The 144,179-nt window shown below is 44.1% G+C and overlaps 3 protein-coding genes and 4 long non-coding RNA genes across 28 annotated transcripts in view; 4 read left to right on the top strand and 3 right to left on the bottom strand.

Annotated features, from left to right (window-relative positions):
- Positions 1-4,377, top strand: part of rgs12b (regulator of G protein signaling 12b) — a 77,405-nt gene extending 73,028 nt beyond the window's left edge. For 4 of the 11 annotated variants that reach the window (XM_078952830.1, XM_078952949.1, XM_078953217.1 and 1 more), the window contains 2 exons: positions 308-566; positions 840-2,409. In XM_078952830.1, the coding sequence (XP_078808956.1) occupies positions 308-566; positions 840-1,372 (792 nt within the window). In that variant the 3' untranslated portion in view covers positions 1,373-2,409. Of the gene's footprint in view, positions 1-307; positions 567-839; positions 2,410-3,787 lie in introns of those variants that run through there. The other 7 variants (XM_078952908.1, XM_078952992.1, XM_011480644.4 and 4 more) reach the window with 4 other exon arrangements.
- Positions 4,378-15,896: 11,519 nt separating this feature from the next.
- dok7b (docking protein 7b) lies at positions 15,897-65,806 on the top strand. Of its 10 annotated transcripts, none has more exons than XM_078953525.1 (12): positions 15,907-16,566; positions 16,661-16,706; positions 19,610-19,692; positions 21,169-21,319; positions 22,225-22,425; positions 40,090-40,209; positions 56,705-56,812; positions 57,738-58,528; positions 61,803-61,868; positions 63,063-63,117; positions 64,146-64,283; positions 64,352-65,806. In XM_078953525.1, the coding sequence occupies exons 1-12, from the start codon at positions 16,513-16,515 to the stop codon at positions 64,591-64,593; spliced, it is 2,055 nt and encodes a 684-aa protein (XP_078809651.1). In that variant the 5' UTR covers positions 15,907-16,512; the 3' UTR covers positions 64,594-65,806. The 10 variants fall into 10 exon arrangements, 9 of the variants coding, with proteins under 9 accessions (XP_078809697.1, XP_023816739.1, XP_078809764.1 ...); XM_023960960.2 differs by having other exon boundaries at positions 15,908-16,566; positions 56,702-56,812; XM_078953638.1 differs by lacking the exon at positions 19,610-19,692 and having other exon boundaries at positions 15,900-16,566.
- On the top strand, positions 46,806-51,060 carry LOC144994813 (uncharacterized). Of its 3 annotated transcripts, XR_013658477.1 has the most exons (5): positions 46,806-47,275; positions 47,794-47,851; positions 48,000-48,075; positions 48,888-48,983; positions 49,478-51,060. It is a non-coding gene; the product is annotated as an uncharacterized LOC144994813 (long non-coding RNA). The 3 variants fall into 3 exon arrangements; XR_013658472.1 differs by having other exon boundaries at positions 46,808-47,851; XR_013658461.1 differs by lacking the exons at positions 46,806-47,275; positions 47,794-47,851; positions 48,000-48,075 and having other exon boundaries at positions 48,082-48,983.
- LOC144994839 (uncharacterized) lies at positions 56,166-57,831 on the bottom strand. Its single transcript, XR_013658491.1, has 2 exons — positions 57,703-57,831; positions 56,166-56,861 (listed from the first exon to the last, which is right to left on the bottom strand). It is a non-coding gene; the product is annotated as an uncharacterized LOC144994839 (long non-coding RNA).
- A 481-nt stretch (positions 65,807-66,287) lies between the features above and the next one.
- On the bottom strand, positions 66,288-82,159 carry lrpap1 (low density lipoprotein receptor-related protein associated protein 1). The gene is made up of 8 exons (XM_023960998.2): positions 81,865-82,159; positions 79,922-80,066; positions 76,331-76,461; positions 73,897-74,017; positions 72,041-72,196; positions 71,655-71,737; positions 67,565-67,741; positions 66,288-66,883 (listed from the first exon to the last, which is right to left on the bottom strand). The coding sequence occupies exons 1-8, from the start codon at positions 82,108-82,110 to the stop codon at positions 66,815-66,817; spliced, it is 1,128 nt and encodes a 375-aa protein (XP_023816766.1). The 5' UTR covers positions 82,111-82,159; the 3' UTR covers positions 66,288-66,814.
- Positions 82,160-90,207: 8,048 nt separating this feature from the next.
- LOC144993692 (uncharacterized) lies at positions 90,208-101,517 on the top strand. Its single transcript, XR_013657070.1, has 5 exons — positions 90,208-90,799; positions 90,946-91,034; positions 91,398-91,508; positions 98,239-101,224; positions 101,303-101,517. It is a non-coding gene; the product is annotated as an uncharacterized LOC144993692 (long non-coding RNA).
- Positions 101,518-141,419: 39,902 nt separating this feature from the next.
- LOC144993703 (uncharacterized) lies at positions 141,420-143,260 on the bottom strand. The gene is made up of 2 exons (XR_013657071.1): positions 142,349-143,260; positions 141,420-142,267 (listed from the first exon to the last, which is right to left on the bottom strand). It is a non-coding gene; the product is annotated as an uncharacterized LOC144993703 (long non-coding RNA).
- Between the last annotated feature and the right edge of the window lie 919 nt (positions 143,261-144,179).

A 144,179-nucleotide genomic window follows, 5' to 3' on the forward strand; every position in this document is an offset into this window, starting at 1 on the left:
TGAGGGACCGCGGAGGGGCGTCTCCTCCGTAGAGCTGATAGTGCTTGTGTGGGGGTTTTGCCTTCAGTAGTGGTCTAGCGGGCTCTGTTTCAGGTCTGCTTGCTCTGCAGTAGTGCAGCTTGGAGCAGTGACCTTCTCTGATGTTGTGTGTGAGCCTTTGTGTTAGCACACAAAGTCATCATGGCTGTCTGAATGGAACATCCCATCTGTCTTCAAACATCTCCGTGTTCCACTGAGTCCTTAGTTCCTCTGATGTGACTGCAGACCAGGTCCCCATGGTCAAACGTCTCAACCTTCTCCCCATCAGCAGCGCCGGCTCCCGCTGTTGTCACTGTTCCCCGTGCCTGCATGTCAGGGCTCTAACGGCCCGCTACAATCTCCTTGTGGCCCCCAGGGGGACGACAGGTCACCAAGGAAAGCTGGTCCTGCTCACCCACATGGGGAAGACGGCAAGGCTTTGCCCAGCATTGAGTCGAGCCGCCAGCCCTTCCCCAACCACTCTGTGCCTCTGCATAAGGCTCCGGAGAAAAGAAAGCAGAAAAAGATTAACATAGACGAAGCCGAAGGTAACGACTGAAAGACCTGCCTGTGTCATGTTTGTGTTGCTGTGATCAGACTAACCTGGGAGCCCGTCTGCAGGACTGCAGACACACTGACTGCTTTCCAAGCTACGTGTCACCTCTGCTCGTCCTGAATGAACCCTTCCTGTTTGATTAATACTCAATGCTGCATGTTTTCTACATTCATATCAAGAGTTGTAGTGATTTTTTTCTTTACTGGTGTGTGCTTGCACTTGTTCATGCGTTTGTGTGTCCCGGCCGTGCTGTGTGCGTCCGCAGAGTTCTTCGACCTCATATCCAAAGCTCAGAGCAACCGAAACGACGACCAGCGAGGCCTGCTGAACAAAAGCCACCTGCAGCTGCCGGACTTCCTGCGCCTGTCGCCCGCGCCTCCCGACTTCGGCTCCTCCACCCCAAACTCACGCAACCCCCAGAACGGCGGCTTCCCCGGCAACGGTCGTCGAGGTAACAAGCCGAACGGCGGCGGCGAGCGAGGCCTTCTGGGTGGCGCCCACCTGCTGAGCGCGAGCCATCACTCCCAGAGCCTGGACTCTGGCATTGGCCCCGACAGGGACAGAAAAACCAGGCCGCCCCCTTCGTTCCCCACCACCGTCTCCCCCATCCGCCCCACCCAGCCCACCCGGCACCAGGACACGAATCAAATGCCGGAGGAGGACGCCATGTCTGATCTGACTCTGGTGGGGGAGGGCGACATTAACAGCCCGAACCTCCACTACATAACCCCCTCGGCTCTGCCGTGCACGTCCCGGCCCTCGGACCGCCAACCCAGCTCAGGTACTCCCCCGGTGTGAACTCTTGACCTCTCTGACCTCTCACCTCCTCCTCCTCCTCCTCTTCTTCTACCTGAGTGAGACTGAAGACTCACCTGTCCGTGTGGAGCTTCTCTCTGCCCTCCCCTCGTGAAAATGCATCTTTCCTTCCAACGACCAGAGAACAAGCTTCCGTTTGGTGACATCTACGTAGTTTGATGCACAGTTTGGTGTATTTAAGTGCTTTTAGATTTGCCTAAAAAGACGCTCGGCTGGAGTTGAAACCGCAGAGAGGCTGTCAGAGTTGTCTGGACATCGTCCAAAGACGGAAAGACATCCTGCAGCCAAAAAAAAACCCCGGGTCGACCAGAGGGGAGACTGGAGCGCTGTGTCCGCGGCCTTTCCTGTGTGCTGTTCTTCTGAGTGGACCTGCTGTGGTTTTTCTTGTCTAGTGAACCGTGTGATGGTTTGGTGACAAACTCCCTCCTCCACTGTACAGAATCTAACAATGCACTTTAGCCTGTTACAAAGAAGACGTTACACATTTAGAACTTGTTTTCCCTTCTCCTACTTGTTTCCTTGTCTCATTTAAAGTGTCTGCTGGAGATATGAGGTTCAGAAAACGACTAATATCTGTCGGGCTGCAGTAGCAGACCTGTGACATGGTAGACCTGACCACGGAAAAACTGACTCAGGCTGCTGCATCAAAACAAACGGATCCTCTTGAGTCACCGGCCGATCCACAAACCGTGACGGTGAACCTCCTCTGTCTTCACTGTTTCAGTCCAAAAAGCTTTGAGCTGTTTCTGCTGCAGGATTTCCTCAGAGACCAAGGAGTCGAAGCTGTTTCCCTCCTGAAACGCTGTACCTTATCTGAGATTCATTTCTCCACCATTCTCCAGTTTCTCCACTTCTCTGATAAAAGTATTAATTTGTACATAGTCCACTCCCTGACTCCGCCCCGTTGTTGTCCTAGTTTAAGCACTGCCTTCAAAGTTGTGTCTCAATAGAAATCAGTTCTGCTTTTCTGTCCTCATCTGACTTTACTATGTCAAATAAATGTTTTAGAGGTGCAACAATCTGTCACTTCATGCCCGCCGTCTGCTTTCTGTCCGTCGAACTTCAGTCACACCACTTCTGTTTGACTGTTGACACTTTTCAACATCCATTCATTCATCTTCTAAACCCGTTTTGTCCCTTTTGGGGGTCACGGTGTTGCTGGAGCCTATCCAGGCCACTCGTGGGCGAAGGCAGGGGACACCCTGGACAGGTCGCCAGTCTGTCGCAGGGCCACGAGCACACTCACATGCACATCTAGGGACATTTAGATTGACCAATGAACCAATGTTTTTTGGACGGTGGGAGGAAGCCAGACGTCCAAAAACATCCAATATCGTCTTCTGTCAATTTCTGTTTTTTCTCTGGATCGTTTTTTTCCCAGACCTCTGAGAGTCAGAGGCGGCTCTCTACCTGTTTGACTGTCCAGAAAGACGCAAACATGCACACGTTTACATGTAGACACACAGTGCCTGCATATGGTCATGCTTAATGACCATCCAGCCTATTTCAGGGTCTTTGTCGATAACAAATTAGAGAGAACATGAAACGGTGCAGATCCCCAAAACGTCCGGAATTTCTTTAAAGTCAGTCAATCACATAAAGCAGAAGAAAAACCCCAGACTGCAATTTATTTCAGTGCATGTAAACGAGACTTCCTACTCATTTGTTTGGCAGGTTTGAATTAGAATGAAGTTGAAGTCACTGATGCTTCATTAGTCAACAGAAAGAGAAAAGAAGCAGCACAAAAGTGTTTTTATTGGCATTAAACGGCACCCTGCATGCATTTGGACAGCAAAACAAAATGGAACCCATTGATGTTTATGATTTCATCTTCATCACCGGTGGAATTCCCAAACACGTAGAGAAATCAAGCAGATGTTTTTTTTTATTCATTCATTGTTTTTCCGTCTGCAGATTCAGATTTAAGCAGGAGGCGTCTGAACTTTTCCATTTCTTCTCATTTAACCAATCGGTTCCACAAAAAAAGAAAAGACAGTCTTAATGAAGCAAATGATGTGGACAACATAACATCCACATATTAAAAATCAAAGGCAACAACTGGGGACACTGTCCTCTTTTGACCAGTAGATGGCAGCAGCTCGTGTTCAGAGGGAGCCAAGCATCTTTCCCATGAAACCACATCCATCATACCATAGCATGAACACATCTTTAACATCCAGCCAGTCTGCTCTGTTGCATCTCTCTGTGGTTTTTATTGGTTTATAGTTTTTTTTTTTACATAAGGTCATTGGGATTGAAGATAAACAGAGCAGCGTGTGATTCCACGGCCTGGTTTGGTGTGTGACCTCCGTGTTTGCTGCATGCGTGCTGCCTGCCGTGTGGTTGAAGCGATCGGCCCTTCCTCCTCTCTGTCTAAGGCAGCCTCTTCCTCCTCAGGCAAGGACGGGGCTGGATGGAGGGGAAGGGATAAAGGGGGAGGCGGGTTCAAAACGCCCGGCAGACGTCCTTCCAATCCTGTCCCATGGTCCCCTCCCCCTCCTCCCCCGCGACCCCCTCTTCGCTCCCGACGGAAATCCAAGTCGCCGTCCTCCCGCCCCGGCCACTCGACCCCAAAACAAGCCTTGGATCTGGACAGACTTGGAGGCGGGCCGGATCCAGGAGACGACGGGCAGCCTCGATCGGGCAGACGAGACCTTCGGGGGGGGGTCCAGCGCTCCGAGCTGGACAGGAGGTGGGAGGGTGTTGCCATGGAGCTGCAGAGCCGGGGCAGCAGGATGAGGTCAGCCGTGTATCAGACCTCAGACTTGCCCTCCATGGTCAAAGCCAGGAGGGAGCTGGACCCTCGTGAGGGCAGAGCTCAGACAGCTCGCAGTAAACTCAAAGCCACTTTTGTTTAGGAAGCGTGACGTTTCGTGGCTGTCCGGCATCTGCTGAAGGTAAAACCCTGCAGAGGTCAAGGACGCAGCCCGTGTCAAAAGGGGGGAGCTTCATCAGAGGGTCTTCCTCCTGGTTGGAAGTTCACATTCATCTTCACAGGAAGTTTGTTTTCTTCATCTGGCAGCTGGGGGTGGCTATAGATGGCAGATTCACAGATGCCCCGCCCCCTGCACTGATGAACACTGTTTTCTGGTCTTCAGGGTCTTAAAGTGTTGCCAATGTGTGGGTTTACAATTGGGTGAAAGGTCATGAGGAACCCGGCGGATCCAAGCGTTCAAAAGTGTCCCGGGGACATGAGGAGGACCGGATGATCAGGAAGAGGTAAACGGGTGCGGAGGCTCAGAAACCATCACCACCAAAAGCCCCTTTGTGGAGGCAACTGCTCATTTCAACTGACAGTATTGTTAGCTTGCCAGTGTCATATGTAGACCTTATGCCTCCGTCCCAACTGCCTTTACGAGTGGATCTGGGCTGTCACACCTGTACGGGAACGCAGGTGGTCTGCATGATATTTTAAGGTCTGAGACTGCTCCGCGAAGCGGCTGAGAGAAATGGTGATGCACATTTTTCTATGAGCATGCTGAAGGTGACAGGTTGTACTGAACACGTATACAACAACCCTTAAATCCTGTGGACTTGATAAGTGCGCTCTTTGCTGCAGCCTGACTGTTAGAAAGGAGGAAATTAGACAATTAGGTGTCTTACGACCCTAATTCATGGGGTGTGCGTGTCACGTGCACACCCCGTCCGTGTAGCATTTGCATTTTGCAACTTACTAAGAACTACAGAAGTTCACCCCTTACAAAGGCTTAGCCCCTCCCACAGGCCAATTCACCAAACTCTTCTTTAAAAGAAATTACTGTCTTGCAACCTGAAGGATTCTTAAACAACTCCAAAATTACAGATATTTAACAAAAGAAAGGATAGTAACAATTGAAAGACAGAAATAGGTTTGAAACAAAATCAATTAGACAGAAAGCGAGATAAAGCAAAAAACAACTCTGACGTGAGGTCACTTCCTGTTTCCGGTGGATATTTATGCTGATGTGTGCAATGCTCTGGTTTGTGGAGGGAAACTTAGATGGGGAGTAAGAGTCTGTTTAAAACCAAGTGTGCAGCCTTAGAACGACATTAAATATGAAAAGTGAATGATTTGTTTGCCTGGGTGTGTGCATGTATCCGGTGAATACTATAAACTGCTACTGGGCTGGGAGAAAAGAGACAAAACAAACAGCCGAGGCTGGCGACCTGTGACGCTACGTCGTCACAGTGGCGTTAAGACACTGACGACAGCTTCACCCTTACATCGGAAGCTTGTGTAGCTTCCATTAGCCTTACCAATACTTCACACTTACCGCACGCATGGTACGTTCCATGCTCATGACGTCCCTTGAAGTAGGGACCACAAGCCACACAATTCTAAGGTCCAGAGATAAAGGTTGGTGACCACAAACAATAGAGCTGCCAATTCTGAAAACAGAACTAAACAAAATAGCCCAATAGACCCTAAAATTTAGCAAGTTATTAATATTTTACATCTTGCGGATCACCTTTGTTTTGTGGCTAGAAAACAATGGGAAAACTTGGTAATCACAGGCAGATACATCAAGGATTTTTGCTCTTTTTCGATACCCTATCTGTGCTCTAAACACCATCAGTTTGTTACTGATACATTGTAAAAGTGATCCTGAAGTTTTTCATATTTCGTTAGAAGATTGTTCATTTAGTGTTATTACATGCTTCACATCCTCTGAGTGCTGTTTATTATGTTGTATTAAGGGCTTGAACCCGCACCGACCGCTCCTTACCGAGTTTATGTATATTATTCGTCATGATGTGACATGTCAGACTCGGTTCTGCGACCGCGCGTTTCACCAAGTTTGCACAATGTTTAGGGGGTGGTTTGGGGACCTAATTTACCATGTGCCTTTCACAAAGCTGTGAATTTGATCCAAAGTTGTGAGAAATCTGCCGTTGGCTCACAAATATCTGCTAAGTCCACTTTACCTTTCTCCAAATAAAAATCAAAGTATGAGCTACCCCAGGAAGCATTGCGACGCATGTTTTAACGCCAAACATTTTCCAATGCGGAAACTAAGTTCTTCAACGGTGAAGTGAACAGGTGCAAACGGCATGCGCGGTGACACCCTTTGCGGTTTCTACATGAGGTGGCCATACGAGCCTCGAGGGAACTGCGAGACACACCTGTGCTCCCCTTATGATGCAGCTGCTCCTCTCTGCGACCCGCTATGGTCCCGAAACAACCCCCAAACCCACAGCACCTGTACAGGTCAACCCCCATACGGGTGCAAATGACTAAGGTGTGAACAGAGCTCTTACTGGACTTTTGTCTCTGTATGTCAGGAATTTTTTTTTTGTGGAAGTTTCTTAATGTTTTTTGGATTGGTTAAAAAAAGCAGAATAAATTGTCTTTTTTTTTGTCTGCAGTTTTCTTTTATAAAAGTCACATTTCATTATTTAGCCACACATTTGACCAACCACTGTCTGCCTCGCCTTCATCCACCAAGCCTCAGATCTCTGTTCCGTCTTTTTAAAAACATACATAAATACCAGAATTAGCTAAGCAAGTTAGCAGTACACTAATGTTGACAGCAATATAATAACAAACATGACATTATATCAAAGCTAAGTGTCAAAATTAGCTTAAAAAATATCAATAGCTAAACTTATCTAAATTATCTAGTTATAGATTTAAATTTCTATTGAATGTGTATTTTGAGGAGCAATGGATGGATATGCAAGTTCCCTCGGGATTAATAAAATTGTCTGTCTGTCTGTCTATCTAATTTGTCACGGTTCCGCCGTCAGCTGCCTCCCTCCTCCCTGCTCCTCATTGGAACCAGCTGCACCTCATCACCTCATCACCAGCAGACCTTCTTAAGGAGATCCATCCCAGCATACTACGCCAGTCCGTTACACTCTCTCCGGTGCCTACGCCTGGTCTCTAGTTAAGTCCAGTTTTGCCAAGTTAAGCCACGTACTTACCTTGCCTTATTCTACGCCTTCAGGTCCGCTCCTCCACGGGTGCCGCTGGTTCTTCCTCGTCACCGGCTGTCTACGCCGTCCTCGGCGCCTCCACTCGCTCCAAGCTGTGCTCGCCGTCCTCGGCGCTCCACCTCGTCACAGGCTGTCTACGCCGTCCTCGGCGCCTCCACTCGCTCCAAGCTGTGCTCGCCGTCCTCGGCGCTCCACCTCGTCACAGGCTGTCTACGTTGTCCCTGACATTCCTCCTCGTCCACGACTCGCATCACCCTCAGATTAAATCTTCTGACTCTGCCTCGTCTCCTGAGTTTCTTCCGGGTTCCAGCAACTGGGTCTCCATAGTGTTTGACCATGACAGAACGGACTGGCCATAGCCCAGACCCAGCTGACCCGGAAGGACTCCGCTTCGCAGTCACGCAGCAGGGGATTGCTCTGGGACGCCAAGCGGAATCACTGAACCAGATGGCCACCGTCCAGCAGGATCTTTTCCGTCGGCTGGATGGAATATCTCATGCCCTAATGGACCTTACCGGTCAGCAATCTTCCATCGCCGCAGCCAGCACCTCCTTCTCCGCCACCGGAAGTCCGGGCCCCGCTATCGCTAACGCAGCTAACGAAAACATCCGGCTTCAACCCGAGGTCTTCCATGGTGACGTCAAAGCATGCGGGGGTTTCCTCCTACAATGTCGGCTAATTTTCCAGCAGGCTCCGCGACATTACCACGCCGATCAAAGCAAAATAACCCTCATCGTGAACTCTCTTAGGGGTAAGGCGCTCCAATGGGCGCAGGCTTTTCTTACTGCCAATCCCATACACCAGGTCCCATTCGAGCGTTTCATAAATGAGTTTTGTCTGGTGTTCGACCAGCCCCGCAAGGAGGAAGAAGCTACTCGCCGATTACTAGCTCTCAGGCAACGCAGCAGATCAGTGAGTGACCATTTAATTGACTTTCGTATCCTGGCGGTGGAGGCAGGTTGGCCGGACATCGCTCTTAAAGGGGTGTTTTACCAATCTCTCAATGACTCCATCAAGGATCATTTATGTTCTCAGCCCGAAGCCAAGACTTTTGAGGAGCTCGTCACCGCGGCCTTGCGGTCTGACGTTCGCCTCCGAGAACGCCAGGCTGAGCGTCCCCACTATCAAAAGAAAACGGTGGTCAAACTCCTGCCTCTGACATCAAGCACTGAATCTCTCCATCCCGTTTCTCATGAACAGGTCAGAGGACCCCCGGAGGAACCTATGCAAATAGGACACTCCAAACTTACACCTGAGGAGCGGCAGAGACGTAGAGACGAAGGTACCTGTTTTTACTGTGGACAGTCGGGTCATCTCGTTCACCAGTGTACCTTACGTTTAAACGCCAAGACCCCCCGCTAGACGACAGGCCGCGGGCGGGTCACCCTCCTCTCACCACTGAGAACACCTTTTTGTACATCCCTGTCAAGCTATGTAACCTTTCAAGAACCCATGTTTGCAAGGCTCTCATTGATTCTGGTTCCGAACAGAGTTTTATTGATAACCATCTGGTCTCTGAGCTCAATCTTCCTACAGAACCGTTGGAACATCCCGTCAAGGCGGCTGGACTAGGAGGCCAACTCCTTACTCACATCACCCACCGCACCAAGCCCGTTCAACTAATCTCTTCTGGTAACCATCATGAATTCATGCAGTTTTATGTCACTCAATCCCCCCAATCTCCGGTCATCCTAGGTTTTCCCTGGCTGTGCGCTCATAACCCGCAGTTTGACTGGGTTAACCGGCACATCACCAACTGGAGTACTGCCTGTATGGCTAATTGCCTTCGCTCCGCCATTCCTTCAGTTCCCACAAGTCACTGTCCTACTCCGGAGGTCATCGACCTTTCCAAGGTACCGTCCTGCTATCACGACCTTAAGACGGTTTTTAGTAAGGCCAGGGCTGGCGCTTTACCACCTCACAGACCGTACGACTGCTCCATAGAACTTCTAAAAGGGGCTACTCTTCCCAGGGGTCGTCTGTTTAATTTATCAGGCCCTGAGAAGCAGGCAATGGAAAGATACATCCATGAAGCTCTCGCTTCCGGACACATACGTCCCTCCTCCTCTCCTGTCGGGGCTGGGTTCTTTTTTGTCCAAAAGAAAGACAAAACCTTACGCCCCTGCATCGATTTTCGAGAGCTTAATCAGATCACTGTTAAAAATAAGTATCCTCTCCCGCTAATCAGTTCCGCCCTTGACTCCGTCCAAGAAGCTCGGGTCTTTACTAAACTGGACCTTCGTAATGCCTATCATCTCGTCCGTATGAGGGAGGGGGATGAATGGAAGACAGCGTTTAACACCCCCCTCGGACACTTTGAGTATTTAGTAATGCCTTTCGGGCTCACTAACGCACCCGCCATTTTTCAACATCTCGTAAATGATGTGCTTCGTGATTTCCTCAACCGTTTTGTTTTTGTATACTTAGACGACATTCTCATTTACTCCCGTGACCAGGCCCAACACACCCACCATGTCCGGCAGGTACTCGAGCGTTTACTCGAGAACCAGCTTTTTGTTAAAGCTGAAAAATGTGAATTCCATGTTCCCACCATCTCCTTCCTCGGGTTTATAATAGAGGCAGGAAACATCCGCCCTGATCCCGCTAAAGTCTCTGCCGTTGCTAATTGGGAACCGCCTGAGTCCAGAAAACAGCTCCAACGTTTCCTCGGTTTCGCCAATTTTTACCGCCGGTTTATCCGGAACTACAGCAGCATTGCTGCCCCTCTCACTAAGCTCACTTCGGTCAATTTCCCCTTTATTTGGACTCAGGAGGCTCAGGCTGCTTTCGACCAGCTCAAGGCCTTATTCACCTCGGCTCCCATCCTCATTCAGCCCGACCCTCTTCGCCAGTTCATAGTCGAGGTCGATGCCTCCGACTCTGGGGTCGGGGCGGTTCTCTCCCAGCGTGAGAGCGAGACCGGCAAATTAAAACCTTGTGCCTTCTTCTCTCGCAAACTCTCCGCTGCGGAGCGTAATTACGACGTGGGTAACCGAGAACTTCTGGCTATAAAACTCGCGTTAGAGGAGTGGCGCCACTGGCTCGAGGGTGCGGCTCAACAATTTATCGTTTGGACGGATCATAAAAACTTAGCTTACCTCCGATCCGCCAAACGTTTAAATTCACGTCAGGCCCGTTGGTGCCTTTTTTTTGACCGTTTTTCCTTCGTTATTACTTATAGGCCTGGCAGCAGGAATATAAAGCCTGATGCTCTTTCACGTCTCTCCAGCATCAGTGACAGTCAGGAACCCTCTCCCATTATTTCCCCCACATGTATTATTGGTCAACTCACGTGGGACATTGAGACCCGGGTCCTACAGGCCCAAAACGAAGAACCCGATCACCCTCCAGCTCCTGCCAACACCCTTTATGTTCCCTCCTCGCTTCGTTCTGCGGTTTTGGTCTGGGGGCACACCTCTCGCATTTCCTGTCATGGGGGCATTCAAAGGACTCTAAAACTCCTCCGAAGGAGGTTCTTCTGGCCCACCATGGAGCGCGATGTCAGGGAGTTCGTCGCCGCCTGCGAAGTCTGTGCACGCTCCAAGTCCACGCACTCTCCTCCTGCCGGTCTGCTCCACCCTCTGCCTGTTCCTCAACGTCCTTGGTCCCATCTCGCCATGGACTTTGTCACTGGTCTGCCCCCCTCACAAGGTAACACAGTAATACTCACCGTCATCGACCGTTTTTCAAAATCTGCTCAGTTTATTCCCCTTCCCAAGCTACCCACAGCCACAGAGATGGCCGATATCGTGGTCCAGAACGTATTCCGCCACCACGGCATTCCCAGTGACATTGTTTCAGACCGTGGCCCTCAATTTGTGTCTCAGGTCTGGAGAGCCTTTTGTTCTGCTCTAGGGGCCACGGTCAGTTTAACTTCTGGACATCACCCCCAGTCTAACGGACAGGCGGAGCGCGCCAACCAGGAACTCGAGGCTGCGCTGCGCTGCCTGGCCGCTCAAAATCCGGCCAACTGGTCCTCGTTCCTGGTCTGGATAGAGTACGCCCACAACAATCATCCCTCATCAGCCACTGGTATGTCCCCTTTTGAGGTTTCCTTGGGCTACTCTCCCCCCCTTTTTCCCTCTCAGGAGTTAGACCTGGCCGTGCCCTCCATTCAGCACCACCTCCAGAAGGTTCAGCGCGTCTGGCAGCAGGCCAGGGCTGCTCTCCTGCGCACTCGGGAGAGCAACTGCCGGATTGCTAACCGCCGCAGAGTGAAGGGTCCGACCTACCAGCCGGGACAGAAAGTATGGCTTTCCTCCCGTGATATCCCTCTTCAAGCCACCTCCCGCAAACTGGCCCCCCGGTTCATCGGTCCCTACACGGTCGAGAAGATTATTAACCCCACCTGCGTGCGCCTTAAGCTTCCGGCAGCCCTCAAGGTACACCCCGCTTTCCATGTCTCTCACCTCAAGCCCTTTCAGGAAAGCCCGTTGTGCCCACCGTCCGCTTCCCCACCACCCGCCCGGGTCATCGACGGTGCTCCTGCTTTTACGGCCCGTAAGGTGCTGGATGTTCGCCGCCGGGGCCGTGGGTATCAGTTCTTGGTGGACTGGGAGGGTTACGGTCCGGAGGAGCGCTCATGGATCTCCCGCTCCCTTATTCTGGACCGTGCCCTCATCGATGACTTTTATCGGGCTCATCCGGATCGTCGCCCTGGACCGCCTGGAGGCGGTCGTTGAGGGGGGGGCACTGTCACGGTTCCGCCGTCAGCTGCCTCCCTCCTCCCTGCTCCTCATTGGAACCAGCTGCACCTCATCACCTCATCACCAGCAGACCTTCTTAAGGAGATCCATCCCAGCATACTACGCCAGTCCGTTACACTCTCTCCGGTGCCTACGCCTGGTCTCTAGTTAAGTCCAGTTTTGCCAAGTTAAGCCACGTACTTACCTTGCCTTATTCTACGCCTTCAGGTCCGCTCCTCCACGGGTGCCGCTGGTTCTTCCTCGTCACCGGCTGTCTACGCCGTCCTCGGCGCCTCCACTCGCTCCAAGCTGTGCTCGCCGTCCTCGGCGCTCCACCTCGTCACAGGCTGTCTACGCCGTCCTCGGCGCCTCCACTCGCTCCAAGCTGTGCTCGCCGTCCTCGGCGCTCCACCTCGTCACAGGCTGTCTACGTTGTCCCTGACATTCCTCCTCGTCCACGACTCGCATCACCCTCAGATTAAATCTTCTGACTCTGCCTCGTCTCCTGAGTTTCTTCCGGGTTCCAGCAACTGGGTCTCCATAGTGTTTGACCATGACATAATTGTTTTTAAAGTGTGTTTGAATACCAAACTTGGCTAAATGAGCTAACATTATACTATCTCTCTTTGTCTTTTGGCTTCTCCCTTTAGCAGTCATTACTGTGAATCATCATCTCCATCTAATTGTCTCTGCATCCTCCTCCCTCAAATCCTCTTTCTGTACATCCATGAACCTCCTGTTTAGTCTTCCTCTCTTTCCTGGTAGCTCCAACCTCAGCATCCTTTTCCCAACATCATCACTGTTTTCCTCCACCTGCTTCCCTGCATTGATCTCCAGAACATCTGCTATGATCTGTTCCTCTGATGGATTCATTCCTGATTCATCCTGGTCTCTTCCAAAGAGAACCTCAGCATCTTCATCTCTGCTGCCTCCTCTCATCACACTCAGTACACATCACAGTGTCATCTGCAAACATAGAGATTCCTATCATCTGTCAGTCTGTCCATTATCACAGTTAACAGGGTGGAGCTCAAAGCTAATCTATGGTGCAGTCCCACCTCCACCTCCTCTGTCACACCTACAGAACATCTCACCACTGTCTTACAGCTCTCATCAGTTCTGTAGAACTCCACTGTTCTTCTCTGCCCCTCCAGACTTCCTCATAAAGCACAGCTCCTCTCTCTGGATCCTGTCCCGGACTTTCTCTAGATCTACAAAGACACGTTGCAGATCTTTCTAACCTTCTCTGTTCTTCTCCAGAAGGATCCTCAAATCAAATATTTCATCTGTGGTCCTCTTCCTCTGCATGAAACCAAACCGTTGTTCTCAAACGTTCTCTTCTGACCTCAGCCTGTAGCTTCTTATGATCTTTCCTTTACCGTCCTTGTGAGAATCAGCAGCTTTGTTCTTCTGTGGAATACTTCTCCATTCCTATCAGTCTCTTAATACAGATTCATCCCTTGTGTTTGAGTACTTAGTCGGCCACCTTTCTTCTAGATTTTGATTGTGCTTCTGATTTTTATGACATTTGAGTTACCTTTTTAGATTTTTGAGTACAGATTCTTCAAAGTCTTTTTAAGTTTAGACCAAAGGAATTAATGTAGAGTTGCTTTCTTTAACACTGTTACTTTTGTGTTTTGGAGGCTTTCAGGGCTTTTTTGAGCTCCATCAAATTCGCCAGGATGTCCTCGCCTTTGTTTTTGTAGATTTTTTTTATTTTCTTCTCATCTTCCAGACATTTTTTGTTTTGTTAAAGATGCTTTGTTGGCGTCCAAACACTTCATTTTAAATTTCTTTTTTAGTTTCACTCTTTTTCTCTCATCCTCCTGGTATTTGAGCTGTTCTGTTTGCCCAAACACAACATGGTCCTGGTGGGCAACTTTTTCTCTGGAAAATTGTCAGGGTAACAGTTGTGTTGTACATCTTAATTTCTATTAAAAGCATTCATGTTGTACTCTTTCAAATGGGAACCATATTGTCAGTATTTTTGTTATTTTCAAGCTTTTAAAGTTGTTCAGCTTGTCTTCTCTAGCACACCTTTGTTTCAAAGATAAAAGACAAAGTATTATCAGTTCTTTTTAAGAACCCTGCATTTGTGCTAAAATTAGCATGATCTTTTTCTAATATAGTTTAATTTATAGTATGGTAATAGTATACTATTCTGGGGGTTTTCAAAGGAACTTGGAATTTCAACCACCTGTTCTTCTATAAGTAGCACGAAGTAATAGATTGCCTTAAATGCCATCAGCCCTCCAGAAATACTTTTCCAAGCAAATTAAATCCCATAGAATAGGAACAAAGTTTGGACCAATTTGTTTTTCTTTCTTTTTTTTAACTTTTCTTGTCCAACAGCTGGGCAGACAGATGAGAGCTGAAGGCCTCTTGTGTTGGACATATTTTACTTTAACAACAGGGGTTATGAATCTTCTGACAAACCAGAGGTATGTCTGAATAAACCCCTTTTGGAATCGAGGCCAAACTTTATTCATTTTAGTCATATTTGAAAATCTTTTGTGTTGGAGTAATTTATGTTCAGTTCCCACAACGATCTCACCTTTGGGTTGAGACCCTACCTCTCCGTTGTCGTGGTAACGTGGGAACCTTTGCAGAGACCCACCTTTTCAACGTTTCAGTGATTTCTGACCTGACACCAAGCTAATTCTTTAGATGAGCTGGACTGTTCTCTTCTTCAGGTCTGAACTTCAGAAGCAAATCCCGCGAGCAGATCCGTCCTTACAGTCTACAGGCCCTGAAGAGCAGAATCCTTGCCTCTCAGGTCTTAAACATTGGAATTACATTTACTTACGTTAACAAATGTTACATAAGCTTTCAAAGGGCTTTCTAATTATAAGTGCTAAATGCAGATAGAACTGGTGTATTTTTCAAACAAATGCTGAAAGTACAAATCTAGAAAACATCCTCAGTAAAGCTTACTCTGTACTTTAATCCTTTGAGTTAAAAGGGTTAACTCTGGGTTATAACTCTTGATACGGGTTCCTTTTTCTCTACTTTTTTCTAACTTGTAATGTCCAGCAGCTGAACCAACAGAGCTGTTGGCCTCTTGTGTTGGACAGACTTCACTGTTACAATTGGGGGTTATGAATCTTCTGACACATGAGATGTATATTTGCATAAACCCCTTCTGCTAAACATTAGATTAATTTTGCTAGTACACATGTCTTGTTGGACCAGACAGAAAAGAGATGACAAAAGGAAAGAGTGGGATGTTAGGGATGGGGGATATGGGTACAAAATAAATTGGGTGGGGGGGTTAAAGAAGTAGGGGAGGGGTAGGATCCTAAAGCAATGAACTGCTGGAGGATTATCATCACTACTGTCATGTGTAGGTGTGAGTCAGAAGGGCGGGGGGACTGTCCACTGACACACTAAAATGTTACAAACGGACCTGTTGGCTCTAAAAATCTTCACACACAAACATGTAAACACGTACATAATACAACTTCAGCTCCCACGCACAAACCTATGCGTACAAACATGTCAAGCATGTACCATTCTGTCACGAATGGTATTGGTGCAAAGGTGAGCCGACACCTGTGCTCAGGTGAGTTGTTTGTTTCCTACTGAGCTTGATGATGGAGTGTAAAAAGAAGAAGCAGCCAAGCCCCCCCCCCCAGACACCTGGGTGAGAAAGCAGATCGCCCATCGTCAGCAACCCAGACCAGGGCCAGAAGGGCCACTACAAGCTAGAGAGCCCACTACATCCCAGCCAGAGAACAGGCCTCCAGCTGCGCCTAGGTCGCACAGCACGCCCCCACCCACTAGCGAGCCCCCCCCCCCCCCCCCCCCACCCTCTAGCGCCAGACAACTACCCCCCCCCCCCCCCCCCCCCCCCCCCCCGAACCTGAGCTCAGCCGCGATCCGGAGCCCACCAAGGAAGACCCACCCCATCCGACCTTTACTATTAGACCTTACTAAACCCCTCACTGCGGTTCACCTTCAGCCTATTGGAATTTACCTGAATTGGTAGAAGCTTGTGATTGGACGGCTTTTTTTGTCCAAAATCCTACACCTTTATTTGATTTCTACAAACATCCATAAACTTCAACTTTAAATAGAAGCAGTCATGTGGCGCCCATTAGTGCACAATGGAGTCCATTTTCCTTCACTTTGATGTTTTGAAACAAATGTCACCGTGACGGCCATTTGGTGGTTTTATTTCAGTCAAAGGAAGATGTTCCGCAGAGCAAACGCAGCTTTCTACAGACAGAGCTGAGACTCCACAGATCAGATCAGCCCCCCCCCCCCCATAAATCCTGTCTAACGCACAGCTAAGCCAGAGTTCCCCCGGGTTAAGTAAAAGTCGCGCCAGTTATATGCGTTAATCACATTATCTGCATTGTAATTATTTTCAAGTGAGACGACAACTGACCCGAGTGCCCCCCTGCCTGCGTGGTGGGGGGGAGGGGGGTCTGCTGGTGGGGGCCTGTGCTCCAAAGGCTATTTTAAAGAAAGGGACCCCCCCCTCCCAACACACACAGCTGCTCGGAACCATGACAGAAGATGACGGATACGGTTGTGGCAGAGGGACAAGTCAAGTTTAGAGATGGAAAAAAGGTGAATTCAGCTTTTCTTTTGCGTTCTGACACCTGCTGCCGTGTTCTCAGAGGAATGGTCTCCATGACTGATCGTGTCCTAAACCTCTCTGCAGTGGAAGACTCGCTGGGTCGTTCTTCACAAGCCCTCTCCTGTTGCAGGTACGAGTCCACACCTTCCTCTGGTCGTTCCTCACCACTAGCACCAGCCTCTTTGGCGGAGACCGGCTGATTGATCCAGCAGTGATCTAATGGCTTTGGGCTTCTCTGCTGTCTAACTCCTCTCCACCTGTTCGTCGGTCTTTTGGCTGCACAGACCGTTTAGATCAGGGGTGTCAAACTCAAATTCACCGTGGCGCCAAAATGAAGTAATGAAGTAAAGTCACGGGCCAAACTCAATATTCATTGAAAAATGAACTGCAACTGTTTAACCTTTTCATATGGAAACAAGCTTTAGTTCTGCTTAAGGAATAATCAAAGCTTGATATGACAAACATGTGAGAAATTAAATTTGAAATAAAACACACATCAGTGGTATATTCTTTTCTTATATTTAAGTATTTCTCTCTCCGTACCTTTTAAAGCTCCGTGGTGCAGCGGTAGGGCGGGCGACCCATGATCATAAGATTGCAGGTTCGATTCCCGCCTTGCACGCCCATGTGTCGAAGTGTCCTTGGGCAAGACACTGAACCCCACCTTGCCTCTGGTGGGAGGTTGGCGCCAGTGTTTGGCAGCGGAGCCGCCATCAGTGTGTGAATGTGTGTGTGAATGTGTGTGTGCATGGGTGAATGGGACTGTGACTGTAAAGCGCTTTGGGCCTTCGTAAGAAGGTAGAAAGCGCTATATAAGTATACGCCATTTACCATTTACCAAAGTAAATGTCGAGGAAAACCTCGTATTCTAGCAGAAATGTCTTCAAAGCTCCTGTTGTTCATCTTTCGTTTGGCCATTTTTGTGGAGGCTGAAATGAATTTGTCCGATGTGACTGGAGCATGGCTGTCAACGACTGTCAACAGAAAAAAAGGAACGCTCCAACGTCCTAGCAAAGCATTGTGGGATTTGTAGTATGGGCAGTACCGTATTTACCCAGGCCAGCTCTGATGCACATTTGATATGATCCTGCTGGCTAATTATAATTACACTGCGGGCCAAATTTGGCCCCCGGCCTGAGTTTGACACACGTGGGGTAGATGTTGCGTTTTGAAATGAGTCTGGCTCGCCTCGTGCAAACAGAGGAGTCCTGAGTTCTGATGTTCTTTTCAGTGCAGTTAAATGCAAATGTGAAACCATAATCCCACACGCCGCCACCACTGTATGAAAAGCAGCCTCAGCTTAGAACGTGAACAAGAACGGACTCAAAAAACCAACGGCTGAGAGGGCTGCGTCCAGACTGCATGTCTGCAGCTGGACCCGCATCTTCAGTCAGCGGATGGTTTGACTGTTTTTGGGGCGTTTGTTGTGGCAGCTGTGCTGCAGCAGACAGACAGACAGACAGAGACAGGCAGACAGACAGACAGACAGACAGGCAGACAGGCAGACAGACAGGCAGACAGACAGGCAGACAGGCAGACAGACAGACAGACAGACAGACAGACAGGCAGACAGACAGACAGACAGACAGGCAGACAGGCAGACAGACAGGCAGACAGACAGGCAGACAGGCAGACAGACAGACAGACAGACAGACAGACAGGCAGACAGACAGACAGACAGACAGACAGATAGACAGACAGACAGACAGGCAGACAGGCAGACAGTCAGGCAGACAGGCAGACAGACAGGCAGACAGACAGGCAGACAGGCAGACAGACAGACAGACAGACAGACAGACAGGCAGACAGACAGACAGACAGACAGACAGATAGACAGACAGACAGACAGGCAGACAGGCAGACAGTCAGGCAGACAGGCAGACAGACAGGCAGACAGACAGACAGACAGGCAGACAGACAGACAGAGACAGGCAGACAGACAGACAGACAGACAGGCAGACAGGCAGACAGACAGGCAGACAGACAGGCAGACAGGCAGACAGACAGACAGACAGACAGACAGACAGGCAGACAGACAGACAGACAGACAGACAGATAGACAGACAGACAGACAGGCAGACAGGCAGACAGTCAGGCAGACAGGCAGACAGACAGGCAGACAGGCAGACAGACAGACAGACAGGCAGACAGACAGACAGACAGACAGACAGACAGACAGACAGACAGACAGACAGGCAGACAGACAGACAGACAGACAGACAGACAGGCAGGCAGGCAGACAGACAGACAGATAGACAGACAGACAGACAGACAGACAGACAGACAGACAGACAGACAGACAGACAGGCAGACAGACAGACAGACAGACAGACAGACAGACAGGCAGACAGACAGACAGACAGACAGATAGACAGACAGACAGACAGACAGACAGATAGACAGACAGACAGGCAGACAGACAGACAGACAGACAGACAGGCAGACAGACAGACAGACAGACAGACAGACAGGCAGACAGATAGACAGACAGACAGACAGACAGACAGATAGACAGACAGACAGACAGACAGACAGATAGACAGACAGACAGACAGACAGACAGGCAGACAGACAGGCAGACAGACAGACAGGCAGACAGACAGACAGACAGACAGACAGACAGACAGACAGACAGACAGACAGACAGACAGATAGACAGACAGACAGACAGACAGACAGACAGACAGACAGGCAGACAGACAGACAGACAGACAGACAGACAGGCAGACAGACAGACAGACAGACAGACAGACAGACAGACAGGCAGACAGATAGACAGACAGACAGACAGACAGACAGATAGACAGACAGACAGACAGACAGACAGACAGACAGGCAGACAGACAGACAGACAGACAGACAGGCAGACAGACAGACAGACAGACAGATAGACAGACAGACAGGCATGCAGCAGGGATCATAAAAAAGTGACACTCTAATTAGTGCGTTTGGTGACACTCTGATGCTGAACATCTAATTAAGGAGGTGTCTATGTGCCGGCTTGTAAAGTGTGTCCGTCTGTGTTCGCCTCAGACTGCTTGACGTTGCTGGTGTATAAAAAGAAGAAGAGAAGAAAAAGCAGCCGCCGAAAGGAGAAGCTCAGCATAACCCTGGAGGTACATCCAGCTGCAGCAGACCAGACTCTTCTCTCCTGGAGTTTGACTTTTCCCTCTCATGCTGGAAACTGATTTCTGCTCACAGATGTTTGAAAAAACGAGGAGATTTAAAAAAAAACGGTACAAGCGTAAAGCGATTCCATGGACTTGTAGGATGTACTGTTCACATGAATAAAAGGCTGAAAACTTAAACCTTTGCAGACACAGTCAGTTTAAAAGCTATACAATTATGAACTGAAATGAAAACGGATCCAAATACACAAACGTGACTGTATTTTAGTTTGGATTAACAAAAGTAAAGAGCCACTCAGATGAAACATGTTTTCTAACGTGTTCTTGTGGCATTTTTCTGATGAAGGAGGACATGTTGTTGTTCACCTTTCATGGGTCGCTGCAGATAATCAGCTTCCACTGGTTCGCACAGGTGGGCAGAGATTTTTGACCCCGGATGTCCTTCCTGACACAACCCCATATTCCATCCGGGCTGCAGACCGGCACAGGGGGATACGTAGTCAGGACCCACACCGGATGAAGCTTATTGTGCGTCCTGGGGAATGACCCCCCCATGCGCCGCTCCTTCACACAGCCATTCAGCCGCTCTGATGAAGGACGAACATGAATAAAGGAAATGAAGCTCAACATTACATTTCTCCAGATTCCTTCATTCAAAGCGTTGTGAATCAGGAGCAGACAAGAAACATTTTGGTCAAATGTTACCACAAGATTCCACTTGGGACGTCGAAAATACGCATGGTGGGCCACAAGCCCCCTGCTGTCAGCTCTCAGCAACAGAGAAGGGAAGGGGGGGTGGGGTTACTCCCATCGACTATATATGACAGTGACATCACCCATAGAAAAAGGACTTACCGCCGGCTCCAACCGAATGAAGTCAATTCAGTCGCCATTTTTGATGCGGACGCTGCCATGTTGGAGCCAGACAGCGTCAGTAAGTAATATGAGTCAACGTTTCCATGGCTGCCACTCCCACCAACCAGGAGTGAGCTTGTTGGACGTGCACACCTCTTCCAATCGAAGGTCACATTCTTCTATTGAGGCATCGGATTGGTCAGTTTATAATTTGAATAACTTGACCTACGGCAAAAATGTTTAAAAAAGTTTAAAAAAGAGAAAAAGTACCAGATCCAGAACGGTTCTTCTGACCAATAGAATGACTGAGTGACAGCTGTTTATTTCTCTGTAGAAGTTGGCTTCTTCTTGGAGCCAGGGGGTACTTCCTGTTTGGTATGCGAGGGGGGGGGTCATTGTTTACAGTCAAAGGTTGCTCTGCCCTAAAGGTCCAGTCCACAACTCAGAGGTTTAGGGGTGTAGCGACTCATTTGAACTACCATTCATGGCAACTGTGGTTGCCAACCCGATTTGTAGACAATATTAGTCGAGGGGAATCGTTACACACCTTGTTCATTTTTTGATGACCCCCCCCCCTGTTATTACTGCATGCTGCGTTTCCGTCTTCAGGACGTCTGCGGTGTGGAGCCAGGGCCCGGGTTCGACGGCGTGTCCTACACTCTGTCCATCCTCTGCCTGGCACACACCCCCGTGCTGGGCTTCAGCAGCCGGGACGCCCTCCTGGCTTGGGACGCCAACATCCGCTACAGCCTGGGGGAAGGTTGGTGGTGTGGCTGCGTGTGAAGTTCGAGTTAGGTCAGGCTGTGAGGGCAAACCGCATGAACGTCCACGGCTGTGCTGACCGGATTCCCTAAAACCTGAGAGATTTTCTTCCCTCTGACGGAGCTCCAGTCAGACTCTGAAGGAACTCTGATGCTGACTGACTCTGTAGGACAGAAACGAGCTCAGAAAGATGAATTCAGATGGAAAGTCAGATTTCTTAGCTGTTTCTTTTTCAATGAAAAGGGCTTGAAAAGTCCACAACACACCTGGACCATGTTTGCCCGATGTGAAACGTCTGCAGGTGAATTTCGGCGCTTTTCATCAAACAGATGCTGAGCAGAGGCGATGGGCTAAAGCGCTGTGCAGGTCCAGCTCAGAGAAGAGGAAAACACATCTTTAGTCTCTGCAATTACAAGATTTTAATAAATAATAAAAATAAACTTCTGACTGACGGTTTACAGAAGTGAGAGCTCTCTGCAGAACGCGTTAAACTGAGGAGTCAAAGGGAAACGAGGTAAAGAAGGATGCACAACCGTCAGTCAAATGCTGCTGCACTCAATGTGACTGAGATCTGTTCTGCGTCATCTGAGGAGGGAAATAGGAGCTGCCTCCAACTGTGGGAGCAGCTACCTTCAGAAAACCATTTCTACAACTCAGTTGGTTTCTCTGCCATAGAAAATAAAGCAGAGATCTCCTGCTTTTTGTAGTCTAGAGGTCTGATAAAAAAGAAAAAGAGCCAAAAGCAGATCATCTGTTGACTTTTAATTCCAAGAGTGGGATTGGATTTAAAAACTCCTAGAACTTTTTACATTTCTGTTCATTAAGCTTCTTGCAGAACCAAAAAAAGGCATTTTTGGAGAACAGGCGGGAAGCTTGCACTGACCCCCCCCCTCTGTGATCCAGTCTACAGGTTCTGTGTTACCGTGGAGGCAGGAACAAAGCTGGAGAGCGGGCCGGCCTCCCTCCACCTGTGCAACAACCTGCTGGTCCTCAGCCGAGGCCTCCCTCCCGCCGTGATCGGCCACTGGAGGCTGTCAGCTCTGCGCCAGTATGGCGCCGTGCCCCATGGCTTCGTGTTCGAGGGCGGGACCCGCTGTGGACCCTGTGAGTAACTGTGTGAGCTGGAAAGCTTTGGTGAACTGCGCCGGAGTTAGACGGTGGAGGAGAGAGTGGCTCATTGTGAACACATGTGTGCATTCACTTGGGTCTCAGTTTCAGTTTATTTCAAACACAAATGAAAAATCGGTAACACTTTATATTAAGATTCCTTAACAAGCTTTGTTAACACATTAACAAGCATTATAAATGAATTTATAGGGTGTTAGTGAGACATTTATTAGTACAATAAGTCTAATAAGGTTTATTAAATTACTTAGTTAACACATTTACAAGCATTATTATTAGGATGTTTTTAAGATGCTAATGATGCATTTACTGATATTATAGAAGCTAAACAAATGTGTCAGTGTTAATAAGCTTAATAAGATTTATTAACAACCTTTGTTAACAAATTAAGAAGTATTATTATTGTTTGGGATTCTAGTAAGATATTTATTAGCATTATAGACGCCTGACACAAGCTGAAGTGTTCATAAGCTTAATAAGTTTTATTAACTAACTTAACAAATTAATAGGCTTTATTAATGTGTCAGATGCTAGTAAGATATTTATTAGCATTATAGATGTCTTGCAAATACCTGAAAGTGTTAATAAGATTTATTAACATCTAAAGTCAGACCATTGTCTTCTAAATCCATATCACTAAACTGCTTATAAGCTTTACAAATGTATTAATTAACTTTGTTAACAGTTTATTAATTGTTTTGCAGCACCTCATCTAAAGTGTGGACGTTTTTTAGCACAAACAACCACAAAGCATAAAGATTGTAAAAAGAACTTTATGACATTAAAACAGACTAAACATACACAAATCGTTCTGTAAAAGATATATAATAATTTAATTCAGACAAATAATTTTTTTTAAAACATATATACTGGTGTTGGATGACTAGCATCATAGCTAATAAGGATAAAGTATTAGCATCTATCCTGAGTGAAACATTCATTGCAAATCCCATCACAAGGAGACAGTTCTCTGCATTCAACCACTGTTGCCTTGCTTCAAAGTCCACAATAAAGTTGCACAAGCCAGTAATCTTTGAAGAACGAAGACAATAAACCTACAGGAGCCATGCTAAAGCTAACACGCTAACGACCGACCGGTACAGAATCAAAGATGGGCGGGGCTTTTTTCGTCACCTGTGTGAAAGCAAAGTCTAAGAGGCCATTCAATTGGATGAAATCGAGCAAGCCTGTTTTGCTGATGAGTTTGATTGACAGATTCATTAGCCAATGGTGACATTAGTTAACCTGCCCATCTTTATTCATAGATGGGCAGGTTAGCGTTACAGTCTGTAGATGTTTGGTTTTTGAATTCGTTGACGATTTCTAAAACTTCTTTTGCTTCCACGGGTCTCAAATACATCGAGTTTGGATTTCTCTTCATGCATGTTCGACAGTTTCTTTTTCTGATATTTTTGAAAAGTTTATTTTGTCGGCTAACTTCCTTGGTCTTCCTCTAGACCTCTGGCAGCTCTAGACTCAGCATCCTTCTGTCTCTCCTCTGGACATGTCTGGACCATCCCAGTCTGACTTTATCTCCAAAACCTCTAACATGTTCTGATGTCCTCACCATCTTCATCTTTTCTACCTCCAGCCGTGCTTCCTGTCTTTTCCTCAGCGTCTTTAGGCTGAACAACATGGCTGCTCTCACCACGCATTCATTTCAGCGGAAAGTCTTCCATCACACCTGACACTTTTCTCCAACCTTCTTCTCCTCACTCTCCACTCCTCTAGACTGGTCCTCCACCGTCGTCATCTCTTCTCCCTGTATCCTCACTCTTCCACTTGGGTTCCTCTCATTCACACGCATGTTCCCCGTCTTACTGCAGCTAACCTTCATTCCTGTTGTGGTGCCTTTGGTTGGGTTGTCAGGGGAGCCATTTTCTTTTGGGTGGAGTGTGTTTGGCAGTTCGTTTTTGGATGGTTGTCGGAGTGGGGCATCTGTCATTTCCGTTGAGTTTCCGATTTGAATTTGTGTCAGGGCGAGTGCTCTAGGCGTGTTTTCGCGGCCATGCGGCCGTGTTCGTGCTGGGTTGGCTCTGTGCGTGCGAGCGTTGGGAATTTTCCGTCTTTGAAGGTGTAATATATATTGTTAATGTTCTTAGGAAGTGGTTTAACTGTTTCCTGTGTATGTTAAAGTGTTCCTTACAATCCTGTGGATTAGCATTTGCCCTGTCCCACTTTGTTATTTGATTTGATTTGAAACTGTTTATTTCAAGCAATCACAGAATAATTCAGAAAACAATACAATAAGCATTCATACATTCATTCAAAGACGTATCAAACTTAGGATAGTTAAATATTAAATCAAAGATTGCTTGAAAGGGAGTGGAAGGAAGCGAATTTATATAATCCCACCCCTGTTCTACCATAACCATTTTATTACATAATTTATCATTGTTAGGTTCATAACTTTTCATCTGATATTAATGCCATAACTATTTTGTATAATAAAATACCACGATACAGATCAGTTATCTAAAATATATTCAGATAATTTCATTAGAATAATCATGTTTGTGATTAAAAAAATAACACAATCAAAAAATAAACATAACAAATCATGACTTTTTGGATCAAGTGAACTCAGATAATTAGAATTCATTATTATAGCCATCTTCAATAATAGATTAAGCATTTTTTATTTTTTTATTTTTTACGTTTTTTTATTTTTTTATAGTAATGTACGGAGCCCGTGTCCTGACATTAAAAAATTAAAATATATCTCGTTCCCACAGATTAATATCTTATAAATTAATATCTTGTTCACACGAAATACTAATCCGTTCCCACAAGATAATATTGCGTTCCCTCGAAATGATTAACTCGTGCGAACGAAATAAGTGATTCGTTCGAACACAATAACTATTCACGTCATAAGTCATTCATAAACACGGATATGCTCTCCGTTCGGCCGCAAAAGCCGCTTTCAGCGGTAACTTCCGTGTCTTTGTGACCCACAGTCGTTCAAGAAAGGAAAAAGAAAAACAAGAATGATCAATTTATTATTTTCTCAATGAATATAAGAAAAATATCATAAGATTTATGATACCTAGGCTTGCTGCTTTGCCATAAGATTCTCTGGACACGTAGCTCCTAGCTTCGCCGCGGAGCTCTTTTGCTTGTCAAGCCGGCATTTGGGCAGCTGGCTAGCCGGTAGACAGACAGCCAGCAGAGATTGTAGTTTAGGGTCGAATAGGAATAATAATAATCAGGACTTGTCTTTTATTAACATACTCTTTAGCAGTGGCTTTACATTCGAAGGCTAGCAGGCTACATGCTAACTAGCCGATCATTTATCCTGTTATTCAGGTCATAGATTTGCAGCAGATACCTTCACATTTCTGTCTGTGTGTGTCTCATTACATTGCATTGAAGACACGGAGGATGTTTAGAGATCAGATTTATTTATTTTAAAAAGCACAAAAGCATCGTTAATCACGTTCATTCACATCCTGGTTCGCTCTCCGTCCACCTTGCTGCAAAAGCCGCTTTCTGCCGCTACTTCCGTGTCTCTGTGAAGCAAGAATGATCGATCTGTCATTGTCTCAATGAAAATCAGAAAAGTATCATAAGATTAGGCTGGCTGCTTCGCCTACCGGACTTAGCTTATATCATCACAAACATGGATGTGAGCAATATCCCAAAATTGATGAAATAGTTGTGATGAAATTTGAATCTTTTATGTAAAAAATCTCCAACAGGGTAAATTTGAGATATTATTTTACAGTTTTTCTTAGTCGCTTTAGTACAATTCTCAGATCAGAATTGAAGTTTGCAAATACGTGTGTGCATTTCTCAAAAGAATTTGTACAAACAGCAAAACACTATGGATTTCTTGCAAAAGCCTGTAACTTGCTCAAAATCTTTAGTTCATCTCTCAAAACTAAGTCTTTATGTCATTGAACATGTCAGTGCCATCAGAATGTCGAGTCCTTGTGTCATTGTCTACGAACAAGACAGTCAAATGACTTAGTCATGTTGTCAATATAACTGTGTACTTTAGAGGGAGGTTCTGATGTAAACTATGGCTAAAGTTTGGATGACAATTATTGTCAAATGGAAGTTACACCTTTTTTGTTTGATTGCAAGAGACTGGACAAGATTCACATTTACACTTTTATTGTTAATATTGTAATTTGTTGATAGACCATGTCATACCAACATAGAAAAAACCCACTGCAAACAGTAACACAAAGGGAAAAAAAAGATAGGACAATATTCTGTCCAACAGTACAGGCAGTGCAGTAGGAATTGGTGTGGTCTTCCTACACCTCTTGTCGTTCCTGTATGTTAGGCCACAAATTCTCATCCACATCACAGCGAATATCCTCTCTTGCAATGCAGCGAAATATGTTTGTCACATTATGACAACTTGGTCAACCATTTTGCAGTTAATGTCTTATACGATGAACTAATGACTAGGTGTTTTGAGGAGTAAGACTATTGCACAGTGAACTATATAATACATTTTGATCAACATGACATAAACAATTGATAATGTAGCAAAGAGCAGAGAATTGTACATAATCATTTGCATGGATGTACCAAAGCAATTGCAACTTGTTCAAAGAAGTGAGAAACTGCTTATATGATGTGCACAAGTGACATCATGATGTGAAGATTGAACAAATAGTTTTGGGAATTTCATTCTGATCTGAGAATTGTACTAAAGCGACTGAGAAAAACTGTAAAATACGTTTCCTTCATTTTAGGTGGAAGTGGGTACTTTGTGTATAAAGATAAAGATTTGTCCATTAGGGTGGTTTCTAGGTCGCGTCTATTGTTTATACTAAAGTTGCAGAAAATATTGAAGAAAATTTATCCCTTGTGCTATCTTAGATGACCCCCCCCCCCCCCCTTCCATTGACGTGTTCTCCCTACCATGACAAAGGTGGATAAAGGTGGAAAGATTTCATGTAATCCATGGACACCAGTGAAGATCACAAATCATTGAAGAAAAAAGGTTCAGAGCACTGTCTAGTGGGTCTAGATCAGTGCTTTTCAACCTTTTTTGAGCCACGGCACACTTTAACCCTGACAAAAATCCCGCGGCACACCAGCATCCCAAAAAAAAAAAAAAAGCAGAAATTCATGGTCTGTTTTGATCGACCCCCCCCCCCCCCCCCCCCCCCGCGCGCGCGCAGTCTCACGTGGATTTTTATAATTGTGGCAGAAAAAGCAGGAAGTTGCGGCTGTTTTTTTCTAAGAGATAAACCACGAGATGAAAGACGAGCTTTAGCTGGTATTTTTGTTAGAACTGAGCGACTTTATCAGCAGAATTAAGAACAAGGAAGTGAAGACTTTAAGCACTTCTGATTGGTCAGACTGATGACATGTGATTAAGGCTTCAAGAATGATTGGCGGAGACAGTTAAAGGGGCGGGACTTTTCCTTACACAGTTATAGCTGCAGCTAAATCCCGGTACCATGATTCTTATCAAAATGTCTTTAATAGAATTAAATAAAAACAAAGAAAAAGTAATTTTAAGATCTTTTATATTCCTAACTACTCAGTGTTTTATCAGGGCCTGTTTGGATGAACACAGAGCTGAAATCCTGGAGATGGAAAATGTTTTTAGATCAGTTAATGAGGGCAATTTCTCCACGGCGCACTTGACCATCTCCCACGGCACACTAGTGTGCCGCGGCACACTGGTTGAAAAACACTGGAGATGACCCAACTCCCAATGTCAAAGTGCCTAGGATAGCACAAGGGTTAAAGGTTAGAGTTACTAATTTATTGGAAGTAAACAAATAAAACATTGAGAACAACCAACCAACCAACCAACCAGCATCAAGTCACGTGTTGTGAGGAAAGCACTCCCATGTTTTGTTATGATTCGTACATTTTGAAAAAATTACTCTCTAAAGAGAAGATCAGTTTTAAAGAAGCACAAACATGACGTTTGAACCCACAAAATAAAGCAGGCGTTAAATTAAAAAAAGGAGACATTCTACATTTTCATGCATTGCTTGAAAATCTTGACAATTTGACCCTTTTCTTAACAATAATCCTAAAAATAAAACAATAATCAAACCAAACTTCTGCTTCCGCCTAGAATGGGGGAATTTTCCCGTCCGGTTGACGATTTCAGCTGCCGTGTTGTTGTCTGCAGGCAGATTCCTCACAAACTCTGCAACGTAAACCTCTCTGTAAACCCCCGCTGCGCAGTCAGTCTTCATAAAACAAGCCGAAATTAGACGAGTCTTCAGTGTGAGATAACTAAAAACCTGTCTGAGAGAAAACATTTTCAAGTAGAGCCCCTTAAAGCAATTATAGAAAGAAGTAATATTTTCTTTTTTCCTGCAAAAACTGCAAAAGTTTGAGCCTTCGGTCCCGATGGATTATTTCTTTGCTGCTCCTCGGCAAATAAATCTCATACCATTAAAAAAAGAAAAAAGCCAGCTTCCTTTTCCCATGAAAGGTCCCACATTTATAGGGCACATGCATTTTTTAACCGAGGTGGGGAGGTAGTCAACAAAAGTAATTCTTCTCTGCTAGTGAAACAAACAGTTTTTTTCTTTTTTTTGTTGTTGTTGTTGTTTTTTTTAGTTTTGCAGATAGTGTGGGACAAATGGTGTATTCATGTAACAAAGCGGCGCCTCTGTGGTCGGTAGAGACACAACCTTCATGCAGCTGGCAGCCATCTGTTGATGGCATCCTCTTCTCCAACCAACAGGTCAGCTGTGCGGTTTTAGGATCTGAGCGGCTGGCTCGGATCCATCCGGATTCCATCCGGTCCGCTCCCAGATTCCAAAGGTGGTTTCTGGAGCTTCCATTGTGAGCGTGTGTGTGTGTTGGTATAAGTGTGTGGCTGAGTGTGTGTGTGTGTGTGTGTGTGTGTGCGCGCAGCATCACATCGTTTAGAGGAAAAAGTTCAGTCCAAGACTGTTGAAAAATCTCCTCTTCACATCTCTGCTTTAATGTTTTCTCCAATTACACCAAGAGTTTGTATCCTATAAGGGAGATGTCCCATACCATCACACTTCTGCCACCAACAAATGCTCTGCTTCTTTTCCTAACTGTCCATACGGGTGGATACGGGCTCTCTGCACGTGATCCATGCGCGCTCCTCGCTGCAGCCTGACTGTCAGAAATGAGGTTAGCAGTGTGGACGTCCTATGGGCGTCCTGCAGGCGCTTGCGTGGCTAACGACCAGCGTTTGGCGTAAGGGCGCCGCACGACTGCATCCCGCCATATGGGTGCGTGGGACCAAGGCTTTATGGTGTCGATGCCAAAATGCAAAAGCTCTTTATACAACATTTATGCCTGAATTCATATTTTTTGTTTTTGATTTCCGAAACCGCAGATAAACACTGAGCGATTCCTGATGAAGCACATCTGATTTCTCATTTTTGTCAATAAAAGTGAAATTCTTCAGAGTTTGTTTAAGTATTCGTTAAAATAAATCCACAAGTTTTTTTGTAAGACGTTCCTTTGAAAAAACAAAAAAATCCTTCAAAAAAATACAGAGCAGCAAAGAAAACAGTAAAGGCTTTATCTGTGATTTTCTTTAGAAATCCTAGACGTCAAATATTTATTGGCTGTTTTTCCCCCCTGTGTGCGTTTACAGCCAAAACCAGGACAGAACCAGCTGAAGATCTCCTGAACTGTCTACTTTTTCAGGTTGTTGTAGAACAGATGCCCAAACTTTGCACTTGAATCCTTTCGGCGTCACACAGCAGTTGTGTTTTCATCGTTTGCTTGGTGCTCACAGAGCGCTGGCAGCTTTTCTGACCTCCAAAGGATGTTGATAAAGGTACAAAATCCAGGTGTGGAATGCGTTTCTTCTTATGAACCGTGGGTTTGCTCGTTCAGTGACCTGAACCTGAGGTCGTTTTGGTTGTTCGGTTCGCAGACTTGCAGGCAAACTGCTCAGCTGCAGCTGCTGCGCCATGATGCCTTGGAAATGTAGAAATCGGAGTGTGCGTGTGTGAATACAAAAATAACCTCCAGGTTTTCAGCCTCCAGTTTCAATGCTCTCACGAGTGCCATCAATAAATGCCAGCCAGACCTTGAGCCAATCACAGAGAGCCTTGTGGCTGTACACATCTAACCGCAGGAGTCTCCTTTTCCCTGTATTACCCATCAGGCACTGGGGCAGCACGGGGAGAGAGCAGAAGTGCGCGATGACAGAAGCAGAAACACGGGAAGGCAGGTCCATCCTTGGAATGTCCACAGCATAAAACAGAAGCTCGGTTTACATTTTTACATGTTTTCTTTTTTGTCAGTGAATGCTACAGAATAGATGTGACACTCCAAACTATTCTTTTTTTAATGATTTTGAAGAGAAAAGACTATCCCATCACACAAGCCAATAGTGACAACAGAAAGCATAATAAATACCTCAAGGGAGAATTTTGTCCTGGACATCCAATCCAAATTAATTGTCCCTTAAACACCGGGATTTATTTCTCTGTTTTCTCTGGTTCTTTTGACGATTTCATGCATTTATGGATAATATTTGCTTTGCAGGAGGATTGTGGTTTGCAGACTGTTCTTTTATCTGTTTTATGTTATGGATTGGAGAGACTTAATTTTCAGAATTCAGAGTCTAAACTACTGCTAACACTAAGGGTGACTTGACACGATAATCTCTCCAGTGTTTGCAGGACAGTTTAGTGTATTTTGTTTATTCTCATGGGGGAGGGACTTTCCATCTGAATTACATTGTTGGTCCAAAAATGTATTCCAAAGGAAGCAAAAATAATGGGGCCTAAGACAGGGGCCCTGTGGTACACCTCAGCTAATTGGGTTGACGAGGAAGACTGGAGCCACTTAAAGATGCACCTTTAATGTTGATACGCAAGTTAAAGGTGGTGGAGCGTGAGAAATAAAATGTTCTGTGCTTCCTTTCTGCTCTCTATTTGGGTGAAAGTCAGAATTAACCAGTGGGACAGTAGTTTGGTTTTTAACGATTCTTTTTAACAATCTTTAATTTCAAGACAAAAGGGAGTGAATAAAATCATTTCAGATCAAATTTTTGTCCTCAGAATTCACTTCTTTCATTATGGAGTCCTATACTGTTCATAATTAAATAAATAAATATTTAAATAAATAAATAAATATGACCTTATGCAAATACACAATCAACCAATAAATCTCTCATAAATATATAAAAAGATCATGAAATTGTGAAAAACCTGCACACAGATTTTAAATTAGCCATTGTTGTCATGATTTGAATTTGTTGTCTTGTTTTTGGTCCTTGTTCTGTCTTGTTTCTGTTTCCTGTTTTATTTTGAAAGTCTCCTGTCTTGTTGTGTCTTGAGTTTTACTTCCTTTGGTCCCCATCTGTCCTGATCGTGTTCACCTGTGTCTTGTCTGCCCTGTCTGTATATAAGTCTTGTCTCTGCCTTCCTCCTGTGTTGGTCCATTATTCCTGTCTGGTGTTCATGTCTTGCTGTCAAGTCCCTTGTTCCTCGCCTCGCCACGCCACAGTGAGTTTTCGTTTGGGTTCTGTCATCCTGCTCTGCAGCGCTTTTTGTTTGTTCTTTTTGTGTATTAAAACCCACTAGCCCTGATCTTCATGCCTCCGCCTCGGCGTCTGGGTCCACCCGGTTCTCGAGCCACCCTCCACCATGACAATTGTAGTATTCAATATATTTCATTTTGGCTTTAAAAACCTGTTCATTATTTTAAAACAACATTTTAAAATATTCATTTTTAATCATGTTGAATATTATTATAACTCTGTCTTTTTTCAGAAGCTCGTATTTCAAAATCGATATTTTCCAAAGTAGCTTTGTTTTATTTCATGTTGCTGTTTTTAACAATGGCTTATTTATTTCATGAACAGCTTTTTCAGGAAAATAGGTTTGTCTGTCAATCAGTGAAAGTGGGCGGGATCTAAACGCTCATTGGCTCATCCATGGAAATCGACTCTTTTTTTCCTCGATACCCGCTCAGCGGTGTGCCAGTCAGAGAGGTGACATGTTTCAGCGATATCTGCGCACCTTTGCTGACATTACAGATCAAATAGAGACAAACAATCTGTCTGCTGCAGAAGATGCAAACATCTACGACTCTGTTTTTGTAGTTTGAGGGTTTGTGTGGACCAAACCACAGAGGAGCTCCGGTCGTCCACGTCTCGAAGTCCCCGGTTGAAACACTCCTCATTCTTGCGCTGAGCTGGCGGACCGACAATCAGTCCAGGCAGCTGCGCAAAGCGGGACAAGCCTGCTCGGGCTTCCTGAACCTTATGATATTTTTCTATTTTCATTGAGAGAATGATTATAATCAGGTCCTCTGATTTTATTATTCCCTCTCAGGGAACACTCTCCATGTGCGTTGTGCATCCATGCATTGTTACTGAGATAAGCACAAGCAACCGGGGGGTATTCCAGAAAGCAGGTTATGCTAACTCCCACGATAAGTTTGAGGCTAAGGAAGTTGATAACCTCAGCTTTTGGTTCCATAAATGGAGGTATGTTTCAGGGTAGGTCAAGTTACCAAGGCAACTCATGCTCTGAACATAACCTGGTCTGGAGCAGGTTTAGTTGAAGCTTAGTTTGTTTTCAGAGAGGTGAAGCAGCATGGTGTGTCCATTTAAAGATGATTTAGTGGATGAAGAAGCTCAGATAATACTTTTTCCACCATGAGAGGGTGATGAGACCACATATGGATGTTGGAAAGAAACTTTTTTACTTTGATCTAACTTAATTATTTGCTTCAGTTAAGATAAATCTTTTTTTTGTTAGGTCACCTTAAAAATAACACGCAGTTTTCAGACAATTATTTTCCTTTCGTTCAAATTAATTCAATTAAGTAGGTGTAACTTTGGTGCTGCCGTTAGATCGGCACCGCAAGGGATTCTGGGATATCATTCCCTTTGCCTGTCTGGACGGATTTGGGTTTAAGTGTGGGTTTTTTACAAAATGTGTTTAGTTGTATAGCTGTTTAACTGTGTTTCACCGTGTTTTGCAGAGCTATTTTGTACTACTATGCTTACGTCTCTGCACCATGAGTGAGAGTAAGGGAGAGGATGATGGGTTTATATAGTACCCCTACTAGCCAATCATGTTATAACAGTGATGGAAAATTCTTTAATGAATTTTTGCACTCCGTGCATATTTTCCCCCTTCTTTTTATTGTTATAAAAATGAGCATATCTGCCGGCTCAAACTTAGACATATGAAAGTTCAAGAAATATAAGTAATTAAGATGGAAAAAAGATTAATGGAGTAATGTGACATTTAGTCGTACATTTGAGTTGTATAAACAATTATTGAGTTTGAATAAATTTAACTAAATTATTTAAATTATTTTTCAGCCGTGTTACTTTTTTGATGGACTTGTAATTTTTTTCCGCCGTCATTAAAATCTCAGACTCCGTCTCACGTCCGTCTCACTTAAGTACAGCGCTTTTTTTTTTCACCACGCATTTCCATGGTGACTCCAGAAATCGGCGATCTATTGAGAATGTCTTTATGTACCGTGCGTTAACCCAGGGTTACCAAGTCGAGCGTAATTACGCCAACTCATATCCGGTCTTTTGGAACCGACATACCCAGAGTAAGCAAGTTCAGGGGGATTTCAGCCAGAGTTCAGGCTTAAAGTCAGGCTAGTTTAAACATGCTTCCTGGAATACCCCCCCGCTCCATGTGGCTATCAGGCTAAAAACATTAGCTGGTAGCCCCTCCCACACGCGGCATGTTGCGTTCATGGAACTCCAGTTCATAGAAGCTTAGTGGAACTCCAACAACCACTCAGCCTAACTTAGGCCACTACTAGATGTTCACGAGAAGATGAAAATTGCCGAACCGACCACAAAATCACTCGAATTATGCACACTCTCATAAAGCCACTTTTATCCACAAATTTAGAACCAAAACTGCCCAATTTATGGTAACACTGTGGATGTGTTGAGGTGCATACTCCCCCTAGTGTTGAGGAGAGTGCATCGCGCCGTCACGTTCGCTGAAGCCAATGAGTTATATCACTAGAGGAGACACGCCCGTTTTAGAAGCCTGGCCGACGGTGGCGGAGTGCGACGCCATCTTGGTGAGGTCGACGACGCCCACATGACATTGATTTCTATTGCTTTTAGATGTGCCTAAGTAGCTTTTATATACTATATATATTTTTAAATTTATATATATATAGTTATACATATATGTAAATGCATTATATTTATATATATATAGATACATCATTTGTTGTTAAAGAAGAGAAACAGTCAGCCTTAAAAGCTCAAACTTTAAAAAAAAGGCATTGTTGCAGGGTTCTTACAAATAAAAAAATTATTACAAAGAATTTTTAAAAATAATTTCTAAACATTTAGAAGTTCTAGACCTCTTTGACATGTAATTTAAATTATTTAGAAAAACCCAACAATAAGTCAATAATATACAAATAATAATAAATCAATAGTGAATCAATACAAACAATAAATAATAACAATAAATAAATAAGTCAATAAATAATAAAAATTAAGTCTATTAATAATAATAATAATAGTAATAATAATCATAAATCAATAGTAAGTCAATACAAACAATAAATAACAATACATAAATAATAAGTAAATAAACAATAAAAATTAAGTCTAATAATAATAATAATAATAATAATAATAATAATAATAATAATAATTTAAAAAAAATAAATATTCAAAAGAAGTACAAAAGTAAACAATAAATTTATCCTAAAAAATACAACAACAACAAAAAACAAAAAAAACAATAGATTTATACTGATTCATGTTAGTGATCAATTTTTGTAACACAGATGGTATGGTGTCGGGTTTCAAGCAAACAGTCTGGCCTCTTATCAAAATCTGTTTCCCCAAAATCTTGTGAACATATCCAGACTGTATTACTAGTTGGTACCACAGTGATCCATCTGGGTTAGCTCTTTTTATTGCTAAGATCCACTTTTTCCTTAAGTCTGAATCCTTTGGAAACCTGCAAGAAAAGTTCAGTCACTGAGTCAGAAATGTATAAATCTATATTACTATAATAGCCTAGTATGCTGTATACAGGTTTAGCAAAATAAAATGTACATTTGTCAGCAGCAAATTATCCGTACATCATGCAGCATGTTGATAATAGCCCTGCAGCATCATGTATGTCAACATGTGTTCTATTAATGAAGCCCCTGCAGCATTAAAAGAAAAAAATTATAGTACTTACCTGTGAAATGATATACCTTCCTCCTTCATGGACTCAGTTCTCTGATTTTGGCAGTTGAAACCCAAACAATGAACTGGTATTATGCAAAATATGTGTTCACATGCTGCACTGTAGCAGTGACTGGACCTCACCAAGATGGTGGTGCTCTCCTCCCATGAGGAACCACGTGATGTCTCCGCTAGCGATAGAACTCATTGGCTGAAGCATCTTCGATCGATAAAGTCAGGGTGCTGCTGCTCATGTCTGAGTAAAGGAGTAGCCAATCCGCCTTGTCTAGTTTGATTGACAGACAGACCCATTCTCCTGAAAAAGCTCTTCATGAAATAAATAAGCCATTGTTAAAAACAGCAACATGAAATAAAAACAAAGCTACTTTGGAAAATATCGATTTTGAAATCCAAGGTTCTGAAAAAAGACAGAATTATAATAATATTCCACATGATTAAAAATGAATATTTTAAAATGCTGTTTTAAAATAATGAACATGTTTTTAAAGCAAAATGAAATATATTGAATAATATAATGGCTAATTTCAAATCTGTGTGCAGGTTTTTCACAATTTCAGGATCTTTTTATATATTTATGAGAGATTTATTGGTTGATTGTGTATTTGCATAAGGTCATATTTATTTATTTATTTATTTAATTAAATATTTATTTAATTATGAACAGTATAGGACTCCATATTTCATGGGAGCCACATTTTGATGTCTGTTTCTGTTTGTTTGTTCCTTTCATAAAGAGTACCACATTACATGAACATATTCAGTCCACTCATCTTCATGGCTGGAAAGGAGCAGTGAGAAGAATACAATTCTGATTTTATGTCTGCCTCTATACCACATCCTAAAGAAAAGGGGGGGGGAAAGAAGAGACAATGCTTTACTTTTAACTATATATTACATGTTCCTCAAGGTTCTCCTTTACAAATATTTTTTTAAATAATTCTTCATTACTGCAACTTTTCAGAGTTTCCTGTTCCAAACGTTTACCCCACAAAAGAAAAATCTGTCTGCTTCAAAGCAGTGTGAAGAATTGAAACTTAAAATTATATTTTCTCCTGTGATTTTCATCTTCTGAGGTAAAAAACAGAAAAAAACTCATCTGCTTTAACCGTTAGTAATCTGGAGCCTTTTTGAGTGTTTTATTAAAAAATTACTTTACCATATTTCTGTGTGTGACAGTGTTTGATTTCCATTTTTTAGGGACAACCACGGCTTATTTTTGTGTTTATTTTCATTAGATCACACAATGGTGCTAAAACTATACAAAAAGTCAATTCCGAGAAATAAGTCATTTTTCTACAGCAAAAATCAGTTTGCGATCAAACAATCTTAACGTTTCGATAACAGAAATTAACCATGTAGAGTCAATAACAATGTAAAAACCCCAAAACAAAGCAAAAAATGTCAAGAATGAAAAGGAAAAACAGGCGAAGCTCCACTAAACTTTGTAAAATAATTTACTTTAAGGGGAATCAGAATTATTCGTCATTTCTTCCTATATACACTATATGTTTTTTAGCTTAAAAATGTCATTTTTTAAACATAACATTTGGAATGACAAACATGCTACTGCGGGATTTGACCAAACATTGTGATTGGTGAACTCAGCGGTTAGTTCAGAGCGTTCATTGTTCTCTTACATCCACAGAACCAATCAGGTTCTGGTCAGTGTCATCAGGCTGTTCTTTGTTTACTTTGAAGCTTGTCAGATTCTTGCTGAGTCCTTCTGACCGTGTGACACACAGCCCTAAAGACCCCCCGCCTGGGTGTGAATGACCCTGTGCAGAGTTCAGACGCCCACCGGGTCCCGCGTCCCAGATAGAAGCCCCCATGCTCCGTCAGCGGACTTTCCATGGCCCCTCCGTGGGTATCGACGCCCGCCCTCTCCCGTCTACGCGGCTGCACGTGTGGTCGTTTATCATGCGTGTTGTATTTTCAGAGTCCTTGTCTTCAGAGGGCATCTGGAAGGGAAATGCAGTTCCCTTGCCAGCTGGTATTAAAGTGTGAATGACCCTGTGAGGGAAAGTGTCGGATTCTCCACCTGTCACATAGATGTGGTGAAGTGTTCGCAGTGCCTAAAGGCCTTCCAGACCACCTACCTGTTGAAGTTTGGAGTTCTGTGGCTGCAGAGAGTGTGCAGACCTGTGCTGGTTCTTCACATGTTCCAATCTTCACACATACAAACTACTTTGGTGTGATCGTCTTTCCCAGGGTTTGAAATCCATCAGCAGAAATACGTTCCTGGATTTGCAAGTCTGTGCAAAAAAGAAATCCATTTCCTCTTCTTCATTTGTTCTCTGACGTCTTCCGGAAGCTCCTAAAGGTCCAGCATCCAACAAAGACGTATTTCTGAGATGCAGAAAGGCTCAAAGCTGCCTAGTTGATTTCCTGTTTCACCATCATTTAATCTCATCTGAACGCTGTGATCTGTAAGAAAGTTTTCTAACTGCATGATTCAGCTAAACACAAAGGTTTTTATCTGTTTTGGGCAGCATTGAAAAGGTGAGGTCACATGGTTCAGAAACTCTTGTAAAGCCATTTTTAGTTTTTATGGATGTCAATTCCAACAAGACAAAGTGTCTGGAGTAAAAACAAAAACATCTGTGACACTTTCACATTTTGTAATGCACACTGCATGCATACAAAGCATCACAAGCAAATTAACTGCAGATTAAAAACAAACAGTTTGGTCGTTGAATATTAGCACACATAATCCTCGGAAATCCCTTATAAACAAAAACAACTAAAAACCAAACATGGAAAAATACATTAACCCTTGTGCTATCCCAGGCACTTTAACGTTGGGAGTTGGGTCATCTAGACCCACTAGACAGTGCTCTGAACCTTGTTTCTTCAATGATTTGTGATCTTCACTGGTGTCCATGGATTACATGAAATCTTTCCACCTTTATCCACCTTTGTCATGGTAGGGAGAACAGGTCAAAGTAAGGGTGGGGTCATCTAAGATAGCACAAGGGTTACAAGAAAAACTGGACAGAGCAGCCCAGCAGGGGTTTGGAGTGAACCAACAACTCCTACATCAAAACATTGTTAGATTCCTTCTTGGTGAGATTAGCTGGAAATTCTGATGCACTCTTAGCTGGAGAGACACCTCCCCGCCCACCACCACCACACACCCCAACTTCCTCCTGGAAGGGTTGGAATGGAGGTACCAGGAAACGAATATTCGCCAGGCGTTATTCGCCAGCGTTATTCGCCAGCGTTTTTCGCCAGCGTTTTTCGCCACGTTTTTTGTGTTCACACCCAGGCCATTTTCGCTGACGATGAGCCGAGTGAACATGCAATTTCATTCCCTGACATTAGATGGCGCTTAATGTAAACAGAAATACTCCTGTACACAAGGTGGCGCTGCGCAACTTTACGCTTCTTAAAGTCGCTTTTCACTCAGAAGAAGAGAGCAAGTATTTACGCGCTTGACAGAATCATACAAAGAAAACATGAATATTTCAAGCACCAGTAGCTCCAACTGGTGCTTGGTTCGGGGATATTTAAGAATGTCCGTCATTATTTCTTCGCGGCAGTGTAGATGCAACTCGGCGTCTATCTTCTTCGCTGGTATGTGTGCTCAGCAAGGCAGTTTTGTGTTTGAGCGCCCCCAAGTTGTGTTTTACTGTAACTTCAGAAGCTCCAGACACGTGTGCAAAAGCGCCATTCTCATTGGTCGAATAGATTTCGACGCGACGCGTCGAAAAAAACAAACAAACCCGAGGCGGGTTTTTTTTTTGACGCTTTGGCGCGTGGCGTTTTTTCGCGTCGGTGTGCACACTCACATTGGTGCCCTTTGTTTAGTCACGAGGCGTTAAACGTCGGCGAAAATCGCGGGCGAAATTCGTCCCGGTGTGAACGGGCCTTTAGTCATTGCCTTCACAACCAAACCTAATTAAGCAGAAAATGGATGGATGAATGGTTGGTTGGATGAATGAATGGATAGATTGATAGATGGATGATGGATGGATGGATAGATGGAGATTTGGATCATGGATGGATGGGTAGACCACGGATGGATGGACAGATGGATTCGCAACCACAGTACATAGGCTAAACTCCTGCTACAATAGAACTTGTACTATCAAAGTATTGTTGAATGGAAAAACATGTCTCTCTCTTTGGACGAGTTTCCAACATTTAGATTGGACAAAAGACAGGCAGTGGGTTGTTCCATTCTCACTGATGCATTGTCATTAATTTTCAGTTTAAATGGTTTACCTTTGCTAAAAATATAATACTTGTATGCTTCCTGTTTGATAAAGTTGATGAAAAAAACTTTAGTCTGACACAGAAGTCTCCACTTCATCCAAGGTTCTTCAGATTTTCTTTTTTAGTGGCCGCCCTACAAGACTGGAGGTTAAGAGTGAGACCCGCCTCCTGAGTGACGCTTTCTTTGCGTCTACCGTGTTCTGCAGCTCTTCCCTATGACTCATCATTATTCTGCTGTGTCACATTTACACGTTGCGATTGAATGTTCCTGTGCTCGTGTGTCTCAGGGGCCGGAGTTTTCTTCCTGTCCTGTTCAGAGGGAGAGCAGATCAGTTTCCTATTCGACTGCATGGTCAGGGGCGTCTCTCCCAGCCGAGCCCGGCACGGTCGGCAACCCAAACAGCCAGGTGAGTCAGCTCATGCGTTCATGGAAACAGCAGCACCAAAACAACACCCTCAACATTACAAGATGCAGCAGCAGTCATACACACTCTCGCTGTGTTTTCACTCCAATCTGCTGTTTTGTTGCATAACTAATTTCATGCATAACTAGATTCATAGCACTAACTCTGAGGTCAGTTAAAGGTGAAACGAATCTTCATTCGTTGGTTCGTTCTGATGCAAAAATACCCCTCAAAAAAGAAGAAAAACACAAAAGGCAACAATTATTTATCATCTTTGTGTTCAAATGCAAAAGGTGGAAAAGACATAGATGAGTAAAGTAATAAAAAAAAAAGCTGAAGTTTTAAGGGGAGCATCCATGACGATCAGAGGCTTCAGTTTTCCATGTTCCTTGTTGTTACCCTTGTGCTATTCTAGGCACTATAACGTTGGGAGTGGATTCATCTAGACCAGTGCTTTTCAACCAGTGTGCCGTGGGAAATGGTCAGCTGTGCCGTGGGAAATTGCCCTCATTAACTGATCTAAAAACATTTTCCATCTCCAGGATATCAGCTCTTTGTTCATCCAAACAGGCCCTGATAAAACACTGAGAAGTTAGGAATGTAAAAGATCCTAAAATTATTTTTTCTTTGTGTTTATTTGATTCTATTACAGACACTTTGATAAGAATGACGGTACCGCGATTTAGCTGCAACTAAAGCTGTTTTTGGAAAAGTCCCGCCTCTTTAACTGTCTCCGCCAATCATTCTTGGAGGCTCATTCACACGTCATCAGTCTGACCAATCAGAAGTGGTTAAAGTCTTCACTTCCTTGTTCTGATTCTGCTCATAAAGTCTCTCAGTTCTAACAAAAATACCAGCTAAAGCTCGTCGTTAGCGGTGTAGCTTTCCACAGAATCCGGTATCAGACCGTGGAACAAGTGAACAAAACAATGAAGCTCAGAGACGCTAGTCTGTTTGCGTTTTCCGGCTGTTTGCACTACATCTCCCATGATGCATTGGGTTAAAGTGACAATGAGTCTTCCTTTGACGTCTTGACACCACAACAAACACACATCAAACAGTTTTTAAATCTTTTAACTTAACTTTTATTACATCTTTTAGAAAAAAACAGCTGCAGCTTCCAGATTTTTCCTCCACAATTATCACAAAAATGTATGTGAGATTGTGGAGGGGCTGTAGATTAATACAGACTATGAGTTTCTCATTTTTTCTTTTTAATTTGGATGCTGGTGTGCCGCAGGATTTTTGTCAAGGTTAAAGTGTGCCGTGGCTCAAAAAAGGTTGAAAAGCACTGATCTAGACCCACTAGACCAGGGGTGTCAAACATACGGCCCGCGGGCCGTATACGGCCCGCCAGGTGGTTTGGTACGGCCCACACATGAAGAGTAAAAATCACAAGAATGTTTGAAAAAAGAAAGCATGTTTCTAGTCGATTCCTGTGGCGGGTCATGATTTTTTAAAGAAATAACCGAAATGCGCAATTCCACCACTAGGGGGAGCAAAGGAAAAGCTTAACAGGATAAACAACATAACTCTGCATGTGCCAAAAACGAAACCTCACAGCTGTGTCTGGGTAGGCAGTAGTTTGGTTCACCACTGAAGGATGATCAATAGTGACACCCTAATGACCAAAATGTTGTCAAAAAGAAAAAAAAGGTTGAAGTGAAGTCCTGAGCTTTCCAGGAAAATGGAAAGCGTTTTATTTGTTCACGGAGCTGAATTCAAACCTGCATGCTTGGTATGTCTTCAACAGGTTCTCCAAGAATATAACATTCAGCACCACTATGAGACTATCCACAAAGAAAAGTTTCACCATTTGCAGTTAAGAAAAAAAAGATTTAGCAACTATTAGCTGGACCGATAAATAACCATCTGGATTTACTGCAGCCGTGACGTCAGTGATGGAGCAGTGACACCTAGCTACCTTATTGCAGACAAGTTGGAGCAAACATCCAAATCATTTTCTGATGGTGAACTTATTGAAAACTGCTGAATGCTGCAGAAGTCTTGTGCCCCAAAAAGCAGTCGACCTTAAACATGAGTCTGTCAAGAATTACGATCAGATCCAACATCTCTGAGGAAACATGGGCAGCCATATGAAGGAATCCAGTCATTTATTGTATTTTTAGTCACTATTGATGAAAGCACCAACATCACAGATATGTACAGTTGTGCATATTTATTAGAGGTGATGAAGAGACGTCACAGTGGAGTTTCTGGAGTGGATGGACACAACAACTGATGACATAGTCAGCTCTCTAGTTACTGTGCTGGACAATGTTGGAGTGAACTGGTCACATGAAATAATTTTGGTCACTGATGGCGCTTCCATCAAAGGTCAGGAAGAAGGCAGGTGTTGCCACAAAATTCAGGTAGAAACCAGGAAAAGATTCTTATAATAATGAATATTAATAATGGACATTTCATTGTGTTTTGCACACTTGAATGACAGTAAATGTGTTTCTGCACAGGATCTGAATCCTGATATTGACGGTCTTGTGAAGTTTCAGGAGAGAAAGGAGGTTAACTCCAAACTCTTATGTTCACAAATGTTTGCAAGTTTAATTTAGTGTAATTTTGTCATCGTTTGGACGTTTACATTTTAGGAAGATGTTTCATTTTTTTCTGTAGCCCCCTCTTGAATTTATTATCAGGATTGCTTCAGTGTCAGATTTAAAATATTCAGGCTGTATAAAGTTGAATAAACCAATATTTTTTAAAGTGAAATTAATTTTATTTAAGATCCATTGGCCTCCGTGAATGAATGTGTAATAAGAAATGATAAGGCTACCATGTTGGTTGAGGCATATTTTCCAATAGGGTAAAAAAACAAGAATAAAGCTTTATTTTGCTTTTACGCTACTGGTCCGGCCCACTTGAGATCAGACGGGTTGAATGTGGCGGACCAAATTGAGTTTGACACCCCTGCACTAGACAGTGTGCTGAACCTTTTTTCTTCAATGATTTGTGATCTTCACTGCATTACATAAAATCCTCTCCACCTTTATCCACCTTTGTCATGGTAGGGATAACATGTCAATGTAAGGGTGGGGTCATCTGGACCCTATAGCATAGCACAAGAGTTAAAAGTTCATTTTTGAGCAATCACACGTCCGTTTCAGTCAATATTCGGCGATATAAAGCGATATATATGTATGCTGAACTTTCCGAAGGATTGAATAAAGCATCAGTTCAGAGAGAAAGTTCACGTCTTACCGCTTGTTTTTGTCCAAATGATGAAGCTTAAGGTTGTTTTAAAGAAGCCGTCGCAGTGATACAGAAGATTTAAGATGGGTGACCTGGGGCCTCATTTATAAACGTTGCGTACGCACAAAAGAAGGCGTACGCCACTCTCTACGCAATAGTTGAGATTTATAAAAAGCAAACTTGACGGGAAAATGTGCGGTCCTTCACGCAAGCTCTGACCCAGGCGTACGCACAAAAACGCGTGAAATGAGAAACGGCGACACCGTCGGCAGATGGAAGAAACACGTGAAAATGACAATACTGCCTCTCAGAAATAACATGAAGACTTCACAAAGCAAGTCTTACAATTAACAACTACACCAACACCCGTTTGATCGATCAGCAGTAGGGCTGCACGATATGAAGAAAACTCGCGATATGCGATATCAGTGATTAATATTGCGATAACGATATAATTTGCGGTATTAAAAAATTTGCAAAACAACCAAAAATATTATTCCCATTCCATTACAACAGCTTAAAAATTATACTACAAATGACCCTTGTTGACGCAGTAGGCGAACATACAACATAATAGGGCGCCATCCGATTAGTTAACAACGTGAAGGGGTCCATCTGATTGGTCAAATGCAGAAAGAGATTCTTTCAATCCATTAAACACTTCAAGCTGCTATAAGATTGTTTGGCCACATCTAAGGTAACCATTTATTGCAAATTTGCTGTCTTTTGCGATATGCATATTGCACAGCTTGATATTGCGATAACGATAAATTTGCGGTATATTGTGCAGGCCTAATCAGCAGTGAAACAAACAAAAAAAATCAAACGAAAATTACAACAGAAATTCAAATGAACACATATTTGGAAAAAGAAAAGTTATATATGTTCTACAATATTTACATGTAGTGCAATTCATCCTCATAAATAATAAAGTTAACAGAACGAAATAATGTGAAAAACTGATATTCTCGTCAATGTGTCCGTCTGGGGGAGCAGATATAGGTGCAATTAGACAGACAGATGGATAGACAGAGAGAGATGCATTAATTGTCCACTGGGGAAAGTTGTTTTCATAGTAAAACATTTCTTCATAAGCCACAGAATTATGGTATTCATGCATATGCCTTTAGTTTGTTTTATTTTTGATAAAACAATGTATGGCGTATGTCTCAACCATTCAGAAAGCAACAAGAAATTACATTTGCGCTGAACAATTTCCCATTTCCACGTGGATTATTACCGACATCTGTAGCTTGTCAGATGTAACTAAATGGAGGGAAATAAAATGCCCCATCACAATGCGTAATGACGCACAATGGCTGATCTTGCACTCTTAGAAGATGTGGCAAATGGAAGAATTCGGAGTGAACGCATCTTTACACAGCAAGGAGACTTGCTGGAAAACGAGGACGAGTGGCTTATGAGCCGGTTCCAACTTCCTCGAGCCGTCCTGTTGGAGCTTTTGGGGGGGTGTCACCCGGTGCATCTGGCGCGTCGGCGTCCCCCTGCGCCTCAGTCACCACTCCACTTAAAAGGGATTCCCCAATTCTTGCCGCTTGTCTCTCATCAAGAGGGGTCAGCTCCGGTGTGTCCCCCCCGTGGCAGACACACTCTGGCGATGCAGCGCTAGACGTGTTTTTGCCTCGACTTTGATGTCCGACCATTTCTTTTTTATTTAACCACGGTCCGAGGTTGTGAGGCTGCAGCATTTACGGCGTCTGCCGCCGTCTGCCGCTCACGTGCCTTTTTGGCATTAGTAATGCCCACACTGTGCCCTCCAAACAACACTTTCTCCTCTTTTCCACCTCGCCAACGATAACTTCTACTTCACATTGAGTGAAGTTACGATTTTTTCATTTCCTCTCTGTGTTTGCCACGATCTCGCAATCAATGAATATTCATTTCTGGGCGTTTCACGGACTATTTATGGGCAACTATGGGCGTGTCATAAAGCCGCAAAAGCTGCGCTGTATTTAGAATTGATTGTGATTTATTAAGGGAAAGATGCGTAGGATGTGCGTGCGCACGGTTTTATAAATCCGAATATTTCTGTGCGTACGCACGTCCTATGTTTCATCCGTACGCCACTTCTGACGCAAATCCTACGCAAAGTTTTATAAATGAGGCCCCAGTACTTCTTTTTTATGCATGCGGTTATCATATGGTATATGACTTTTTAACGCACACCCAGCAGCCAATCAGATTCGAGTATTCACCCGGACCATGGTGTAAATCGTAATGAATTCAACAGCAGTTAATCCGCTTCTCCGATAGATTTTTGTCAACAAACAACTTTTTTCTCATCTGGATTAGGATGTTTTGGACAAAAGCTGCGTGTTTTTTTCTGGGATGTCTCGCCACATTTGAGGCCTTGTTTCCTAATTCCTCATTCCATATGAATCATACTGGTAAAGTTGTTGAAAAGCAAACGAATCTGCCCAGGTGGCATTAAACGTACTGTTTTCTACAGGAACTTCAATTTTCTCTAAATTCTCCATCGTAGGCTTATGTGGGTCGGAACATTGTCGGGAAAACACACACGTGACGGTTTTATCTGTTTATTAAAATTATATTTATGAACCTTTCCTGTTTACCGCTTACTGACCGCAGTCGTCAAGATGCCTGGTTCCGACCCGCTCCTGGTTCAGACTTGCTCACAAAAACCCAACAGCTGGTGGACAGAAGACCCAGAGAGGTTCTGCATGATGAGGCTTGGATTCTCTTCTCATTCAACATGTCCTGTCTTTTTAGAAGGACTTCCCATCCCATAACAGACTCTGGTCGGCGTTCACACCTGCAGACACGCCCCCCCCCCGCACGTTCAAGCTGCTCTCTCGCGCGTCCCGGTGGTGTGAAAGGCACCGCGACAATCTTAGAACACAATAGTCATTTGACAAAACCACAGAGAGCCGCAGCACAGGGAGGAAAGGGCCGCAGGTCGCCGACCCCTGTTCTAGTTTTATTTATGTCCTGTCGCCATGCAGCTGCTTTACTGACAGGTATTAGTGCTGTGGCCACAAATCACGCAAACATATGAGGGGCCGTATAAGACATTATTTATTCTGAACCATTCACATTCATACATTCTTGCTCTCACAGTCATATATACTCTCTTTCGCATACATATATTCTCACTTGCACATCCATATATTCTCTCTCTCGCATGCATATATATTACTTTACACATACATACATTCTCACTCTCATTGTCACTCTTAAAAAAGAATGTATGTATGTGAAAGACAAGTATATATGAACGTGTGAGGAAGAGTTTATATGTGTGTGTGAGAGAGGAGTATGCATGAAACGGAAGTGACTTTGCATGAAAAGGAAGGCACTTTGAATGAAAAGGAAGGAACTTTGCATGAAACGGAAGGCAGATGATTTCTCGTGCTCTTATTGGACGAGATGCCGCCACCTCCCATTTTGAACACACTCTAAACCCTATCACTTGTACTGACTCATAACTATTAAGGTTACACAACTTAAATGTCATTTTGTAGTTGATTCAACTATAAAGTATTAAGCTCTATCAAGATTTTTTCAAATTTAACTTAACAGTGCTAAATATTTTAAAGCTTATTTGTATCTAGCACTCAAAAATTTTAAGATCCCTGAAGTAGCGTCATGACGTCATCACGTACTGGTGGGAGGGTCTTTCGTTTTCTCTACGTTAGCTCAGGTGGCCATGTTGGATTTGCCGAATGCGAGTATGCGACGTTTGAAATTGAAAGTCGAGCATTTTATTTTTCTGCAAAGCGTTGCGATTTCGTCCCGCTTCAAGACGCCCCAACCTCGGGTTTTTTTTCCATCCGCCTCATCGCCGATGGTGCCGTCTTGTCTTCAGCCCTGATTTAATTTGGTAAGTATCGTTCATGGTTTATTTTGAATGAATGCTTTAAAAATGCTCTTATACTACCGTAAATGTGGTTTACTGTTGTTTAAACATATGTGTGTTACGATTGTTTTAGAGCTTAATGTGGCAATGCATACATGATTAGTTTGTCATATTAGCAGACGTATGGCGAGCCAAACCCAAAATGCATTTCTGCCCGTAAGTTACGACAGTGATGAGTTTGTTTTTTCAGAGGTAGAAATGATCTGTTATGCTGCAATCACACTAAACATGATCCGCGTGTGAAATTCGCGTTAAGGCCTCTGTCTGTGGCTAAAGTTTGCTGCTGGACATTTGTCCAAAAATGTCACTCAAAGCCTCTAACGGTTGTGTGGGAGGAGCTACCGCCAACAGTTTTAAGCCTGGTTGCTACATGGAAGCATTGGGTTTTGAATGCAGCTTTAAGCTTTTATAAATCACTGATCTCCGTTATAAAAAAGGTTTTTGTAAAAATAAATTAATCAACGTGCTCGTGTTGTGTTCAGGTACCGAACTACAGAGTGTTCAGTGTTTCACCTCCAGGTAGACGCCAAGGCCAGCGAGGTAACTTGTCTCCTGATCAGTTATTTGTCTAGAGCTATTTTAAAAAAACAAAAAATGCAATAGGTTGTGTAGTGCAATAAATGTTTTTTGATCAGAATATAATTGAAACATTTTTTAACATTGAAAAATCTCTTTTGGACTTTTTCAGATACTGAACTTCAGAAACTGAACTTCAGAAAGTTCACCAGAAAGTTACCATTTCACCAGAAAAGGGGTGTCAGTGGGTGAGTTTTATACTTATTTAATATATTCATCCTGAACTATTACCATTATTAGATTTATACGGCAGCATGGAAACATTTATGCACATTTTAACTAGCCAAAGGTCTAAATAGAGCTGAAATTATTTACATTTGAACTAAACATATTTAGATTGCAGGCTGAAGGTGGCACAATGGAATGGAGGTGCAAGTTGTGTTCTGTTACTTTGGCACTATGCAGTACTACATATAATACTGCAGTACTACATAGCAAATATTCCAAAGTGTTTCCACTGCCATGTATGTGGAGACACTTTGGAATATTGTCATGTCTTTATGACAGTATATTACAATAATAAAATGATGTTGCATTAGCACCATTCCATCATTTGAAACCATGAAAACTCATCTGTCAAGATCTGAAATGGATTTATGTAGAGTAGATGCAGTCAGAGGAAATTGTGCAGTTTTTACATGTTTGTGTAACTTAAAGCTGCCCTTTTCTGAGACTAAGTCCACCAAAACAGACAGGAACTGGCCAGCTTGGTTAGGATTTATGACCTCCAGGTGAATTTCTAATGTGCATAATTCAAAAACGGATAACAAATCATTTGTAAACAGCTGTAAGAAGCCAAGGTGTAACTTGCCTTAAAAATGACTTTGGGTCTTTGACCTGAAGTGGATCATGACATAAACACTGTATTGTCCTCTCACTAGAAATAGACATCTAGAAAAGGTATCATTTTATTATTTCTTAAAGTTCCTTAAATAAATATTGGAAGTGTTTGCTCTGCATTTGCTTCAAAGGTAATGGATATTTCTTTTTATTCTTTTAGGACCAGCGTGACGTGAACATGAGACGGGCACTTGTCCTCCTTGCACTTCCTGTTTATCTGCATGAAGATGCCTCCAACTTCTTCAAGACCTGTACAGTAAGTGCAAACGACTCCCTGTCAATGGTTTTCACTAATCCTTTAATATTGATTGAGATTTTATTGAGTGACATAATAAATAGGGCAATTGTTTGTAGTTTGTAAACTGAGTGATATTTTTAAATGGTTTTAAAAATGAGATGGAAGATGAAAGGCGAACATCAGGGACTCCTGATTGGAAGGAGTGGGAACCTTTTCGTTTACCTTTTTCTGCTCCTGATCCATCATTATATGAATAAAGAAAAATGAAGCTTTAGTCTTAAATTATTTTATAAATGTCCTCCTTCAGAAAAATGCTAAAGAACTTTTTAAAAACACAATTTTAATTGGAGTTGGCCCTTAAAACATCATAGCCAGTTGATTAAAAGCTAACAGAATGTTAGCATGAAAAGATTCCCATTGACAGATGGCAGGAATGTCAGTTTTGGACATTAGTGTGATGAATATCTTTGAGGGTCTGAACTCATCTGTGTTTTTTGTTTTGTATTTTCCAGAATACCAGACCTCACAGACACTGCTGTGGGTATCTTCTCAGTTGTCGTGGTGATGCTCCTGATGCTGCCGTCAGTGGTCCCACACATCTGGCTGACTAATCTCTTCTAACTCTTCGGGGACATCTATGCTCTGGACCTACAGCACCCCAAAAAACTTGAACTTGCCTTCACATTTATTCAGAACGCTGTCATGAGCCGTGAGGACAGCAAACCACTGAAAGGACATTTATTGACACGGGAGAATGTTTCGTTGAGTGAGTCTTCCATAATGGACTGTTGTTGGTTTAAGTGTTATGTAACTAATGTGTTTTGTTGTGATCATTTGCTTTTTCTGCCGTAAAATACAAAACCAACTCTTTTTGTCAATATGTTGTGTGGCACTCATAATGCAGTTTTATTGCACTTATTGTTTCTTCATCCTCTTGATATTTGTGCTTTTTTTTTTAAAGAGCAATTAAAAAAAGTGTATTAAGCAATCACTATTGTGTGGCCTTCACGTTTGTTGGTTTTTATCAATGTTAGCCTTTAAAATGTAGTGGGGCAGTATCAATATCTCTGTTTAGAATACATTTTAAGCTGAAGAATTTTAAATATTTTCAATGCTACACATTTAATGAGTTAAAGAATTTATAAAGCATTTGAGTGAATTTTACATATTTTATGAGTTGAGTAATATAAAAATATAGTTAAAGCGTTTTTTAGTTGGAAAATATTAAAAACTTTAAGTAAATAATCTCTCTTTTATAAGTTGAGGAATCTTAATATTTTTTATATGAAATAATACAAATGTAAGCCAACTGACAATATGAATTTTAATAAATGTTAACTTAAAAGTTTTAATAATATAACTTAACTGTTGCGTAATCTGTTACACAATAATTTTTAAATTCAGTCAACTCGCTAGGGATTACAGTGCAGACGCTAACATGAACCAGCAAGAAATCCCAAATTAACAGACTTGTGGTGAGGAAAGATATGTTTTTCAGCTAGCAGTAATAATCAAAGTATCCGTTCTCTGTTTCAAAATGAGATTGCCACAAAACCGTATGTTATCTCATACTGGAACAGCTTTGGATGTAGAATTCAGTGGGAAAAGGTTTGGACCCTGCCACAAAAGTATTTCATCACCAATAAAATCAGAGAAATTTCTTTCAAAATTCTTCGCAAATTTTATCCAGTGAAACATTTCTTTACTAAGTTTAAAAAAGATCTGGACATAAACTGTTCATTCTGTCATTCCTCACCAGAAACTGCCTCATCTTTTTTGGTTTTGCTCTTTCACTCAACTATTTTGGAAAGATGTGATACATTTTATAAGAACTCATCTATGTGAAGATTTTAGATTATTTTACGAGCATATTATTTTTGGATATTTTACACAAGAAAGACTTAATGCAGAAAAAATATATGTAGTTAATTTACTTATAATTATGGCTAAATACTTTATACACAAGTGTAAATATGCCAACAAAAAAACCGTGTTTTATGTTTTTCAGAAAGAAATGGTTTTGTATGTGAACAGTATTAAATCTTCCACTAACAAAAAAGCTGTCAGAACAGTTGAAACATGGTCTCTCCTGAAACTTTAACAGATTCCTTTGCCTTATTATTTTTGTTTTCTTTTTGCATAACCTGTTTTACATGGTTATCATTATGTTTTTTTTGTTCATTCTCATGGCGAACGTGAAGATTGTATTTTGCACACAGTGGAGTTTTGTGTTTGGTATTTTGTATGTGCAAGATATTGTTAATAAAGTTTATTTTTTTTAAAAAACGAACCGGCAAGAAGTAGCCACGGGGGTCCTGCAGCCATCGGAACCTTAAAAAATATTTCATCTCCACCTCACCGTTGCCTTTTTTAAGAAATGACAGCTGGTTTTCCCACATTTATATGTAGTTATGGATCGAAAACAAGAGGAATTTGTTTTAATGTAAATGCGTGTTCCAGCGTCTACAGGAAGTGTCGCCCATAATTCACGCAAAAGGCTCATGGGGGCTAGGAATAAGGTGGATACGGATTTTCTGTTTCGGTGGCACTTCTATTACCATTATTGGTATTTGAGACATTCCTTTGTGTCTCTAGAGATGCAGACAGATTTGTGACCACTTGAGGTGAAGATAAAATATTTCTTAAGGTTCCGATGGCCTTCTTATTGGTTCGTGTTAGCGTCTGTTCAAAATGGGAGGTGGCGGCCTCTCGTCCAATCAGAGCACGAGAAATCATCTGCCTTCCGTTTCATTCAAAGTGCCTTCCTTTTCATTCAAAGTGCCTTCCTTTTCATGCAAAGTCACTTCCGTTTCATGCATACTCCTCTCTCACACACATATAAACTCTTCCTCACACGTTCATATATACTTGTCTTTCACATACATACATTCTTTTTTAAGAGTGACAATGAGAGTGAGAATGTATGTATGTGTAAAGTAATATATATGCATGCGAGAGAGAGAGAATATATGGATGTGCAAGTGAGAATATATGTATGCGAAAGAGAGTATATATGACTGTGAGAGCAAGAATGTATGAATGTGAATGGTTCAGAATAAATAATGTCTTATACGGCCCCTCATACAAACACACTGAAGACTCGCTCCCATCGTTGACAGAGCTTCTGGGAATTAAACTCCAAAACGTTTGGGCACTTAAAAAATAAGGGAGGCTGTGGGAAAATGTTGCTAGAGTTTCCTTTGACCTGATCCTCCTACGGTTCTGAGACTAGTTAGGGATGCTGGTGGTACCCGCCTGACATTAGCCTCTTCATAAGTTAAACACATTTTTCCTTCCAGGAGAAAAGACGAGACAAACAATTCCTGAAACTTTCTGCCAGTGAGGGCTTTTTAGCTGCAAGGGCCTTTAGGGACGTTCGTGCCTGCATTTCCATCTTCAAGATCTGACTTCAAAGGATTATTTGTAAAATTATCTCCTCGACTCATCTCTTCATATCTTCAGGCTGAAATTAATTCTTTGCAGCTACATTTTTAAAAGACCAATCAAGCAGACATTTTAAATTAATTTCCATAACTCTGAGGCGCATGCAGAGACGAGTAAGCAGAGACCACAAATCAAAATAAAACGGTAAAAAATGCAACAAATATAAGTAAAACTACAGAAAACGGTAGATATTATGCGACATCAGTGATTGAATGATGACGTTTGTTTACCTTTCTAACAGGAAGTCATTCGTTATGACAATAACTTCTGACAGGAGGATTTCTTTGAGCTTCTGGCCACGCCCACTGTTTGTGATTGATCAACTCTTTCCACAGTTCTGCTTTCCCTGTTCTTCTAGCCTCATCATCCAATCAGTAACATCCCATAATACCGACTTTTTCTGGTTTCTTATTTTGTTTCAATTTATTTTGATTTCTGGAAATAACTGTCAGAATTTTTTTTTTTTTTTTTTTTACATTTCACTTTCTGGATGTTTTTTTTCTAAACTTTAATTTTGTTTTTTCAACAGTCATGATCTTTAATGTAATTTGTTGTAATTTGTTGATGTGATTTTTTTTACTTCAGGGCCACCGAACTGCCAGAGGGGGGGAAAAAACTTTTTTTAAATCCACTAAAAACCAAAATTCCTAGAGCCCCGCCCCTTTACATTTGGAACCACTGTAAAGCCCCAAATGTCTTCTGTATACACCAGAAGGAGTTTATTCAGAAGTCTGCAGTGGTTGGGAAGCATTCAGGTTTAGAAATTTTCTCCACAGAGAACTCATTTAGCATTGCTGTTATTTCAAAATAAAAGCACTAACAATTTCACCAACAAAAGGGTTTACGGTGTAAAGAATAAGCCTTTAATTCCTTTGGTTTGGAAAGATGTGATTTCTCTTGATTCTGTTTTGCTTCTTTTACAATTACTGACATTTTGTCAGTCATGTGTGCAAATTTTACACACACAATTTCACAAAATGTTGCGTAAAGGAAACTGAGGATGGAAGCAGCATTTACTGTAAACAGCCCCCCCATCTCTGCTTACTGCAGCGTTCTCTCCACCGCATTCATTGCAGTGAAGAAGCTATAATTACAGCAGAGGAGCTCGGAGAGCCGACATCAGCGAACGCCTCGCATAAGGGGGTGACGAAGGGCGCCATGGGCACGCTTGCTGCAAACGAGCTGCAGAGATACAGGAGTAGGTCGTTGGCAAACACATGAACACCTCCAGCTGCTGCAACATGAGCTCACTGGTATGGGGGGGTTTTATGCCTCCATGCTGCAAACAAACATTTTGTTTACAGATTCTTTTTATTCGCTTTCAAATTTTTCTTTCTTTCGTTTTTAGTTTTTTTGCTTTCAAATTTTTTTCCAATTTTGTTTTGTTTTATTGCTTTCAATTTTTTTTTTTTTGCTTTCCAAAAATATTTTTGCGTATGCGACACAAATGTTTTTGCATGCGTTGTGTCTCATCTCACGTTTTTCTATCTTTGAGTTTGCTGACAGGAGTTTCAGTTTAGCGTGACAAAGCTGCCATCAAACAGCTGCTGATTGGTCTACATTCCAACCAATCAAATCACCATATTCATATAACATGGCGTCTGCTACGAAGCTCCAAAGCTGAACCGGCTCTTTTTACCTTTGATTTTGATAGGAAAAAAAAAGACTTTTATGTTCTCCTTATGGCTGTGAAAGTATGTAGAAACTATGATAAAAGGCAGAGAGCCGCTTGCAGCTCAAGAGCCGCCTCTGAAAAATGAAAGTCCCGCCCCGCTGCCTCGCCAGATTTAACCAGCAAATTTCGGCCAATCAGATCAACCAGAAAGGTTACTCCCCCCAAGTGACAGAAACGCCCCCTTAACACTGAGCACAAATCCAAGCAAGCGTGCAAAGGAGAATTGACCGCGCAGGATCACCACTGGGTCAGAATTGCACCTGTGTGGTTGTAAGGTTCCTCCCTCAGCTCCTGAATACGCCCGCTCAGTTGTCTTTACGCCCTTTCACTTTATGGCAGAGATGAAACGCCATCCCCACACCACCCGCCTCAGCTGCCTGTGGGCAGATTAGGCGGGTAATGAGGCTAAACTGGTGTTACTACATACAGTTTAGGCGCCGTTTATGCCACCTGGGAGATGTTCAATTTGCAAGCGGGTGTGTCGCCTGATCAGAGAAGCACACACACATCAGCTGTCTGTAAAGTGAGCGAAAACCACGGCTCAGTGGAAGCATCCGGAGGCTGGATACTTCCCAGTTGCGGTCTCATAGAGTCCTGGGTCACACAGACCCGTTAGACTCTCCTTATCAACCGTCTGTCCCCTGTTTGAACTGATCACCTGTAGAAAAGACACCTGTCCACAGAATCAGTCCATCAGACTAGAGAGCTTTCAGTGGATTTAAGGGAGAAGATTGTAGACCTGCACCAGACCAGACTGGGCTACAAAGAAGCAGGAGGTTACCATGACAACCGTTGGTGCAGCATCACCATCAATCCTCCTGTAGGTCTGCGGCTCCAAACCAGATCTGACCTGGTGGGGTTTCTGTGATCATGAGAACAGAGAAATCAGGAGTTAGTTGAGGATCTCATTGGTGATGCTTTACATCTAACATCTAGCAGAGCTCACAAGTCCCCCCCGCTCTAGAAGACACATGTGGAGACCCGCCTGAAGTGTGAAAGATTTAGACAGAGATTGGGAGAAGGAGCTGTGGTCAGATGAGACCAACATGGAGCTCTTTGGCATCAACTCAAGCCGTCGTGTTTGGAGGAGGAGAAATGCTGCCGATGACCCCAAGAACGCCGTCCTCACTGTCAAGCATGGAGGTGGAAGCATTATGGTTTGGGGTAGGTGTTTTCTGCACAGGGCTACTTTCTCTGTGAGGATGGGCGGAGCCATGTACCGTCCAATCCTGAGTGAGAACGTCCTTCCCTCCACCAGGAGGATTAAATGGGGGGGGGTGGGGGGTGGATGGGTCCCCCAACAGGATCATGACCCAAGACATACAAGACGAAAAAGAAGAGTCAGATCAGGGTCATGGAGCGGTCCAGCCGGTCTCTGGACCTCAGCCTATAGACAGAGCTGAAGCTCAGGGTTGCTAAGCAACAGCCACCAAATCTGAATGATTTAGAAATCATCTGTGAAGAAGAGTGGAGCAGAAAACCTTATTCATATAGCACTTTTCAAAATCAAGATTACAAAGTGCCAGACGATTAACATAAGACCAGGATGTTTGACAGTACGACAAAATAAAACACAGCACACACACACAACAGTGATAGTAGTTAAAATTGATCAAATCACTGAAATCAATAATATCATAAGTTTACATTTAACCCTTGTGCTATCTTGTGGGGTCCAGATTACACAAGGGTTATGACAGTAAAATCAGTAAAAACCTATAAAGGTACGTTTTTAACCCTTGTGCTATCTTAGATGACCCCACCCTTCCATTGACGTGTTCTCCCTACCATGACAAAGGTGGATAAAGGTGGAAAGATTTCATGTAATCCATGGACACCAGTGAAGATCACAAATCATTGAAGAAAAAAGGTTCAGAGCACTGTCTAGTGGGTCTAGATGACCCAACTCCCAATGTTAAAGTGCCTAGGATAGAACAAGGGTTACAGTAAAGGCCCCGTCACTCTAGGTCTTCAATCTGGATTGTGGGGAACAAGGAGATCGGCTATATTCAGGGGCCAGACCACAGCGTGCTTTAAAATCAGTCGTTAAAATTTATTCTAAAATGATTGACTGAAACGGATTTCACATGACTTAACACTTTAATGTCAATGATATATAAGAACAAGAATCTAAAACATTCAACTCTTTTGAGGCTGTTTTTATTTTTTATAATTTAATATAAAATGTGATCAACTGGAAGCAGAATGAAACATTTTCCTTGTTTCCTCAGCAGTCTTGAACTTGAGTTTACAGTTAGATGATAGTAAAGACGAGTCTCTACCATTTGAAAAATGAAAATGATTCACCAAAGCTAGTCCTTCAGTGACGGGGGGGGGGGGGGGGGGGGGTTGTGAAAGAATGTATGCTGAAAGTAGCTGACACTATTTGTCTGTAAAATGACACAATTACTAGACGAGTAGAAGATGGGCAACTGGGAAAACGTCTGGAGGGCCTGGTTAACTGTACATAGTTATTAAAAACAACTTTTTCTGTTTATCCATTTTTTTCACCAAAGTTGGCCTCCAGTCTAATGTCGAGTTCCTAATTGGGCACTCTGCTTCAACACTAAAATGCAGGAGTTTGACTTGACTTTGGATGTTTTTTGTGTTGGAACAGCAGATCCCGGTTGGGACCCGGCTTCGGCAGAGAAGCGGATCAGCCTGGAGACGTCGGAGCTGGAGAAGAGGCTCAGCATGCTGTCTCACTGCAGCCTGACGAGCAGCACGGGTACGTGGGGCGGTGACCTCAGGTCATCACCAGCCAGCACCTCTGCAGTCTGGAGGCGTTCAAATGTCGCTGTCAGTTTGGTTCGCTGGGTCGTCCTTCTGTCAAACTCAGACTTTGTTTATTTGTGTAGCCCCTTTCTTTTCGGTTAAAACACAAAGCACTTTACATGAAAGCAAATAAAATAGTCATAAAAAAGAAAATTAATTAAAGCAGAAAACACAGGACACTCACACACAAATGGGACCCCTCCCTCACCAGATTCTTCCCTCCACCCACCCAGTTCCACCAATATAACCCTGAACAGAAACGTAAGAACTGCAGCTTAAAGAAACATTCTGGCTCGGTTCTGCTGTGAGGAAACAGTATCATGGGGATCCATTCGTGCCCAGGCCCGGCCCGACCACGGGGGGTTATTAACACAGTGCCCGCCCAACACAGAGCAGCCTAGGGCCCCCCCCCCCTACAGATATTAGACCACAGAGCGCGACCCAAGCTGGCCCAATGAGAACGAGCACTGCAGCAACAGCACCCCCTACAGGCGGAGCCTACAATGGATCCCCAAGACACTGGAGCAAGAAACACCAGAATCTAAATTATAATAAAATAATAAAAATAAAATATATCAATATTTGTAATTAAAAATAAAATACGTAAAAGGATTCAAGCATAACTTTAAATATCATGAATATAACAACAATAAAAAGGGTAGTATATAAAAAACATAAAAATAGTAATAAGAGTCCTTATATTAAATAAAAATTTATTAAGTAGAGAAAATAGATAAATTGATAAATAGATGAAGAAAAAAGACCAAGGTCATGTTAGAGCCAGATTAGTTCAGATTAGATCAGAAAAGTTCAATCTCTGCGTCTTTGTGGAAAACCTTTGACCTCTGCTCCTCATCAACATCTGTCGCCTCCCTCAGCCTCCACTTCCAGCTGCAGCACATCTGTTGCCGGGGACGACCACAGCCTCTCCGGCGCCTCCTCCTGTCAGTCGGAAGCCAGCTACGGAGGGCGGCCGGCGTGCTGGGTGGAGCCCTCAGTCCGACCACACCTCTCCGGCGAGATGGCGGCGAACAGGCTGAACGCTCTGACCAGGTCCGACGACCGGCTGCACGAGGCTGTGACCCGCCCGGCCTCCGCCCAGCTCCGCCCTCGCTGCCTCCATGACTGCGGGCGGCAGAGCTCCCTGGACAGTGGGATCGGAATCACCACGGGCAGTCAGTCCTCCTTCTCCTCGCGCACAGCGAGCCTGGAGATGACCGGCCAAGGGGCGGGAGAGGAGTACTGCTCCCCGACCAGTCTGCCCCCTCCTCCTCATCCCCCTTCTTCCCCTCCTTGTGCTCCACCCCTGACCCCTCCACCGTTATCCTTTCAGCTCCCAGAGCAGCCGTCCGCCTCCTCCTGCTCTGGAGCGTCCCGCCTGCACAGTGCTGAGTACCAGATCCCCAGCCTGCTCAGACTGTGGTACGAAACTCCCAGGCGGCTCCTGCAGCCGCAGACCCAACCCCCGGCTCCACCTGTGATGGGGAGGGCGGAGAACAGAGGCAGCGCGGGTGGCGTTCAGGTGCAGACGGCAAGCAGCAGCAGACCGAAGGCTCCGCCTCAGGCCGCCACGCAGCGCTGTCACTTCTGGGGCAGTGAGAGAGCGCCCTCTGTGGACAGAGAGGGCAGCTGCACAGCCACATCCTCCCAGCTTTTTGGAGAAATCCAGGTACTTCCCCTTTATTTGTCTTCACTCTAGTAGTGTCTGTTTTAAAGAAGGATCCTCCTGCTGCTCACCTCCGCCGTCTCAGAACCTGGACTTTATGTTGCTCCTAACATTTGGGATCTGGTGTAAGAGAGGCGCTGATGCTCAGAGAAAAGTCCGGATGCTGAGAGCGAAGAGATGCTCGTTCGTTCGGGTTCAAACATTCAAAGCTGTTTTAGAAGAATCGCGTTTTTCCTGCAACATTCCGCAGTGAAACCAGCTCGTGAGTGAATGTCCTCGCATGACGTGTCATTTTGAACATTTGACCAACAAATTACAAAAAAAGGGAGGGAAAGTTTTAGTCTTTGCTTTTTGACCGGTCCAACCAAATCCCAGAGCCGCAGGCCTTCATGTCCTCGTGGTTCCGGACAAAAACAGAATTTTGAGTCTGGCGTACAGAGGAGATGCTATGATCTTTCACAAAAAGCCCAGTTCATTAACCTTCCACCACCGTGCTTGCAATGGGACTGACGACCGTAAACTGTTTCTGTAACTGAATCTCGTGTTTGGCTGCATTTTTTCTAAAAGCTCTTCCCAAAACCATTTTTCTGTGTAAAAGTTTGCCGCGTTTGTTTTTGGAATTCAGTTGTTCCGAGGCAGGTTTCTGCTTCTTGTGTTTCAGATTGTTTGTTGGGTTCCTTTTCCTCTTTTCAGAGGCTGGCTTGGTCTGGAGTTTGGGCTGAACTGACAGGAACCCGTTTTGAAAGCTTGAACCTTTCCCTCCCTCCTGATGAAAGTATTTTTCCCCCTCTGTTTCAGTTCCATGCTGTCTTTCTGTTGTCCAGCTGCAGTTTTTCCTGCATATCTCATATCAAATCATGTTCTTGTGACACTTTGGATGGCCTTCTTTCCGTTCCCGAATCACACCTCCCTTATGGGTGGATGTGTGCCATCCGTGGGCGGAACAAAGAAGGCAAACTTGTGCGGAGCACACATGTGGACCGCAGGACATATTGAAGTTGTGGAACGCTCAGTGAGCCTGTAGTAGTGCGACAAAGGCCACGTTCACACCGCAGGCTGAAACGACCCAATTCCGATTTTTTTGCCCCTATGCGACCTGTATCTGATCTTTTCATGACAGTCTCAACGACACAGATCCGATCTTTTCAAATGTGACCCAGGCCACTTGGCTATGTGGTCCTGAATCCAATATGTGTCCTATCTTTTGGAATGTGACCTCCATCTGAACGGCCAGGCCACATGAATCCGACCCGTGTGTCATTGATGCGCTACAAACGTCATCATTCTGCGTTGAAGTAGGCGGAAATGAGATCATAAACATCAACCATGGCGGACGATGCTGCTGAGACCAGTCAGTGGAAGGGAAGCGAGGTCACCGATTGGATTCATATTTGGGGTGACAGCTTAGTTCAGGCGAAACTCCAGGGCTCTTATCGCAACTGGCCGGTTTTTGAAAATATTTCCAGTGAAATGGCAGAACGTGGTGTTGAACCTTCTCCGCCATGACTTTTTTTTCCCCTTTCCGACCGTGGTCAGAAGCGCAGGGGACCGAAGGCGGATCCTCCTTCAGGGTTCACTTCCCCGCTCGGACCCTCAGATTCTCCAGAGCGGGTTAATAAAGAGTCCATCGCATTTATTCTGGGGGAAACAATCTTTTATTACTTCCTCCGTAACACAACATGAATGCGCCCCCACTGCCCCCCCTCATTCCCTACCTCGCTGCACGCACTCTCTCCTCTCTCTTGTACACACGCGCGCGGCCCCAGCACACACACATCCCCATGTGGCAAGGAGCCCGTGAAAGGTGCACACTCCTTATCATGAGTGCGTGCGACTATCATTATCCTTACAGATACTTCACAATACACTGTTCACACTCACAAACATGGTGGGGTCCATTTTCACGACGTCCCATGAGCCTCTGGGGCTGCAAGACACACCTGTGCTCACCTGAAGGCCGTGTCACACAGCCACTGCATACGTTTTGCGCACATTGCACATATGACAATTGGTCATACGAGAATGCACGTGGAAAGAGTGACAAAGGTTGTGATCTTTTATGTGAAATTTTCCCAGATGTGTCGGGAATGAGCCACGTTCAAACCACGGAAGAAGTGTGACTAAACAGAGAACGCGTCCATGAAGGTAAAGGCAAATGCAGGCATCAGTCACGTCATTTTAACACGGCATGTGCGCGAGAAAGCCTCAAATTTGCGTATGCATCTCGCAAAAATCACGCACAATTGTAACATTTGACGTAATATTTGCGTATGTAAAATGCTAGGTTTGCTTATCTTTCCCGCTCACGCGATTCAGTAGTGTAGCGACCTGCCGGTTAGCCCCACCTTCTGCCCATAAGGCTCATGGGAAGTGGGGAGTTTTGGGGTGAAAACCTTGAGTGAGAGGGCTGGAAGCATAAGTGACCTCCATGCTGTTTGGGTTGTTTTTGTCGTGCTTGAATAAACAGGTTTGAGATGCGCAATAGGAGATGTTGTTTCTCTGCCTGCTTCAGTCTCTATGAGACTGTCCAAGGTCATGAAGTGTATAGGGCATGGACAGCTCTCCAATGAGCTGCTTCAGCAGCAGCTTGGCATTCGCATCCCCGCTAAAGTGGCGTCCGGGCTGGGTCGTTACCATATGCATCTCCATACTCGGTCCACGACACTAAAAATGAGCTAAATCGATACAATCTAGACGTTTACTGTTTCTTCAAATCCATCAATCAAAATTTTTTTTAAAAGAAGAAACCCTTTTCCTGATTGATGCTTTGTTGTTTTCCCCTTTGAAGCGTTGGTCTGAACCTGAAAGGCTCTCCCAGGACTCTGCTGTTGTCAGAGAGCCACTTCCCCCTTGTTGCGGGCAAATTGGCATCAGAGCGGCGAGGAGGCGGCCCGCCTGCCTCCTGAAATGACAGCTTGTGGGGGAGTGAGTGCGTGGCGAGGGTGAGGTAGAAAAAAGGAGAAAGCTGACGCGTGGTGATGAAACTGACGGAAACCCTCAGAGGAAAGTCCTGATGCCCTGAACACAAACGCCTCTTTCAAGTCTCTTGGTTAAGACGGTGAGAATGTGGCACTTCCAGAGGAAACCTGCGTGGCGGGAACTGAAGGGAGGAGGCGTCAGATCATTCCTGTCTGAGCCTTTTGTCTCATGTCTGCTGTCGCACGGCTCTCCTCCTCATTACTCCTCGCCTGTAGCTCCTTTCCCACCAGCCTATTACGCAGCTCTTCACCATAAACGATGAAGACTGGAATGAAGCTCTTCTTGTCTCCTCACACAGGGCTGTCGAGGTCTGAGCAGCTACATAACGCCGGAGCAGCTGATATCAGTGAGGAGCTCCCTGCAGGTGAGCTCCTGCACGTGTTGTGTGCAACGTGGTGGAGCGGATAGCACTCCATGGATTCACAGAACTCATTTTTTGTATGCCTGGGGGTGACGGACAGGTCCGTGTCATTTTAAGAAGAATCTGCCGAAGAAAACGTTTGGGTTTCCTCGGCAACAGAGGTTTCTGTGTGAACCACGCCCACATTCCTAATATGTTCATATGTTTTTTTTTCCAGCTTGAGCCAGTGACTCTCCTATAATCTTTTCCACAATATTCCATTAAAAATTGACTCTATTTTTCTGTTTATTCCCCCAAAGTAGCTTCCCTTCAATGCTGGAGGAGTTAAAAGGCGATAGATCCAAATCCCTGGGAGGCGTTTCCATTTGTAGCTGGTACTAAAGTTTTTTTTTTTAATTCAAGATGAGGTCAATGAAACTTCAGTTGTGGTTATAAGACCTGTGGCCATCCCATAATCATATTAAACAGTAATTGGACAGGTTTTTTTTTTTTTATGTGGATTTGGCCACATTCACTTTTTGGACGGTTTCTTCTGCTGTAATGTCATTTAAATTTTCTTTGGGGGGGGCGATAGTTCACTATTTCACCCTAGAGCCCCATCGACGGGTGATTTTCCCCCCGAGCTAAACTGTTAACATGAATTTTCAATGTGTCGCGTGTCGGGGAGTCTGTGCCTTCACCAGGGGGTCCTCACAGACCCAGGAATGGGAGGACCAGTGACCAAGTCTCTACCATCATTTTATTATTTTTTAGGACTTTTTTGTTCTCAAATTCCTAATTTTTCAGTCATTCTTGAGCACGTTTTTAGGAACTTCCTATGTTTTCCTTTTTCATTTTACCACCGTTGAAAATACTTTTTGTTTGGATGTATTATATCAGGTACAAATGACCCGGTCAAAGTGATGGTGTAACTTTTTTATAGTGGAAAGGGTTGAAATAATTCATTTTCAGCACGTATAAGTGCATGTATATTGTAGTGAGTTTTTGAGAATGGAGGAATTTTTGCTGAAAGGAAGAATTGTGAAAACTAAAGTGGATCTGAACATTTGGACCCTGAAGCTAACCTCAGATGAAGATGAGGCACTAGAAATCCTTTTCACAGGGCTTCCTGTTATGTTTGAGAGTTTTCTAGGCTTGACCAGGGCATCTATGGAGGTTCTGTTCATTCACATGACCCTGTGTGTGTTTGCTGTGAAGGCCAACGGCTCTCCGTCAGCGGACCTGGCGCCCTGCAGAACCCCCGCCACACACGGTTCGTCTTTATGTGCTTGAACGCTCACCTGTTCCTGTTGAGAAGCAGACTAAGGTCGTGTCCGAATTCCTTCCCTACTCCCCATAACCCTTGTGCTATTCTATGGGGTCCAGATCACCCCCACCCTTCCATTGACGTGTTCTCCCTACCATGACAAAGGTGGACAAAGGTGGAAAGATTTCATGTAATCCATGGACACCAGTGAAGATCACAAATCATTGAAGAAAAAAGGTTCAGAGCACTGTCTAGTGGGTCTAGATGACCCCACTCCCAATGTTAAAGTGCCTAGGATAGCACAAGGGTTACAGTGCACTAAATAGTGCGTTTGCCATTTTGTAGTTCTGTCTGAATCTACAATTTCAAAATCCAGTGCCCTAGAAATTTCCCAGAAGTCTAACTAGATCGCTAATTTAAACCACAATGCATTGCATCAAAACCATTTTTGCCAAAAAAATGTATTTTTTAAATAAACTATTAACAGGGGGCTGTGGTGCAGCAGTAGAGCGGTTGACCCAGGATTGTAAATTTGCAGGTTTGATTCCCGCCTTGCACACCCATGTGTCAAAGTGTCCTTGGGCACAAACACTGAACCCCACCTTGCCTCTGGTGGTGGGCGGGCGCTTGTGTTTGGCAGCGTAGCCGCCATCAGTGTGTCACTGTAAAGCGCTTTATAAGTCTACGCCATTTACCATTTTTATCTTCAGAAGGCAGTGGAGTCATAACTGTGGCAAAACTCTCATAAGAATTAGATTTGAACTTTGTGAAATCGATGACGTCATGTGACCATACAGGTTTATAGGAAAACAAAAATAAAGGTAGTGAGCGTGGAGTCTGAATTTCTATTAAAATTCAGGGCACTACATAGTAGTTAGGGTGTGAATTCGGACATGGCTAAAGACTGAAATCTGAGCTCGTCTTCTCACACCACTTTCAGCCTAAAATAGTTCCGTGGAAATTCATTTTCCACCCAAACTTCCTATTTTCCTCCAAATAAGGAGGAGAGCAGTGAAGGGATTTTCTCTCAGCAGAGCCCCCCCCCTGTGTGGACGGCAGCTTTAGCGAATGGAGAGGTCAGAGGAGGGCCACGCTGTCTCCTCCTCCATCCTCAGCGCCCCCGCCTCCTCCCGTCACGTGTGTCCTCCGTCCTCCGCCGTCATCAGCGTGTGGTAGGATGACCTCCTCTGTGCGGCGTGGACAGCGTGCTCCTCCTCATGCTTTGTGTTTCCCCCTTCAGCAAACCTCCAGCTTCCTCTCCAATCTCCTCCGATGGCACGTCTTCACGCCGGGCCTCACCGCGGCGCGCGCCCCCCCTCAGCCGAGGAGCGCCTGCACACGGAGCCGGACCTGCAGGAGCGCAGCTCTGCTCCCGTGTCCCGTCCGTGCGCGGCTGCGGGAGGAGGCGCTCTGCAGAAACCCAGTGAGCGCCACTCCTCCCCTAAGGGTTTCCATCACTTTGGCTCCTTCTTTGCACCGTGAGAACATGTGAAGTTTGGAGGAGGCCCGGTCTGTGATCCGCGGACAAACGTCCTCAGAAGGAACTCTTCTCATTTGCAGCAGCTGCAGCTCACATTGGACATTTTGGCATTTTTTTCTGTCCTGTATCCCTTATGCTATCCTATGGGGTCCAGATGACCCCACCCTTGCATTGTCAAAGGTGGATAAAGGTGGGAAGATTTCATGTAATCCATGGACACCAGTGAAGATCCCAAATCATTGAAGAAGAAAGGTTCAGAGCACTGTCTAGTGGGTCTAGATGACCCAACGTTAAAGTGCCTAGGATAGCACAAGGGTTAAAAGACGAGGCAATTTGAAGGGACTGTCAGTCTCTTCATCGACCTGATGTTACCATGGTAACATCAATTGACAGGCCCCGTTTTCACGTGGGTACTTGTTTGGTTTCTTCCTCGGTGTTAAAGGTTTTGCAAACATCTGCTCCTCCGAAGATCCATCTGGGGAAAAAAACTGGAAACATTGCTTCCGAAAAAAAAGAGAGTCTAAACTTCAGTTAACTGCCTGTGCTGCCGTGTCTGGACTGTTGCCATGGTAACACCGTCGACCTCCAAACCCTTTAAGCGTGTTATTTTTTCTTCTTAAACTTCTAAAAGTTTGCCCCCCCCCCCCTCCGTAACATCACCTGGCAAAAACTTTCAAAGGTCTTTCTTGAAGGCACCTGCAGGCGCCTCATGCTCACCGTAACCATGGCAACGTGCCACACGGGCTGTCGTCCTTTTACTTCCAGACTCTGAGGTTTGAATTTTCTCACTCGTCCCAAAACCCCGGAAAGACAATCTAGTGCCCTGGATTTGGACGCCACGGTCATTTGCAAAAGCAGAACCAAGAAATATGAACATTTTTACAAAAACTGTTAATGTATCTACAGTTTTGATGATGAAAACTTGGATGAGTTATGAAAAAAAAACTTCTTTTAATAACTTGAACTTTAGAGAAAACTGAGGTTTTTGGCTTCTTGGATACTTCCTGTTTGGAACGCCAGGGGGGCGGAGTCACTCAGTCTTTGCGTGCATCGATGGACGCTAGTTTCAGAGACTCCTGGGACATTTTTGTAATTGTATATTTTAAAAATGTAAACATCCCATATGACGACGTGAGATAATTCTAACAGAAATGAATGTTTTGACGCTTTTGTAAACGTAAACGAACAATAAAGTTTCATTTCCATTTTACTGAAGAGGATCACATGGTTTCTTTCCTCCAATAGAGGCCGGTTCCATCTGGTCCCCCCACCCGATGGCGTGGAGAGTGGGGGCGGAGCACATCCAGAGCAGGGAAGACAGGCTGGAGCGGGGGCCACCAAACAGACTCTGACCCCCCCCCCCCCCCTCCCCCGGTGGTCCTGGCAGCAGGTCCATTAACGGGGGAAAGATAATCCCCCCCCTGAACGACCAGCATTGGGAGTGATGGGGCGGGGCGGGGGGGGGTCTTCACGCTTCCCCCTTTTAGGGCAGCAAAGCAGAAATGAGCAGCTTAGCGTTGATCTCAGGTGAAAATTACATTTACCCCCCCCCCCCCCAGAGTGGGACACGTCAGTCAGGAGCTGTCAGTCATCAGTAATCGATGCAACAACTGAACATTTGATTTCAGTTTTCAGATCCTCACGAACCGTCTGAGGACGACGGATGAAGAAAAGACCAGTCAGGGGAAAGTCGGGCTGTAAATAAGAAATGTTTTTATTCAGACCAGACAGTGACACGTTTTATAGCGTGTGTCGTCGTTTTGTTAATGTTTCTGAACAATAAAGGTTTCAATTTCCTCCGTATCAAAGTCACATTCATCAGGAAAATAAAGCCTCAGGGGATCGGTTGGGCAAAGCCGCCGGCCTTCCCTGATCTCACAATTATTTTCACAATGATCGGCGGACCGCCCGGGAAGAACCACGGCGCCGTTTCAACAGGGGGGGGGGGGGGGGGGGGGGCGCAGCAGCCCTCCATCTGTGTCCAAACTAAACTGCTGGTTTGTGCAAAAATCAAACTAAAATGCTTCAAACAAAAATACAAAACGACAAAATCACCAAACCTGAAACAAGGATTTACAAGATTTCCAGTACAGATTATTTGCGGATGCCTACGCTCACTACAAAAGTAGAAAATCGTCCATAAAAACCGGATTATTTTACCATCATTTTCTTTGAACGTGACGGTCGTACCCACTGGGCTCTGCTCCAGAACCGGTGAGCCCATCAGAGCTCGTTGTGCTGCAGACCCTGACGAGAGATCTTGTTGGACAGGTCCTGCATGTGCTTCTTCATCTGAAATCAAACCAGGAGACACGCGTGACTCTGCAGCCGCCGTGAGGAAAACCAAGCCAGAAAGATGCGTTTCCTGTAATGTCCAGCAGGGGGCGACTGGAACGTGATAGACTGAACCAAGGGCTCACGTCCGTTTGGAAGTTTTTCTGTTCCATCAGATTCTGAATGTTTTTTAATCATTTGAAATTTCATTCTGAATTTTTTAAACATTTGCATTTTCAAACAGCTAACGTCACGGCGGTGTCATGATTTAATTGGCTGGATAAAAATAAGTCAGAATAAAATGTAAAGTTTAAAGAAAAATTCAGAAAGAAAATTCAAAAGTTAAACAATTCTGAATGATATTTCAAAGTTTTAAAACATACAGAATCTGACGGAACAGAAAAACGTCCATAACTTGAAATGACGAGCGGCGGCGCTGTTCAGGCGTCAACGGCTTCATGCTGGTTCCTCTTCAACAGTGAGTGACGCCTTCATTCATCTTCTAAAAACACGGATTACTGGAGTATTGTAGCATTTATGCTTTATAAATAACTCTGTCTCCAATCTAATGTTTGATGTGTGCTCATGGAGTTTCTGTCAGATGTTAATTTGAACCCCCGTCTGCCTTCTCACAGTGCGTCTCTGCATGGACGGCTGCGTCTGCAGCACTGATTCCTGTAGGAATGGACGCCTTCTCACCTTGTAGCCCATCTCCCGCGTCTTCTCGGAGAGCGTGTTGTACTTCTCCTGGGTTCTCCTGAGGTGCTCTCTGTCCCCTAAAGCCTCCACGTGTTGCAGCTTCTGGTGCGACAGCTCCAGCTGCTCCTTGTAGTGGCTGTGCTTCTCCACCTTCGTCTCAAAGTGGTGCAGCTCCTCCTGGAAGCAAACAGACGGCTGCGGTTCATCCTTCGCTTATCGGCAGAGCAGATGAGACACCGACTAACTTCTGTTTAGCAGCTTTGGCTCAAGTTATGCTGAACAGAAAAGTTAGTAGAAGAAAAGAATAGACCGCGTGTGGACCAGGACCATGTGTGGACCTGGACCGTGTGTGGACCAAGCCGGGGGTAGACCTGGACCGTGTGTGGATCTGGACCGTATGCGGACCAGGACCGTGTGTAGACCTGGACTGTGTGTGGATCTGGACCGTGTGTGGACCAGGACCGTGTGTGGACCAGGACCGTGTGTACACCTGGACTGTGTGTGGATCTGGACCGTGTGTGGACCAGGACCATGTGTGGACCTGGACCGTGTGTGGACCAGGACCGTGTGTAGACCTGGACTGTGTGTGGATCTGGACCGTGTGTGGACCAGGACCGTGTGTGGACCAGGACCGTGTGTGGACCAGGACCGTGTGTAGACCTGGACTGTGTGTGGATCTGGACCGTATGCGGACCAGGACCATGTGTGGACCTGGACCGTGTGTGGACCAAGCCGGGGGTAGACCTGGACCGTGTGTGGACCAAGCCGGGGGTAGACCTGGACCGTGTGTGGATCTGGACCGTATGCGGACCAGGACCGTGTGTAGACCTGGACTGTGTGTGGATCTGGACCGTGTGTGGACCAGGACCGTGTGTGGACCAGGACCGTGTGTAGACCTGGACTGTGTGTGGATCTGGACCGTGTGTGGACCAGGACCATGTGTGGATCTGGACCGTGTGTGGACCAGGACCGTGTGTGGACCTGGACCGTGTGTGGACCAGGACCGTGTGTAGACCTGGACTGTGTGTGGACCAGGACCGTGTGTGGACCAGGACCGTGTGTGGACCAGGACCGTGTGTAGACCTGGACTGTGTGTGGATCTGGACCGTATGCGGACCAGGACCATGTGTGGACCTGGACCGTGTGTGGACCAAGCCGGGGGTAGACCTGGACCGTGTGTGGACCAAGCCGGGGGTAGACCTGGACCGTGTGTGGATCTGGACCGTATGCGGACCAGGACCGTGTGTAGACCTGGACTGTGTGTGGATCTGGACCGTGTGTGGACCAGGACCGTGTGCGGACCAGCACCGTGTGCGGACCAGGACCGTGTGTGGACCAGGACCGTGTGTGGACCAGGACCGTGTGTGGACCAGGACCGTGTGTGGACCAGGACCGTGTGTAGACCTGGACTGTGTGTGGATCTGGACCGTGTGTAGACCTGGACTGTGTGTGGATCTGGACCGTGTGTGGACCAGGATCGTGTGTAGACCTGGACTGTGTGTGGATCTGGACCGTGTGTAGACCTGGACTGTGTGTGGATCTGGACCGTGTGTAGACCTGGACTGTGTGTGGATCTGGACCGTGTGTGGACCAGGACCGTGTGTGGACCAGGATCGTGTGCGGACCAGCACCGTGTGCGGACCAGGACCGTGTGTGGACCAGGATCGTGTGCGGACCTGGATCGTGTGCGGACCAGCACCGTGTGCGGACCAGGACCGTGTGCGGACCAGGATCGTGTGCGGACCTGGACTAGGGTTGTGCCGATGGACGATATCATCGTCCATCGTGATGGGTGACTGACATCCCGATGGAGAGACCACCATCGTGATGCCACGCCCCCGCCACGTTGCGCGTCGACACCATAAGCCACGGTTACATGTACAAAATATCTTGATGGGATCAATGGTCGGATTGGAATCCAACCGTGTAGATGGGCCCAGAAAAATGTTTTCAGAATATAAAAACGTTCACTAAGGTCACAATTTCGGTCGGAATAAATCATTCGCACATGCGCAGTTTGAAAACCGGAAGGGGATACAACTTCCGCCGAGCGGCTTTTTTTCCAAACTTTATTGGATGTAACAATTCAATACAAAACGATAACAGCACCGAGCGGCTATATATATTGACATGTCAGCTCGGTAAAAAACGAGATGATCTTCTAAACGTGCTTTTAATAATGTTACGGTTATTATCAAACACCTGTTCGCTCATCATTTGAATTTTAATCCGTGTGGTCAGTGCTTTTTCTGTACGGAGCCAGGATTAGCAGTATGCTAACACGGGCTAACAACATTAGCTTTGGGTGGCGCTGCACGTAAACGTGTAAGAATAACATCAGCCTTTATTTAGTCGGGACACGACTGGAAACACAAATCCGCGTGATTGTTTGAATGTTTTCTAAGGACTGAGCGACATTTCTGCTTTGAAGCTCAAACCGCTGTGTGTGCTGACGATCCGAGCTGTGCTCAGACACACGTTTAGACCCGGTTCTGAGTTCGGTTGCTTGTACCCCTAGAGCTGCGGGACGGATCGCAGTCTTAAATCTCCCACACATACCGCTCATGTACCCCCCTCCCATCAAACACAAAGCTTTAAGTCCGCGCTCCGCCGGTCCACTTCACTTATTAAGTGCGGGAGCGACTACTTCTTTTCTATCTTGCTTGTTACTTTTTCTGTTAAAGTCACTTCCCTCAGTTTATACTGGATCATCGCGGATAAGTCATTAGTTGGGAAATAAAATGAAAAAAGCAAAATAACGAATAGCAGTTATATAAGAACGAAAAATGTAAAAATACCCCCCCCCCCCCGACGATGTCATCGTCCATCCCGATGGTTGACAGCAAACATCGTCAACGGCCAAGTTAGGGGACATCGCCCAACCCTAACCTGGAGGGTGTGTGGACCAGCACCGTGTGCGGACCTGGACCGTGTGTGGACCAGCACTGTGTGCGGACCAGGACCGTGTGTGGACCAGGACCGTATGCGGACCAGGACCGTATGCGGACCAGGACCGTGTGTGGACCAAGCCGGGGGTAGACCTGGACCGTGTGTGGATCTGGACCGTGTGTGGACCAGGACCGTGTGTGGACCAAGCCGGGGGTAGACCTGGACCGTGTGTGGATCTGGACCGTGTGTGGACCAGGACCGTGTGTGGATCTGGACCGTATGCGGACCAGGACCGTGTGTGGATCTGGACCGTATGCGGACCAGGACCGTGTGCGGACCCTGTGTGGACCAAGCCGGGGGTAGACCTGGACCGTGTGTGGATCTGGACCGTGTGTGGACCCGGACCGTGTGTGGACCAAGCCGGGGGTAGACCTGGACCGTGTGTGGACCAGGACCGTGTGTGGACCCGGACCCTGTGTGGACCAAGCCGGGGGTAGACCTGGACCGTGTGTGGATCTGGACCGTGTGTGGACCAAGCCGGGGGTAGACCTGGACCGTGTGTGGATCTGGACCGTGTGTGGACCCGGACCGTGTGTGGACCAAGCCGGGGGTAGACCTGGACCGCGTGTGGACCAGGACCGTGTGTGGACCAAGCCGGGGTAGACCTGGACCGTGTGTGGATCTGGACCGTGTGTGGACCCGGACCGTGTGTGGACCAAGCCGGGGGTAGACCTGGACCGTGTGTGGACCAGGACCGTGTGTGGACCAAGCCGGGGTAGACCCGGACCGTGTGCGGACCAGGACCGTGTGGGGTATAATAATCTTATAAAAGCTTTAAAAAAAAAAAAAAAAAAAAGATTTTCCTTTAAATAGTTTACTTCTTGGGAAGAACTATATAAAACAGTAAAAACAATAAGATATTACTATAAGACAGTACTAATAATTGATTTCATATTTATGTTCCAAGTCACTGTGATTAACTGGATACCAGAATATCATCCTTTTGTTTAGATCATGACCTCCCAAACAAACTATGTTTCAACTTTAGGCTGTTCAGTTCAATGTTACAGAACATTCAGGCTTTGAGACTGGAACTACTTTTTTAGGTTGAATATTATCATTTTTTAATGGTCACCCTGCAGCCAATCAGAACGGAGGAACCAAACAACAATGGTATAGGAATGGCAGAAAGCATCAGTACCTTCAGAGAGTCCAGCTCGTCTCTGCTCAGGTTGGCTCTCTTGGCGGCCTCCCACAGTTCAATCACACGAGGCTCCCGAAACTCTATGAGGCAGCGAGACACAGACAGAGGGGTGAGGAGACGATGCAGACAGACAGGCTGGAGGACAGACGCGTCCCTAGCGAGTCCCCGTTCAGCACAGGGGAGGACGCGGGAAAGGTTTGTGCTGATGAGGTGATCAGTTCTGCTCCTCCGACCACAACATCCAGCGGATTTAGACCAAGACAAACGCACAAAACTAACATCTGTAGAAGAGCTGCAGCGTGTGGGGAGGGAATGCAGCTCACAGAGCGTTACTACGGTTACGAGGACGAAGCTGCAGCCATTAGGAGGCGTGCGTCTCTCACCGCTGTCTTCGCTGAAGCCCTTGTGGCTGATTTCGCGGAGACGCTCGAAGCCGTGGTTCAGGTCCCTCATCTTCTGCTTCAGCTCCGTGTGCTTCTGCTGCAGCACGTGCTCCTTGGCGTCGCCCTCCAGGGGGGCGATCACGTTCTTGTGCGTTTCTGCAGAGGTATGAGGACACAAAGTGACATGAGGACACAAAGTGAGCATTCCACAGCAGCTGGAACTTCCTGCATGATGCAACCTGAAGGACTTGGAGCGGCTGAGCACTTCCTGTCTGCTTCACACCTGAGCCGTGGCGAGGAGAACCCAAACAAAGGCCGCTGACGGCCGAATGTCAGCTGACATTTAGAACAAGAGACAAAGACAACAGAGGGAGAGACTGGGGGGGGGGGTTGTAAAGGTGACCGGACCCCACCCTCAAGGCAACATACCGTCTTCTGACCGCTCAAAAGGTATCAGACGGGCGGAAAAATGCTCCTGGACTGTTGGAGGAGAACGTCAGGCACCAGCCGTCTGAGACCGGCAGACCCCCCCCATCCCTGAAGACCTGAGGGGGCTGTCAGCTCGGCTCTCAGATCAATGTGACTGAACCTGACAGAGGAGTGGGTGGGGTGGGGGGGGGGCATTGCCTGACCACCGACACCATTGACGCTCACTTCCTCGCTCTGGAGAATGTCATGTATTTGTATTTTCTTGTCTTGTATGTTGCAATTGTTCAATAAAAAAAAAAAACTGCGAAAAAAAAAAAAGTAAATAAAGGAAAAAGGGGGGAAAAAAATACAAAAAAAAACTTGCTGCTCTCACTATTCTCCATGTTTTTCTCCTCCGCCATCTTTGTTTGAATGTGTATTTTTCTTCGTTCGCCCGTGATTAATATAACGTTTTACGGGGTCTTCAAACATAAATAAAAGGTCGATACTTGATGAAGACGCATTGAGAATCAATCACGGGAATAAATATCGCGATATATCACCATATCGATATTTTGGCACACCATCATACACATTTACTTTGTCTTTTTTTATAAGTTTGTGGAAAAAATGGTTTTGTTCATTGATTACTGGAACTCACTTGTAAAATAGAGCAAAAACCTGCGTTTCTGAGGCGATTTTTATAGTTTTTCATTCATTCGTCGTCTTCTGTTTGACCCTTTCGGGGTCACGGGGCTGCTGGAGCCTATCCCAGGCACTTATGGGCAAAGGCAGGGGACACCCTGGACAGGTTGCCAGTCTGTCATAGCCATAGTTTTTCCTCTCTTTTAAAATTTTGTATACACCATGTAATCAAACCATCTTCTTAAAGTCTGTTTTCCCTTTTTTTGACTGATAAACAAAAACATCTAGCGGACTTCAGGAAAAATTGGCACGAGTGCTTAGTTGAAACCAAACTGAGAAAATAAGTAGAAAGAAACAAAAGTACAGAGAGAAACTGTCCTTCAGGAGGGAGGGACAGTTTTAGGCCTAAGCTTTTCTCAGAAAAACCTAAAACCGTCGATTATGAATTCTGGAGAATCCTTTAGCTTCAAAGCTTGGCCCTAAAATCTGTTCTTTTTGTTTTTATTACCAAACAACTGATGTGTTTCCAGGAACAGCTTTTTCTTTCCCCCGAACAAAACTGAGTCAGACAATCTGTGCAACAGGAAGTGATGCGACTCATGAAGGGATTTAAACGATGCGTTCATTTGCAGCATTAAACCAGTGTCCTGTGTCCATTCAATCTGAGAATCAGAACCAATGAAAACTTAATGAAGGATGCAGCTCAACCTGTCCTGTCCAATCACAGCCGGACCTTTACGGTTAGCATCAACTTTAAAAGGTGAAGCGTGAGGGCAGGAAGCCGGCCCCCACCAGCGACTCACCCTCAGTCCTGCTGACCGTGTCCATCAGGAGGTTGTACTCCTGGATCTTCTCCCTGTGGTGCTGGAACTCTCTCCTCAGGTTCGCCAGCTCCTCGTCAGAAAATTTTGCAGAGTTCCTGGCCTGGTGGAGACCCCCCCCCCAGCAAAAAAGGACTATTAGGTGGGTTTGTTCAGATTCCTGAGAAGTTTGAATCTGTGTTGAAGGTGTTTTTTTCTGGTTCCGCCCCCACTACCCCTAGATCCTGGAGGAGTGGTTTGTTCTGCCACCCCCATGTCAAATAGTTCATGTCTTTGGCAGTCAGGCCCCAGGCCCTCTTCTTCCTCACCAAATCCTTGTAAAATGCACGATTTGTGTCACGAATGAAAATTAAACTAGATGTCGCTATTATCAGCTGTGTTAACATGCGTTAACAGGCACGTCACCTTATATGTAAAATGTTTTCTTTTTTTTTTTTAATGAAAGGACAGCAGAAACTTTTATTTTGAAATCAGGACCCATTTCCCACAGTCAAATCCTCAGTAAGCAGTGATTAATCTTAGTCAATGGTTTTATGGCAAACCACTCTCACCAATCAGCAGTGAGCTTGCTGCGAGATCGCACCCCTACCGCTTGAACGCGGTATCGGGAGAATCTGTCAAACGTTGACCGTGTTAGAGCATCCGATTGGCCAATTCACTTAAATCACTCAAACTACAGAAAGAATTTCCTAAAAAATGAGGATTATCAAGAACATGTTAAAAAGATTTCCGAGGAATGATTTTGACCAATCGAATGACTTTGGGATTTTGGCTTCGTGGACCCACTTACTGTTTAGAACGCCGGGGTGTGTGTGTGTGTGTGTGTGAGTGTGTGCGTGTGCGTGCGTGCGCGTGTGTGTGAGTGTGTGCGTGTGCGTGCGTGCGCGTGACTCAGTCCAGTTCTCAGACACAGTTCATGGTCTGAACTTAAATCCTGGTTTCCTTCCAATTCTCTCCAACTTAACGGGAATAAGTCTGTGGGTCTCATCACCGGCATCTTCAAAGTCCATCAACCACTCGTCAGTCACCTCCACCCCCCCCCTGTGTCAACCTGGACAGCTCCCTCTCTTTCCACGCCCACATCAATAGCATCACACAGGCTCGCCTCAGAAACACTCCTCACCCCCCCAGACTGCCTCCCTCCTGGTTCAAAGCCTCATCATCACCAGTCGTCTGGACTACTGTACCTCCCTCCTCTTCGGCCTCTCTCACAAACTTCCCCAGCAGCTGGGATCGCCACCAACCCCCCCCCCCCCCCCTCTGCCACCGCATCACGCCGATACTCCAGCAGCTGCACCGCCTCCCAATTAAATCCAAGTTCTGCCTCAAATTCCTCCCACAGGCGTAAAAAAAACCACCACTTCCTTTTTCTCAAATCGGTTTCTGGCTTTTCACTGTGTTTATAACTTGTGTTCAGCATCCTTGAGGGCCCTGTTAAATAAAACGGATTATTGTTATACTTGTTAGTGGAAAACCTGAAAAGATTGCATCGCACCTGTTCTGCAGGAGTGAAAATTTACAGCAGGGAAGACAGATGTACTTTTAGGAGGTTGCAGTTTGTTTGACAAGAAAAACCAAACTAATTTCGTACAAATGAGACACCAAGAGCTTAAAGCACCAGCTAGCCATCACTGGCTACATTTCTGGTATTCTGAGCATTTGAAATGGACCCGTTTAGCTGCACCGAACGGTACCTTATGGGTGACTAGAATAGGGCGCAGGGGTTCCATACGGTGGTAACACCCGCACTTTTTTAAGTGCGGGTAACTGCTACTAGCCTGCTGCTTCTCGGTCAGCTGTTTGATTGTTGAGGTTCTTGCATGTTGAGCAGAAATGAGATTCTGTGGCGTGGATCTAGCAGCAGAAACTCTTTGGGGACAGAAATGATCCATTTTAAATCATAAACTAGAAGGAGCTGCATTTCCAGAAGAAAAATGCCGGGTTGAGTGATATATTGCTGAATGAAAAAGTGAAACTTAAGGGGTAATGATTGGCCAAAAAAGTAAAGAAATAAATGATCAAAGTTAAAACAGCAAAATAACAAAAAATATGTTGGTGAAAAATGCCTGCGCTTAGTTTTGATCAGAAAACCTTGTGCATCACAGCCTGCATGTCATACCACTACACCACCAACCTGAACAGGTGACAGGATTTATAATCCATGTAGTCTTATAATGTCTTCAAAAGTTCTAGGAATTCAAGGAACAAAAGTCACAGCTGGAAAAAACTGAAAGCTGTTCCTTCTTCATCTTTATACAAGCTGCAGATAAAACGTCAACTTTGCATAAAGGCTGTGAAACAGAGACCGCCACCGTCTCAATCCTTGATCTGATTGGACCAGAACCCCTTTCCATCCTCAGTATCACCCAAACTCCAACCCTGCTAGTGCTGCTCCTCCCTCCTGGTCCACACAAACCTTGTTCCAGAGTTTGTCCAGGCGCGGATCCTCAAAAGTGTCTCCGTCTTTGGGCTCGTGGTCCTTCAGAGAGTTGCTCTCCAGCGGCCGCGTGTCCCTCTTCCCATCCATGCCGTACTTGGCGAGGATCACTGCACGACACCGACGTGACACTTTCAAACAAACGCTGCTGTGAAAGAACGAGCCTCTCAGCTCGAAGCAATGGAGGACAAGCACAGAAAACAACGCACACGTTCATCACTTAAACCAGACAACGGGGAGACGCTCGTCAGTTCACCTGAAAGCGGCCGCGCTGGAAAGAGCGGCAGCAGCGAGCGGCAGCAGCGAGCGGCAGCAGCGAGCGGCAGCAGCGAGCGGCGCCGCCCACGAACGCCAACGGACTGCGGTTCAGCAGGAGATGAGGTGCCGTTGGTTCAAGCAAACCCGGCGGACTCATCCACTCGTCGTGAACATTTGAATAAAGTCAATGTGGTTTACCGGCTGCACGGTGGCACAGTGGTTAGCGCCATTTTCTCACAGCAACAAGGTCCCCCCAATCCAAATCCCAACTGGGGGACCTGAACCAGAACACCAATGGGGGACTTTTCTGCGTGGAGTTTGTTTGAGGAATTTGTCTGTTCGGCTTCCTCCCACCACCCAAAGACATGCTTCATAGGTTCATTGGTTACTCTAAATCAGGGGGTCCCCAGACTGCGGCCCCCATTTGACCCGGCCCCCTCAACGATACCAGAGAGAGACCCTTGTAATTTATTTTTTTGCATTATTATTTTATTTTATTTTATTTAGCCGTCCATGTGATGGAGACTAATGGAAGCCTGGAAAACTGGGGTGAAGTGGGCCGGCCCAACGGAATCCCTGGAATTGTTTCTTCACGTCAATGAAGCTTATTTGGATTGAAACGGGGGCCAACCTAAAAAGGCTTCTACAGAACCTCACTTTGTCCCAGTCATGGAACTGGAATGCGACCCCCACCCATCATCACAAAGACAAATATGACGGAGCAAATGCGAGCAGACAAACTCTCAAAGCTAAAAAGTGGGCTGTGAGCTCAGCAGACGGTGATACTAGACATTTCCTGACTTTTAATGTAAAGAACAGATATCAGATCGGGTCATTAATATATTTGGTTATGTGTGGCTTTCTGGGAAACGATAAATGTTTACATTTAGACACCCCTGCGATCGTCACACTTTTCTGTTTCAAACTGACCCTGGCCCCCGATCAGAGAATGGAAACGTCATGTGGCCCTCGCTGGAAAACGTTTGGGGACCCCCGCTCTAAATAGTCCCTAGATGTGAGTATGGGTGAGTGTCCAGACGTCCAGGATGCCCCCTGCCTTCGCCCACGAGTGGCCGGGTTTAGGCTCCGGCAGCCCCGTGACCCCGAGAGGGAACCAACGGATTAGAAGATGAATGACTGAAGATGAACTGCAGCGAACTCTGAAGAAACCAAACTTCTCATTCTGCTCCAGTTATGGGAGCAGATGACTCAGCGCCGCGTCAGCAGCACCGCCGTGACCCGACAGTTGACCCCATTTATGCCGCCCTCATTAAAGTTACTACCAGAGGGAAAAAGTGCTGAACATCAAGAACCACCCCATGAGGAGGGTGACGGTAGTTTGACCCCTTCAGGGGGGTGATGTTCCTCCACCGACCCCCTGAAGGGGTCAAAGTACCACTGAAGGAGCTGGAAGTTCACGATCATTCCTCCCCTTATGGACTTTATTTCATCCTGAACACCTGAAGAAAACCTAAGTGGACTTTGAGAAGCCAAAGACGGTGAAGTTGCACGTGAGAGGGGAAAAAACAGCAGACGTCAGGAAACATTTACGAGACTCTGCTGGCATGATCGGGTCCAAAGTTTTCCTTCTTTGCTCGGAGGGCACTTTGTGAAACGATTGGTGCTGCTCTTTGTGTCCCATTCCCACCCTGAGGGCTCTTGAGGCGATTTAAACCAACTCCATGCTGTGACAACCGTCAAAGAGGCCGACAGAGATGTGCGTCTCTCACTTTTACACTCCACCGCTGGAGAACTGGACTTTTATGAGACGTTCACAGAACCGGGTCCCACTCCCATCATCCTCTGCTCCATTGTTGAAAACCGCATAATCCTAATCAAAGGAACACTGGGAGCGCTTTCACTGGAGATCGAAATTCTCTCACACATGTCCTCCATCGGGAGAAAAATGCTACAAGAAGGTGTTAAAAGCACCAAAAGCAGCATTTTCATTGGTCTTTAAAACAATCTGAAGGCCCCACGCAGCATATTTTCTGGAACCTCATCACTGCTGTAAAAAAAATAAGCCTGGACCAGCATCCTGCACCACGTTCGACAAAACGCTTAACAACCAGAGTGAAAATATTTAAGCACAACTCTGAAGTATCACTAACAACAACATCGTTGAGACGTCTTAAACAAAAAACAAAAAAATCGTAACAAAAACGGGTCTTTAAACAAAACAAGAAACAGAAAATTGACGTCAAACCAACACAAAAATGTATAAACTCCACAAAGATGACGTCTCAGTTAAGAAACACTCCAGTCTCTGCAGGTCTATGTGCAAAATGTCTTGGATCGGATCAGAAATCGGATTAGCGTTGAACCGTTTACACGGGTCCAGAAAAACTTCGTTCACCAGAATAAACTGTTTCTATGCACCACGATCGGATCAACGATCGGCATAATCTACCATCTCCATCGGAAGGAAATTCTATCCGAACGAGTCTGAGTTCTGAACGGCGTGTTCACATGACGCATTTTTATTCTGATCTGGCGTTCATTCCGCTAACTTTTGTCCGTGAAAATGCAGCGACCGATGGTGTTCCACAGGAGTCTGGACTAGGACCACCTCAGTTCACACACAGATATGTAATCACCAGAAATGTAAGTTCGTCTGCCGAAACAGAACCGTGATCAAAGGAGCAGTCTCCTGTTTTACACTCTGAAACTCTGAATAAAGAGATTTTTGGTTTGAATTGACTTTCTAATGATCTTGTTAGCATTAAAGCTCCCCGTGCATGTGTGGGTTTTCTTTGGGCGCTCCGCCTTCCTCCCACAGTCCAAAAACACGCATCATTGGTTACTCTAAGCTGTCCCTGTCCTGTCCAGGACGTCCTCCGCCTTCACCCAACAGTAGCCGAGACTCCGGTTATAGCAGGGTAAGAAGATGGATGCATTAGAACTTTTCCAGCATCCTTTGTAGGACTTTCTAAACAAATCCACATGAACAGCAAGTCACAGTGGTTCTCCTTGGACTTGTGTTTGGATATCACAACAGAAAAAATGCCAACTAGAAGTTTTTCTGACCTTGACGTTAACCTCAATAAGAACATCCAAGGCAAAGATGTGATTCAAATAATCTCTTCTTTTGAAAGCTGAGATACCGGGGTCTCTCTCTTTGCTAACAATGAAGACAGCTGATACAAAATAAACAACTGCTGGACAAGGATTTATGGAAGGAACCGATTTTAAGTTGATCTTTTTGTGACATTTTGAAAAGCAAAAATAACTTCTACAGGCTGTGGAGGTCAGAGAAAGCCAGGAGCCCGTCTGAAAGTCGTCCCGACTGCAGAGGGCCTGGCGCCGGCTCACCGTGGAAGTTGCGCCTGAGCTGAGCCTCCTTCTCCCCGCTTTCATCCAGCCCTTCCACCTTCAGCTTCTTCCACTGAAGCTCGTCCTTCTCCTGGATCTTCAGGTCGCTGTGCAGCTCGGCCTGCCGGACCGGCGGCATCTGCATCTGCGGGGGGGAGCAGACACCAAACCGTCTGTTCCCGTGTTCGGGAAAAACCTTTGCTCTGCATCAAACACGACTCAGGAAAAGGGTTTGCATCGAGATGCCAACTTTTTAAAGGTTTCTGGAGGAAAGTCTGACTTTTTCAAGTAGCATTCGTCACTCAAGTCAAGTGTCATCGATGAAGCATTGAGTTCATTCATTCATTCATTCGTCTTCTAAACCAAATTTATCCCTCTCCGGGTCACGAGGGGGAAGCCAGGGGGCATCACACACCCACGCACACCAACATCCTCACTTGGTGACCAATGAACCTATGAAGCATGTTTTTGGACGGTGGGAGGAAGCCAAAGTACCCGGAGAAACCCACGCATGCACGGGGAGAACATGCTAACTCCACACAGAAAGGTCCCCCGTCTGTGTTCTGGTTCAGGTCCCCCAGCCGGGACTTGAACCAGTGGCCTTCTTGCAGCCACATTGAGTTCATATGAATATTTAATGGTCACAGGTTTTCATGAAACTACTGTAACCAGTTTGTGGAGACAAAAAACAGGACTTCTTTGAGGTCGAGTGTCACGTTAAGTCCCCAAACTTTGAGGTCAGGTCTCAAATCTTTGAGGTCCTGTCCCAAGATTTTATGGTTGATTTTATAGTCTTAAGTCAAGTTCTAAGTCTTTCAGGATGAGTTCCAAGTCTTTAAGGACAAGTCTCAAGTCAAGTCTAGAGTCTTTGAGGTCAAGTCTCAAATGTTTAGGGTTGAGTCTCAAAACTTTAAGGTCCTGTCTAAAGACTCTGTGATAGAGTCTCATACCTCAAGTCTCTAGTCAGTACGTTTGAGCTTTAAGTCAGGTCTCAAGCTTTTGAGGATGAGTTCCAAGTCTTTAGATAAAAGTCTCAAGTCAAGTCTAGTCTTTGAGGTCAAGTCTCAAATCTTTATGGTCCAGTCTCAGATCTTTAGTGTTGAGTCTCAAATTTTAGAGGTCCTGTCCCAAGACTTTGCGGTTGAGTCTCATATCTCAAGTCTCTAGTCTGTACGGTTGACTCTTAAGTCAAGTTCCAAGCCTTTAAGGACAAGTTACAAGTCAAATTCAGAGTCTGTGAGGTCAAGTCTCAAAAGTAAAGTTTCAAGTCTGCGTGTGAGACGTTAGTTGTGACTCAAGTCACTTAGCTAAAAGTAGTAGACTTGAACTTTACCTATTTGAGTAGTGGAGCAGGATGTGTACCAACTGAATAACAGACTAAATTGGAACGTTTTAGGTTCACAACATTTACATTTAAATAGTTACAATATATAAAAAGTAATCTTCAAGTAAACTGTCTCAGTTTTTGCATAGACCAAGGATTTAGTACACCTTTGATAGGGGACCCCACCTCTAACACATTTTTTGCATCTTGGTGTGACATCATGGGCTGCACGGCCCGGCAGCGAGACGGCGCTGGTTCAAATCCTGATTGGGTCCTTTCTGTGTGGACTGTCCTCATGGGTTTTCTGTGGTCTCCTCCCACAGTCCAAAAACACGCCTCAGAAGTGAGTTGGTGTCTCCAAATTGACCTTAAGTGTGTAAGTGTGAGGCCCTGCAGCCCAACAGCAGCTGGGATAGGCTCCAGCAACCCCGTGACCCCGTAAGGGTTCCAACAGGTTCTGAAGATCAGGGATGGATGGCGTGACGTCACGTCACAAAGTGATTTGAGGTCAAACGAATAACGGGAGATCTGTTTCACACCGGGTAAAAACGGTTTTCCGGTCTGCTGGACCCCCGGTACCGAAACCGCTATGCAGCTCGTGCGTGGTGAACGTACGTACCCGCTTCGCCTTCTCCCACACCTGGTTCAGCTTCGCTATCCTGAACTCCACCGTCTGCTCATCATCCGCACCGCCCGGCCTGGGCTCGTTCACCTCCCGGGAATACTTTCCCGCCATGGCACGCGCCCCGAGACACAGAACCGCGGCGAACCACTGCAGCTTCATGGTGAAGCAGAAACGGAGTCTCGTCTTCCAGCGGCGAAGCAACGAGCTGTCAGCGACTGCGGCCCGGAGCCAGCACGTCATGTGACCGAAAGGGGCGGGCTCTTCTGGAACCGTTGCACCTTGGGAAATGTAGTTAAAAGCTGGCTGTGTGCATGACAGGGGTAATCCCTTTGTAAAACAATTACCTACAACCCCCAGAATGCATTGCCACAGTGTTACCTAGCAACGAAGCTTCCAAAGCTCAGCGAATGGAAAGTCTCCACGTGTTGACGGCGCTGGATGCTGTTTACATCTGCAGCTTTAAATCCCCCTTAAATAAAAATATATATTTTTGACAAAATTCTGTAATGTCACGAAAACCATCCTTCAGAGTTATCACCTGGTGAAACATGCAACTAAAAAAAAAACTAAATCCAGACACTGACACTTTTTACAAGTTTTTTTCTTTTTGTAGTTGTTGCTATAAATCCATCCTGAACGGCTGAACCTTCACAGCTCGGGCTGCACCGTTTACACGCTTTCAGCTGTGCAAAAAAAAATCCATCCAACCTCAAAAAGATGGCGAAAATATTCATAGAATTTGTGGGGCGGCCGTGGTGCGCAGGTGGAAGGTCGGCCTGTGATCAGAGGATCGCAGGTTCAGTTCCTTGAGCAAGGCACTGAACCCCACATTGCTCCTGGTGGTTACAGGTTGGCACCATTGTTTGGGCCTTCAAAGCGCTATACAAGTATACGCCATTTATAAAATTCAGTAGTCTAGTTCTATGGTATATAAGACGTAACCTGAAAGGTAAATTAATTTGACAATTTCTCCTTTTTAATGGAAAAATATCATATTTAAAGATTCAAAATCCTATTTCTTTGCCTTTCAGCTGCTCCACTTAGACTAGGGTCACTTATCCAAAAATGCCACCGTGCACGGTGACCTTTAGATGCAAGTATTTCAGCACATCCAGCAGATGAGTTTGTGGCTGCAGTCGCATTTTTTGATAAAGGTTACGATTGAACAGTGAGTGGACTATTTTGTGACATCGGTCAGTGGCCGCCCGGGGACATTTGGAGGTCGTGTGGTGGCAGTCCAGCGGCAGGCGGGTGGCAGGAAGGCAGCAGGGCGATTATTGATTTGGTCTCTAAGGTTACCAAAATCATGTGATGATTGGATTTCAGACTGCCACCCCTCTTCCCCCGTGCTGCCGTCCCACTGCCACCATCCAATTGTTAGAAATCGCACGGTAGCAGCACGGGCCCTGGACGGACGAGGGCTGTTGACGTCAATCTGGCAATTCAGGCCACAGTGGGTCCAAATGGGCGGACGGCACTGATGCTGCACAAAACTCATCATGATGTTGATAGCACCACAGCGACTCAGAGGCCTGCGGATTGATGAACTACGGTTGACGCGGGGAAGAATATGTAGACGACAGAACACTGTGCTTTCTTGGGGGGCAAATTGTCTATAATTGTGTACATTTGTAAATTGACATCAGTAGACAGTTTACTCCAAATCAGAATTGGGATTGACCTGTGGTACTGAATGGCCCACGTTTTATATATTCCCAGGCTATAGAACGGCCGGAGACCTTTACGCATCGTCCAATCGGAGCTGCTGTCGGCCGGCAATCCAGATGCCGCCGCCCTGTGGCTGCCCAGCAGTCGCCCGATCTCATAACGGCATCACCCCCACCTTGCTGGCTGCCGCCGTCTCCATTCACGATCACGCCAACATGTGACCGTAGCATTCCCCCCCCCCCCCCCCCCCCCCCGTCTCTATTCTCCGACTCCTCCTCGCTAACAGAACTCACCCTCATGTCCTCCATTACATCCATGAACTTCCTCTTTGGTCTTCTTCTATGCCTCTTTTTTATGTAGCTCTAACCTCAGCTTCCTTTGACCTCTTTTCTAAACTGCATTCAACAAATACACAAATGTCCCACACGGTTCAGATGAAGCCTCATTTGTATCCCTGTGCTTTCATCACATCTTTATATTTTTCATCTTTGACGCTTCCATAAAAGGCTTCCTTCCATCAGGAGAAATGAAAGCAGAAAAACTCGAGATAAATCCTGGGAGGAGGATCAAGCAATCCAAACACCAGTGATTGATACTGTTCATTGTGTATTCATGACGGCCGAGATAATTAGCTTTAGTGGGAGACAGACTGAAACGTAGAGTCATTTGATTATTTCTTCTTACTCGTTAGGTTGGTGGGTACAAAAGCCATTTTTAAAACATTTGTGTCTTAACGTCACAGAAGGGTAAATGAATAAAATAACAGAAAAGAGGGCTCGGTGGGCTTAGATAGGACTGATTACAGACATGATTCCCCTCTGTCTGAATTAAATACGTCTAAAACTTTAATAATAAAAAATATAATAGAGCTCAATTGAGGTTAGTCTGAAGAGCATGTGTGCAAAAGAAAAGGAGGATGAATAATTGAGGATCATGCAGCAGTTCACTCAAGGCACCCAGCAAAAGACCAGAACAAATCACATAATCTCTCTGAGTGGCTTTAACCTGAGCGCAGAGGTTCTTTAAATGCACACTTGAGTGGAGAAGCCTCAGGAAAACCGTTATACGACCTTCACATATGTTGTTGCAGGAGCGCGATCAGCGTCAAGCAGGAGTCCAGTCTACACTTTCTGAGCTTCTTTCTCAAAATCAGAACAGTGGTGATTTTTTTTGTCTCATTAAGAGCGAAGATCTATAGATAAGGAAATTAGCTTTAAAAGGAGTCCAAATCCTTTTGTTCAATACTTTTCACAATACAAATAAAGACTTAATTTAAGACTTAAAAGACTTTAATTTTTAAGTTCAATAAAGGTTGACAAGCTACACTGGCATTCATTGTCAAGAGAGAAATATGTTATGTTCAAGAATAAGTGCTGGTTTTAGATAATATGAGGATTGATTAAGATGGATCTCATTTTTGTTCACATTTTGTTTCTAGTTACTATAATAAAAGAGAACTACAATTGGGAACATAAAAACTCAAAAAATACATCAATTTATTTAAAACTAGTAAAAAAAACAAAAACATTTTTATAGGTTTTATATTTGTGGTAAATCTATCTAAAGGCCGTGTCCCACAGCCCCTACTTACATTTAGAGCATTTAGCACAGAGGAAAATTGGTCATACGTGAATCTACGTAGAAAAAGTGATAAAAGTCGTGGGTCTTTACGTAAAATTTTCACAGATGTATCACGAATGAACCACGGCAGAAGTACGAATAAACCACGCAAAGAACACGTAAACAACGTAGAACATGAACCGTGCGTCATTGTCCTGTTTATATGCAATTCATTAGTGATTCATGCATCAGTTACGTCATTTAAATGTGATATCTGAGCCGTAGTTGTGATAATAAAAGTTGTACATCGGTGGTACATGCGTGAAAATCCGTTAGACGTATGTGGAACAGTCATGGAAAGCCACAAATTGCAAAAATCACACACAACTGCACAAGATTTACGACATTATTGCATGTAAACCAAGGGAAATACGCATAAACTGCAAAATTCTCAACCGACCAAAAATGCTGAACAGGTCAAAACTGAATTCACACAAAGACCTGTCGGCCGAAACCCTCGACGGACGTCTGCGCACATCGACGAACGCTAGAGACACTTATGAGTTACTTATTTGTCACATGGATTATAAAAGACACGTTTTGCTCACAAATGTTTTGCAGTTTTCTATAGCCAAATATGATGTACTTGGTTTTATTTATATTTAAGGACAGTTTGTTTGTATCAAACCATTGTTTAATTATGGATAATTCTTTTGTTTTATCTGCAAGAAGTTGGTCCAGATTATCTCCTGATAAATACAAAGTGGTGTCGTCAGCATATTAAACACAATTCAACAAATCCTATACTTTACAAAGGTCGTTTATGTATAAAATAAATAATATAGGACCTAGTAAGGACCCCTGAGGTACTCCACATGTGACAGGACACATTTCAGATTTTTTGTTATTGAAATAAACATACTGACATCTGTTGATAAGATAACTTTCCAACCAGGAAGCTGCTATTCCTCTGAAAACCATATTTCTCTGACCTACTAAGTAACATGTGTTGTTTACTGTATCAAACGCTTTTTGAAGAGCAACAAAAACGCCTACAGTAAATTTCTTCTTCTCTATCAAGGAAGAAATATGATCAACCACCTGGATTATCGCCATTGAAGTAGATCTGTCCGCCCTAAAACCATATTGATCCTTATGCAACAAATTAAACTTAAAAATAAAATTATTCAGTCTTGTAACAAAAAGCTTTCTAATATCTTGGAAAATTGAGATAATAGTGAAATTGGTCTGTAATTTGTAAATAAATGGTGATCTCCATTTTTAAAAATTGTAATAATTTTTGCTATTTTCATGTTATTTGGAAAAATGGCCTCTTTGAAAGACATTAAACATGAGTTACTGTTGTGAAACCAGAGGAGCTTTGCAGAATCCAAGCGCGGACAAAAAAATGGAGTGGCGCACTGGGTTTTAATATTATGTGGCAGAGGGGATGAATGGAGGGGTGGAGAAACGGCAGGCAGGTGAGCAGACTGGCGGAGTTTGCTGACAGACAGGGAGGCAAATACACGGGCTGGCAGATTTTCACTTGTGAGGCACAATAATCTGGCGTTTGCTGACGGCTCCTTCTCGGAATAAGTACTCTCTGTAATGAGCTGCAGGTGACGAGATGATGAGGAGCAGGTGAGGAGTAGTCACTGCGGAGGCACGCCCACGGAACCACAACGGTTAGTGGTTCAACAATGAACTCAATTGTGTTTTTGATTAATAACATATCAATGTCATCAACGTTGCTGCATGGGTAGATTGTTTTACTGCTTTCTAGGAACCTTCCTAAAGAGTTTTGCTCTTTTTCTCTTTTTGGGCGACTTCTTTTTGCAGTAAAAGCAAGAAAAGTTCAGGTTGAGAGCTTCCCTGCTCACTGAAGGATTCAGGAGTTTCAGGCACTAAGGTCAAATCCAGACAATTACAAGTGGCTCACTGAATGTCCGACACTTGTTCTGAAATGAACCTTTCATAGCCTGTCTAACTTGTTTGAATAGCCAAACTAATATTCTGTAATCTGGCCATTTTTCTGCCCCTTGAGCAGAACTCTTCTTCGCACTTGTTGGGCTTTGACTGGCGTTCTGCGCTCATGCATCTCTGCCTCTGCTGGTGTGCTGCATCCCTGTAAAACAGCTTTTGGCTTTAATGAGCAACAACCTGTCACCAGAGAGGCCATGCTTAATGAATGTGTCTGTCTGCCCAGGAGGACAGTGGCAGCATGAAAGGTCAACAGAGCAGTTGTCTGGAAACCAGTGAACTTTCATTTGGACGTCTCAGCTCCTGGAAGTAACGTGGCTCACCTGTGCTGTGATGGTTTTTACAGAGGAGTCCCTGAGCCGAGTTTGACATTTATTTCTGTGGCTTGAGGTCTGTAAAAACCCAGAAAAGTCTGGATGTGAGAACAGGATCAGTCGCTGCAGCTGATGTGACGCGCCGCTGTTTGTGGCTCTCGTTTAGTTTTTTAGCCTTTCACATTTCATTTGTGAGGTCAATCCCTTCCAGTGATGACAAAAACACTACAAACATGGAACTGGAACCTTCTGAAGGAGTATCTTAAAGGTGCATCTCTTAATCTCATGCAAGAGGAAACTTTGGGGTTTCATGTTTGCCGTCACTCGTATCGGTGTAGGAACCAAAGTGTTCAGGGGCCTGACACTAATGACGACATCACACTATTTGAGTGGCTGTACGTTGGTCCGATGACGTGTAAGGTAGTGATTGGTCCAGACAAGTTACTGTACAGCCGCAGAAGAAGAAACTCCGAGTTCCGTTGTAAACAAACAAAGCTGTGGCATAGAAGGAGATGATCTAAATGTGCTTTTATTATTGTTAGGATTAGTATTAAGTGCCTGTTTGCTTATATTTTTTTAAATCTGTGTGGTCAGTGCTTTAATGTTGGCAGAACAGACCAGGAAGAAGGGTTAGGATTAGGTTAATACGTGCCATCAACAGCATTAGCCTTGGAATAACATCAGCCTTTATTTTGTCTGGACCCGACTGGAAAAACAAAGTCACGATTGTTTGCACGGTTTCTCAGGACTCTAGCGCCCACATCGTTCCAAAGCCACTCCTCTGCTATGAGACACAAATCTCCTGGGAGTTCCGGTTCTCCGGCAGTCCGGCAGCTCGCTCACGTAGAACAGCGGGGCGGACTGTGGTCTAGAGGAGGCTTGGGACCGCAGCCCGTAACAAAGCACCCTCCCCCTGCCTGCAAACACAAAGCTAATAGTCCGGGTTATTCTAACAGCTACAGATCTTTTTACAAAGTGGGTTGTGGAAAAATGTCTCTATAAACTCTACAAAGAATAATGTCAGACACAACTTATGAGGGGAAAGAACTTTAGGTTACAAAAGGAAACGTGAAATGAAAAGATGTAGAGCCCGAGCAGATCGCCACGCTACGTCCAGGTGGGGTTACCGTAGTGTGACGTCATCAGCAGTGTCAGGCCCCCGAACGGTTATTGCAGGCCGAACAGTTTTGGTACCTACACCGGTTAGAGGGCTTTCACATCACTCAAGATAATCTAAATCTTCATAAAATCCATACATTATAATTCATTTAAAGACTCATTTTCTAAGTCCTCATCCTTTGTAGATTTTCAGCCTTTAGTCCACTAAACAGGATTCAGAGTTAGAAGGGATCTGGATAAAACTAGTTTCTGTTTTTGTCAGCATTGTTTTAATTGCTGAGCAGACGTCAAGAGTTATTTATATATGTTGAAATTCTGTTGCTGTGAGGAAATATGAAGCTGAGTTTCTCCCCATTTTTCAGATCAGCTCCATAATGAGCAGTGACTTTATACAGAAAATGAACCGGCGACCTCAGTCAGTGTGGCACGCTGGGAATTAGAAAAGTCTGCTGTTGTGCCTTCTTAACCCTAATGAGAATACAGAAGCAGACTCAAAAGACATGAGGCTCTGGTACGTGTGCAGCTGCTATAGTAAACCCAGAATGCGCTGCAGCACATCAGGGAGAAGTCAGGAGTCAAAAGAGCTCATTTACCCACCGTACAGCAGATATTTAAGCTTTAAAGACTTAAAAAAGTAGAAAAAACTTAAACGTTGGGAGCATACAATAGCTGTGTTTCCGTCACACATACGTGCAAAACTTGATCAAAATTCTAGAAATGTCAAAAAACACAATTTGTCAATTACACTGTTAAATCCTTACTACACATCATAACAACATTTTTGTTTACTGTTTATTCAGTTCATTTAGAGGCATTTATTGTGGCCACAGGAATTTTCAATCTGCAATGCAAAGCTGGTTTCTGCAGCGTAAAACGGTTCATGTGGGGCTGAGGGATTCAGACGCAGCATTACCGAAGGCCCGGGTGTGTGATGCACGCTCCACCACTGTGCAAGCCACACCTTCACTCACCTTAAGATGTGGCTCAGGGGCGGAGTCAAGTGGGGAGGGGGGGGGGGGGGGGGGCACTCAATCCCTCATTTTTAAAGTCAATTTTGTAATATTATTGACAAAGATTTAGCAAACTTCTTATGGATTAATCATAGCACCACATGAAATGTCCCAGCTCCACCACTGATGCAGTTGCTCCTCCCTATGACTGTTGACTATGGAAGCGTTCCTTTAGCATAATTAAAAATAAAAGTCAAAACCAGAAATGCTTTTTCATTTTCAAAATGTAACTGCATCAAATTACTCAAAATTAAAATTAAAAATCAATACTTCAAAATGCTTTTTCATTTTATACTTTAAAACCGCTTATTGTGTGTCATAATTAAAACGAAAATGCAAATAGAGGATTGCATTTTCATTTTAACATCCACCCTACAAATTGTGTCTCATGATTCGATTCCACTTCGCATTTCCAGAGACATTTCTGAATGAATTCTGCTACACATTTACCAGAGAACCTTTTGAAAATGAAATGTCAAATACCATTTTCATTATCATTGTAATTAAGTGACAGAATGAGCAGTGTTGAGGAAGAAAATGAAAAAGCATTTTGAAGGAGTGCTTTTTCATTTTAATTTTGAGTAAACAAATGCAGATTCATTTTGAAAATGAAAAAGCATTTCTGGTTTTGACTTTTATTTTTAATTATGCTACAGGATCGCTTCCATACTTGACGAGCCCCGACAACCCAAAAACCCTCCCCAGCAGCCGTAGGGTTCAGAAGTATCTAGTTACAAAAGTAATTTATTACTTTTTTTTGTTATTAAGTAGCGGGAACAAGTGTTAAATTTGAGAACTTTAACAAACTCCATATTCACTCATTCTTGTTCAGACCTAAAGCACAAAAGTGAATTGTTCAGTAGGTTTGGACTGAAATACTTCAAACTTTACTTTATTTGTTGGTATCTTTGTCACAAAGAATATCATTAAAAAAATACCTCTTTAGTTTCATCCCAATAATCAGGAGATTCACTCGGATCATTTTTTGAGCTATTTTCAAAGCGTTCCCTGTGTTTTGTTGAAATCTGATTTTCCCTTTCTAGCTAGTTTTTTCCCCGTCTGCTCCTGAATCCCAATGCTTTGAATGCAATTTTGAGCTTCATGTTCATTATACAGTATTTGTCCTCCATCCACAGAAACATGTCAATGAGCCCAGATGCTCTTTAAGGCGTTTTGCTTTGGGTAATGGGTCGTGTCGTCTGCCGGCTGCTTCCTAACAGGTCTGTTGGATTCGGCTGTTCGTGGACCGAGCTGACCTTTTCTGTGGTCTGACTGAAGGTAAAATGTTCAAACTGCATTTGCAGAAAAATCGCTAGGCGTCTTATTGCACCACCGGGGGCTTGAAAGCAGCAGACATCGAGCTGCATGCGGGATGCTGGGTTTGGCTGCAATCAAATGCAGAAACCTGATGTGTCTGTTGACAGACGTCATGCCGGCGACAGAGATGCCAGACCGGAGCAAAGCTGTGCCTCAGCGAGCATCCGGCGGCGCCACCACTGTTACATAAACACAGGTGATGATGGCATCGCTTTGAGCCCCTACGGCATCCATTAAGACAAAAGAGATGGGGAGGGGGGGGCTGCTCTAGAGGCAAAATACAAAGAAAGACGGGGAGCTAGAAGGTATTTAATCATGTCCTGTAGGTGCTGGGAAAGCCTTAACGGAATAAAGAGCATATTCAATCACTGACCATGAACTAACACAGTCATTAGGCCAAGTGATTGCAGTACAGCCACTCTGATGATCTTATCCTTTGTGCTAATAGGTACAGGGTAAGACAGGAATAGACACCACGGTAGCACAAAGTCCAGCTTGACTCAAACTACCGCCTCATTTTTCAGCCTTTGACCAAATGATTTCTTTGCTCTTTCTGCAGAGAAGCAGACGGCACGCCACAAAAATGAACAAGTGGTCGGCATTGTGCAGCGTTTAAATGCTGAATGTCTTCTCCAAACTGCATAAATATTTAAAGACTTCATCTTTGCAGGTAGGAAAAAAAAAATGAAATTTACTCCCTCTACCTCCCACTCACCAATTATTCTACTTTAAAACAAAAGATAAGCGTTTATGACCAAAGTGTATTTCCGTATAAAAATGTCAGTAAGCAGCCATTAAGTTCATCTTCTGCCAGATTTTTGATAATCAGTCAGTGAAGAAGGCTGTTTCTGTTTGATCTGATACTAAATGCATTCCGTGTTTTTAGTCAGATTTTCTGAACCAAAAAAGGCAATTTGTGCCCCTCAGTGCAGAAAAATCAGTAGGAAAAATGTGTTGGATGGGTAGAACGTTGTGTTGTTTATGTGTAAAGTGGCGCGGGTGTTTAGTTCCAACCTGAGCGGGATTTGAGCGCCGGAGACACAAAGCAGTTACAAGGATTGTGTCAGCACGGTTGATCCTTCAGCCTCTTCCTCTCACCAACATTTAGACCGCTTCGTTTTGAACCATTTTGAACGTCTGTATCCACGTCAGGTTCAACACTTTTTACTGCTACTTTGGTCCTGCTGGGGCGGAGACGACGGCCAAGAAGGAACCCTGATACGAGTTCACGGCAAATAGATTGTCGGGAAACAGCGAGAAGCAACGTGTGTCACGTTAAAGGTTGTTTCAGTGAGCCTGCATTCATCCCACCACATTTTAATCAGTTGCTGTAACATCGCCGATCCACGTCTTTCCGCGGCGCTCTGTTTGCTTTCCGTAATGCCCGGCTACGGTGGCTCCTTCGGTCCAAATGTTCCAATCTAAGAACAGGGCCAACTCAGGCCAAGAAAAACTCAGAGCGAAACTTCTAAAAACTCTATTATTTAACTGTTACTTAACTGGTATTTAACATCCCACTACTGGAAAAATGCCTCGAAGCTTAACTCTCTGAAAAAAACTGGTAAAAGAGGTAAAGATGTTTCAGAGAAGGTGGAAACTCTTTAGCAAGAAAATGCTTATCTGAGGAAAGAACTGGAGGACTTTGCAATCTCAGCTGATGACAAAAAGAAATAAAAAAAACTTACAGGAAGAGAAAAATCTGACCAACAACAGGAGGAGTACAAGGTCATGATGGTCCATCAAATGGACATTTCTGAGAAAAATGAATCTCAAATCAAGAAGATGAAACAGCAGCTTAAAGAGTCAGAAGACCAGAAAGATGTGAAGGGATTCAAAGGAGCCACACAGGAAAACCACAAGGACTTTGAGGACCTCAGTAAGAACATCCCAAAACTGTGGAAATGGAAATCTAAACCAAAAAAACAACAGCATGATTGTTCAAATTGAAGGTCTGAAGGCTGAAAACACCAAGTTAAAAAAGAACTGGAAGCCTCTGCCCAGCAAGAATCCACAATCATGACTGAGAGAGCAGCTGAAGGAGCTTGAAAAGAAGAAAAAGGAACTTTGAGGAACTCAGGGAAGAAGAATCAGACAGAAAAAAGGAATGTGAAAAGAATCTGGAAGCCTCTGCTCAGTTTGAATCCAACATCACTGAGCTGAGCGAGCAGCTGAAGGAAAAGAGAATGAGGCGCTGAAAGAAATCAGGGAAAAAGAACCGGAAGAGGCAAGAAAGGAGTCGGAACAACCGAAGGCAAACATGGAAGACAGCAGGAACAAAAGCTGTCAAAGGTCACGGAAACATGAAATACTGGAGGAACAATCTGGAAGACCAGCTGGAAGAGATGGAAAGAGTGGAAAACTGTGAAGCTAAAGAGACGAAAACAGCCTCTGTGCAGACTGACAGTGAAACGGGAAGGAATCATCCAGACGGAAGAGACAACAACAGGAGCTGAAGGAAGAAAAGTGAACGCACTGAGCAGGAAGAGGAAGAGGAAGAGGAAGAGGACTAACAGAGGAAAATCTCCAAGCAATCAGTGAGGAACTTTCTAACCAAAACTTCAAAAGACGAAGAAAAAGACGAAGAAAAGGTTGAGCTGGAAGAAAGGAAAGAGGTGACATTTTGGAACAACAAACTAAGAAAAGAACAAAGACATGAATCAAATAATGTTCTTCACATGGAGGCACGCTTTTTCCTCCAGTTTTCTCTCTCTCTCTGGGTCCTCCAGCCCCCCCCAACACAAAACAAAATCCATCCAACACAAAAAAAAAAAAAAAAAAAAGCAAAAAAAACTCCCCCAAAAAACAACAACTAAAAGGCTCTTAAAAAACGAAACAAAAACAAACTAAATTTAAAAACAGAACCTACTAAAAAACACCCCAATAAACTAAAATATTAAAAAATAAACAAATAAAAAAAGATAAAAACAAAAAAACAAAACAAAAACAACACCTACAAAGAAAAACAAACAAAACTTTAAAAAACTTTGTCCAAAAATCATAATAAAAAGAAGCACAACAAACAAACAAAAAAATCCCCTCAGTGAAAAACCACCTTAACGTGGTGGTGGGGGAGTGACACCCCCCCATTGGCCTTGGCAGTGGCCCTAGACTGTCTGGGGCCACTGCCTATGGACAGGTCCCATGGCAGACAGGTGAGCTAGACTAAGAGCGGTTCAGACCCCCCTTTTGAGTCAGCAACAGCAGACTGATACCACTGGGGCCCCACCCTGGAACCAGGCCGAGGGGTTGGGTCTCTTTCCATGGGCCCCGTTTGGAACCCGCTCAAAGGGATAACATGGGATCACTCCTCACACCACAAAGAGCTCAAACGGGGGCGGGTGCAATGTGGTTTGGGCAGTGGTTGAAGGCAGGGGGCCCGACCTAGTAATCTGGCTTTTGGAAGATGAATTGTCACCTCTCTAGGGGGGAAAGGAGCTTGAGTTTGAGAGGGTGGTCGCGAGGTGGCCTACCACCGGCCGGACGTAGTCCGGTTCACCTCTACACCCAGCCTGGGCTCTGAAAGGCAATCCTTCGTGAGGTGTTGGACGTTGCTGTCTTTTGCTCAGACTGAAATGCTGCTGCATGCTTGCATCATCAATGAAATTGATGATTGGAGCTCCTGACTAGTCTTTGAAAAAAAACTGTGGAAACGATGTTACCAGTGACACAACACGCACGCAGACAGGGTCTGTCCCTGATTTTGGAAGCCCGCAAACGGGAGGGGCATGTAAAAAATAAATCCATGTGAGCGTGAACACAAGGTCCCACAGAAAGATCCTCCAGGAGGAGGTCCATGATTTACCAACTTTTGCACCAAACGTCCTCTAAAAGTGATCAACTTCAGCTTGTCTCTTCAGCAAAAATCTCTCAACTGATCACTTTGATTACGTATTGATAAATGCACGAGGGTTTAAACAAGCAAATGTGTCAAAGTGTTGTTTGTTTGCCAGGTATTTTTTTAAGTTGAATCCACTTTCGAGGACTTTCTTCTGATCCTGAATTAGCTGGCAGAATCTCCAAAAGCCTCTTTTCTATTTAAATCCCCTGACAGCCGAGCCTGTGGTGAGTGGAGCAGAATGGGCTTTATCCCTTCAGGGTTCGGTCCCGCTCACATCAGTACACTGCTAACAACATGCACGCAAACGCTTTTCAATTACCAAAGAGTTTCCAGAGAGGACCCTCACTAATTTAAGACCATCACCTATTTATTCTTTCATGTTCTTACGGCTGATGAGCTGGAAATATGTTTTAGTCTGCAACCACATTTAAACTTTATTGAAACATCCTGGTGTGTCAGTGAAAGTCCACTAGAAGAATGATCTCTGTATTTATAAAGAAGAATAACATTTTCTTTTTAAAAACAAAACTTTAAATTGGACGCTAACATGCAGGAGCATCCAAACTCTTTTTCATTTCGGCTTTTTTATTCGTAACGCGGTTGGTCATTCATAACCTTCATGTCTGATTTTAAAACTATGAACTAATGGAGTAACAGGGTTAGATTACGTCAGTGCTTCTCAATTATTTTCTGTTACGCCCCCCCAGGAAGAAGTAAACGTTTCGCGCCCCCCAACTCTCCGCCCACCACTGTAAATCGTATCATTTTTCTATAAAATTATTATAGGTACACCTCTGCATAACATTGTATCCTTGTTAACATTAAAGGCAAGAAAAAAGAAAGTAATATAGATCAACTTACAATGAAGAATGACTTTATTAACACTGTTTTTGTCTGTAACAGAGAAGACTTAAAGTGCATCAATTTGCCTGAAACTTTTTAAAAAAATCACATCCTTATTCAAACTGTAAACACTGGATCAAGGTACATTTTTTTACCATTTGATATTGAAAAATAAAATTAAATAAAATCAATAAATAATAATAAATCAAATTCATCAGCAACATTAACTCAGGAGCACAATATGACAAACAATTTGACCAACAAAACAAAAATTAAAACAATTTGTGCTGATTTTTTTTTGTAAATCAAAATGAGGAAGTCAGGGTTAATGGCTACAATGAGCACGTTTTGCAGTGCACAGCTTTTCAAAGCGGGGTTTGAAGCATGATACTGCAACTCTCAGCTCCTGCTCAATGTTTAGCTGGGATCTGTACTTGGTCTTTAGAGCAGCAACAGCAGAGAAGCCAGTCTCACAAAGATAAGATGTTGCAAAAGGAAGAAGAATGCCCATAGCCCTCTGGCCTAAGAGTGGATACTGCCTCTCTACATTCAGCCAGAATTCACTCAGTGTCTGTGATGTGAACCTCAGTCTCAATGTGGAGTCAGACGTCATATCAATGAACTGGTCCTCTTCTGCAGAGCTGAAACTAGTTGGAGCTGGTGCGTTGAAAGGATCTCTCACCCAATCATATTGGGAACTGTTTTCAGGGAAGTACTTTTTAAAGAATCCAATCAGTGAAGAAATATGCTCCTTAATATGGGGAATCACTGAGGTGGCATCATAGTCAGTAGTGGCAACAAATTCATGCAGGTTCTCGAATGAATCAGTATTTCCTTCATCAAGTCGCCTGCCCCACATTGCTAGCTTTCGAGTGAAAGAGCTGATCTTGTCTGTGACCTGAGGGAGGTGTTTATCTTTCCCTTGAAGCTGTAGATTTAGTTCATTTAGCTTTCCAAATATGTCACTCAGGTAGGCCAGTTTTGCCAGGAAGTTCTCATCACTAAATTTTTCTGCGACTTCATGCTTGTGCTCCTGTTCCAAAAACATTCTTATCTGCTCTCTGAGCTCAAAAACTCTGGACAAGACTTTTCCTCGTGACAGCCACCTTGCTTCACTGTGAAACAGCACAGCTTGATGTTCAGCCTCACTCACAGATAGCAGAGAAGACTCTTGTTTTTAGTGGTCTAGTCTTTATAAAATTGACAACACCTACAATGTCACTCATGACCTCACTTAATTCAGAGGAAAGTTTCCTTGATGCCAGAGCTTCTCTGTGTATAACACAGTGTGTCCACTCAACATTAGGTGATGCCTTCTTGATGAGTGCCCGAAGTCCTTTTTTCATCCCTGCCATGGTCTGTGCACCATCACTGCAAACACCAATGCAGTTCTCCCACTTAAGCCCATTCTCAGTCAGAAAGCAGTCCAGCATTTTGAATAGCTCTTCAGCTGTGGCTCTGTCCCTGACATATTTACAAAAAAGTAGATCCTCGCACAGGGAGTGTGTCATGTCAAAACGTACATAAGCAATGAACAAACAGTCTTTGTTGCTGTCAGTTGCTTCATCAAACTGTAAGGCAAAACGTTTGTCTTTGAGTTTCTCTACCAGCTGTTCTTTGAGATCGTTGGCAATGTCATTTATACGTCTGGCGACAGTGTCATTGGACAGAGGGACAGTTTTTAATTTTGCAGCGCTTGCGTCGTCCAGCATGACAGAGACCATGTCTAATGCTGCAGGCAGTATCAGCTCCTCTGCTATGGTGTGGGGTTTTTTGCACTGAGCAATTTGGTATGCCACTTTATATGATGCTAACAGTGCTCGCTGGTTTACTGAAGTAGCACTCACAAAGCGGGACGATTGTTGGCAATATTCGGCACGTTTTCGCTGAAAAAACTCAAGCGGCTTATCAGCGTGATTGGGGTGTAATGTCTTTAAGTGCCGCCTTAATTTATTTGGCTTCATGCTGTCCGCTGCCAACATTTTTAGACACAGTAAACATACCGGTCTTTCCTCGTCTCCCACCGTAGTAACAGTGAAGCCAAGCGCTACATACGCTTCGTCATATTTCCTCGTCTTGGCTTTCGGGAGACTTACGTTTGTCTCATTATCTGCGTCCCTCTCCGCCTTTCTTTTCACCCCTGTCAAATATTTTTTCATTGTGTTGCTGAAGAGTTTGTTCGTTGAACTTTCACATCTCCCGCTCTGTGCTGTGTGCTCTTGTTTGGTGCAAAAATACCGTAACTCCCTGCGCAAACTCTGAAAATGAGCGCGCCACTGCCACCCACTGAGTGGATGTGCAATTACACTTCATTCTAGTACGGCGTACTAGAATGAAGGCACGCGATGATCCAGATCCAGGTGTTGGGGAACAGGCAGCCTTGCTGCTCCTCCGTGTGCCCCCTGTCACCTAGCAACCAGAGCCCACACCACCCCTCCCCTTTCCCTCTCACACACGCAGCCGCGTGTGACAGGAGACGGGAACTCGCGGCTGCAGGGATGGTGATTCACAGGTTTCAGGCTGTATTATTGCCCGTATTATTGCCTGTGCCTAAAACCGCCACTACCGCGCGCCCCCCCTGGCATCGCTCCGCGCCGCCCCACTATTTGAGAAGCACTGGATTACGTTCAGCATTCATCAGCAAGTTAACTCAAAGTCAACACATTTGACAGAAGTCAGTCCGTCCGTCTTTTTTCTTCACCTGCTTTATCCCTTTTAGCGTCAGGGGGCTGCAGGACCACACAGTCACACTCACAGTGGGAGAAGAGCAACAAATCCACCTATGAAGCATTTCATTGGGCGGTGGGAGGAAGCCAGAGTGGACGGAGAAAGCCCCCGCATGCACGGGGAGAGCCCGCAAACTCCACATGGAAAGCCCCCAGCTGGGATTTGAACCATGCAAAAGAACGAACCGCTGCCCCACCGTGCAGCCTTTGACCGTAAGTCACAATTCAAAAGAAACCTGGATTTCTAACTTTGTGAGACACACAGCTGTAAAAATAAATTTTCTATAATTAAGCTGATCACCTTTGAATATTGTGTGTGGTGGGCGTCTGATCACAGTGAAGCACACACTTACATCTAAAGTCAGGTTTCTCAAATGAAGTTTAGACTCCATCCAGCCTTGATCTCTAAACGGGTTTTTGGCTTCATGACAGTCAGAGGAATTGAACTCCAGCAGGGAAGTCAGGCGGGGAATAGTGCTGCAGTTTAAGGCCGTGCCACACAGCCGCTCAGGACATTTTGTGCACATTGCACCGATGAAAACTGGTCATGCATGCACATACGTGGAAAAGTGAGGAAAGTTGTGGTTTTCAAGTGAAATTTCCAAAGATGTGTCACGAATGAAGCACATTAAATCCACGAAAGAAGTACGAATAAACAACGCTAAGAACACGTAAATGTGTACAGAACACATGCATAGAATGCACCACAGATGTGTAACTTTTATATTGCGTATACAGCACATATATTAAATTTACACAATTGACACACAACTCGCTAGTGAATTGCGGAAAAACAGCACAATAATAACACATGGTTCATTTTCTACGTTGATTTAAGTGTTCTTTGCATGGTTTTAACGTGTTATATTCGTGATACGTCTGTGAAAAAAAACTCCACTTTTCTCACTTTCTCCACACATTCCACGTATGACCAATCATCCGTGCACTATGTGCTAAAGGTATACGTGGTGGCCGAGGGCAAAAAGCCCCAGAGTTCTTTGCAGGCTGACAAACAAACAAACCCAAACACTGTTGACCGACGCGTTGATCAGGGGAGAAGACTCATTCTTTCTTCTTGCTCTGTTCCCTGTTGATCTCCTGAGGGATTTATGTGACTAACTGGAAGTTGATTGTGAAAAAGCTGCTGTGCAATCTCCAAGCAATTCCTCTGTCCCTTGATGTTTGCAGTATCATTTTCTGCAAATTAGAAATAATTATTTCCACGGTCGGAAAAAATCATCTGCAGCTGATTTTTGCTGTAATTGTGTCTTGGAAAAGCATCTGTTACGTCTCCTGGTGACATAGGTATCCACTTCCCTATTATCAGTGATTACTGCACCTAAAGCAAATAAAATGCTCTTTTTTTTAATATTCCCTGTTGTGTGTTTTGCACATATTGGTGTGTTTCTGGGGAGAAAGGAAGAAAACGTTAAATTCTGCTTTCATTTAATTCTCTCTCCGTCTGCTGACCTTTTTCTTTCCTCCTTCCCTGAGACCCAAGCTTTATTTAATTCAATAAAAGACGTTAATTTCAAAGCAAATCCTCTCTCAGAGATTTATTTCCTGAGGGCTGTGCTCTGTGGAGTGGAGAGGAATAATAATCAACTGGAAGGAGGTAGACTGTGGTCAAATGGGAGGACAGGGGTTAAGAAAAAAAAATCGTTCTGCAGCATTTCAAAGCTGCTGTTAGGAGTGAAAAAAACTCCCTACGGAGTTGAGAATCCTGGGATATTTTGTTGAGGGTGCAAGTGCGGATTAAAATTATGTATTTTTGTTGTTGTTCATACGTTGTAAAATTTGTCAAACTAAGACTGAATCTGAATTCTTCCCATACCCCTACATCTAGCCCTCTAAATGGAGAGTTTTAGAAAAATAGTGCCTTCTAATTCAGACGTCTCCCCTATTTGATGACGTCATCAATAGTCGCCGGTTAACACATAACAACAACAGTTGTATAACTTTTAAAAGCCGTGCTAAAACAAAAGATTCATTACCTACTTTACATGGAAAAAAGTGCGTTTCTCCTCTGTGGCACAGCACAAACTATTTCGCACCCCCCCCCCATCCCTCCAAATACCCCTGCAATTGGAGAGATAGGCTAACTGGCACATTGATTACGCGCTGTCGTAATTCAAATAAAGAAAAAACTAAACTAAACTAACTAAAACTAGTCTGCACCTCATAAACGGATCGTAACACTTTCTTACTGTAAAGAGCAGCAGAATAAGACACAAGTTTAACCCTTGTGCTATCCTAGGCCCTTTAACATTGGGAGTTGGGTCATCTAGACCCACTAGACAGTGCTCTGAACCTTTTTTCTTCAATGATTTGTGATCTTCACTGGTGTCCATGGATTACATTGAAATCTTTCCACCTTTATCCACCTTTGTCATGGTAGGGAGAACACGTCAATAGAAGGGGGGGGGGGGTCATCTAAGATAGCACAAGGGTTACAGAGGTCCCTCTGCCCGATCTGTAACGGCTACCCGACTGGTAACCTCAATGTGTGAAAAGTGTCTTACTGCTCAGAATGTCGTCTAACATGTTTTTAATAATAATTGACTCCTAAAAGGTTTACAATAATGAAAAAAGTTTCTTTAAATGGAAAAAAAGATAAATGTTACTGATCAGGACTGAGCATGTGCAAAGTTGGGTCTACTCAATCTGAAGTGCGCATGAGCAAATGTTTTCTTATTTTCTGTTTTGTTTTTTGGCGTTTACACCCCATTGTCAGGGAAAGACATTTTGGGATTCATTTTCCATGCCGATGTCCTCCATCATCAGAAAAATGCCACAAAAACATCTTAAAAACACCAAAAACACAAACTTTATGTCATGGTGCCTCTGTCAGTTCTCCTCCCTCTCCCCTCTCTGCTTGGCTCGTGATTCGACACAGCTGCGACCACTCTGCTCATCACCTACCTGCTTTCAAAAGGAGATCCAGTTCCAGTATTCATCACCAGTTCGTTGCCCCTGATGGTGCATAGTATGATCAGCACGTTCATAGCTATAGTTACTAAGCCTTTGTCTAAGTCTCGCTCTCTACCTTGTTCTCAGGATTACATTACCACGAGTGGTCGCCTGAGTCATCTACGTTCCCGGATCCAAGCCTCTGCATTCCTCCTGTCACGCCACGAGCCTCTGCCGATCCACCAGTGACGCCACGAGGCACAGCTTACCATCTACCCTCATCGTGGGTCCTCCTCGGATTCTCCTGCTCCGCCTGCAGCCTACAGCATCAAGAACTGAGATTAAAAACTATTTTTTACTCACCTCAGAACTCACCTGTGTCTCCTTCCGGGTTCCGGCGCCTGGGTTTGTTTTGTCTTGCTAGCCATGACACTTCGTAGGAGTGGGTTTGTTAACCCTTGTGCTATCCTAGGCACTTTAACATTGGGAGTGGGGTCATCTAGACCCACTAGACGGTGTGCTTTTTTCTTCAATGATTCGTGATCTTCACTGGTGTCCATGAAATCTTTCCACCTTTATCCACCACGTCAATGTAAGGGGGGGGGGGGGGTCATAGGATAGCACAAGGGTTAAAGCCAGTCACAGAGCTGTTACATGATCAGGTGCATCACTGTTGCAGAACAATGTTGTGACTTTGGTGAAGTTTTGTCTTTGAAAACCTGAACTAAGACTAAACGCTGCTCATCCCACTCATTAGCAGTGATGGAGGGATGCGCTGGGACAAGCGCGCATTAAACATGCACACACGTGGATTGAACAAATTGGTTGTATTTGCTCTGCCTGAACTTGCAGGGTTTTGTAAAGGGTTGCCTCTTGGTTGTCCCTAAGGTGAGGACCAAGACACACGGTGGGGCTTCGTTCTGCCATTACGGCCCTCGCCTGTGGAACAGCCTGCCAGAGAGCCTCAGGGCCGCAGAGACTGTAGAGGTTTTTAAGAAGAGGCTCAAGACCCACCTTTTTAGTCTGGCTTTTAAGTGACTTTGAACATTTCCTATGTCTTTTTATTATTTATCTATCTATTTATTAATTATTTTATTTATTTACGTATTTATTCATTTATTTATTTGAAAGGACTATTATTATCTCTGTTTTTAATATACTATTCTCTTTATTGTTATTTTACCAATGATACGTAGGTTATGTTTTAATCAGTTTACGTATTTTATTTTTTAATTACTAAAATTGTTAAATCTTATTCTATTTTTTTTAAATCTTTTTTCTATTTTTATTGTTGTTATTTTATGATAATTTTTATTCTGATGTTTTTTACTCCAGTGTTTCCTCTTGGGGATCCACTTTTCTGGGGCACCACCGGCTTGACCTGTAGGGGGTGCTGTTGCTGCTGTGCCCGTTCTCGTTGGGCGGGCTGGGGTCCCGCTCTGTGGTCTAATAGCCATAGAGCGGGCCCTGGGCTGCTCTGTGCTGGGCGGCCGCTGTGGTAGTGGCCCCTGTGGTCGGGCTGGGCCTTGGAATAAATGGATCCCCATCATATCGTTTCCTCACAGCAGTACCAAGCCAGACCTTCTTTAAGCTGCAGTTCTTTGTTTCTGTTCAGGGTTCTACGGGGGGAACTGGGTAGGTGGGGTGTGGGTGGGTGGGTTGGGGGGGGGGGGGGGGGGGTGAGGGAGGGGTCCCATCTTTGTGTGATTGTCCTTTGTTTGCTGTTTTTAACAATTTTCGTTTTTTATGACTGTTTTATCTGCTTTTATGTGAAGCGCTTTGTGTTTGTAACTGAAATGAAAGGCGCTATGTAAATAAATAAAGTTTGAGTTTGAGGGTTTCCAGGTAAAACGAATTCTGTCTCGTCCCACTCATTGAAGCAGACATATGCTTCAAAGAGTGTGTGTGAGTGGAGCAATTTGTTGCCGGAAATGGAAATGACTGTGAAAATGTTGAACTTAGAAGCAGATTATTTTTTTACTTTAAGCTCCATCTGAAAGTACCTCCAATTTTCTCTACCATTGGAAATGCAGTCATTTAGCATCTTATGCCTTAGCCACATGAACTCGTACAGGTGCTGCAGAAAATGGAACTGAAGGATTCATACTCAGACTCATATTATACATCCTCTGCTTGTCTCCATTGTTGTTTTGGGCAACAGATGAGTGAAGTGTGCCGCGCTGTGACTGTCCTGAAAAAACAAAATTCATCCTCCAAACTCTTTCAGCTCATCAACAGATCAAGATCTGCAAATCATCTATTTATTCCAGGTTCTTTTCTTTTTAGTGAAGCAGCAAAATCTACTCGCTAAGTAGATTTTTTTTCATGGAATAAACTCCCAGCTCGTGGAAGAGAGGCCGACTCAGTTTCTACATTCAAAGTTAGTGTTACGGGGGGAAAGGGAAGTACCCAGGCGCAGAGAGGAGAGGAGGCAGGAGGTTGCAGGAGAACGGGGTTTAATAACAAAACTAAAGACAAAACCAAAACCACTGCATACGGCAGGCAAAACTCGAAACACTAGAAAGACTCGAAACCGGGGAAATATACAATATGGACCAGCACAGGAGGAAGGGAAAGACAGCACTTAAATACATACAAGGCAACAAGACACAGGTGGAAACACTCAGGACTGATGGGGCAAGGTAAAACTCGAAACAACAACAAAACAGGAAATACTACAAAATAAAACAGGAAATCAAGGAACAAAACACAAAGTGACTGAAACCGTAACATAACCCCCCCCTCAAGGAACCTCAAGAGTCCAGGAGGAGGGGGCCCGAAAGGCCAATCCAAGGGCCAACAGCAGTCTGGCGAAGCGGGTCCGGAGGACGGCCCGGAGACCGCCCTGTCCGGCGAGGCGGATCCGGAGGGCGGCCGGGAGGCAGCGCCATCCGGCATCGACAGTCTAACCAGCAAACGGCTGGCGGCTCGGGCTCAGAGTCTGGAACTGGTGGCTCGGGCTCGGGATCCGCGGCGGGCGGCAGCGGCTCGGGGTCCGCGGCGGGCGGCTGGGGGTCGGGGTCCGCGGCGGGCGGCAGCGGCTCGGGGTCCGCGGCGGGCGGCGGCGGCTCGGGGTCCGCGGCGGGCGGCAGCGGCTCGGGGTCCGCGGCGGGCGGCTGGGGCTCGGGGTCCGCGGCGGGCGGCTGGGGCTCGGGGTCCGCGGCGGGCGGCTCGGGTTCGGGGTCCGCGGCGGGCGGCTCGGGTTCGGGGTCCGCGGCAGGCGGCTCGGGTTCGGGGTCCGCGGCAGGCGGCTCGGGATCCGCGGCAGGCGGCTCGGGTTCGGGGTCCGCGGCAGGAACGGAAGGGGTGGCGTCCGGCAACCTCCTCGGAACCGGAACCGGTCGTAGACGGTCCGACACCCTCCTCGGAGCAGGAACTGGAGGAGTTGCGTCCAGCAACCTCCTCGGAGCCGGAACGGGTCGAGGTGCGTCCGGGACCCTCCTAGGAGCCGGAACTGGAGGAGTTGCGTCCAGCAACCTCCTCGGAGCCGGAACGGGACCTGGTGCGTACGGGACCCTCCTGGGAGCAGGGACGGGAGGAGATGCGTCCGGCACCCTCCTCGGAACCGGAACGGGACGGGGTGCGTCCGGTACCCTCCTCGGAGCCGGAACGGGACGGGGTGCGTCCGGTACCCTCATCGGAGCCGGAACGGGACAGGGTGCGTCCGGTACCCTCCTCGGAGCCGGAACGGGACAGGGTGCGTCCAGGTTCACCTCCCTGGACGCAGGTTCCAGGTTCACCTCCCTGGACGCAGGACCGGGTTGGGGAGCTTCCAGGTCCACCTCCGGAACCACGGCGGGACGCCGAGAAGGGCGGCGGCGACGACGGCGGCCCCCTCTTACAGCCAGTCGACTCCCGTTGAAGTAGGAGGCGGGGAGCTGACCCTCCAAAGTCCACTGGGACTCAACCCCCTCCTCCTCCAGGTAGGGGTCCTCCCACAGCCACAGGTCCTGGTCCAGAGGGTCCAGGAAGGACCGATGCCGGAGAACGTCACGCTCCAACCAGGAAACAGGGGAGGACTTAGAATGGGGGCGGCGGTGATGTGGTCGACCCCCCCTTACGGCCAGGCGACTCCCCTTAAAGTCCCTGTAGATCTGGGAAGAGCCAGGGGTCCACCAGAGACAGGTCCCCTCTGCTGGGTACTGGTAAGGCTGGTCCATATTGTATTCTTCCCCGGTTTTTCGAGCTGAGTGCTTTTGTAGTGTTTCGAGATTCTAGCCTGCCGTATGCAGTGGTTTTGTTTTTGTCTTTGTCTTTAGTTTATGTTATTAAACCCTATTCCCTGCATCCTCCTGCCTCCTCTCCTCTCTGCGCCTGGGTACTTCCCATTACCCCCATAACATTATGGACCAGCCTTACCAGTCCTGTTGCTTGTGTTGAACTGAAAGCTGCGTGCTCTGAGGCAGGAGAGATCTTTCTCTGCTGATCACTGAGCTTCAATTTAGGATAGTTTATTTATTATTTTCTCCTTGAAGTGAAATATGTCTTTTGGGAAACTTTTTTTTCTCTATGCAATAGGTGCTTGTTCTGCACCTTTCCTATTTTTCTTGTTGATTAGTTTTCAAACGAAATCTGATAGTGAACATCAGATTAGTGAACTTGAAAATACTTAGGATGGGCACAAGCTCCCTGCTCCTCTCCATTCTGATGCATTTGTTTGTTGACGACCAGATCCATGTGCGTCTTTGTTTTCCTCGTCTGAGCTGGAACCTGACTCTAAACCGTGCGGCTGGAGAGCTCCAATTTGCTGCCATTTTTTGTTGGGCTGGAAATGCTTGGTTGGGGGTGTGACAGGCTGTAAGCTAGCGGGATATAAACAGGGCTTTCAGCAATGTATGAAGTAGGTGCAAGTCTACTCTCGTCAACAGTCCCGCCCCCAACTTAGAGGTGACTTTCTAATGAACTACTGCTGCTCTGCAGAAACTATGTTCTAGAAAACCACATATGTTTTTAGAGTTTGGCTAATATGGCATTTTCATAATTAAAAGTCCAACAAGAATGCTCTGTAAATAGATCAAAAGTGGGACTTGAACTTGCGTTAGATTTTTGCATTTAAAATGTCACCAATGAAATGAAAAACTCACAGTGATTTTTAAATCAAAAATGATTTTGGCGGAGAAAGACAAATCTTTTTGCTTCCTCAAAGGTCATACATGGTGGGCAGCAGTGGATGCAGTTTGTTTTTCCATCATAAAGCTTTGTGGAATCCTTTGAGAATCTGGAAAGTGTGAGTGTCTCAAAGGTTGTGTTAACATGTATATATATATATATATATATATATTATAGCCAAGAGGAATTTTTCAATTAGATTTTCGACCACAAATGTATTAATTTAAAAACACACTGCAACATGTAACAGAAGACCAAAAAATGTGTGCAGACATCACACGTTTTTGTAAAAGACTGAGATTCTTACATAGAAATCATATCAACCCTGTGGTGAAAAATACAATTCTCTTATTGTTACTGAACAAAATCCTGCAGGAATGATGTCAAGGATTGCTCCTAATTTCAAGAATAATTACCGTTTTGACTAATTACACACCTGCGGCTGAATTTCCACAACAGTCTAATCAGAGAACCTATTGTCAGAGGAAGACTGTCAATTACAGCAGGCTGTCAGAGTCCCCCCCTTAAGCACTCTAGCACATTAGCAAAAATCATAGTTGTAGTTTTCAGTTAATAAAACTCATGTCTGTGTAATACAGAAGATTTCTATTTGTGGTTAGATTATTATTTCTTCTCAGTGGTTTGGTGGGAAAGTTACAAAAACTGACCCTCAGTGTTAAACATAGACATCCTGATTCATAAATACACAATGAGGCTTTTTAAGTCAGAAGCTTTGGGTGATGCTTTTCCTGTAAAAACATTTAACACACTGCAGTGTTAGAAACTGTGAGATGATTGATTCTGTCTGCAGCTTTGAAGAGCTTTTTTCTGTGGATTTTCAGCTGAAGTTCTGCCACATACGTGATAATGCACCTACAAAGAGAACAGAGTACCTGAGAAGGAACAAAGAACATTTCCCCGTCCTTGAAAGTCAGAAGTAAAACAAGAAAAAAGAATCTCAGAGGTCCTGGCGAGCCGCCACGTTTTTACACGGACAAAAGAGAAGACTTGGAAAGAGAATTTCCAGGGACTTGGTCACCGACAATCCAAGGCAGCGGCGTCCAAGGTGGGCAGAGGATTGGGACAAATCAATGGGACAAAATGCGGACTGCTGCACATTATGTGTGTCATGCTTTCAGTGGGGATTTCGGCTCATTATAAGCCAATTGCAGGGTTACCATGGCGGTACTTTTGGTTTTCTCTGCATTACAGTTACATTTGCACTGCATGGTGAACACAAAGGTCCCCGATAATGAAAGAACTACATCAGAACTAAAAGTGTGTTTGTTTCTGGGGCAAAGCAGAATGTTTTTTTAGGACTGACACATTTTTCTAATAACTAATCTGCTATTAATGTGCAAAACGTACACAAAAAGTCAGATTTCCTTTAAAAAAAAAGAATCTGGAGCTCACAGTTTGTGTCTGTGGAGTCCTCTCCTGTCTTGCCCTCTTTCTGTGGGAAGGGACATTTTTATTTATTTAGATGAGACATTTACCTGCTGTCTCTGTCCATTTCCAGAGGGATGTGCGGGAATGATTTGGGGTGCGGAGGTTTGCAGAAAATACCGTTTTCATGGAACGTGAGTGTGGTGGATGGCTTAAGGGATGTGTCATGAGAAAAAAGGAGGAGTCATTTTTAATTCATAAGCAGAGAAGGACGGTAATGTTTCAAAGAAACATAAGTCCAGAGGGACATATAATAAAAATGAATGATGGCTGTGGAGCGAGAGGCTGCCTCATGGAGTACAGGACAACTACTCACATGTGGAATCTGCGGATTCCTCCAAGGCGTTTCTGTGATTTATAGAGGAAAACATACACTACCAATCAAAATGGACCAGTGTGTCCAAACATTAGCGTTCAGGGAAGTTCTGCTCAAAGTAAACAGCTTTTCAAATGTGAATCTACAGGCATGCAGACTGTTTTTTACAAACATTTGTGTAATAATGGCCCGCTACCAGGAGCTCAGTGAATTCCAGCGTGGAACTGTCATGGGACACCACCTTTGGGACAAATCCAGTGGGGAAATGTCCTCGCTCCTAAATCTTCCACAGTCAGCTGTCAGCTCTTATCAGAACAAAATGGAAGAGTTTGGGAACAACAGTAGCTCAGACACCAAGTGGTAGACCATGTAAAGTGATCAGCGGATGGTGGAGCTCATAGTGCAAAGAGGTCGCCGACTTTCTACAGTCAGTGGCTGCAGAGCGCCAAGCGTCATGTGACCTTCAGATTAGCCCAGGTACAGCATGAAGAGGGCTTCATGGGTTTCCAGCAGCTGCATCCATCCACACATCACCAAGTCAAATGCAAAGCGTCCATGCAGTGGTGGAAAGCACACCGCCACTGGACTCTAGAGCAGTGGAGACGCCTTCTCTGGAGAGATGGATCACACTTTTCCATCTGGCAATCTGACGGATGAGTCTGGGGTTGGAGGTTTCAGGAGAAATTTGGTGGAGGAGGAATTATGGCGTGGGCTTGTTCTTCAGGACTTGGCTCCCTAGTTCCAGTGAAATGAACTCTGAATGCTTCAGGATGCCAAAACATTCTGGACAATTTCGTGCGTGGGATCAGTTTGGAGCGGCCCCTTCCTCTTCCAACACGACTGTGCACCAGTGACCAAAGCAAGGTCCATGAAGACATGGAGGACAGAGTCTGGTGTGGATGAACTGGACCGAGTCCTGACCTGAACCCCATAGAACACCTTTGGGATGAATTAGAGCGGAGACTGAGAGCCAGGCCTTCTCCACCAACATCAGTGTGTGACCTCACCAATGACCTTCTGGAAGAATGGTCACAAATTCCTACAAACACTTGGTGGTAGAAAGCCTTCCCCGCAGAGTTAAAGTTGTAAAAGCTGCAAAAGGTGGAGCCACATAGTATTGAACTCTAGGGGTTCAGTTCATATGTGAGTCAGGGCAGGTGAGCCAATACTTTTGGTAACATAGTGTATGTTTATGACAGAGCGAAGGAATCGCTTTCATTTAAGCGAATGGAGAATTTTATATCACTTTATTTATTTTGCCTTTTTTCCTTAAAAAAGAAATAGTTGAATTATTTATTTACTCTTTTATCTTTTTTTATTATCAGTGATGTACATATTACAAAAAGATAAATGTAAGGTAAAATAATAATAGTAATAAACAATTCTTGTCAAGAGTATATTTTTACCTTTGATGGGAAAAATGACCAAATCCAAAGATTTGTGTTTTTTTTTGTTAAACTCTTCACTTTCTTTCTGTCGTTTCAGTTCAGCTCTTCCAGCTCACGATCATGCAGCAAAAGCTGAAACAAAACTCCAGACACACTGCAGGCATGGTTGCTTGAATTTAACAACTTTGATACGTTAGTGCTCGTAACTGCATTATTAAAGAAATGCATGGTATGTGGCGTATTCTCATTAAACGGAGGAAGAAGCCAGTGTACTTTTCCTCCTTGAAATTTACGATTTGATCACACTGTGGCTCCCAGTAAGCATGACTAAAAGCCTGAAAACAAAAACTCTGGGATTTCATTTTTTAGATAGTAAGAAAACTGAGTGCTTTGGGTGTTTTCCATTTTTGACAAAATCTTTCCAAAATTCCTCAGATTTGTCTTTGTTGGATGGATTGCCACAAGCTTTACCGTGTGTTGGCGATTGGTAATAAAGCTTTCATTTGAAATATGAAACCCAGGAATTTAACAGATCGATTTGATGAATCGCCCAACACATTAGGGCTGCGTTACGATCAACAGCACAGCTTCCACCTGCAGATTTAAGGGACTTCCTGTATTCTCTGATGTGTTACAGGGACACCCTCTGAATGAAGTTCTGTCCCTGTCATGCAAACCTGTGCAGACTTGGTTACCATGGCAATGAGCATGAGATCATACATACCGGCCATTTAAAGGAGAGCAAATGTCAGAAAACAGTTTTTTCCATGTTTACCTCAGTTTTAAATCTCGGTTCTGCATTGTCTCCTGTTTCCCCCATCATTAGTTGCATGACTTCACCCTTTTCCTGCATTATTCATGTGTTTTCCTCCTCCATCCATTCTGTTAGGCTGTTGGTTGCTGCTCATGTTTCTTACCCTTTTCTAAAACTATCCGAAATGACCTTAGCGTCTGTTTGCTCCTCTGCATCAAAGACGTCAAGGTTTTGACTAAATCATTTTAACTAACATACTGTAGATTTAAAGGGATTCCAAAACAAAAGCAAATAGTTTGATATTTTAATAAAACCAGAGAAGAAAACGTATGTTCTCATGGATGACACATTTCCTCTAAGGCAAATTTCTCTGGTTGTCATCTAAACGCATCGTTTTTTGTTTGATGCATCTCTAACGACAAATAAAATCAAAATCAAAATAAATCTTCTTTTACAAACTAAATCATCACTTTGCTGTAACTACCGTATTTTCCGGAGTATAAGTCGCACCAGCCCAAAAATGCATTATAAAGTAGAAAAAAACACAGATAAGTCGCACTGGACTATAAGTCGCATTTTAACTTTCATAACCTCATATGACACAATCATAGCAGAATGTTTATCTAATAATTTCACAGTAATTATTTCTCATACTTATTTATTTATTCCTTTCATGAAGCATCATTGGCCAACTAATACTCTGTTTTCATCCTGTTTTTGTAGAAACAGTTGTCATTTTTATTGCATTTCTGAATCTATGAAATCATTGGAAAATAGAATATTATGTTCTTAGCCTTCAAGATCTTACTGTAAAAAAAGGTTTGCTGATTCTCTGAGTCACTTAACATACTCTTAACACTTAACATACCTCATACATCAAATTGACCCAGGAACATCATCTCTGTTCCTCACAAATGAACATAACAGGAGGGTTAACAATGTTTTTATTTCAATTTATTTCTAATATAAGTTGCTGCGGAGTATAAGTCGCACCCCTTGCCAAACTATGAAAAAAAGGGCGACTTATAGTCCGGAAAATACGGTAAGTTGTTTTTGTCCAGCACAGGCTTCGTTGTGTTTGTGCATCATTTATCAGATTTATTACATAACTATGATCATCACTTTGAGGTTGTAAAGTTTCTATGTTATTTCATGATTCTCTTCTCTGGAGGGAGAGAAAACAGATTCAAGGTCACCAAGTACCTGCATGAAAGGGAATTTCATTGATAAATATTCACCATAATTTCTTCAAAGGCTGCGTTTTTTCATTTAGGGTAATTTAGCGTAGAAATGTTGGCAGCTGGACTGCAGTCTCTTCGTCAGATGGTGGTCAGGAAACTGAAGTGACACCAGAGAGGTTAGCGAGGGTCACGGCAGGTGAGATAATGTGTGTGTAGACGTCTTTATGCTGCATTCACACCGGACGCGATTCGCGTGTCAGAGGGGGTCGAGTTTCACTGCTAAGATAAGATAAAGACGCCATCTGAGGTCCTGCGATCAGAGATTTAGCTTTGGTCAAGCGGCGATTTCAGTGGCTCGATCAAACGGTAGGAAAAAAAAAACCAATATGGCTGCTTGATGCAAGGATTATCGTCCATTTTCTAGACCCGCTGGGGCTTCGAGGTCGGGACCGCCCCGGCTACTGATACACCCTGGATGGGCCGCCAGCCTGTCACAGAACCCACAGAACTGGAGCGATCAACCCGCCGCCCGGTGGACAGCATGTTCAGCATGGACAGGGTTCAGCAGAGCAGGGGTGCGTCGCCCCCCAGGCTGCCAGAGCTCGCTATGCTGTCCCGCCGGCAAGCGGCTTTTTTTATCGGCTTTGCAAAGCGCACCATTGGCTGATTTGCTTACACTCCACTATTGAGGAGTGTTGCATATCAGTGCACGACTCTGCTTCAGAATCCGTTGGAATTACGTCCATTGAGTCAATGGTGGAAGAGTTATGATAGTGGAAAGAATGTCTACACCGCAGCTAAAGCTCCGATGTTCAAGGGTTAACTGTAATTAGCTTACATATACAATGCAATGTGGGTATGACAGACGCACACGAGGCTTATAGATGCTGACCCTTTTAGCTAAACCCTGACAAAAACACACGATTCCACACGTGTCTAAAACCCTGCTTTTCATAGTGTGACTAATACAAGCTTCAGTTAAGCCTAACTTGTGTGTCGACAAGCCACAGTGAGAGAACAAGCCGATTCCACCCACGTTTCTGTCAATTCTCTTGTTAGATCCCTGCCGGCGTTCCTGCTGTGCAGACCTCACTAACATGACAGAAAATCTGTCACCGTCCTGCGACGGTGGAACATGCCGGCTTGAGAAAGCCCTGAAGGCGCACGCAGCAAATCAAACGACGAATTACAGCGAATCAGAGCCGGGCTGTGATTATATTACGTTTGAATAATTTATTGTACGCGTTCTTCAAGAAGGAAAGGCAGAGGAGCTCCGTTTACGTCTGTGAGAGGCACCACGGGTCACGTGGGGTCACAGGTCAAGAACACAACAGCTTTATGCCTCCTGTAGCTAAAAAAAAGCAGGGTTTCATGTTTTGTCTTTCAGCAAAATTTAATAGGACTTCATGTAAGAAAACTTGCATGTAGTTCCCACAATTTTTTCTTAACCTTTGAGAGAACTTACCCCCCAAGCCCTTACAAGACAGAGTTGCGCATAAATGTACTGTTTTCTCGGGAGCGAGGCCGGACTAAAAGTTTTTTCTTTTGTAAATCAAAACCTGTCTTTGAACTTCTTTCGATGAATTAAACACAGATTCTCTACCATAGCTCTGAACAGGATGGCAGGGGCAGAAGGGGAGAGTGAGGGGTGTGTAGTAGAGCCCTGCGCGGGACTATTTTTTTCATCCTGCCCCCGCCGAATTTCTGACCAAACCCGCCCGCTCCCGCAACGTATGCGTTGCACTCCCGCCCGCAACCGCAAAACTCAGAGAATTAATTCCCACACAGTAATAGAGATGCATTGATTTTGTATCGTCTCCCGTCCCGCACGATAAAACACGTATTTGTATTGATATTATTAAAGAGATTCATGTCCCTCCCCCAGCCTCATCTTTTCATGCATTCCTCTTTTGTGTAATGTGCAACATAATCATTAAATATATTTTCACAAATCCTGTTCGGTAAAAAAGTGTACGTGTGTCCGCGCGCAGACAGACGGCCTGAAGCACGCTAAACCAGCTGCTACAGATGCAGATCAAAGTCATTTGCAGGAAGAAAAACATTAATGGTTCAACAGAGCTGAAAATCTATGAATTAATTTTTTCCTGACGGAAAAATACTTTTTTTTTAGCTTCAGCCTTTTCCCGTTTTTGCGCCTCAGTGGGGCATCGGCACGTCGATCTGAACACCATGCGTGTCTCACGATGAACCTCGTTTGAGGTTCTTTTCTGCTTCATCCATTGACATCATGTCCCTGTCAGGAAACCTCTGCTTCTTCCTTATCCCGCGCAGTGTTGACGGATAGATTGACAGCTCTTTCATCCTTCTGCTGCGCTAGAGCGCCCCGACTAACGTGTTAACCTGCTATGACCGTATTTTGCGCTCTCTGTGTAGAATACACTGGGAGCGCGGGGAAAATAACTCTAAGCTGCAGAGGATGTGAACAGGTAGAGAGGAAAAGCAGGTAAAGAGGCGGGGGAGGGGCTTTGGATTCAAACCCTGTCTGAGAGATGCAAACACGGGCGTGAGATTCAGACGCAGCTTTCACTGCGGGAGTTGAAGCAGAGACTTTCTCTGGGATGATTTTATGAACTCACACATGGAAACATGATTATCAAGCAGAACTCTCCACATTCTTCGTGTCTACCATGCATTGATGCACACATCGCTCCATGCAGCGATCAGACCAGAACTTTAGCTGATAGCTCCGCCCATACGCGACCGCGGTATCAGGCTTTAAAGAACACAATTTCTAAGAGGCGGGGCGGGGCACTGCACACCCCCAACAACAGGTTAGATGACAGAGGCCATTGGGCGTCTCTACCTGGTGCCTTCACGGAGCTTCAGTACATAAGAATCCAACAGCCGCTCAGCCTAACGTAGTCCGCTATTATATATTCATGAGATATTCATGGCAACACTGATCCCGCTGAGTTTTTTTTTGCCGCCCGCTCCCGCCCGCAGTACAATTCAAACCGCCCAATCCCGCGAGATTTGGATTGGGTCCCGCGGGACCCGGCGGGACCCAATCCAAATGCAGCCCTCTAGTGTGTAGAAGCCACCCAGTCAGTGAGGGGAGGTCGGGAGGGGGTCGTGAGGGTGAGGGCTGGTTGCAGCTTCAATTTTAAAACGTATCGCATTGTATTTGTAATATTTCAAATTTCCCAGAGCCAGTCCAAACAAAAGTTGTGGTTTAGATTGAACAGATTATTTTTCTTCGGATGGTTTACAGTGTTTAACAGATATGAAAGTTAACTGATGTAAAAACGAGCAAACTCTGGTCTGCTAATTGGAGCTTTGGTCCAGGTGCAAAGGATTTTGGTTAATCTGCGGTGTGAATCGGTACGGAGGATCTGGTGGGCGACACAGAGCAGAAAAACAGGAAAAAAAGCAGGAAGTAGAAGCTTTAACCATCGGCATGTTGACTTCCTGTGGTGTAGTGAGGAGGGGCAGGCCATCAAAACTTCATGCAATCCTAAGGCAGAAAAGTAGCAAAACCAACACTTTGCTTTTTCCAGGTGGTGTGATCTGCTTAACCTTTGTGCTATCCTAGGCACTTTAACTTTGGGAGTTGGGTCATCTAGACCCACTAGACAGTGCTTTGAACCTTTTTTCCTCAATGATTTGTGATCTTCACTGGTGTCCATGGATTACATGAAATCTTTCCACCTTTATCCACCTTTGTCATGGTAGGGAGAACATGTCAAAGTAAGGGTGGGTCATAGGATAGCACAAGGGTTAAACTAGAGCAGTTTAAGCTGTGGATGTTTCTGTCTCTCCCTTATTTAGCCAAGTAAGCAGTAAACTCTGCAGAAATAACCTGCCTTTAATTTAAGCAAATTAAAGACAGACTCCGAACATCTTTTAATTTGTTTTTTTAAAACTTTCCCACTTGTCTTATAATCACGAGTGTGCCGTTTTTCTTTTTGCCAAAATCAAAAAAACCTGTGTCACTTTCTTGGACACAGTTTCTGCAGAGCAGCAGGAGTTCATCAGAACTTCACCTCTGAGTCGTGGGCGAGGCCGTGAGCAACCCCGCCCCCCTTTTCCCCCACTCGGAACTCGGAGCGGGGAACTTGTGGCCTGCCCGGCGTATTTCTACGTCACAAATAAGATCGTTTCCAAGCAGAATTTTTGCGTCTCCTGCTGACTCACAACATATTGAATGAAGAAATTGTAATCTTAATTTTCTTTATAAATGTCCTCCATCATCACAAAAATGATAAAAAATAAACTGTAAAGACGTACTTTTCATTGGAGTGGGTCCACGTGATGTTATACTGATAGGCTTTTGTTACTCATTGGGAGCTGATGGGATTTTTGTTGTGAGATGAACACACTTTCTACTTTTTTCCTGTAGTAAATTGTATGTAGAACAACACGTCATCAACTTCAGTTCATAAAAATTCCTGTCCCCCCTCCTGTACGGACACATGCGTGGTGCGTTCAAGAACACACTAAACTAGGGGTGGCGAACACCCGGCGCGGGTGTTCGCCACCCCTAGTTTAGTGTGTTCTTGAACGCACTAAACGTTTGGTTTTGTACGTGCTTTTAGCTTGCAGTGTTCACACTGTAATTTCGCTAACCAATACTAGCGCTTGCAGTTGGAAGAAGCTTGATGCAAAATGTAGAAGCGGTGCAGGAGGAGATGCGTCCATTAAGTACTTTGTGGGTAAGCATTAGTGTAATAGTAACAATGTCCCATCATATAGATCTCCTCCATCAACTTCTGCATGCCTCCACTTCTGCAAACATCGGGATAATGCTACAAGTAGTTATGCGAAGTTTACCTCAGTCCATTATCGTTCAGCCTCCGATGTGTGGTATGGCGACTTACGCCAAACACCTCCGCTATTTCCTGGATAGCGAGGCCATGCAACAAATGTCTTGCAATCGCATGGAAAGGGATGTTGATAAGTGACGCCGTCCAGTTGCTGAAGGACTGAGAGCAAGTTGGCCACGACAACTGCGTCAACAATGGTGTCTCTAAAACCTCTAAAACTCTGTCACGGGCATCACACTCTGAAACTGTTCGTAACTTCACCTGGGAAGCTAACCTCAAGAAGGATTGTGCACATATGCTTGAGAGCGTTTGCCGGTAAGGTCCACATCGCCCCGCCTCCCCCCTGGAACTGCTGACTGGAAATGAATTAGGCCCCAGTTTTCTCAGGGTGGATGTGAAAACGAAAACTGCAAACCCCCCCTGCATTGTCGCTTTAATTACGTCCCAGAATGAGCGGCGTTGACGTAGAAAATGAAAACGCATTTTGGAGAATTGATTTTTTCTTTTATTTCTGAGTCAATTTATGTGGATATGTTGTGAAAATGAAAAATACACTTCTGTTAATCCATTTGTCAAATGTCAAACACCATTTTTTTTATCGTTTAAATTAAGTGACAGAATGAGCGGTGTTGAAGAATTAAAAAAAAGCAGTTTGGCGGAGGATTGATATTACCTTCATTTTTGAGTCAATGGACGCAGCTTTGTAGTGCTAATGAAAAAAAGCATTTCCGGTATTGACTTTTATTTTGAAACATGAGTCAACTATGCTTCCACACGTAAAGGGCGCTGTATGACAGCGTCACCTGCATGTCATAAGTTCGTGTAACTTCCATTATCCTCACAAATGCTTTCACACTCACCGCACGCACGCTAATGGTACGTTCCATATTCATGAGGTGGTCGAACCAGCCTCACAGGAACTGCAAGTCACACCTAAAGATGCACCCCCTCCTGTCTAATACCCCCCTCCACAGGCCCGGACAAACCAAAAACCTGCCGTACTCGCACGGGTGGATGGGACTAAGGCTTTAGGCGTCGTACAATCACAGCAGTCTCCTGTGTCTGAGTTATCACTCGGTCTTGAAATAGCTTTGACACTTTGAGGAAGTGTCTCAGTCTCTGTGTTTTACTCCCCCCCCCCCCCCTCCCCACCCAGCATGCCGCAGGGTGTCAATGGTAGCTGTGGTCAACTCTAGCCGTAACACTACACTTTGTTGGTGGACGACATCTGCATAAACAATGTCAAAAAGGAGTTTATATGTGATATTAAAAAGACATCCTCTTCATCTATCCTGTGGCGTCCTGCTCACACATAAAGGAATGTCTGAGTGATTTACATTCTGCTTTGTTTGATCACACAAAAGCACAAACCCCCACAACCCAAATTCAATATAAAACAAAAGAGGAGGCCTCGGGTTCAGTTAATTAACTTTTATTATATATCGGATTCCCTCTGCAGTCCACAATTCACCACTTCCCTCCTTTTACTCTGTGAGAAATGTATCTGGTGAACTCCCAAGGTTACAGCACACACATCTGGGACTTGATAATTGTGTTATTAAAGAAAGGATGTTTGAACAAAGGTTTATCCAGCAATAATGACTGAGGAGGCATGGACAGAAGAAAATCACCAGAGCTTGGTTTCAACGGAGCAAACATCTAAGATAATCTGAATAAAAATGAGTTCCACCACAGATTTGGCTTTGGGAATGTTGTTGAATAAAATCTAGAATCTTTTGTTCCAGCAATTCTCGCTTGGGGAGGATAAAAGCAAACCGCACCGCTGAACGGGATGAAGATCCTCTCCTTTCCGTGTTTGGTGGCACTTTGCAAGCATTTTTAAAGGGGGAACATTTTGATTTATCTTTTAAAAAACCCAGATCAATAAGACTGAAGGTCCCATCTGTGTTTGTTTGTTTTTGACCTTTAAAATCTTTTGTTCTTTATACTTATGGAATGCTGGAATACCAAAGATTCAAGAGTTTATCAAAATCTGATTTGTACCTTTCATACTTTCTGCTTTAAATATGGCAGTTATATACTAAAACATGGAGGGTGAAATGAAGGATTGAAGAAAAAAACAACTGACTGACATCTGATATTTGAATTTGGCTCCACGCACTGCATGTTGGCGCAACTCACACAACACATAGAGGGTCCCTGGGGTGTGGGGCTCTGCTGTTTGGCAGCAGTGGGGCCCGCCGCCCCACCAGAGACCACCCATTTTTTCTGCAGCAGACACACTGCATACCCACACCATGTTACATAGGTGGGATCGGGGCGGGGCGGCTGGTCTTCACCCGCCTGAGTCCTCACGGGGAACCTGTTGGCCACGTGCTGTGAGGTCGGTCGGCCGGCAGGGGTTACTGTGTGGTGATGGGGGGGCAACTAGTAGAATGCGTGTGAGAGTAAATTGGTGGGGACAGGCCTAGGGGCTACCCCGCCCGGTGGGCAGTCTCCTTAGCTTGAGCTGTGTGGGTCCTTCGTCATTTCGCTGCGTCTCCGGCCCTCTCTCGCCTGTTCCAGCCAATGGGGTTGGGGAGGATCTGCCCCCACCCCAATAATCACATACTTCGGCGGCATCCTTGCATGTCCACCCTCACTTGCACACTGGTCCCTGGCTGCTTTGTCCCTCGCTCTTAACCAGCAGTGTGTTGATGGACCCATCAGGTATTTTACAGCACGGCCCATGATCAATCACAAACGCTTATCTTGGTGACCCATTTCATTCTTGGATGTAAAATTTGTCTTTCTAGCTGATGTAGCATAAATATTGTGAAGCTGAGAAGCATAACATACTCAAATTAGCAGCTTGTCACTGACTTCTATTTCACCCCCCCCCACCCCCCCCTTTCCAGACTTTTCACCTCTTTCTTCCTTCTGTAATAAAATAATAAAATATACATAAAACATAAAGTATAATAAATAAGTGAAATATAATACAAAAGGGGTTTATACAAATATACACCTTGGCTAAGTATGCATAAGTATGCATAAACTCCAACAGTAATATCTGTCCAACACAAAGGCTTTCAGCTCTCATCTGTTTGCTCAGCTGTTGGACAGGACAAGTCAGAAAGAGAAAGAACAGAAAGTCATAGTTTAGTCAGGAGGGGCTACGGAAAAAAAACGAAACACCTGCCTAGAATGTAAATCAATGAAAAATTAAACCAAACTAAACTTACAACCATTTGTGAACATATGAATAAGGAGTTTACCTCCCTTTCTCTCCTGAAACTTCACCATCAATATCAGGATTCAAATCCTGTGCAGAAAAACATTTACTGTCATTCAAGTGAGCAAAACACAATGAAATGTCCCCGGGGGTCCCCACCGGTCATTGGCGTATGAGCATCAACGCATGTGGTGTTACCCCGTACGATGCTCATTTTATTCCATGACCTTGATCATCTGCCCCCCCCCCCCCCCCCCCCCCCCCCCTTGCGGAACAGCTAAAACTCAATACAGTTTAGCTTCTATTGTGTATTAAAACACTCAAAAAGTATCAAACAAGCAAAACACGTCCACCACAAGAGGGAATCAGCTTCAATCTGTGTGTTCCTTTGCTGGACTGGACAAAAAAAATGAAAGAAACTGTGGCCAACGTGAAGCGTTTTAAGTTCTAGAAGGAATGTAGAAAAGCACCATAGAAGTCAACGCCATTTGCCATAATGGCATCATGTCTGTATTTATTGTGATCTGCAGCCAAGTGAGTTTTTTGCAAAACTTTTAAAACATGAAAAGATTCTCATGAAAACGCAGAAACAAAAGAGGTCTTGTTTTTCATTAATTCTGGAATTCACTTTTCTACCTCAGCAGGCATATTTGCCGAATTCAAGTCAAGAATAATTTAATCACAGAGCTCACCCTGTCGGTATTCTGACAAGGTCTGCACCCCTCACATCCAAAACCAATCCTTTCCAATCAGCAATCTTTTTGTCCCTAAGGTCAACCTGTAGAAATGTAAAAATGCTTTTCCAAAAAAACACACTGAGGAATTTCAGAGGCTTCAGGAAAACTGATCCAGTTCAATATTTCACAAGAAGAGAGAGTATTCTCCCGACTGGTAACCATCAGGAAAAAAGGGGGCGGAGGAAACAAAACCCCTTTTTTTACATGGATATCAGGAAAGAAAGAGGGAAAGGTCTGACAGCCACAGTGAGGACGTTTCAGCTTTGTCAGATTCAAAGAGCTGTCAGATTCACTCACCATAACCTCCACCCACATCCTGCCTGCTGCTGTTTCTCCTGTTTCTTTATTGCCTGTTACCTAAATGTATCTGCAGATCACAGTTGTTTTCAATGATTTCCAAAAAACAATTCAGACTTTTTCTGCTCTTGCTGCCGTCAACTATCATGTTATGATTTCTCGTAGGTTGATTTTTATGTTACTCAGTGACGTACAGTCAGGGGTGGCTGTGCCTCACCTGCAAAATATAGCTTAAAAATACATAAATAAACTAAAACGAATGTACTTTTTGGTTAAAAATATTGATAAAACATACATTTTTAGACGTGTCTATCATGTGATTTCTTTTTCTGTGTGTGTTTTCAGTGTTTTCTTTGGTAAAAAGTAGCAAATTTACAAATTTCTTGTTCTACTACACAAGAGAGCGGCAGGGGAGGCACAGGCGGCCCGTGCCTTTTTTTATTTACTTCATTCGCTTTTTTATGGCCAACTGTCTGGTTATGTTGGTGCCAGTTTGTGACCCATTTAGTCTTTTTTATCCACTAAAAATGTGCATTAGAAATATACTAGGTGAGGCCCGCAATACGCCTGCCTCCCTGCAGAGGGCGCTCCCTGAGAATATGGCACCACGGTTACAGAATAATGGAGTTCCGTCCAGTTATTCTTTAATAATGTTTAGCCTCACTTTCTAAATGGAGGGTGACGTTTCTAAACTCAGGACTTTGTTTAGACTCGTAACTCAGAAGGAGCGGCGCTGATTTTATTTATATGTAAAAGTGAGTCAATGATAAGAATATTGGTTATTTTTTTATGCCTTTGAGAATATAAAGACATGAAGAATAAAAGGCGAGGAAGGAAAGCTGGATGAACGGACCTGCGGGAAGAAAAGAAAAAAAAGGGGGATTGGTACCAACAGTAGGTTCCTCATTCCTGGATTGCTTCTTTTCCATCTAAACATCCCAGCTGTCCTCTTCTTCCGTGATCAGCTTCCATAGCCACGGGGTGGCTCAAATCAAACGTAGCACTCTTCAAGCCAAGCGCATTCGCAGCGTCCGAGCTCGCCAACGTCTGTCAGCTTCCTGCTGGATCCTGCAGGAGTTCATTAAAGTAGCACATTTGTATTTCCCGGTCGTCCACTGCACGCCTTGCATTCGTGTCACACTTTTTCTGTTCCCCAACCTGTAATGAATGCAGTGCAATTTCCTGCTTTCTTCCCGGAACAAATTGGCGTGTGCAGCAAGTCAAAGAGCTTTCCTGTTTTCTTTCAGCATCTCAATAATAAAATCAAAGGCAAATTGATCAAAAGCACAAGATGGATCTCAAAATCCCTTAAAACCAGACAGACATTAACTGAGAGAATACATTAAAGCTTTGGGGAGTCACTTTGTTTGTCTCAGTCAAAAACACCTGAAATGATTTGAGTTTTCTCTTGTTGTTTTTCTTTTCTAGCCGGTGCAAATGTGTCACCTGAGCCAGCTCGTTCGTTTACTGCACGTTTCCTTTTACGTCCCTGTCAATCTGCTCCGTGTGACCTTCATATTCAAAAGAAATGTTGAAACAAAAGCTCATACTACGTGGCATTTTGGCGAATTCATTCTGACTCCCGCTCTTCATGAAGCTGCCTGCAAAAGGAGCAGAAACCTGAGACAAAGGCAACATGTTTATCAAGTGAAAGGGTCAAAATGTCACTTTGTTCTGAAATACTGGGTCACAGTAGCTGCCTCACCTGTCTGCCTAACTCAGGTTGTTACCCACTGCTCATAGTATGCTAGGCGGTCAAAATGAAGGAAAACATCATTTGTCTTTTCTACCATTTTTAGATTTTCTTTGGTTTCTCCAAGCGAATCAGATTAGAAAATGCATCTGCAAAAAAAAAATAAAAATAAAAAATAAACATCTTGAAAATTCATTTAAAAAATATTTTCTGTACTTTTGCAAATCTACCATAAACTTTACCCAAAAGGCACATTTTTGCTGTTTGACATCAGCAACATTTGAAAAAGTCTAGCAATTATATTTTTTTTAGCTGCAAAGAAGCCATATTACCTTTATAAAACTTAAACATGCGCATAGATACGTTTTCTGAAGACAGGAGGGTAGACAAAGGCCAGGTGAACTTAGCAAAAGTCTAAATCTACCTTGTCCAATGGGCCTTTTTCAGCATGTTCTGTGTTTGAATAAAGCATAATCTGACCATTGAGCCCGTCCTATTTCACACTTTATTTTTGTGACTGAGAATCCTCAGAGATCTTCAGTTTTAACTGTTTTTACTTCTATACGGTCTAAACATAAACTGATAGAATCAATGACTCACTCATAAATTTACTGTGAGCCAACAGCTACCTCGTCCACCTCTCCTTCTCAGCCCATCACCAACATATCCCCCCCTTTGAATTGGATATGTTTGTCTTTCTGCATAGATTTTTTTTCTAACCCTCCTCCACTTTGGAAGGATGCTTTTTCACGTTGTGTTTCTTAACCACCAACAATTCAATTCAATTTTATTTATATAGCCCAAAATCCCAACAATGGTCGTCTCAATGGGCTTCGTCTAGGCTTCGGGGTTTGGTCCAAGCTTAAATAGGCAAGACGTCATGGTCCCAAAGCTTAATCACCAATGATTACAGACTCATCCATCTTTCTAGCACATATAAATCACTGGTTTCATTATGTAGATCTTTTTTTTATTAAAAACAATAGTGTGTAGTTTAGATATACCAAAGAAAAAGGGCTTGTGTGTTTCTGCAGGTACTTTAACCACAGATTTACCATTTAAAATCCCCCCCGTGACAATTTTTTTTCCAAATAAAAATGTTCCTGGTGGTGTTTTAGTTATGATCGTGAAGTTTTTAACTCAAATCCCACAACCTAACAGTCTTATCTGAAGCCACTTTTTAAAATCTCCTCCACATGGGCGTGGCCATTGGGGGACTCAAGTCCCCCCCTTTTCTTGCATGAGTGAAGAGCTTGACAAAAGGGAAATGTGTGGAACAACAAAACGATTGTGTGTACCAGACCCTGCTGTTCAATAAAATTACACAAAAATAAAAAAAAAGTCCATGAAAAATGCTTTGAATTACATTATAATTAAGGCTACATTGCACCAGCAAGCAGCACTGGCTGTGGCTCAGAACTGATTTGATTTCTAGTGTAGGTTGTTGAATTCACTTGGACAGCAAATAAAATGAAACGCTAGAAAGAAAGTAATTCTTCAAATACGTGCAGCTGGTGTTTACCTTTTTTCTTGCCGCACGGACGCAGAGGAAGGGTTAAGTTTAGGGTCACGGGTCACGGTTAAGCTGCGTTCACACTGAATGTGACTCGCACGGCAGACACGGCCAGTTTTAATTCTGTCAATGGCACCGAGCTCCAGCGGTGCGATTCAAGTGGCGAGTGCGGTGCAAAGGTCTGGCAGCAGTGCAATTTCAGCGGCGTAATTTGGTACCTGTCTGAACCAAATCCCGTCTGAACCAAATCCCAACAGTACCTGTCCCGGCTACTGTTGGGCGAAGGCGGAGACACCCTGGACTGTCTGTCGCAGGGCCGATGGAGAGCTGGAGCGACCTTCAGGGAGGCTTCCAAATGCGATCTTTGTGACAAAAGTAGTTGGTTCAGGATTACAAAGTGTACACGGAAGCCAAAAACTGTCCAAACTACTTTTATTTTTGCCAATTGTCTCGTGACGAGATCACCTCCTTACCACGAGAAAACACTTTTTTTTTTTTTTGGAATCATAAAAGCCCAAGTACCGAGTGACATGCGGTCCTTCCATCCTGCCCCTCTCATGCATCATTTGGTAACCGTGTAGACGACTCGATCCCCTCATCTGATCACTGAGGAAACTGACAACAACGGCAGGATCCCTGGGCTGCAGCCGCCTGCGCAGCCGCCTGCACAGCTGCGCCAACCTTCTCCCCATCTGCCATAAACATGCAACCTGGACCTCTCCTTAAAAATTGTGACACGGCAGAAGTATACTTCATATTAATTAGTAGTGGTATTTCTCTGGTTTTTAACAATTTTATCACATATTGAAACATTTTTTATGGATATTTATGTATCATTTATTTATTTATTTGTTTATTTTTATACTCGGGTTGTTTTTAAAGCATGAGTGTTGCACGGAAGCACTTTTTCCTTTCATTGTACTTGTGTAAATGACAAATCTGCAGATCTGTCTGAACGGCTTGGTGCTGACACTAATTACTAAGTGCAGGCAGCTGCGACTGATCCGCAGACGAGGGGAGGGATCTATCCAGGTGGAGCCACAGCCAGCCCTCGCAGAAACCAAGCTTCAAATCAAATTAAGGAAACAAAGACCGACGGCATAAAGCATGACGGTTCCCACACGACTGTTGCTCCTACATGCCAGATCTCCCCTTTACCCCTGAGTTCCCCCGCTGCTACCAGAGCTTCACAACCTCCTCCTCAGTTCATCTCATCACAGATTTTCCAGCAACCAACCCACAGTCTCCTGTGTCTGCACTGACCACTGTTTCCCTGGCGCCATCCTCCAGTTCAGCTCCAGCTTTACTCATCAATTATTTAATAAATTGATATTCATTATCCTGACTTTCTCTGCCTTCAGCGGTCCAGCCTTATTATCATCATTAAAGATGACAGGTCCAAAACTGTTAAAGTTACATGTTGCTTTAGATAAAAAGTGACTGTTAGATGTCACGTCATGTTCATAAGTCACGTTTAAGTCCTTTTTAAAGAGGTAATGGGTTAAAAAAACCATTTAAAATTGAATACCCGTCTTCAGTTTGTATGCAAACATCTGAGAGTCACTGGGATGTTTGAATCAGATCCTCCTCTGATGTTCATTTTTCTGAACTTTTTTTCTGAGCTTTAGGTTAAGAATGTGTGATACGTATTTCGTGCAAAATGGTTCACTTTTTTTTTAACAGCGTTATTTTGTGGCAACAGAAAAGTACAGCAGTTACAGTAAACGTTGTGACGGATTGGAGTCCCTCAATGCTTTTCCTGCCATCCTAATGGGAGAATTCAGACCAGATAAGGTTCTGCTTTAATGTAATGACTAATACACTAAATGCAATATCGCCAGACTCTTTGGGTTTTTGGCCTTCAAAGAATCTATTTTTTTTAATATAAAAATTAAACTGAGAAAAAAAACCTTCCTAAAATCCCACTATGCATTTACAACATCCTCGATCTTTTACCCTCAAAAGGTGCATATGTCATGTTTGTTTTATTTTGAAGGTTTCCTGCATGTCTTAGTTTTAAGTTTTACTTCCCTGGTCCCAATCTCCCTTGATCCCCTGAGTATTAAACCCTTTTTTTTCTTGGAACCACCCGCCTCCCGTCTCTGCATTTTGGGTCTGCACCTCACAAAATGTGTCTTCTGGCAGGGGTTTGGGGTAAAGCTTCTAATGGAAGTTGGTGGTAAAGAGTTTGAGATTTTTCTTTCAAATGTATTCGTTGCTTCTTAATGTCACCGTCTGTCTTGCACATGCAAATGTACATCAAATAGATCATGAATAGTGAGACTGAGGAAGCGTTCAGGTCTTTGACATCACCTATTCTGATCCCTGCTGAAAAACAGCGGGACCTCCAACATCCTCTCCTGCTGGATCACAGACCAAGACCGTTTCTGGTGCTTCGACCTGTCCTCTAAACCTGCACAAATCTGCGACATGAATGGAAGCCCGTTTGGTGTGACCAGTCCTGACAGTTTTGTCATTAGCCTAATTTTGCTAACCAGTCGGGGCAATAAATTGCTGTCCAGGGTAAATTCTTCTTTTCTTTAGCAGTATGAGCTTATAAAGCGCCATATTTGTAGCACACATAAAATATTCTCAGGCTTTTTGGTCATTTTCATTTTAAAGAGAATTCCTTGAACATTTTAGGTCTGCTGGTTCTTCTTCTGCAGCTGACGATAAAGCCATTTCTCTCTGGTTCTTTGTGACTTTCTGCAGTAACTGTGTGTAATCTTTGCCCCATTGATGCATTACTCCTGTCAGGAACCTGGCCTGAGGATCTTCAGTACAGTGCTATGTGTCAGCTTCAAATAAACTCACTAGAGGCCAAGAAAAAACATAGTTGTGTTCAAAATTCCAAAGATGATCACATCCACTTTCTTCTGTGTTGAGCTGTCAGCGTTTTTAAGCTACTGAACTGCCGAATAACCTGTGAGGACAAATAAAGAGAAAAGAGCTCAAACTTGTTTTAGTTTTTGGTGTTTCTGAAAGAAGGAAAAACTGCTTTGTTTGTTATTTATTTATTTTAGATGTTAAAAATGTGTGAAGGATGGCTGCTTAGTTGACTGATACGACTCTTCACATTATACAAGTGACACAACACAAGAGGAAAAGACATCAGCAGGAGTCTTAGAGAAGCAAATGTTTCTGCAAATCCATCTGGAAATGTTCTAAAAATATTTTGCTACTTGTGTAACTGAATCAGAAGAAATGTTTCTTTAGTCGGACGTGAAACTTTAGGCATCGTTTATATGGATTTTGCTAAGTAGAGCCAACAAAGAGGGAAATAGAGCTGCAGACAAAAAACTGTTATCTGTCACAGAGCCCTCTATGTGTAAACATAGAGGGCTCTGACATAACTTGACATATCCAATTTTGCCAACTTAAATGAATTACTTCTATTGGTAACTAAACCTGCTCCGGACCAGGTTATGTTCAGAGCATGAGTTGCCATGGCAACTTGACCTACCCTGAAACATATCTCCATTTCTGGAAAGCTGAGTTTATCAACTTCCTTAGCCTCAAACTTACCGTGGGAGCTAGCATAACCTGCTTTCTGGAATACCCCCCTGGTTTAGTTGAAGGTTAGTTTGTTTTCAGAGAGGTGAAGCTGCATGGCGTTTCCATTTGAAGATGATTTAGTGGATGAAGAAGCTCAGATAATACTTTTTCAACCGTGAGAGGATGATAAGACCACATATGGATGTTGGAAAGAGAAACTTTATACTTTGATCTAACTTAATTATTTGCTTCAGTTAAGATAAATCATTTTTTTTGTTTAGTCTGTCCAACTGATTATTAAAGGAATACATATTTTACATTTTTCCTCAGAGAATGAAGTTACGGTTTCACAAGGTAAATCCCAGAACACCTTGGTTATGACTGGAAGGGTCATTGGTTCTTGTCCCTCAGATAATTCTTTTTTAATGGTTTATTAAAGAAAGTGAATATATGAATTCAAAATAAATTTCTGGCCGTGACCTTTTATTATGTTGTATTACCATACAGTATAGCTCACCATGAAATTTAAAGAGACAAACCTGCAGATTGCTTGGGCTTTGAGTCAGTAAAATATATTTTTTTGACTTTCTGTGATTAAAGGAGTTAACATCTTGCAAAGGAAATAGTGACGAATTGTGTTAAATAAGAGTAAACATTTACACTGTGGTTTGTGCAGCTGCATAACGACAAAAGAAAAATTAAATAACACCCAGACACATTTTCCAAATTTAGAAAAAGCTGAAATTAATTTCCTCCTTTAGAGTTTCCAGTGGTCTTTTAGCTACGATTATGTCGTTTTTTTGTTGCTGAAATCAAAAGAACCTGTGTGTAGAGCATAGTTTCTGCAGTCCTTCATTAGAAAGTTACTTCTGAGTTGTAGATGTAACTGTTGGTGGAGTAAGCCCACCCACAAGTACCCAGTCAGGATCAAACGACTACAGACCAGTCGCCCTGACCTCGGTGGTCAGGAAATCCTTTGAACAAACCACCTGAAGGTCATCACTGACCCTCTGCTAGACCCCCTGCAGTTTGCCTACAGAGCAAACAGGTCAGGGGAGGACACAGTCAACATGGCTCTCCACTACATCCTGCACCACCTGGACTCTGCAGACACATATGCACAGGTCCTATTTGTGGACTTCAGCTCTGCATTTAATACCATCGTCCCAGAGCTCCTCCACCACAACCTCTCCCAGCTCACCTTGCCTCTCCCCACCTGTCAGTGGATCACCAGTTTCCTCACCGACAGGAGGCAGCAGGTGAAACTGGGACGCTCCACATCCAGCACCAGGATCCTGTGTTCTCTCCCCTCTGCTATTCTCCCTCTACACAAACGTCTGTACCTCAGGAGCCCCCTCCGTGAACCTCTTGAAGTTTGTAGATGACACCAAAGTCATCGGGCTCATCCGGGACGGTGATGAGACTGCATATACAGAAGTGCAACGGCTAGTCCTCTGGAGCAGCCAGAACCACCTGGAGCTGAGCCCACTTAAAACGGTGGAGATGACAGTGGACTTCCCCCCCCAATCACAATTCTCAACAGCACTGTCCCCTCAACAGATTCCCACAGGTTCCTAGGGTCCACCGTCTCACGGGACCTTAATTGGACCTCTCACATTGACTCACTCCTGAAGCAGAGGTTGTACTTCCTGCCACAACTTAAGAAGTTCAACCTGCCTCAGGAGCTGCTGACCATCTTCAACACGGCAATAATTCAGTCTGTCCTGACCACATCCATCACGACAGGAGCAGACTACAGAGAACATCAGATCTGCTGAAAGGATTTTTGGTTCTAGCCTTCCCTCCATTCAGCACCTGTACCGATCTAGAGTCAGGAAGCAGCTCCTTCCCCCGAGCTGTCACTCAAATGAACACCTGACTCCTGACCACTCAAGACCACGGAACAAAATCAAAGAAACTGTCACACCAGAACTAGTCTTGCATTTTTACTCAGTCCTTTTTTTATGTTAATTTATTCCTGTATCTACCTTATATTACTTTGTTTTTTATTATTTATCCTTTCTTGTCTTACCCCTTTACACGTTACACTTATTTATATCTTGCTAGTTTGCACGAGAGCACAAGACACCAACGCCAAATTACTTGTACATACACAGTACTTGGCCAATAAAGCTGATTCTGATTTCCCATCAACCCTTTGTTTACACTCTCTCCTGCTAGCTTACAGCCCCTCACAACCCCACCTTAACATTAGTGGTGCAACAAAAATGGCTAGCAGTGTCGGAGCTGTCCAGTCACACAGTTTAGATCCAGATTCCAGCTCAGACCAGGAAAACAAAGACGTTCATGGATCTGTTTGTCTGACATCGGATGATCAGAATGGGGCAGACCAGGGAGCTTGTGGCCCCAACGTTGTTGCTACAGGCTTTTTCCAACTGCATTTTTTCACAACAATTTGAAAAAAAAAATCCAAATTCAAACCTTTCCTCTCTCCACCCTTGTCATTGACTTTGATCTGATTCTATATGTTTCTGCAATGAGGTCATTCAGTACCCTTGATATCATGAGAACTCAGATATGATAGGCTAGGCAGTCTGGTTTGTGTTTGTGCTTGTAGTGTTAGCCGATGAGGAGTGCTTCTCTCTTTACTATGGACCTCAATCCTAGAGACCAATGTAACTCTTTGCTCTTGGGACAACTATAGTTATATATGCAGATCTTCACCATTCTCAATTTCTCTATTTCTGCTTCATTCTCAACACTGAACTGAGTCTTTTCCAACTCTTGTCTTGTGTTTCCAGGTGAGCTGTGTCCTCTGATTTCTATAAAGCAAGCCACACTGCATCTCTGGTCATTCCCAACTCAGATTTTGAAGATGTGTTGTAATTTTGTCAATTTACAATGTTTTAGACAACATGCGCCCAAAGAAACCAATGTCCTGGGGTTGCTGTGGTGCTATCAATGCTGTCTCTGGCCGATCATCAGACGATTTTTGGGATCTTATCAGTCAATTACCACGCTGCTGCATTTCCTGCCACCCGCCTGCTGCTGGACCGCCCCCGCGTGACCTCCAAATGTGCCAAAACCTTGGCAGACGACGCGCAGTGTGTAAAATTACACACTGTCAACGGTCACATATGCCTATGGTCCTTTTTTAAAATCTATTGTCAAAGCGTTCCCACTATTCTTTAAAATCAATAATCAGTAAACCTGTGTTGTGTTCTAGAACATAGTTTCTGTAGAGAGGCAGTAGTTCATCAGAAATTCACCTCTGAGTTGGGGGTCGGCATGGAGCAACCCCACTCCTTCACCTCCCTATTTCACACACTTAATAGCTGACAGCCGCTTACAGCCCTGAAATACCGACTGAACTGACTTTATGATGCAGAAGTTCCACCTTTTTTTTAACAAATGCCAACCTGAATCTCTAATGAGCTTGTCATTTTTTAAATGTTTGTGATTGGGTCAGTATTTGTTGCACTGATTACTTTTCATGTTTGCTAAGGAACTGGTCCGGAAAATGTACACATGGAATAAACACGATTCTTGCAAGTCTTTTAGTTGACAGATTCATGGTTTGTGTGAGCAAGTGCCCATGTGTCTCCATAACACTTCATGTATGAAAAGTCCTTGACAGTATGCGCAGTGCATAAGGTTTTTACCTTGCATCTCTTCAGATCGTCGTTTATATGTCACCAGCTCCCCTCTTCCAGTCTCCATAATAGCAGCATTGTGTGCATAGTTTCCTTTGCTGTGTGTGTAATTGATCCTCTCTCTGGAGTCATATGGAAAGCTGAGAGTGTCAGCTACATCACATTTATCATCGAGAGCATGCCTGAGATGCCACACCGCTGTAGCATAATGCTTACTACAATGGAAGCAATAATGCTTCTTGTCCTATTTCCTCCTCTTTTTTGATTCGCTGATGGATTTCATGTTTGTCTCTATTCGCAAAGGCTATTATCACAAATGCAACTGTTACCTCGTGATGGGAAGGCATCGACAGGATCTTCAAGATATTTGAAGCTGCTGGTGTCTCTGGAGTCCCACAAACATCAAGGTGTGGGATCCTCCAGAGGCTTGCAGTTCCACGAAAACCTTCTATTTGGCAAAACCTAAACAACACTCACAAGCAGAAACGGCTGCAGTGGGCCCAGACATACATAAAAACTCATTTTGAAACAGTCTTATTCACTGATGAGCGTCGTACAACCATGGGTGGTCCCGATGTTTGGAGTAGTGGGTGGTTGGTGGATGGCCACCATGTCCGGATAAGGCTGTGAAGTCAGCAAGGAGGTGGTAGAGTCATGTTTTGGGCCAAAGTTATGGGGAGGAAGAAGGTCGGCCCCTTTAGGGTCCCTGACGATGTGATGGTGTCCTCTGGAAAGCAGGTGGAGTTTCTGACTGACCACTTTCTTAAGTGGTACTAAAAGAAAACCCGTTCTATCCGTGACACGTTTATCTGCATGCATGACAATGAACTGCCTCACACTGCAAGGAATACCTTTGCATCATCGGTTGCTCTGGGCAGAAAGGAGATAAACAGATGGTGTGCCCCTCCATCCTCCCCTGACCTTAACCCTATTGAGAACCTTTGAAGCATCCTCCTCTCTGAGGGTGGGGGGCAGTTCACATTTGAACAGCAGCTCTGGGAGGCGATTCTGACATCCTGTAAAGACATTCAAGCAAATACTCTCCAAAAACTCTCAAGTTCAATGGATGCAAAAATTGTGAAGCTGCTACAAAATGAGGGCTCCTATGTTTAAATGGAACTTGACCTAGAAGATGTTTTTGAATGGAATAGCTTTGGATTTGAGCAAATGTGACCTCCTAATGCAATAAATTCAACAAATGACCATTTTCAGTGCCTTAGAATCTATCAAATGTTGTGGAACAGTGACTTTGAAGGGTTTTAGTGGTGAAAAATATCTTTAGGAGGTTTGTTCAATGGCATTTCATATATACTCTAATGGTTAGTGACTTGAAAATGATGCTGATTGTCATTCATATTGACTATGTGGAAAAAAAAAGCATTTGCAGAATAATTTGGAAAAACTGTCCAAAGGAGCCAACTTCTCTAGAGGCATGCTGTAAAAAAACAAACAAACGGAGGTTTCACACAAACATGCGCACAAGTGCACCGACCCACACATGCCTGCACACCTGTACACACACACATACAAGCATACAGATACAAAGCCATACCCATACACACAAACACATGCATGCATGCACAGATGCACACAAAAATACCCAACACGTCCATGCAGAGACACACACAGACTCACAAACTCGCACTCACTCACAGAAAAACTGTCCTTGAAGTCCCTAAAATGGACTTCAGAAACCCTCGGGATGAAAGGAGATGAGGAATCGTCGGTGATGCTCCTGAAAAATGTAAGGGAAGCTAAGTGCTGCAGCATTAAATGATGAAGTTGTTTGTTCCCATTCTGCACAAGTGTCCATTATTGATCATCTACACTGTTTGTTGGAGTCTGGGGTTTATTAGTGTCTGGCTTGTTGAGATTTTTTTTTTAAAATCCATGTAATGATAGGCATTAGTGTGGCTGAAGGCTCCAGATTTAAATCAACTCATCGCTGCAGTGACAGGAATGGAGGCAGACATGCAGCGCCGACAGAGCGTTTGACTCCAACACGAACATCTGCATTGTCTCATCTTGGAAAGAATCGGTCGGTGAGATAGCTGGTGTGTGTGTTCAGCCTCATCAGGGATCTTGTGCTTGGATCAGCGTTCAATTCTCCAACTGTGTGGGCGCGTGCTATATTGGTACAGAACAGGACTCACTGAGTATCACTGAGGTGTGAGGAGAACACAACACCTACACATTTCTGCTTCACTGGAAAATGATCCAAGTCTGGAAAAGTTAACTTTGCAGCTGTCGCAGGCTTTCATCCGCCCATCCCTCTCTCTGTTTAGTCTATTTTGACTTATTGTGTCCCACTTTAGGTGTTTATCCACAGACTCTAGACCCATTTGGGCTTTTTATAGCCTGTGTGTGCTTCTAAAACATGAAGGGTTATTACTTTTAGGCTTTCTTGTTGTTATGTAAGCTTCAAATATGGGGCGACACGCGCTGTAATTTTAAAAACAATAGGTTTTAGAGACACCTGCTTCTACGTTTTATTCCTGAAATCCTGAAACACTGACACCAACTGTCATTGAGTAATTTTGTCATTTATGTAATGATTGCTGGCTGTGCTGAGATAGAGATAGATAGATAAGATATGCCTTTGCTGTCACTGTCCACTTGGACAATGAAATTGAAGCCATTACCATTTGCAGTGCAAAGACAAAAAAAACAACGAAATATAATATGAAAAAATACCAATATGTACAATAGGTACAGCGGAAGTGCAAATATAAAACATGTCTGCAATTGTGTGCAGAGTGATATGTACAGATATACACATGTCAGATGTGCAAAAAGAAGCATGGAGGCAGGAAAGTGTTGACAATTTAACACTGGATAAATACGATATGCATATATACATATACACATATATAAACATAAACATCAGAATGTGCTGAGGCAGATTTTATCTGTGCATTTTGGAGTTGAGCATGGTTATTGCCTTGGTAAAGAAGCTGTTTTTGAGTCTGTCCGTTTTGGTTCTGATGCCTCTGTAGCGCTGTAGAGATCCTTCCAGTGGGAGACTGGTACAAGGTTGTATTCTATCTGTGGCTTTTAAACAAAGGGTTTACATAGACCACTTTAATCCAGACATAATCTGTCACTTAGTTGCATTTATGATGTGCATGAGCCCATTAAGAGAAAACAGAGTAATTACTGGGGAATTTGGGGGAGGGCCAAAAGCTAAAAGCTCTGTCCAAAGAGCCTTTGGGGCGGTACGTCAGCAAAACAGAATTGGCAGACCTTTGTGAACCCTCATCACCCGTCCTCCGTCAGCACACAGCAATATCAAATGTCACAGCATGTGCGGTGGAAGCAGATGAACTGGAAGCAAAACGGGACTGAACTAGAATTACTGGCAGCAGAGCTGATGGGGGTGTCATCCTCTGACTGCTTCGTGGTTTAAGTGAATAACTTTGATTTCAATGTGTTTTTCACATGCAGAGAATGGGACACCAAACACCCAAAAATATTATATTGATGACGCACAATGAATGTCTTTGCTTGGAAATAATAAACACAAAGTTTTTACAACAACGGACCGTGATGATGTACGCCTAAAAAAGAAGTTCCGGTCACATGACAGAGTGGAAAACAGGTGGGGAAGTGCAAACAGGTTGGAACAGGTGGAGGAAGGTTTTCAGTGTGATGTGTGACCAAACAGCGTCAGCTAGAAGGAAAGGGAAGTTGAAGAAGACTGTGGAGAGAGCAGCCGTGATGCAGCGGCAGAGCTGGAGGCAGCAGAGATGAAGATGTTGGAGTTCTCTTAGGGGTCAGGATGGATCAGGAATGAATCCATCAGAGGAACAGATCGTGGTAGATGTTCTGGAGATCAATGCTGGGAAGCAGGTGGAGACGTTTGGACGCGTTGAGAGAACAAACAGTGATGATGCTGGTGAAAGGGTGCTGAGGAAAGAGGAAGACCAAGGATGAATGTGCATGGATGAAGTGAAGGAAAACAGGAGGGAGGTTGGCGTGAGCGAGGAAAATGAGACCGATAAGGTAGTTGGAGGCAAATGAATAGTGCGGCATCCTCTGAAGGGAGCAGCTAAAAACGAAGACGGAATTGTTTGGTTTTTCAGGAAGAATCGTTTTTGGTCATTAAATATTTGACAGATTTTAATTGGATTTCTTGTTGCAGATGAAGCTTATTTCGTTCCACCATGAGGATGATGAAGCTCGTCACGCATCTTTCTTTGCTCACTTTATCTCTAAAAGCATCACTGTGAGCTGAAAATACCTGCAGTTTTCAAATGTTCCAAATCAATCCCACATATTTTTCCCCCCAACATTTTGAGGCCAATGGCATAAATTCATACTAAGAGTATCTGGCAATGAACAAAAACAATGAAGACAGTCTAAATCCTCTGCATTCTTCTAACTAGATGGTTAGATTTCCAACTGAAGGGCAGCCGACAAACGAACCCCTGAAATGTTCAGAGTTCAAAAGTTCCTGCAGATCTGCTTTGGGTTTAGCACTGATCACCCCCTTCTCCGCTAAGACTTTCTTCATTAATCCGTTGGCTTCAGACTTCAAAGCTCAGAGTTTAGCTGTGACAGTCAATGGACGTTCATGAACCAGAAGACTGGGGTGTCGTGTTTTCACCTGACTGAATAAGCATCATTCATCAAGGCAGAGATATTTCTAATTATCAAACAAACTGTGTAATTACAAAGGCTGGCGTAATCTGTGTAGATCAATAATTAGGGGTTACATTAGCAGTGGTAGAGCGGGCTCCTCGTGCTGTGCGGTGGCGTCCGCGCCGAACCTCTCAGCGGCTTTCCAAGCGAAGCGTGCTTGTTTGTTTTGCTGACATTTGAGGGCAGGTGGCTGTCAAAGCAGCTTGTTACAAATGTTCCTTCAGCACACTGTCCTTTTTCTGTTCTGTCAGAAATCAGCCTGACTTCTGGAGGCCAGGCGGGAATAATCTCGTCTGTCCTGACAGCCTCTAATTGATGAATGAGTCACACATACAAGTGTTGCGTGGTTTAGAGACGTGGTAAAAGGAGAGCCCTGGTAAAGTGTTTCAAGCACTACTGTTCATGTTGTAAAGACAGTTTATTTAATTCTACCTCGTTTGTATTTTCTCATTTAACGAAAAAAGGTATTTGTGGTTTTTAAATGGTAAGAATGAACCCGTCCTGAAAGAAAATATGATGTTTACGATGAAAAAGCCAGTCCTTCAGACTGTCGTTTCTCTGTTAAGCACCCATTCCCATGAAAACTGTGTTTTTAACATGTTCATTTGGCATTTTCTGATGATGGAGGACTTATATGAAGAAAGTTGAGCTTAAAGTTGCATTTCTGAGTATTTCTTTTATCAAATCGTTGTGAGTAACTAACATTAGTAAGACAAGTCCCCTCTCCATCACCTGTAATTTCTAAGAACTCCTGCCGCTCTGCAGAAACTATGTCCTAGAAATCGACACAGGTTTCACTTTTCAAATAGATCATAAGATGATCAGAGTGGGACTTTCAGAAGCTAGACCTCTGTTCTCTGTGAACTACCACCTAACAGGAAGGATCTTTTTTTTTTCAAGAATAATACTTTAAACGCATTGAACTTAATTATGAGATTAAACGCACCAAACCAAAAGCTTTTAGAAGCCAGGCTAAAGGAATTTTTACATTTGGCAAACTTGTCATTTTTAAATCAAATCAAATTAAACTTTATTTATAAAAAGGCGCTTCTCATACATTGCGCAACTCGAAGCCCTTTAACAGTTAGAACAAAAACACAATATTTAACATTTAAAACCCAACCCACCCTTCACTCCTCCCACTCCCCTCCGTTAAAACATAGGACCCACGACCCCACACACAATGAATACTGATAAAAGTAACTACTAAAAGACATGTAAGGCTTGGCTCTGCTGTGAGGAAACAATATTTGGGAATCTCATTAAACCAGGAAGCAGCTCGGCCGTAGGAGCATCGCCACCGTGCCACCCAGACCGCGACTGCAAAGGGGTCCAATTCACAGCCGTGAGGCTGCAATGATGACCCTTGTGCTATCCAAGGCGCTTTAACATAGGGAGTTGGGTCATCTAGACCCCACAAGACAGTGCGCTGAACCTTTTTTATTCAATGACTTGTGATCTTGAAATCCTCTCCACCTTTATCCACCTTTGTCCTGGTAGGGATAACACGTCAATGTAATGGTGGGGTCATTTTGACCCAACAAAATAGCACAAGGGTTAAACTCCAGCTGCCCCAGCAATGGTGACAACTGCATCAACAACCACCGACCAAGCCGGCAAGCTCTGGTAGAAAACAGCCCCACAAGAAACACTGGAGCTAAAATCATGATAAGATGCTAAAATTAAAGACATAAAATCTATATAGAATAATATTAAATGCATAAAAGGTTCTCTGGCAGACCGTTCCACAGGCGAGGACCGTAATGGCAGAACGAAGCCTTGCCATAAGTTTTGGTCCTCACCTTAGAGACGAAGAAGTCCAGCCCCGGACTACCTCAGGGTCCGCGAGGGCTCATACTTAAAAAGAATATCATTTAAAGGCCCAAGACCATTAAAACATTTATAAAGCATTAAAAGAATCTTAAAATCAATTCTGAAATGCACAGGGAGCCAATGCGGTGATTTTTAAACGGGTTTAATATGGAAGTAAATATTGAAGTAAATCCAAATTTACTCCATTTTGTCATTTAAGGAACTGTTTGTTTATCACATTGGCTTTGTAACATCAAATCTATTAGTTTCCACTAGTTTGCCTATTCGTCTTTGTGTCCTCTGCTCATTATCGTCCCTCTGTGAAATGATTGACATCCTCCATTCATGCAGAGTTTGCTAATTTGGCTCTTTGAAAAGGTGGCATTAAAGAGTCACTGAACAAAGTGTCAGGGTGGGAAGCTTTTATTTTGACGTCTTCAGAGACATTTTTCAAAAAAATCTGAATTATTGTGAAATCGTTGGAGTGACATTATGGATATAATCTGGCATAGTTAGGTTCACTCATCCTGTCCTGTGTTGGGCATTTCACAGGCGCATTAAATATTTTAACGCTCAAGGGGGGGCAGATATACTGACCTTGGACGCAGCTATCTGAGCTCGGACCTCTTCGTTTTCAAGCAGGAAGCAGCATCTCCGCTGGTTTAGAAGCAGAATCTTAAACGTCAGATCTGGGCTCATCTTCGTAAATGGATTGGGATGGAAGTTGTTTACTTTTTGAATAACTTCCCGCTGGTCCGGCAGACCCTCCAGGAATTCCTTCCAACACGGGCAGCTTTCATGTCAGTGGGACATCCACTTAAGCCGTCGTGTCTCATATCCCCGGCCCTTCATCTGAGTCCAAACACGCTGCGCATTTCTTCTCACTCCCTTCAGCCCACATCTTTTAAGAACTGGTTTTGGGTCAGCACTGCTTTTAGACCAGTTGGTGCAGCTGCCAGAACGTTCAAAGTACGTCTACCATTCTGCAGCCTGGAGAGCTGTAATACTTTCGTTTCAGGAAGTTTGGTGTCAGGCACTGGACTGACTGTGATGAAGGGCTAAAACATTTGAAGTTCCAAAGTTTGTTTTTCAGCAGTTTGGGGATTTTTTTGGAGGCTTCTGCTGTATTTGTGTGTTACACTAGTTTTATCATTTTGTGTTGGTCCCATGACTATAGGCCTCCAGTGGATTTTTATCCTTGAAGGGCCTTTATCATGCTTTTCTAAAGCCTTTCACGGTAAACTATATCCATCTATAGGATCATATATTACCTTTGGCACACTAAAGGACAAATTATTTTCATAATCTTTTATTATTTTCCTCGTTTGTACAGCTCATTCTCCTACCCAGAAGTGAGACAACTCGAGAAAGTGGGTGTGTCTGTTAGCCTGAGGGCGGTTCTGGCAGCGCAGGCTCTTCCCGGAAGGGGCGGTTCCTCACTTTGTGATGTCACAATGTGAGGACCCGCTCGTTTTGGTGGATTGGGAGGTTCTGGGGCTCAGAGAGCAGGTTGTTAGAGGAATACTCAGACATGCGTGAATGGATCAAAATACCACTTTAGGTCGGTTTTTGTGAGGAATGAAAATCAAATAAAAAACGTAAAAGCTCAAAAAAGCAGATTTTGCACGATATAGGTCTTTAAAGTCATTCTGAGCTTCTGAGATTTGAAGAATGTAAGCCAGATTGAATATTGCGTCTGATGGTTCTGTTCTCTAAAGCGGTTCATAACGTGGCATTTTCAAGTGGTTTGCGTTACTTTAAGGTCTTTTAAAATCCATCAGTTCTTTCTTTTTTCATTCAGGTTTGTGCATCTTGCTGAAATATCATTTTGCATCAGTTAAATTTTGTGTTTCTCTAATGTACAAAAAAGAATTGACACTTTTGTCTCCCTAAAAACAAAGAAAAACAGCATGGGGCCCATTCTTTACTATACCTACGACACCTAGAGAAAACCTGTGATCCCATCACTTTTGTGAAGCTCGACAAATTATTCTAATTAAAAGAAAAGGTCGTTCTTAGTCACGTGTTAAACTAAACTTTTGAAAATCTCTTTGTTTTTCTGTAATGTATTTGAAATGAGGAACAGTTTTTGGTGAAAAAAAAATTATTTGACTAAAATCAGCAGAGAAAGTAAACAAACAAACAAACAAAAGAGGCTTTCTTTCATCAAACTAACTCCTTTAAATAATGATATGAGATGAAAAGATTATATAAAAATTAAATAAATGTCATAAAATTGGACACAGAGACACTCCTGAGTCCACAGAGATATAATCTCTTCAGTAAATCCTGCATAAAGCTCCTGTCCCTGTGGGATGTTTGAACTACCTCAACTGGCTCCGCAGAGATGAAGTGAATTTACTCTCAGCCCCTTTATGCCCCCCCAGAATTGATTCCTGCATCCTTTGGAAGAAAGTTTAATTGTATGCAATCTTTGATGTTGACTAATAAATACAATTAAGTTCTAAAGTGATGGCGGGCAGAGGATTTGTCTTTAGCCTTAGAGTCAGCAACCAACCAACTAACCAGCCAACCTGGTTGGAGATAGTTGTTACATTTAATTAGCTTTACGGAATAGCTAATGGCCACGAAGAAGTAAACAAAAACTAATGATAAAGCCTCTTTTAAGTAACTTTAACTTTAACTCGTGCCAGAGTTTTATTGTCATGTTTTTAATGTACGGTACTCGCACTTTTATCATAGCAAAAATCCATTTCTTAAAAGAAATTGAGCAAAAGTTTAATTATTCTGTCCTTGAAAGTAAAGATAAACACATTGGTTTCCTCCGGTTTTTTACTTCAAACACTTCCTTAAAATGAAAGAGGGATGAGATCGAAGCCCCACTCCAATCCATCCATCCATCCATCCATCTGTCCATCCGTCCTCCTACCGTCAGTCAGTCCGTCAGTAGCAGCCTCAATCAGCATTGCAGAGGGGGCGGAGTCAGCAGCTGTGCAGGAGCTAGAACACAAACACATATACACACACAAAACAAGCAGACACTACCAGGGGTCGTAACAGACAGAATTCGCATTTAAACACGCGTGTGCAGTGACGTAGGTATCAGAGGATGGTCGTTTGGCCGTTCTCCATGTCAATCAAGTCATGCACTTCTTTGTGAGGATTTTGATTTGCTGACGGATTTTTTAAAAATATATTTTTATTCTTTTGGTTATTTATCTTTCCTGGCCTGCAATCTACCCTCATGTCCTCATGACGTCGATCGCAATCGACTTTGATTGACTGATTTAGAGTAACCAATGAAGCATGTTTTTGGACGGTGGGAGGAAGCCGGAGTCCCCGGAGAAAACCCACATATGCACGGGGAGAACATGTCAACGCCACACTGAAAAGTCCCCCATTGGTGTTCTGTTCATGTCCCCCAGCCGGGACTTGAACCGGGGGCCTCTGAGGCAGGAGCTCTAACCACTGCGCCACCGTGGAGCCCTGCGCTGATCGTCAAAGGCCAAGAAATTCAGTGAAGCACAGGTTTAAGTGTTGTTTTTCGTTGTTTATTCGTACTTCTTCTGCTGTTTTAACATGGTTCATTCATGATTTATCTGTGAGAATTCACGTAAAGACCACAACCTTTATCACTTTTTCAACGTAGATTCCCTTATGACCAGTTTTTATCTGTGCAATATGGGAAAAATTTATGCAGTGGCTCTGGGATGCTGCCTTTAAGTATTTGTCTTTGTTCAGTTTACTTCCTGTATTTTAATAACACATGCTATATAGCCCCATGAGTGGCCGGGTAGGCTCCGGCAGCCCCGTGACCCCGAAAGGAAAAACCTTTGAAAAAAAAAATATATGACTGAATGAATGCTGCCACACTTGTACTTTAAAAGCATTCTTCTGATGTCCAGCTTTTACATAACAGCGTTCCAGCTGATCTCATGTCAGTTGGCTCCAATCACCTGAGCTTTTCAGCTGGTGACGGATTAGATCAGTGTTTTTCAACCTTTTTTGGGCCACGGCACACTTTAACCTTGACAAAAATCCTGCGGCACACCGGCATCCAAAAAAAAAGAAAAAAAAAGGAGAAACTCATAGTCTGTGTTGATCTACAGTCCCCCCACAATATCACATGTATTTTTGTGATAATTGTGGCAGAAAAAGCTGGAAGCTGCTGCTGCTTTTTCCAAAAGATGTAATAAAAGTTAAGTTAGAAAATTTAAAAACTGTTTGATGTGTCTTCGTTGCTGTTTTTAGACGTTAAGAGGAGAGACTCGTTGTGCGCTAAGACGCTGTCACTTTAACCCAATGCATCATGGGAGATGTAGTGGAAAAATCCGCCAACCGCAGACAGACTTGCGTCTCTGAGCTTCATTGTTTTGTTCACTTGTTCCACGGTCTGACACCGGATTCTGTGGAAAGCTACACCGCTAAAGACGAGCTTTAGCTGCTATTTTTGTTGGAACTGAGAGACTTTATGAGCAGAATCTGAATAAGGAAGTGAAGACTTCAACCACTTCTGATTGGTCAGACTGATGACGTGTGATTAAGACTACAAGAATGATTGGTGGAGACAGTTAAAGGGGCGGAACTTTTCCTAAAACAGCTTTAGTTGCAGCTAAATCGCGGTACTGTCATTCTTATCAAAGTGTCTGTAATAGAATCAAATAAACAGAAGGAAAAAAGTCTTTTATAATCTTTTATATTCCTAATTGCTCAGTGTTTTATCAGGGCCTGTTTGGATGAACAAAGAGCTGAAATCCTGGAGATGGGAAATGTTTTTACATCAGTGAATGAGGGCAATTTCCCATGGCACACTTGTGTGCCGTGGGACATTGGTTGAAAAACACTGGATTAGAGGACAACCTGCAGACAAGAAATAGAAAGAAACACAAACGCATCAATACAAAAGTCATGATCAAATTATTGCTAATCTATGAATTCACTGATGAACAAGAAGCAGGAGTGTGGGTGGAGGTTGTAGCAACATCTCTAGAGGAGCTTTTAGTGGGTTAGTGGCTGTGTGTCAGTGAGACTGGCTTTTAACAGAACAAACATGTGGGGTTAAAACAAAATGGTTATTGACCTGTGAATGAAACTACTGGTTGTTTTTCAACTCGTGAGTCTTCCACCTCTCTTTAATCTCCTTTGGTCCGGGATGACCAGGGGAAACTTGAGTAGTGTGCTTACAGAGGGGAAAATCTGCTGGAACAAACAACAGAAAAGTTCCCTCCAAGTTCAATTCCGCTGAGTATGCTGGCCGCCGCACACACACAAACTCACAGCAAGAAAGCCCGCTGACAGGTGATCCCTCAAAGCACATCGAAGGGAGCTGTTCGCTGAGCGGTCAGATCCATCACACACCAGAAAGTCAAAGATCTGTCAGAAAGAAACTGCGCTGAAAATGGATGCAGGTAGAACGCGGCGCCATGAAGGTACTTTTCACTTTGAGTTTGTCAGAGCTCAGAACCGCCTTCAATAATTGTTGTTTTTCCCAAAGTTTGTGCTTTCAAGATGTTTTCTCTGCTAAACTGGTTTGCTGCCTGACCCTGCAGGGTAAGTGGGACTTTAAATTCCCCCAAAAAATCTTTAATTTGAACAAATTAGCTTTTCATCTCTTAGATTAACCAGAGCTAAAAAAAATAGTAAAACAAACTAACAAACAAACATTAACAGGAAATATTTCTGTCAAATCCTGAGGTGATGTTAGTCCCACTGACCAGGCTACACACATCATCACCACTGCTTCTAATCTGCGCACAAAGACACATTCTGTCTAAAAATGAAAGTATCACGGTTGTTAAACGGTCATCTACTAATAAAGAAGTGATTTATGTTCGCCCACACCGTGATGAAACATCCCGCCTGCCTGCCAGCACCGATGATCACGGTGATTAATGCAGCTCACAGCCCCACTGGCAGGATTTACTGCAGCCGCGCTGCTTATGAACACATGTAATTCATAAAAATGAAGGACGGACAGCTTCACTGCACCTTCCAACAAACACGTCCAGGTTGATGCTTTCCAATCAACTTGTGTATTTATATCTTTATGATACGGTTGTTACAATCTTAACTCATTGGAGTAATGGTTCTGCTCTGCTTTAGTGCTTTTTGTTACTTCAGAACTCTTAAATGAACACAAGACAAAATACCACAGAACACACAATTACAAACTCATGTAGACAAGAATTAGTTTCTATTTTCAAAGGTTTACTATCATAGGCTTCTATTTCCTGTGCCTTAAAGAGCAACTATGATCCTTGGTTGACCTTTAAAGCATTCCCGGTGGTCGTTTTGGTGGGTTGGGAGGGGCTAGTGCTCAGACAGCACGTTTTTAGAGGAATACTCAGAGATGCATGAATGGATAAAAATACGGCTTTGAGGTTTTTTTGATAATTGATTTTGCATGACACAGGCTCTTTAATGAATGGCGAGTCATTTTGGAGCAATCCAGTCGTACAGTTTGGATCCAGATTCCAGCTCAGACAAGGAAAACAAAGACGTTCGTGGATCTGTGTGTCTGCAGGTGGATGCATCGGAATGGGGCGGAGCAGGAAGCTTGTGGTCCCGCCCAGCTTTTTCTTATTCCATCACAAACAAGCTCTTCATCAAACGTCATTTTTTCATCTGCTGCAATTGAAGGCTTAATTTTTTTTTTGCTTCCATCATCAGAAAAATGCCCCAAAAGCGTGCTAAAAACGCCAACATTTCTATCAGAGTGGGTCTTTAGGCGTGGACGTAATTCTCTGCAGGTCAACTCTCTGGGGACTCAAATACATTATCCTTGAAGAGACGGATTTGAGGTCAGAGGAACTGTAAGAGATGGCAAACGTTTTACATAAACTCAACAAGGAGCTGTGGGAAACCAAGACGGAAGACTTCTGATGTGAATTCATGAACAGATCCACATGAATGACTTCCTCTTTTCACAGCATATTCAGCATGACAGCTTCACATGTGTACAATACATCAGCAGTTAGACAACCATCCTGCAATATTTAGCTGTTTGTGTTTAGGAGGAAAGAGGAATTTGCAGTAAGGAGCGCCCATCGGCTTTTCCGGATCAGTGATGGTAAAGGGCATTATTGATCTGACAGCAGGAGAGGAAGAT

The sequence above is a fragment of the Oryzias latipes genome, chromosome 1, assembly GCF_053564925.1.
Source record: "Oryzias latipes strain Hd-rR chromosome 1, Olatipes_Hd-rR_3.1".
Lineage (NCBI taxonomy): Eukaryota > Metazoa > Chordata > Actinopteri > Beloniformes > Adrianichthyidae > Oryzias > Oryzias latipes.

Coding starts and splice junctions, on each gene's coding strand:
- dok7b (XM_023960954.2), top strand. CDS start 16,513: ATGACGGATACGGTTGTGGCAGAGGGACAAGTCAAGTTTAGAGATGGA. Junction 19,693..21,168: donor AGCTCAGCATAACCCTGGAG/GTACATCCAGCT, acceptor TTCCGTCTTCAG/GACGTCTGCGGTGTGGAGCC. Junction 58,529..61,802: donor AGCTTTTTGGAGAAATCCAG/GTACTTCCCCTT, acceptor CTCCTCACACAG/GGCTGTCGAGGTCTGAGCAG.
- lrpap1 (XM_023960998.2), bottom strand. CDS start 82,110: ATGACGTGCTGGCTCCGGGCCGCAGTCGCTGACAGCTCGTTGCTTCGC. Junction 76,462..79,921: donor GCTCAGGCGCAACTTCCACG/GTGAGCCGGCGC, acceptor GGTGTCGTGCAG/TGATCCTCGCCAAGTACGGC. Junction 74,018..76,330: donor TGGACAAACTCTGGAACAAG/GTTTGTGTGGAC, acceptor GGTCTCCACCAG/GCCAGGAACTCTGCAAAATT.